This window comes from Lathyrus oleraceus, chromosome 3 (genome assembly GCF_024323335.1).
Source record: "Lathyrus oleraceus cultivar Zhongwan6 chromosome 3, CAAS_Psat_ZW6_1.0, whole genome shotgun sequence".
In the NCBI taxonomy this organism is placed as follows: domain Eukaryota; kingdom Viridiplantae; phylum Streptophyta; class Magnoliopsida; order Fabales; family Fabaceae; genus Lathyrus; species Lathyrus oleraceus.
The window spans coordinates 9387262-9531440 of record NC_066581.1 but is presented as its reverse complement, the minus strand read 5'-3'; the positions used below and the strand labels follow the sequence as shown (position 1 = coordinate 9531440).

General features: G+C 37.1%; 5 protein-coding genes across 7 annotated transcripts; 4 read left to right on the top strand and 1 right to left on the bottom strand.

Moving 5' to 3' along the window:
* Nucleotides 1–44876: 44876 nt before the first annotated feature.
* LOC127132097 (ABC transporter G family member 9) lies at nucleotides 44877–47331 on the top strand. The gene is made up of 4 exons (XM_051060971.1): nucleotides 44877–45052; nucleotides 45204–45966; nucleotides 46039–46373; nucleotides 46449–47331. Exons 1-4 carry the CDS (start codon nucleotides 44957–44959, stop codon nucleotides 47118–47120), a joined length of 1866 nt encoding a protein of 621 aa, XP_050916928.1. The 5' UTR covers nucleotides 44877–44956; the 3' UTR covers nucleotides 47121–47331.
* Nucleotides 47332–77021: 29690 nt separating this feature from the next.
* Nucleotides 77022–116139, top strand: LOC127128812 (eukaryotic translation initiation factor 4 gamma-like). Its single transcript, XM_051058180.1, has 3 exons — nucleotides 77022–77503; nucleotides 77597–77922; nucleotides 115961–116139. Exons 1-3 carry the CDS (start codon nucleotides 77022–77024, stop codon nucleotides 116137–116139), a joined length of 987 nt encoding a protein of 328 aa, XP_050914137.1.
* Nucleotides 116140–124837: 8698 nt separating this feature from the next.
* On the top strand, nucleotides 124838–125616 carry LOC127132096 (ethylene-responsive transcription factor ERF023). The gene has a single exon (XM_051060970.1). It carries the CDS (start codon nucleotides 124915–124917, stop codon nucleotides 125446–125448), a length of 534 nt encoding a protein of 177 aa, XP_050916927.1. The 5' UTR covers nucleotides 124838–124914; the 3' UTR covers nucleotides 125449–125616.
* Nucleotides 125617–131042: 5426 nt separating this feature from the next.
* On the top strand, nucleotides 131043–132193 carry LOC127132095 (uncharacterized protein At4g00950). Of its 3 annotated transcripts, none has more exons than XM_051060968.1 (2): nucleotides 131043–131820; nucleotides 131904–132193. In XM_051060968.1, exons 1-2 carry the CDS (start codon nucleotides 131263–131265, stop codon nucleotides 131928–131930), a joined length of 585 nt encoding a protein of 194 aa, XP_050916925.1. In that variant the 5' UTR covers nucleotides 131043–131262; the 3' UTR covers nucleotides 131931–132193. The 3 variants fall into 3 exon arrangements, with proteins under 3 accessions (XP_050916925.1, XP_050916926.1, XP_050916924.1); XM_051060969.1 differs by having other exon boundaries at nucleotides 131891–132027; XM_051060967.1 differs by having other exon boundaries at nucleotides 131048–131820; nucleotides 131917–132193.
* Nucleotides 132194–133092: 899 nt separating this feature from the next.
* On the bottom strand, nucleotides 133093–135332 carry LOC127132094 (uncharacterized). Its single transcript, XM_051060966.1, has 3 exons — nucleotides 135019–135332; nucleotides 133820–133902; nucleotides 133093–133442 (listed from the first exon to the last, which is right to left on the bottom strand). Exons 1-3 carry the CDS (start codon nucleotides 135095–135097, stop codon nucleotides 133413–133415), a joined length of 192 nt encoding a protein of 63 aa, XP_050916923.1. The 5' UTR covers nucleotides 135098–135332; the 3' UTR covers nucleotides 133093–133412.
* Nucleotides 135333–144179: the final 8847 nt, after the last annotated feature.

Sequence of the window (144179 nt, the reverse complement as noted above, 5' to 3'; positions counted from 1 at the left end):
TATTTGAAAACTTCTTATCTTTGGGTTTTTTCGTACTTTTCCCTTTTCCCTTGGAAATAATAAAAGCGCGGTGGCGACTCTAGATTTATTGACGTCTAGCTTATCCATAGCTTGATGGTCATGAATTTAACGCTACAGAAGTTAAGTGGAGACTCAGCCAGGGAAGGGTCTCTAGTGGGTTTAGCCTACTTTTGTGTGTATATAATTGTATATTTGATGTTTGTATATTTTTTTGTATGATATAATCTGCTTGTTGTACTTGGTAATCTCTGAGTGGTGAGATAGGTTCTAACTCGAACTTGAGTGCAATTAAGATAGGAGGATGGTATAGTCATGTTCTACTTGTGTGGAGTAGTCCTTAACAAGTTGGCTTGAGACCCATCTACTCAGCGGAGACCCTTTTAAAGTTATTAATGTCATACAAGTTATTTGTGGTTAGGCATTACTTTCTCTGATTTGGGGTCCGAGAAGCTGAGGACCGTAGAACATTTAACCCAACTTGGCCTATTTAGGACGTAGTGCAGAGACTGTTTAGGTGTAGACTTGATAACAGTTGTTATGTGATACTACACTCATACGAGTTTCTCTTGAGAATATTATGGGTTGATGAGTCAGTCATCCTAACCTATAATATCTGATAGATGGACTTAAGACTCTAGGAACTTTTTAGAACATGATCTATAAGTTTTTATCCTTAGTTCACTCCTTTGGAATGGTTCTTACCTAGACTCCATGCTCGTGATTCACAACAAACCCTTGATTCTTGGTTGATCCAATCAAGTCTTATCAATATCAATGGAACTTGGGTGTTGATAAGGTGAAAACCATAATCCACCAAAATGGATGATTGATCTTGACAATGACTCGATTCCTCCCTTGACCTTTGTTTGTATGCCTTGTGTGTGATCCCTTATTTGTGATTGTTGCATTCATGCATTCATGCGCATCATAACATTTATCACACAAAAATTTCAAGGAACTGAGGTCTTATTTGCAAATATTTTTAGACCATGGATTATGGACGAAGGAACACTAAGAAGTACAATTTCAGATGTCCTGATTTGAAAGAGCTAAGGAAGTTGTCATCTTTTGTATTAGATCCCTTGGACTTCAAACAACGTCATGGGAAGCTTCTATCTATTTTGTCTGCTGATGTGGTTGAAGGACTCTTGAGTGTGTTGGTCCAGTTCTATGACCCTCTCTACCGTTGCTTCACTTTTCCCGATTATCAGCTTGTGCCTACGTTGGAGGAGTATGCCCATCTTTTGGGAATACCTATTTCTAACAAAGTGCCCTTTAGTGGGTTGGAGGAGATTCCCAGATCTCATATTATAGCTGAAGCTCTTCACTTGAAGAAGTTTGAGATTGAGGCCCATTGGGTGAAGAAAGGAGGATTATTTGGGTTGAATTCTGAGTTCCTCATCAAGGAAGCAACTACCTTTGCTCAAGCCGAGAGTGTGGATGCTTTTGAAGCCATCTTTGTGTTGCTCATCTATGGTTTGGCTTTGTTCCCTAACATTGACGGTTTTATTGATATTAACGCCATTAGGATTTTCTTAATTGGGAATAACGTTCCTACTCTGTTAGGAGATATGTACTTCTCTTTGCATTTGAGGAATTCTAAAGGTGGTGGGACGATTGTGTGATGTGTTCCCCTTCTGTACAAGTGGTTTATTTCGCACTTGCCTCAGACGCCTACTTTTGTGGAGAACAAACAATGTCTAAGGTGGTCTTAGAGACTTATGTCTCTCACTAATGATGATATAGTTTGGTATGATTCTTCATTGAGTAGTTTGGACATTATTGATAGTTGTGGTAAATTCTATAATGTGCCTCTCATTGGTACACAAGGAGGAATCAACTACAACCCTTCTTTGGCTCGTCGTTAACTTGGGTTCCCCTTGAGAGACAAACCTAATAACACTTTGTTAGAAGGTCTTTTCTATCAAGAGGGTAAAGATCCCTAATATTTGAAGCAAAAGATAGTGCATGGTTGGCATAGTGTGCATAGGAAAGGGAGATCCGAGCTTGGTCCATGCAATTGTGTAGCTTTGGAAGCTTACACCCTTTGGGTGAAGAAGAGAGCTTTGGAATTGAAGATGCCTTATGCTTGTGAGATACCTATGTCTATGGTTGTGGTTGAGCCATTAACTCTCCCTAACCAAGGAGTAGAGGAGTTGGAAACACGCTCGCCAAAATGAAGCAAGAGAAGGACATGTGCGAAGAGCGTTTACATGCTTTGAGAAGAAAGCATGAGGAGTTACAACTTGAGTCCAAGGATAAAGATGCACTTATTGAGTCCAAGGATAAATATGCATTTATTGAGCTTCCTCTAGTATGCCTCAACCTTCCGTCGCTTGGAAGAAGATTGTTGATCAGCTTGTCCTTGAGAAGACTCAGATGAAGACTTCTTTTGAGTCCGAGATTCGACGCATTCGAAGGAAGTACGCGCTTGCAGTTAGATCTTCTGACAGTGTTGCTAGGGATCCTTAGGATGACTAGTTTCCTTTGCTATTGTATTTTTGTATTTTTGGTTTCTGAAATTGTACTCAGTGTAATCTTCCGATTATATAAATAAAAGAGATTTTTTATGGTCAATCAAGTGGTTACAATTGTTATTATTATATATATTTGCAGATAATATAGTAAGTTCCTCGAAAATAAAAACAAGCAAGCATTGCATTTCATGCATCATTTGCATAACAGGTTTCTCTTTCGCCAGATGTCTTATTGGTATTTCTTTTGTGCTTCAGCCAAGCTGACTCATCGATACAACACCTGCGCCAATCACTCCAGAATCATGGAACATCTAGAGTAAGAGAACAGAGACTTGAAGGATGAGATCGCCCGTCTGACTGCCATGATGGAGTGAGTGTTAGCTGCTTAGAGCCAATCTTCTCCAACGCCTGCAACTCCTGCTCCTTAGAGGACTGTCATTTCCGAGGTTGCTACCTCCACCATGCCTGCTACTGCTGCTCATTTTGCACCTGCCATGCCTGCCGAATTCCCGTGGGGAATGCCGTCCAACTTTGTGCCTGAGGGTTTCGCACCAACTTTTACTTCCATGTCGGCATCTAGCCCGATCATGTCTGTGCCACCACCAGTTGTGCATACGCTGCCCCATGTTGAAGACACCATCTACCACTCCGAGCCGTCTGAGGGTACGGATGTTTATGAGAAGATAGATGAAATGAAAGATCAATTCCTTGAGCTGCGAAAGGGGTTGAAGACCTTGAGGGGTAAAGATCTGTTTGGTAAGAGTGATGTGGAACTTTGCTTGGTTCCAAATGTTAAGATCCCGATGAAGTTCAAAGTCTCTGACTTTGAGAAGTATAAGGGGAATACTTGTCGGCTCAGTCATCTCATCATGTATGCTAGAAAGATGTCGATGCAAACTGATAATTATCAGTTATTGATTCATTACTTTCAAGACAATCTGACTGGTGCCGCTCTGAGGTGGTACATGCATTTGGATAATGCGAGTGTTCATACATTCAATGATTCGGGTGAAGCATTCGTGAAGCAGTACAAATATAATGTGGATATGGCGCCGGATAGGGACCAGTTGAGGTCATTGTCTCAGAAGGATAAGGACATGTTCAAATAGTATGCTCAGCGATGGAGAGAGCTTGCCGCTCAGATTACCCCTCCTTTGGAAGAGAAGGAGATGACTAAGATTTATCTCAAGACCCTAAGCTCATTTTACTATGAGCGGATGATTTCCGGTGCCCCCGGTGATTTAACCGAAATGGTAAACATGGGGATGAGGCTAGAAGAAGGTGTCCGAGAAGGACAATTATCTAGGGAGGAAGTTCTGTCCAGTAAGAGGTATGGTAATAATTTTGCTAAGAAGAAAGAGAATAAGACTAATGTAGTATCTGTTGAGAGGCAGAGGAGGACTCATGTAAGAAGAAGTCAACCACCCCGTTAACATCATCATCAAGTGTCATCTATGATTCCGGTATTTTCTAACAATCCACCAACACCAATTCAACAACACCGTCAATAACCGCCACAACAATGAACAAATACCTACAAAAACAACAACAATCATCAACAACAACAAAACTTTGAGAGGAAGAAGGTCTCTTTTGACCCGATTCCTATGACTTATGCCGAATTGTATCCATCATTGGTTCTCAAGAACCTCTTGCAAGCGAGAAATCCACCTCAAATCCCTGAACCACTTACATGGCGGTACAAACCGGAACTCCCCTGTGCTTTTCACCAAGGAGCTCCCGGGCATGGTATTGAGAATTGTTACCCCTTGAAGTATGAAGTCCAAAAGCTAGTTAAGAGTGAAATGGTGTCCTTCAAGGACCGTGCGCCGAATGTCAAAGCTAACCCACTACCTGCCCATGGTAATTCATCTGTTAATATGATGGACGATTGTCCTGGTGAATTCAAAGTATATGATGTACACTTCATTAGAAGGTCCTTGGTGAGGATGCACAAGGATATCTGTTTGGTTAGCGATTGTGAGCATGACCATGATGGTTGTGCATTTTGTAGTGTCAATCCTCGAGGTTGTATGATTGTGAAGAGAGACATCCAGAGGTTGATGGATGAAGGTATGATTCAGATCTTCCAATCTCGTCACTTAGGTGACGATATGAATGTTATTGTGCCAGTGTTTAAAAATCCAGAAAGAATAGTGATCCAGTACGACAGCAGCAGCAGTAACAATGTCAGCAATAGATCGATATTATTGTTGGTTATACGGTTAGAGGCTCCAGTCCCGTATGCATCCGATAAGGTTGTCCTGTATCAGTATAATGCTACCATGTTAGAGAATGGTCAAGAGGTTCCTTTTCCTACGACCAGTTCTATTGTGAGCATAGCTGATGTTACTAAGGTGACCCGTAGCGGTCGTGTCTTTGGGCTGGTGTTCCCTAAGAATATGGAAGATATGTCAGTTAGTAAGAACGTAGATGTGCCTATGGTAGATTCTGTTAGCGCTCCAAAGTGTCAGTCTGGTGAATCCAGCGGTTTAAAGCCTAACGATGATGATGAGGTACTCCGATTAATCAAGAAGAGCGAGTTTATATGATGAAGCAGCTGCTCCAAACCCCCTCCAAGATTCCAGTGCTGTCTCTACTCATGAACTCTGAAGCGCACAGAGAAGCACTAAAGAAGGTATTAGAGAAAGCTTATGTGGAACATGATGTTACGGTGAATCAATTTGATCATATTGTGGCTAACATCACTTCCTGCAACAATCTCAACTTTTGTGGTGAAGAACTCCCTGAGGAGGGTAGAAATCACAACTTGGCATTACACATTTCAATAAACTGCAAGGAGGATGCTCTATCAAATGTTTTGGTTGACACCGGTTCTTCATTGAACGTACTCCTGAAATCAACTCTATCAAGACTGTCATATTAAGGAGCTCCTATGAGATATAGTGGTGTGATCGTCAAGGCTTTTGACGGTTCTCACAAGACTGTGATCGGTGAAGTGGACCTTCCTGTGAAGATAGGTCCGAGTGATTTCCAAATTACTTTTCAAGTAATGGATATCCACCCGGCCTATAGTTGCTTGTTAGGAAGGCCATGGATACATGAAGCAGGAGCAGTTACTTCAACGTTGCATCAGAAATTGAAGTTTGTCAAGAATGGAAAGATGGTCACTGTTGGTGGGGAGAAGGCTTTGTTGGTGAGCCACCTGTTGTCTTTCTCTTATTTATAAGTTGAGGATGAGATCGGAACTCCGTTCCAAGCCTTGTCTATTGCTGAGGGAAAGAGAGTTGGGGCACCCATGTCCTTATTTAAAGACGCTCAGAGAATTGTTGAAGATGGTAAGTCTGGTCAGTGGGGACATATGGTAGAGGTCGCCGACAACAAGAGTAGAGTCGGTTTAGGTTTCCAGTGAGGTTCATATGTGGTTATAGCTGAAGATGTACAACCCAGTTTCCATAGAGGAGGTTTCATTCATGGTAATGAACAACACTTAGCTGTTGTATCGAGGGTGATGAAGATGAAGACTGCACCAATTTCGTGACGCATGGAAAAGCTTGCAACAATTGTACTGCTATTGATGTTCCTATTATTGTGAATCGATATAAGTAATTTCTTTTATTTGTTTTTGAAAATCCTTCTCCTATGCCTAAGGGAGAAGTGAACATTGTTTGGGCATTTTCAAATTTGATCATCAATAAAATATAATTCTATTCATCCACATCTATGATGTTTTGTTTTTACTTTTTGCTTTATTCTGAAAATGATAATCACAAAAAACATAAATAAATAAATAATAATTGTCCATCTGCATAATATTTGGTCACAATTCACTTCTTTAAAATCAAGATATCAAATTATTATGCAGGTTGGTTTCTAAACCCATTGAATACAATGATCCTTCTCCTTCTCCAAATTTTGAACTCCCTGTGTTTGAGGCCGAAGAAGGAAGTGATAAAGAAGTATTTGATGAATTGTCTCGTCTTCTTGAGCACGAAGGAAAAGTTGTTCAGCTGTTCAAAGAACAGATTGAGTTAGTCAACCTGGGTTCCGAGGATGATGTGAAGGAAGTCAAGATCAGGTCTCGACTGTGTCCTGAGGTTAAGGGGTTGATTGATCTTCTCCGAGAATATTCAGATGTGTTTTCTTGGTCCTATCAAGACATGCCTGGTTTGGATTCTGAGATTGTGGAGTACAGATTGCCGCTGAAGCTAGAATGCCCGCCAGTCAAGCAGAAGTTGAGGAGAACTCATCCTGATATGGCAGTGAAAATCAAAGAAGAAGTACAAAAGCAGATTAATGTCAGTTTCCTTGTTACTGCTGAGTATCCGTAGTGGGTGGCCAATATCGTACCTGTTCCGAAGAAGGATGGAAAATTCCGTATGTGTGTCGACTATAGAGATTTGAATAAAGCCAGTCCGAAAGATGATTTCCCTCTGCCACACATTGATATGTTGGTAGACAATACAGCTAAATTCAAAGTCTTTTCGTTTATGGATGGATTTTCCTAATATAATCAGATCAAGATTTCACCCGAAGATATGGAAAAGATCGTGTCCATTACACCTTAGGAAACATTCTGTTATAGAGTGATGCCTTTCGGTCTAAAGAATACAGGTGAAACATATCAAAGAGCAATGACCACTCTCTTTCATGATATGATGCATAAAGAGATCAAAGTCTATGTTGATGATATGATTGCTAAATCTATTGATGAACAGGAACATATTGAGCATTTGTTGAAGTTGTTCCAGTGTTTGAGGAAGTAAAAAATTCGCTTGAATCCCAATAAGTGTACTTTTGGTGTTCGTTCTGGTAAGTTGTTGGGCTTTATTGTCAGCGAGAAGGGTATTGAAGTTGACCCTGCCAATGTCAAAGCAATACAAGAAATGCCTGTGCCCAAAACTGAGAAGCAAGTCAGAGGTTTTCTCGGCTGCTTGAATTATATCTCGAGAATCATTTCGCATATGACTTCCATATGTGCGCCTATATTCAAACTCCTTCAGAAAGATCAGTCTTGTGATTAGACCGAAGATTGCCAGAAAGCTTTCAACAGTATCAAAGAATATCTACTTGAGCCTCTGATTCTGTCTCCACCTGTTGAAGGAAGACCGTTGATCATATATTTGATTGTGCTTGATGAGAGTATGGGTTGTGTTCTAGGTCAGCAAGATGAGACTGGAAAGAAAGAATACGCAATTTACTACCTCAGTAAGAAATTCACCGATTATGAGACTCGGTATTCTATGCTAGAGAAAACTTGTTGCGCATTGGCTTGGGCTGCTAAGCGTCTGCTTCAAATCTTGTACTTAAAAGTGAAAGATTGTGATGAACCATTGCTTGAAGAAGGGCCAGAACCTGGTTCCCGTTGGGACATGGTATTTGATGAAGCTGTTAATCAGTATGGTAATGGCATTGGGGTAGTAATTATTAATCCTCAAGGCACTCATTTTCTGTTTACAACTAGATTGACTTTCAAGTGTACAAACAATACGGCTGAGTATGAAGCTTGCATTATGGGGCTTGAAGAGGCCATTGATCTCAGAATCAAATATTTAGACGTCTATGGAGATTCAGCTTTGGTGGTGAATCAGATCAAAGGTGAATGGGAGATGAATCAACCTGGTTTGATACCATATAGAGATTATGCGAGGAGGATTTCAAATTTCTTTACAAAGGTTGAATTTCATCATATCCCTCAAGATGAAAACCGGATGACAGATGCTCTTGCAACGTTGGCTTCAATGATTATGGTGAAATTTTGGAATAAAGTTCCCAATTTGACTGTGATGCGTCTTGATAGGTTAGCTCATGTGTTTGCAGTTGAAGAGATCAAAGATGAGAAGCCGTGGTATTTTGATATCAAGTGTTTCCTCCAAAGTCAGATTTACCCATCTGGGGCATCGTTGAAAGATAAGAAGACTTTGAGAAGATTAGCCGATAATTTCTACCTGAATGGTGATGTGTTGTATAAGAGAAACTTCGATATGGTCCTGCTCAGATGCGTGGATAGACACGAAGCAGACTTATTGATGACTGATGTCCATGAAGGTTCCTTTGGTACTCGTTCTAATGGACATGCGATGGCGAAGAATATGTTGCGATTAGGTTACTATTGGCTGACAATGGAATCTGACTGTTGCAAGCTTGTGAAGAAATGCCACAAGTGTCAAACTTATGCAGATAAGATTCATGTTCCTCCGACACTATTGAACGTCATTTCTTCCCCATGGCCCTTCTCCATGTGGGGAATTGACATGATTGAGCCTAAAACGTCAAATGGACATCGTTTCATTTTAGTGGCAATTGACTACTTCACAAAATGGGTTGAAGCGACATCGTATGAAAATGTAACCAAGCAAGTTGTTGTAAGGTTTATCAAGAATCAGATTATATGTCGTTATGGTATGCCAAGTAAGATCATTACTGATAATGGATCAAACTTGAATAATAATATGGTGGAAGCTCTTTGCAAAGACTTCAAGATTGCACACCATAATTCTTCTCCCTACAGACCTAAGATGAATGGAGCTATTGAAGCTGCAAACAAGAACATCAAGAAAATCATCCAGAATATGGTTGTAACATATAAGGATTGGCATGAGATGCTCTCATTTTCTTTGCACAGATATCATACATCCATCCTCACTTCAACAAGGGCAACCCCGTTTTCACTTGTCTATGGCATGGAAGTTGTGCTCCCCGTAGAGGTTGAGATCCCATCACTGCGTGTCTTGATGGAAGCCAAGTTGACTGAAGCTAAATGGTGTCAGACCAGGTTTGACCAGCTGAATTTGATTGAAGAGAAGAGGTTAACTACCATGTGTCATGGTCAAGTATATCAGCAGAGGATGAAGAAAGCTTTTGACAAGAAGGTTAGACCTCGTGTACTCAGAGAAGGTGACCTTGTGCTCAAGAAGATTCTATCTTTCAAACCGGATTCTAGGGGAAAATGGACTCCTAATTGTAGCGAGGTTTTCGTTACCATTAGGTTTATTGACTAAACCAAAAGTAAACATACAATTCGAGTCGCCGCCGCACTTTTATTTGTCCAAAGGAAAGGCTAAAAAGCGAACAAAAGCCAAGTAAGAAGTTTTATCAAATCAAAAACTAATAAAAATGTCAGAGATCTAGGTAAGGGGGTTGGTTATGAAATGGGAAGGTTTTACGCACCAAAAACATCCTTAGTACTCTAAGGGAACCTCTTTTTACAAACATGTGTTGTAGGTTGGTACTTGTGAAAATATGTGCAAAATATTGGGGGGATGATAAGAAAATAGATTATATTTACAAATTTGTTGTTTGAATGGATAAACCCATTGCCTACGTACCATCACAAAGGTAGGATTAAAACCTCGTAGTTCGGGGTAAAAATCACAAAGATTAGTGAATTGATTTGATCAAAAGCCTTAAGATCTTTTGTTATCAAAGGGAGAAAACTCAACCTAAACCAACAATCCACCATGTGAGGAGAGCTTCAACATACTAGTGAGGGGTTAACCCTATAATAAGTATGGAAGACTTATAATTCAATCACTAAGGATGAGGTGAGATTTACATCAACCACTATGATAACTCAAACTTATGACTAATGTTTATGAAAAGGTTTTAATAAGGTGGCCATTGGAACCACAAAAACAACTTGAAGTGAGTTATATTTACAAGTTAGGTTTATTTACAAAATGAAGTCAAAGTTGGATTAAGATTTATTCACAATGAGTATTAATAAAAAGAGTTTGAAAAATCAAAGGCATAAGGCCTGGGTTTCTAATTTGGAACAATGTCAAAGTTTGAAAGAAAAGATTTTTGGCTTGGGTTAGAGTGAGGAGAAGAAGAGAAGGGCTAGTCCTAAAGCATACAAAGATAAGAGGAGAAAGATAAAACCCTTGGAGTTCCTTTTCTTGAGATCATAGAGATAATTCAAGATGCTCCTTTCCTTTGGACTTAGCAAACACAAATCAAGCAATCAAACAATTTGGATTCAAGCTCCTAGGATCTCCATTTATCTTGTCTCTCTTAACATGGCTACTCATGACAATGGTCCTCTTTACTATCTCAAGATGGAATCCCTATCACGCAAGAGCAAACATCAAAAAGTTCACAACACAATAAGAGGAATGGACAAAGAATAGGTTTTGGAGAGGAAGTCCTTTAAAGTCAATTTTGAGATTTAGCATTCTAAAGGCATGAGGCCTAGTTGCTCTTCAAAAAGTTTAGCATTCTAAAGGCATGAGGCCTAGTTGCTCTTGAACTCCTTTAAGCATAGGTAAGTCCTAATTCTAAGTCCTTTCTCCTTTTTGCATTAGGTTCACACAAAACAAACACAAGACAACAATATATTTATATACAATAATGAGCTCAAATGACCAAAAGAAAAATGACATAAACATAAAATATATGCTCAAGTGAGCAAAATGAAAAGAATTATGAATAAATGAGCAAGAAATAAATTGCATTAAAGTAAAGGGCAAGAAATTAAATGCTCAAATTAAAGGTAGTAATTAGTGAAGTTATGTTAGTTTGTCATAAGACAATGTAGCGCTATGTTAAGCAATCGTAAGTGGACTAATGTAGTAGTCACACCTATCTGAGGTCGGTCAATAAAACTATAGGCAAATAAACACAAGTTAGAGATCATGACTAGTAAGCTAAGCTCCACAAACTTGCCATGCCAAAAGAAAAGAGAAAGGCCTTGTATGGACTTTAGGTTTTTTGCTTGACCAAGAAGCAACCTATCTTGGACACAAAACAACTCACTTGATCTTGGATCAAGTTGAGTTTGGTTTGGATCAAAGAAGGTTAAACCTCTCATTTGTCAAGACCAACCATAAGACATTAACTCATTGGCCAAAAATAAAAAGAAATGGGATGAAGATGAAATGGATGGAAAGAGAAATAAAGTATCAAACTCAATTGATCAAATGTGAACCAAGTCATCATCAATCAATGTCAAACTGAAGAGAGATGAATATTACAAGTCAACAAGTCAAACATATTTTTTTTGTATTTTTGAATAAAAAAAATGCAAAAATAAAATAAACAAAATATGGTCAAACCTCAAATTCAATTCAAATCAACCTCAACAAGTCCAATTAAATTTCATAGGTTTAACATGGTCAAACAAACTTTGACAAATTTTTTCAACAATTTTTGAAATCAGAAACTATTTAAAAACAATTAAAAACAATGAAAAATAACACAATATGAATTAAAATCTCAAATAAATCTCAAATTAATTAAGAAATTGATGAGATTATTTTTCATTGACTTATCATGATCCATAGGTGTTAGGAAAATATTTTTGGATTTTTCAGATATCAAAAAGTATTTTAAAATGAATTAAAACTATTAAAAACCAAATAATTCACAAAAAAATATTAAATCATGTCACAAAAATAATTAAAAATCAAAATATGAAACTAGATTTTTCAAGAAAATTTTTGGCATTGGTCTCATATTTTTGTGACTTCAAATAAAATGTTTATGAATTTTTGAAAATAAAAGGAATTAAATGGAATTAACAGAAAATAAAAAAAAAATAGCAAAAATGTGCAGCCACTGGATCACTTCATTAATTGATGTGGCAATGATCATGTGGCTCTAGGTGCGGATACATGAAACACTTGAGTCAAGCGCGCTACACCTTGCATTTAAATGAGTCAACATAAAGAAAGGCCAGGATTAAGACGTTTCAGCATGATCCAATGGCTGGGAGGCTACCACGGGGGATGGTGGTGGAAACCAGCATCTTCTCTAACGATCCAACAAGATCCAGCCACCACGCGTAGGAAATTAAATGGCAATGAAAATGAAAAATGAAGGCATCAAAATGAAGCTGAGGTGATGTACATCACCCCTGTAACCATGGATCATCCTTACAGTTCTTATTTAGAGAGAAACATGAGCTTGAAGATCATGGTACATGAACTGAAATGGCACGATTTAAAAAATTGAGACCACCACTGGCCTGCCTCGTGCATGAGGACTTCAGAAAACAGCACAAACCAAAGAAATTCACATCATATTGCAAGATCTAGATCAAGAAAGTTTGGTGTTCTGCCTCTGAAATGCATCTTCAAACAACACGATTTGTCCAAGCTCTTGATCTACTTTTGCTCTGGAAGTGTGATGGTGATGCTAGGTTAAGGAATTGAGCTTCGAAAATCAACTAATGATGTTGAAATTCAAGCTTGAAAGTTAAAGAGAAAACTGGAAATTCCTTTAGTGAGGGTTTGGTTTTCAATTCAGCAGCAATTCAGATCTCCACTTAGTTGCCATTTGAATGAGAATGCACTCTTATTTATAGCTGGAATGTGATGCAAGGCAATGCTTCCCTCGTGTGCATGAAGTTTGAATCCTCCTTGCATGGGCCTGTACAAGCGAATGTAAGGCCCAAGAATGAATGAAAATCCATGCTGAGATCAAATGGAAGTGAATTGGACGTGCACAAGGGACTGCACAAGCTTGCACACCAAGTTATAATGTGAAATGCAAAAATGAACATAAACATAAAGCTCTTCGAAACTCACTCATGGAAAGTCCAAAATATTAATGTGAGTAATGGTTGGAAAGCCCTTGAAATAAGGAACAAAAGTGATGTTGGGAAAAAATTCATTTGGAAATTGGAAATTTATGAAAACTGGCTGTGAAAGTTTGGGTACAAAACATGTCTAAGTTCCCCTCTGAAAATTTTGCCAAAAGCAAGCATCTTCAAGCCCCTCTGTTTCGATGATGCAAGCCTCAAATGGAAAAACCTCCAACATCAAAGTTGTAGATCTATTCAATATGATCAATTTAGACTTAAATTTTGCATCATTTGAATTTTTCATGAGAAAGTTATGGGCACTTGAAGTTGGGTATTTTTCAAATTCAATGACTTAGGTCAAAAGTGACCTATAATGTTTTGTATTATCACATGTGTTTATTTTAGTATTATGAAATTTTGTCCAACATAACATTTTAATCAGACATCTCAAGCTTTCCAATGCAATTGGTCTCACCTCATAATCATAAAAAATAAGGAAGTTAGGTCCTTTGGAAGTTGACCCAAAATTAGGGTTTCAATCAAAATGACCTATAATGTTTTGAAATTAATGATGACCTTCCAAGTTTCAAATGGATTTTTGATGAACATTAATGTTATTCATACGGTTCTTAAGAACATATTTTCTCTTGGGGTCATCTTAATTTGACAAACACATCACAAGTTGTGTCTCAGTGATCCTTAATTTAGTCAGATGACTTGACTGGTCAACTTCTCAAGGCCAAACTTCAATTCTTGATGAATGAATGATTGAGGATCCTCAAATAGGCTCATATATGCATAAAATAATGAATGAAAGAACTTCCCTTGATTAAATTTTATCATGGGTTGAGGTTGCTTCATGAGCAAGGCACAGTCAAAGCACAGTTGAATTAGGGTTTCCTTGGGAAACAAACCTCAAGCCCTTTGGAGTCATCAAGCACAGTCAAATACATAATCAATGGTCTCCCTTCAACAGGTGGAGACAGAATCGGAGGCTCAGACAAATAATCTTTAATACTATCAAAAGCCTTCTGGCAATCCTCGGTCCAATCATGATGTTGATCTTTCTGGAGGAGCTTGAATATAGGCGCACATGTGGCAGTCATGTGGGATATAAATCTCGAAATGTAATTCAAGCGGCCAAGAAAACCTCGGACTTGCTTTTCAGTTTTGGGCGCAGGCATCTCTTGTATTGCTTTGACCTTGGCAGGATCAACTTCAATACCTCTTTCGCTGACAATAAAGCCCAATAACTTGCCGAAACGGACTCCAAATGTACACTTGTTCGGATTCAGGCGGAGTTTGTACTTCCTCAAACGCTGGAAAAGCTTCAACAAGTGTTCTACATGTTCAACTTCCATTTTCGACTTTGCAATCATATCATCAACATATACCTCAATCTCCTTGTGCATCATATCATGAAACAAGGTAGTCATAGCTCGTTGATACGTGGCTCCGGCGTTCTTCAAACCAAAGGGCATCACTCGATAACAGAATGTTCCCCAAGGTGTGATGAATGTTGCCTTCTCCATATCCTCGGGTGCCATTTTAATCTGATTATAACCGGAAAATTCATCCATAAATGAAAAGACATTGAATTTAGTCGTATTATCTACCAACATATCAATGTGTGGTAGAGGAAAATCATCTTTCAGACTAGCTTTATTCAAGTCACGGTAATTCACACACATTCGGACTTTTCCATCTTTCTTAGGCACGGGCACAATGTTGGCCACCCATTGAGGATATGTAGAAGTCATCAGAAACCACGCATCAATTTGTTTCTGAACCTCTTCTTTAATCTTCATAGCCATATCAGGATGAGTTCTTCTGGGCTTCTGCTTCACAAGCACACACTCAGGTTTCAATGGCAAGAAATGTTGCACAATATCAGTATCTAGACTAGCCATGTCTTCATACAACCAGGCAAAGATGTCGACATATTCTCGTAGAAACTCAATCAACCCCTTCTTCACAGATTCTTCCAGGAGTGCCCCAATCTTCACTTCACGAACGCAGTCTTCAGACCCCAAGTTGACTGTTTCCAGATTCTCAAGATGTGACTGAATGATCTTCTCCTCATGCTCAAGCAGATGGGTAATCTCATCAGGAATCTCTTCAACATCATCTTCTTCTGCCTCAAATACAGGGGACTCAAAGTTGGGAGATGGTGTTGGATCATTATGTTCAATGGGTTTGATTAACCCGCATAATGATTTTGAGTACAAAAGAGATTTCAGAATTCAAACAAGGCAAATCATTATGCAGATGAAAAGATTGATTTTATTCTCTTTTTAGGGTTTTATGGTGATCACCAATTTCATGCAAAAAAAGGGAAAAGAAAAAATAATTTTGGAAAAACAAACATTTAACATGTGATTATTGAATGAATATCATTGTATTAATCAAATTGTGCCAACAATGTCTTTACTTCTCCTTTTGGCATGGGAGAAGGGTTTTCAAACAAAATGAACACATTACGTTGACTTATGGATAACTGTAGCGACCCAATTATTGCAGATTCCTCCAGGTATGACAAAGTTGCCAAGGTCTTCTTCTTCATCATCTTCCACAATGGCAGCAGCTTCCTGATCCTCAACGGTGTGGATAAAACCTCCACTCTGGAACAGCCCACGATCATTGGAAACACCAGAAGAATACCCTATGCCAACACGGGACTTATTATCTTCCAACTTGATCATTTTCCCCAAACCAGTAGTTGCACCATGCTCAATGGCCAACTTTGCATCATTATAGGAGACAAATGAAGAAAGTCCTTTCCTTGAAGGCTCGGCAATAGATAAGGCTTGGAACGGAGTCCCAACCTCATCCTCAGCATCAATATAGGAAAAGGAAGATAAATTACTGACCAAGAGAGCCTTCTCTCCCCCTATCACCATCAACTTCTTATTCTTTACAAACTTTAATTTTTGGTGTAGGGTGGATGTCACGGCGCCTGTCTCGTGAATCCATGGTCTGCCCAGTAAATAACTGTAAGACGGATGAATGTCCATGACCTGAAAAGTGATCTGAAAGTCACTAGGTCTAATCTTGATCGGGAGTTCTAATTCGCCGATCATAGTTTTGCGCGATCCATCAAACGCCTTCACAACCACTCCACTCTGCCTCATGGGCGGCCCCTAATACGAAAGTTTAGCAAGAGTGGATTTTGGAAACACATTCAGGGATGACCCTGTGTCCACCAACACATTGGACAAGGCATCATCCTTACAATTCATAGATATGTGTAAAGCCAAATTGTGGTATTTTCCCTCCTTAGGAATATCAGCATCACAGAAGCTCAAGTTGTTGCAAGCAGTTATATTTGCAACAATGTTATCAAACTGCTCGATTGTGACATCATGGTCCACGTATGCCACGTCCAACACCCTCTGCAAAGCTTCGCGGTGTGGCTCAGAATTCATTAACAAAGATAAGACAAATATCTTTGATGGAGTTTGTAGCAGCTGATCAACAACATTATATTCACTCCTTTTGATGAGCCTCAGCATCTCATCACCATCCTCTTTCAAAATTCCAGACTGGCCAACCAAGATAGGAGTGTTATTATTCTTAACAGCAACAGGGTCAACAACAGGATTATTTTGAGAAGAAGTCCCCACGGGACCGGCAGGATTAACAGCAGTTCTCTTCACAATGTCTTGATGGGATTTCGGCTGCGCCGAGAAAATATGACCGCTACGGGTCACACCACTGACATCTGAAGTGCTAACTACAGAAGTTGAGGGCAACAACACCTCCTTTCAATCCTCCAGCATAACTGTGTTATATCGGTAGGGAACAACTTTGTCTGATACATACGGGACAGGACCCGCTGGCTTTATTACAAGAGCTGGTGATACTTTCTTCTTACTGCCATCATACTTGACGAGAACAGGTTCAGGAATTCTAAATACAAGGGAGATAACATCGATTTCGTCCTCATTACGATTCTGAAGTATCTCAATCATTCCCTGATCAATCATCTCTTGAATGTCCCTTCTTATTTGATGGCATCCTCTCTCGTTGATAGTGCACACCTGGAACCTATCATGGTCATGCTCGTAGTGGCTGTGTTCACACAACAGCTTATGCATCTCGACCAAAGATTGCCTTATGTCATTCACATATAGGACTTTGTACTTGCCAGGACAACCCTGGACCATGTTAACAGTTGTTTTCCCATGCTCGGGCAATGAGTTCTTCTTGACATTTGGACCTAGGTCCTCAAAAAACAATATCCCACTTCTCACAAGGTCTTGCACCTTGGTCTTCAATGGGTAATAGTTCTCCATGTCATGTCCGGGAGCACCGGAATGATACACACAGTGAAGCTCTGGCTTGTACCACCACTGAGGGTTGGTCGGTACAGCAGGAGGGTCTCGTGGAGTTATCAGCTTCCTATCGATCAAGGAAGGATAAAGCTCAACATATGTCATCGGAATCGGGTCAAAAGTTACCCGTTTCCTCTCGTAGTTGTTGGTGCTGGTGTTATTATTGTTGCGAGGTTGGTAGGCATGTTGTTGTTGACGATGTTGTTGGTGGTGGTGGTGAACTTCTCTGAAAGCAGGTGCTATATGAGCCACCTAGTGTTGGTTGACGGCAGGACGCACATCCTTCCTTCTTACAGAGGGCTTTCTTTTACTATGAGAGGATACATCATGTGTCTCTCCCTCTTTCTTCCTCGCAAAGCTTCCATACTTATTTGTTGAGGAGTTGTCATCTTTGGATAACCGTCTTTCACGGACCCCTTCTTCCAGTCTCATCCCCATATTCACCATTTCGGTGAAGTCTGAGGGAGCACTGGCAATCATTATTTCATAATAGAAAGAGCTCAAAGTCTTCAAGAAGATCTTTGTCATCTCCTTCTCTTTTAGGGGTGGCACTATCTGAGCTGCCAATTCTCGCCATCTCTGGGTGTACTCCTTGAAGGTCTCCTTGTCCTTCTGCGACATTGCCCTCAATCGGTCCCTGTCTGGATCCATATCCACATTATATTTATATTGCTTAACGAAGGCCTCGCCTAGATCGTTGAAAGAGCGGATGCTTGCACTCTCCAGTCCCATATACCACCAGAGCGCAACACCTGTCAGGCTATCCTGAAAGTAGTGGATCAGCAGTTGGTCATTATCAGTCTATATTGACATCTTGCAAGCATACATCACAAGATGTCTGAGCGGGCATGTGTTTCCCTTATACTTCTCAAAGTCAGGCACTTTGAATTTAATAGGGATCTTCACATTGGGCACTAGGCACAACTCAGCAGCACCTTTACCAAAGAGGTCCTTACCCCTCAAAGTCTTCAGTTCCTTGCGCAGCTCAAGGAATTGATCTTTCATCTCATCCATCTTCTCATATACGTTTGGGCCCTCAGATGGCTCGGAATGATAGATGGTGTCTTCAACACGGGGAAGAGTGTGCACAACGGGAGGCGGCATAGATAGGACCGGGCTAGAGGCCGGCAGAGAAGCGAGAGTAGGAGCAAAACCTTCTGGTATGAAATTAGCAGGCATTCCCAAAGGGAACCCGGCTGGCATAGACGGAGTGAAGTGGGCTATCTCAGCAGGCACAGTTGACGTTACTATCTTAGAAATAACCATCCTCGCAGGAGGAGTTGCAGGAGTTGGTGAAGCTTGGCTTTGGGCGGCTAGAACTGACTCCATCATGGCAGTCAGGCTAGCAATCTCTTCCTTCAAGTCCCTGTTCTCTTGCTCTAGATGCTCCATTATCTTCAAATGATTGGCTCTGGTATTATACCGGTGCGTCAGCTTGTCTTCAAAATAAATGAAGAGCAAAGAGTTAGACCACTGATCAAGAGCTCAAAACAAAACCTGCTTATGCATATGATGCATGCAATGTTTATGCATATGGTTTATTTTTATTAGAGGAACTTTACAGAGATCTATTTGCAAATATTTGAAAATATTAAACATATATGGAATACTCATAGCAATAACATTTGGAAACTTTTTACACCAAAGAAGTAGTACAGTTTTGGTAACCAAATACAATACAAGAGGAAAGGAGAATGAACATCCTATGGAACCCTAGAAGCAATCGTCCAAAGCTTTCGAGATCGGAAGATAAGCTGCATGAAGCCTCTTCACCTCTCTCTCATAAGCTGCTTCCATATCGGCCCTCTCCTTGGCAAGTTGATCATACTTCCTCTTCCAAAACCTAGATGGGTGAGGAAGAAGAGAAGTAACCACATTATCAGGCTCATCAATAACCTGATGCTCTAGAAATTCTATCACTGCATCCTTATCTTTGAGTTGTAGAAGAAGTTCTTCACGCTCACGAACCAATGCGCGCGACCGGTCTTCATCTCTCAACTCCTCTACTCCTTGGTTAGGGAGGGTTGAAGGCCCAACCATAACCATAGGGGTAGGTCTCGGATACTCGTATGGCATGCGGTACTCAAGAGCTCTCTTCCTCACCCAAGCGGTGTAAGGTTCCAAAGCAATGCAATTCTTCAGACCAAGCTCCTTCCTCCCTTTCTTATGAACCTTGCGCCAGGCGCAGACCATTCTATCCTTCAAGTTTTGGGGATCTTTACCCTCTTGAAAGAACAAGCCTTCCAACAAAACGTTGTTAGGTTTATCCTTTAAGGGGAACCCAAGCTGACGGCGAGCCAAAACAGGGTTGTAGTTAACTCCACCACATGTACCAAGAAGAGGCACATTGGAGAACTCACCACAAGAGTCAATAATCTGAACGTCATCATAAACACGGTTATACCAAGAGATATCATCATTAGTGAGAGACATGAGTCTCGTAGACCACCGTAGACATCCCTTGTTCTCCTTGAAGGCAAGCGTCTGCGGCAAGTGCGAAATAAACCACTTGTACAACAGAGGAAGACAACACACAATGGATCCACTACCCTTTGTATTCCTTATATGCAAAGAGAAATAAGTGTCACCCAACAGAGTCGGAACAGGATTAAGAGAAGAGAAAATCCTAATCGCGTTCATATCCACAAAATTGTCTATGTTGGGAAATAACACTAGCCCATAGATGAGAAGTACAAATATGGCTTCAAAGACGTCCTCACTCATGGCCTTCCCAAACAAAGTAGCTTGGGTAATGAGAAAATCAGATGGGAGACCTTGAATTCCACCCTTGGTAGTTATATTGGCAACAATGTCTGATACCTCTACGTGAAGCATGTCAGCAATCTCTTTAGAAGACGGAATCCTCTCTAAGCCACTGAATGGAAACTGATCAAGAATAGGTATACCCACATGATAGGCATACTCCTCAAGTGTAGGCAAAAGCTAGAAATACGGAAAAGTGAAGCACCGATACAGAGGATCATAGAATTGCACCAACACACTCATCAGACCTTCATCAACCTTGGTAGAAAGAATAGACAGAAGCTTCCCATGGCGAGCTTTGAACTCCAAAGGCTCTAATACATAATATGTCAAACTCCTTAACTCTTTCAAGTCAGGTTGTCGAAAACTGTACTTCTTCATATTCCTTCTTTGCTTATCCATGTCTCTGAAAATTTACAAGTAGACCTCAGTTCCTTGAAAATTTTCATTGTTGATGATATGGATGCAAATGAATGCATGAATGCATGGATGCAACAATCACACTCAAGGATCAAGCAAGTCACACCACACAAAGGTCACGGGATGGATCAAGTCATCGTCAATATCAATCATCCATTTTGGTGGATTATGGTTTACACCTTATCAACACCCAAGTTCCATTGATATTAAGGATATACAAGAACGGATCAACCGCAAATCACGGGTTTGTTGTAAGTCACGAGCATGGAGTCTCGGTTAAGAACCACCCAAAGGGAGTGTACTATTGTTAAACCTGACAATCATGTTCTAAAAAGGTCCCCATAGTCATCATCTCATCTTTCGGATATTATCGGATAAAACGACTACTCGTATTCCAAAATAATTCTCAAGAGAGACTCTTATGAGTGTAGTATCGTGTAAAAATCGCATCAAATCTTACACTTGAACGACCTTCGCACTACATCCGAAAATAGGCCAAGATGGGCTAGGTAATCTAAGGTCCTTGGATTCTAAGGTTTATATTGGAAAGAGTAATGCCTAACCACGACTACTCGTGTGACATTATTGATCCCAACAAGACCTCCACCAAGTGAATGGGCTTGCAAGTCGACTTGCTAAGGAATAACTCCACACAAGTCAACAAGACTATGTCATTCTCCTATCATAAGTTCACTCGAGTTCGGGTATATAACTCATCTCACAAGAAACCACCAAGCATACAAGCAATTAATATATCAAGCAATTCATACATTACAAACAATACAGTCATCACATAAGCAAAAAGTAGGCTAAACCCACTAGAGAAGTTCGATCCCCAGCAGAGTCGCCACTTTTCTGTAGCGGGGTTTTCGTTACCTTTAGGTTTATTGACTAAACCAAAAGTAAACATACAATTCGAGTCGCCACCGCACTTTATTTGTCTAAAGGAAAGGCTAAAAAGCGAACAAAAGCCAAGTAAGAAGTTTTATCAAATCAAAAACTAATAAAAATGTCAGAGATCTAGGTAAGGGGTTGGTTATGAAATGGGAAGGTTTTACGCACCCAAAACATCCTTAGTACTCTAAGGGAACCTCTTTTTAAAAACATGTGTTGTAGGTTGGTATTTGTGAAAATAGTGCAAAAGATTGGGGGGATGAGAAGAGAATAGGTTATATTTACAAATTTGTTGTTTGAATGGATAAACTCATTGCCTACGTACCATCACAAAGGTAGGATCAAAACCTCGTAGTTCGGGGTAAAAATCACAAAGATTGGTGAATTGATTTGATCAAAAGCCTTAAGGTCTTTTGTTATCAAAGGGAGAAAACTCAACCTAAACCAACAATCCACCATGTGAGGAGAGCTTCAACATACTAGTGCGGGGTTAACCCTATAATAAGTATGGAAGACTTATAATCCAATCACTAAGGATGAGGTGAGATTTACATCAACCACTATGATAACTCAAACCTATGACTAATGTTTATGAAAAGGTTTTAATAAGGTGGCCATTGGAACCACAAAAACAACTTGAAGTGAGTTATATTTACAAGTTAGGTTTATTTACAAAATGAAGTCAAAGTTGGATTAAGATTTATTCACAATGTGTATTAATGAAAAGAGTTTGAAAAATCAAAGGCATAAGGCCTAGGTTTCTAATTTGAAACAACGTCAAAGTTTGAAAGAAAAGATTTTTGGCTTGGGTTAGAGTGAGGAGAAGAAGATAAGGGCTAGTCCTAAAGCATACAAAGATAAGAGGAGAAAGATAAAACCCTTGGAGTTCCTTTTCTTGAGATCATAGAGATGATTCAAGATGCTCCTTTCCTTTGGACTTAGCAAACACAAATCAAGCAATCAAACAATTTGGATTCAAGCTCCTAGGATCTCCATTTAGCTTGTCTCTCTTAACTTGGCTACTCATGACAATGGTCCTCTTTACTATCTCAAGATGGAATCCCTATCACACAAGAGCAAACATCAAAAAGTTCACAACACAATAAGAGGAATGGACAAAGAATAGGTTTTGGAGAGGAAGTCCTTTAAAGTCAACTTTGAGATTTAGCATTCTAAAGGCATGAGGCCTAGTTGCTCTTCAACAAGTTTAGTATTCTAAAGGCATGAGACCTAGTTGCTCTTGAACTCCTTTAAGCATTGGTAAGTCCTAATTCTAAGTCCTTTCTCCTTTTTACATTAGGTTCACACAAAACAAAGACAAAACAAACACAAGACAACAATATATTTATATACAATAATGAGCTCAAATGACCAAAAGAAAAATGACATAAACATAAAATATGTGCTCAAGTGAGCAAAATGAAAAGCAATATGAATAAATGAGCAAGAAATAAATTGCATTAAAGTAAAGGGCAAGAAATTAAATGCTCAAACTAAAGTTAGTAATTAGTGAAGTTATGTTAGTTTGTCATAAGACAATGTAGCGCTATGTTAAGCAATCGTGAGTGGACTAATGAAGTAGTCACACCTATCTGAGGCCGGTCAATAAACTCTATAGGCAAATAAACACAAGTTAGAGATCATGACTAGTAAGTCAGGCTCCACAAACTTGCCATGCCAAAAGAAAAGAGAAAGGCCTTGTATGGACTTTAGGTTTTTTGCTTGACCAAGAAGCAACCTATCTTGGACACAAAACAACTCACTTGATCTTGGATCAAGTTGAGTTTGGTTTGGATCAAAGAAGGTTAAACTTATCATTTGTCAAGACCAACCATAAGACATTAACTCATTGGCCAAAAATAAAAAGAAATGGGGTGAAGATGAAATGGATGGAAAGAGAAATAAAGTATCAAACTCAATTGATCAAATGTGAACCAAGTCATCATCAATCAATGCCAAACAGAAGAGAGATGAATATTACAAGTCAATTTGAAAATAAAAGGAATTAAATGGAATTAACAGAAAATAAGAAAAATAGCAAAAATGCGCAGCCACTGGATCACTTCTAAGGCGCGGATACACGAAACACTTGAGTCAAGCGCGCTACACCTTGCATTTAAATGATCAATATAAAGAAAGGCCAGGATTAAGACGTTTCAGCATGATCCAATGGCTGGAAGGCTACCACGTGGGGATGGTGGTGGAAACCACCATCTTCTCCGGCGATCCAACAAGATCCGGCCACCACGCGTAGGAAATTAAATGGCAATGAAAATGAAAAATGAAGGCATCAAAATGAAGCTGAGGTGATGTACATCACCCCTGTAACCAAGGATCATCCCCACAGTTCCTATTTAGAGAGAAACATGAGCTTGAAGATCATGGTACATGAACTGAAATGACACGATTTGCAAAATTGAGACCACCATTGGCCTGCCTCGTGCATGAGGACTTCAGAAAACAGCACAAACCAAAGAAATTCACATCATATTGCAAGATCTAGATCAAGAAAGTTTGGTGTTCTACCTCTGAAATGCAGCTTCAAAGAACACGAATTGTCCAAGCTCTTGATCTACTTTTGCTCTGGAAGTGTGATGGTGATGCTAGGTTAAGGAATTGAGCTTTGAAAATCAACTAATGATGTTGAAATTCAAGCTTGAAAGTGAAAGAGAAAACTGGAAATTCCTTTAGTGAGGGTTTGGTTTTCAATTCAGCAGCAATTCAGATCTCCACTTGGTTGCCATTTGAATGAGAATGCACTCTTATTTATAGCTGGAATGTGATGCAAGGCAATGCTTCCCTCGTGTGCATGAAGTTTGAATCCTCCTTGCATGGGCCTGTACAGGCGCGTGTAAGGCCCAAGAATGAATGAAAATCCATGATGAGATCAAATGGAAGTGAATTGGACGTGCACAATGGACTGCACAAGCTTGCACACCAAGTTATAATGTGAAATGCAAAAATGAACATCAACATAAAGCTCTTCGAAACTCACTCATGGAAAGTTCAAAAAGTTAATGTGAGTAATAGTTGGAAAGCCCTTGAAATAAGGAACAAAAGTCATGTTGGGAAAAAATTCATTTGGAAATTGTAAATTTATGTAAACTGGCTGTGAAAGTTTGGGTACAAAACATGTCTAAGTTCCCCTCTGAAACTTTTGCCAAAAGTAAGCATCTTCAAGCCCCTATGTTTCAAAGATTCAAGCCTCAAATGGAAAAGCCTCCAACATCAAAGTTGTATATCTATTCAGGATGATCAATTTAGACTTAAATTTTGCATCATTTGGATTTTTCATGAGAAAGTTATGGGCACTTGAAGTTGGGTATTTTTCAAATTCAATGACTTAGGTCAAAAGTGACCTATAATGTTTTGTATTATAACATGTGTTTCTTTTAGGATTATGAAATTTTGTCCAACATAACATTTGAAATATACCTCTCAATATTTCCAATGCAATTGGTCTCACCTCAAAATCATAAAAAATAAGGAAGTTAGGGGCTTGGGAAGTTGACCCAAAATTAGGGTTTCAATCAAAATGACATATAATGTTTTGAAATGAATGATGACCTTACAAGTTTCAAATGGCTTTTTGATGAACATGAATTTTATTCATATGGTTCTTAATAACATTATTTCTCTTAGGGTCATCTTCATTTGAAAAACACATCACAAGTTGTGTCTCATTGATCCTCAATTTAGTCAAATGACTTGACTGGTCAACTTCTCAAGGCCAAACTTCAAATCTTGATGAATGAAGGATTGAGGATCCTCAAATAGGCTCATATATGCATAAAATAATGAATGAAATAACTTCCCTTGATTAAATTTTATCATGGGTTGAGGTTGCTTCATGAGCAAGGCACAGTCAAAGCACAATTGAATTCGGGTTTCCTTGGGAAACAAACCTCAAGCCCTTTGGGTTATCTTGATCAAATTGGCAAATTGAGATGCTTGGGAGACATATATGATGATTAGGAGCTTTGTGGACCATTGTCATGCTTGTTCTCGTCTTCATCTAGCCATTTCATTGAGCTTAGGAGCCTCCTAGGAGCATGGGAGCACATGACCACTTGAGCTTCAAAACAAAAAGAGTTAGTGACATATTTTTGTGCTTTTGGTTAGTAATCAAAATAAGAAAAGCAATAATATACAATACAAGCATGCTTTGTGGTCTAAAAACACTCACACAAGTCCTAACCCTAGGGTTAAGGAGCCAAACATGCTATGATCCTTGAGGCAATGCAAATGAGCAATGATATGATGCCATGAGGGATCTTAGGGTCAAAATTAGGGTATTACACTAATTATGAAGGCCCGTATGTTGTTAAGAGAGCCTTTTCAGGTGGTGCTTTTATTCTTACAGTTATGGATGGTGAAGAGGTCACTCGTCCTGTGAATGTAGATGTAGTCAATAAATACTTCTCCTAAAAAAAGAAAAGAATAACTCGCTAAGTTGAAAACCCGAAAGGGAGGCTTAGGCAAAAATGAGCGTCTTGGTGGATTGAAACTCGAAAGGGAGATCCAGGCAAAAGTTAGAGACATAAAATAGAAAGGATTATCCCGATAAATTGAGTACCCCACCTTGGGGAAATTTGTGCAAAAATTAGGGATTATGGTAAGTAACTGCATCCTGCTGATCTTCAGTTTTGAAGACGTTCTTGAGCACATTGTCAAATTCTGATCCATCATCCCTAGTAGCGGCCAAGAGCACAGTGGATATCAAGAGATGGGTAGAAGGATTAGTGATTATTGTATTTGATGTAATCCTTTTCCATGTAAATTACCATTTTTCAAACTTTTGTAAAGATCTATGGAGTCTTGTCATTTACAGACTACCATCCTATTAGATAAAGTTGTGCTTTTATCCAATTGTTTCTACTCTTGTTTAATTCAGCCAAATAGATTTCAATTTTATTATGATCATTTTTTGAAATTAAAATTTTAATCAAAATCATATTTTCTCAAACATATAAAAGCGTTAATGTTAAGCAATCGATTTCATTTAAAAGGAATATCAATGGTGGTTTGAAAGCAGTAAGCCCTAAATGTGGAGCATTATTGGTTCTCCCCAAGAAGTTAACGGGATCCCTGTTTCATCCCCGACAGTATGTCAGCACCTGGTGTTTGTTGATTTCCCCAGCCGGGTGGTTCATCTTCTCTAGCTGAGTTTGTAATCTGTCCCCCCTCGGGTTGTAGGCATTTCATTACAGCAGTTTGCATGGTTTTGAGAGAACTTTGTTTCCCCACAAGCCACCATCAGATTCATTCTCAGTCAGAGTTTCTCCCTGATTCTGAGCAGCTATTTGTGTTTATCCCCTGCAGGGTTATCTCCCATTTGATATGGTGTTGACCTAAAATTCCATGCAGAGTTGATAGCAGTTTCCTCAGTAGATCTTCTCTTTTCTTCCCCAGCTAGGGTTGAGCCTTCGAGATGTTTGATCTCTTCTCCAACAGTTGTTTCCCTCTTGTGCGGATTGGCTAGGAATTGTATCGATGATTCAAACCAGTGACATTTTTGTATCCTTTGTGATTGTTTTGTTAGCATAATCATCATATATACATATACACTCATATAGCTTCCATTATTTCATTATTGCATTTTTTGTACTCTCGGCTATGGTGGTACTTCATCCCCATACAGGTTTGGTGTGTTTGTCCTCCTTCAACTATAGAGTGTCAGCCCCCTAAGCAGAAAGACTTTAACCTTTCTCCCTTCCGCACTGAGTTATTTCCTCGTGGATGATTATTATTTCAGTTTCCTCCCCAGTTGATGACCTGGATGGAACCACTCCCCTTGATTTATATCCTCATTGGGTAGAGTATTTGATTGACCGTTTCTTTCTAGATCTTACCTAGATATGCCTTTGGTCCTCTAAGAGTCTATTACCCAGTAACTAGTAATATTCTTCTTAGTTTGCAGTTTGTTACTTCTTTCCCAATACCCAGCAAAAGTAGCCCCTTTTTCCCTAGCGGATTCATTTTCACGTTTCCCAGGAAGTATATCCTTGATATGTTCATCCTAAACGATGACGAGTATTTACTTCCCCTGCTTTGAGTTTATCCTTGATATGTTCATCTTAACCGGTGACAAATATTCTCCTTTTGGTATTCTACCCAGTAAAAAGGTAGTTGTAATCCCTCTTTTGTTCCCCAGAGAGTTAATGTTTGATATGTTCATCCTAACCGATGACAGGTTTCCTTCCTTTTGCGGTCTTCTGCCCAGTAACCGATAGTTGTAAATCCTGCTTTTCCCCCCTTTGTAGAGTTTATCCTTGATATGTTCACCCTAATCAAGGACGGATATTCTCTTTCTGTTTTTCTATCCAGTAACTAATAGATATAATTCCCATTCTTCCCCTCGGAGTCTATCCTTGATATGTCCATCCTAACCGGTGATGGATATTCTCTTTCTGGTATTCTATCCAGTATCTGATAGATATAATTCCTACTTTGTTCAGGAGGTTTATCCTTGATATGTTCATTTTAACCGATGACGGGTATCCTCTTAACATCCCCAGGCAAGTCTATCCTTGATATGATCATCTTAGCTGATGACGGATTTTCTTTCCTTTGAGTCTATCCTTGATATATTCACTTTAACCAGTGATGGATATTCTCTCCCTTTGGTCTTCTGCCCAGTAACTGGTAGTTGTAAATCCTATTTTCCCCAGCAAGTCTATTCTTACCCAGTAACTGGTAATGAATACGCCTCCTGACGGCCCTCAGCGAGTCATCCTTGATATGTTTACCCTAACCGGTAACGGATGTCCTCCCTGTCAGATTTTGTTATCCCCGTACGCAGTAACCGGTAGTGGATAATATATTTCTGCTTCTCCTGTGTTGAAGATCTTTTCTTCCCCAGTCGAGTTTGAGTGCGTATTTATTTAGTGAAATCGTTGTTCCTGCTTGGTTCGAGTACTTCAGTTTTGTTCTGATCTACCCATTTCCCCTGCAGATGTTTCTTTTATCCCCTGGCTGAGTCTTTCCATTTATTTATTTTCATGGAATCCCTCGTGTTCCCCGGCAGTTTTAAGTCGTAGCCTGTCCTACACACATCCTTTTTATCCCCTCAGAGTCTCTGTCTTCCCAATGAGTTTTCCTTACAGAATGCATTATACTCCTGGGGACTTTCAGACTCTCCAAATTATTTTCCTTTGTGGCAACTATTTCCCCACAGAGATTTATTTTAAACATTCATATCATATGCATCATGAGGTCTCTTAGGGACCAAAATTTGTTTCTATATGTTGTTATTTAAGCCCATTCTACTGAGTCGATATGAAGATTTAAACCTTCATCTCCTCAGCTAGAACTTCCTTAAATAGGGACAGCTGTAATACCCTAATTTTGATCTTAAGATCCCTCATGATATTTCATCATATGCATATCCATTGGGATCACACCTTGGCATCCTCTTTACCCCTCATTCAATGGGTTTGCACTGGGAGAGGTCACCAAGCACCATTTGATTGTATCATACTTTGTATTTTATCATTTTTTACTAACCAAAATACCAAAAATATGTCTTTGCATTTGTCTAACTCTTTTGTAGGTAGTGCACATGCTCACCTTTGATCTATCAAGCTCATATCTAGTGTTTAAGACCCTCATTGCTAAGGGCTCAATCAATAATGATCTACATGGCTCCAAGCATCATATATGAATCCCCATGATCTCCACATGTGATTTTGATCAAGATATCATCAAGAGTTTGGAATTGGTTTGCCTTGGAAACGCTAGTTCATCTGGGTATCTTGTGTAACTTCTTCAACAAGCTTCTTCAACATTTGATCAAATATTTCAAGGGATAATTTAAATTTCATCATATTATGCATATATGATCTCCCATGAGTCCCAAAAGTCAAGAGAATTGCAAGTCAGCAAGTTAGTTGATGGTGGTTGACCAAAGGAATTCAACTGATCAAATCTGGGGTCCCCTAGACCTTATCTCCTACACTTTTTGTCATATGAAAATTATTCCAAGAACAAAGCTACTCTAAATGACATTAAAAACAACTTTCACGTTGAGGTTAAGAGCTATTTTTGCTTGGAAAGTCATTTGTTTATGGTGAAATATTATAGGTCTATTTGTCTAAACCCTAATTTGGAGGTCAACTTCCCAAAGCTGTAACTTGCTCAATTTTTATGAGATGAAATATTTACAAGTTGCAAAATCAAATTAAACATGTCTACATTAACTTTGATGTTTTGAGTAAGATCTAATTCAACTTTTATGTGCATGTGATATAAGGATACATTATATGTCATTTTGGACCAATGCCATTGAACAAGTGATTTTCCTCAACTTCAAAAATGCATAACTCCTTCACATTAAATCCAAATGAGGTCTAATTTGTGACCATTTTGAATTAATTTTAGATATCTACAACTTTAATGAAGGAATTTTTCTCATTTGAAGCTCACATAAAAAGTTAGCCAAGGTGGAATAAGTGAACATATGGCTTGACACTTAGAAGTTTTTTTGATATGTTTAATTTTCCAAACTCCAACCTCACAATTCACCATGATACAAGCTTAAAATGAAAACTTGTTTAACATGAAAGTTGTTCCTCTTGATCTAGGCTTTCCAAAAAGTCCAATTTTGTCCATTTTGGATAAGATTTGAATGGGTTGCGCATGGCTTAAACATTGCATCATCATTTGGCAAGATTGAACTTCAAACATCCATGCACAATTGCAACATGACTTCAGACTTGTTTGTATTCAATTATGGACCAAATGACATGACCTCATGGGCATGTACACGCCCATGCATCCCTGAATCACTCAATGCTAAATTTAGAAGTTCACTTCAAGTGTGCAAATATCAATTGAATTGGCTATAAATAGAGGCTCTATGCATCAGAAATGGGGACCGTGTGCGCCAGCTTTAAATCCACACCTTCAAACCCTTCCATTTGAGAGGATAAACCTGAGAATTTCCATTGGAAATTGAGTTTGAATCTCACTGTTTTGAGATTCAAATCTCCAGGGATCCAAAGCATTTTGATCATTCTAATCTACTCCTTCAAGCATTTAGAACAAGATCAAGCACAAGCAAGAGCAAGACCAATCGAATCCAGACTTGCATTGAAGGTGTTTTTCAAAAAAAATTATCTCTTCGATTCTCACTCAATTCTCCATAATTCTCTTGGATCTTTGGTTGTCTGAAGGCCTACCAATGTATGCAACAAGATTGAGTTGCTTTGAGGTCAAAATCGAAGCAACTCAGATCATGCACTTCAAATTTCAACTCCTTGTATCTTTCAATATACTTGGAGTTAGGATGAATTGAGGCCAGATTCGAGCTCAATGCCATTTTTACTTTAAAATCATGTCCTTCTTTTTAATTTTGGTGATGGTTGTGATTGAACTAGTCCGGTGAAGCTCACCGGAGAAGGAGACCAGAACTGTAGCTCCGGTGATGAGTTGGCAGGTTCAGAACCATATGATCCATTTGAAATGATTTAATCATAAGCGTTGGTTTGAATTACCATTGCTGTGGCGCCCTGACTAAATCCCATCGTGGCGCCCTGATTATTTGATTTTCGTTTTATTTGTTTTGTTTTCATTAATTCATATTAATTTTAATATTGATCCAAAAAATATGAGAGTTTCACCAAAAAAAATTAAATAATTTCCTCTTTCATTTTCTGAATTAAAATTATTTTTTGGATCATTATTAATATTTTTCATGATTTAATTGATTTTGTGAATATTTTTAATTATTTAAAAATTGTTTTATGTTTCCAAAAATGATGAAATTTTTTCTCCAAGGTCCTTTGACCTTGTTTGACTTATGATAAATTTCATGGCCATTTCTTTGGTGTTTTGATGAGGTTTTAGGAATTTGACAAACCATAATTTAATTTAATGCATATTTTAGTTAATTTTAATTATTTAAATGCCAAATAAATATTGTTGAGCTTCTAATTTGGACTTGTTGAGTTTGACTTGTGTTGTTGGCCCTTGGTCAAGGTTGATTTGACTTTGTTGAGTAAAGATCATTGGATTTAGAGGATTGATGAAATGTACATTTCATCTCCCAAAATGAATGAATGATCTTAATTTGGTAAAAGTCCTCCTTTGACCAATTTGTGTTGATTCTATTTCCCCTCCCTCTTCATCTCATTCCCCTTCTTTATTCATTCATGTCATGGACCTATGATATCTCTAGATCCTAAGGCTAGTTGATTGCAAAATCAACATGAGTATGGATGAGATTATGTCCACCATTTTGCATATTCTTTTTTGTGTGGTATGTTTTATGAGCATAGTTCATTATACTATATCTCTAACATGGATTAACACCAAAATTCTATTGCCCGACCTCAAATAGTTATGACTTCTACATAAGTCCAATTATGATTTCTTAACATAGCGCTAAATTTGTGACACAAAAGGCATAGCATTCTAGTAAGTGAGATTGTAAGTCAACCCTCTTTCCTGATATTGTGTGGAAACTTGGCCCTTTTCCCTTCCTTTGGAAGATGTCTTAGTTCAAGGATCCATGCTTATGAATAGTGGGTTGAGTGTTCTCCAAAGACTGACTTAAACAAAACCAAAGCAAAAGCAATACTAACTTCTAATCAACTAACAAGTAAACTTTAATTTCAAGCAATTTACTTTTATGCACTTTAATCTTTTAGTCTTTATTCATTTTTCCATTATTCATACCATTTAACTTGTTTACTTTAATGCCATTTTCACTTTGCTCACTTGAGCCATATTTTGTGACTATATTGTGTTTGTATATACTTGTTTGTGTTGGTGGTATTTTGACCTTAATGTACATAATAAGAACAAAAACCCTAAAAGACATTTTGTGTGGACTGTTGGATTTGATCTGAGACATTGGACTTAAAACTAGGCAACACTCCCTATGCAAAGGACTTGGCCAATGCCAACTTTCATGAAACTAAGGGCTTGTGAAGTGAACTTTCATCTGATACAAATATTGAAGATACATTTGAGTTCATCTACAACATGATCATTTTGAAGCTGCTATTTTGAACCTGTGTCTAATACCTACCTTTGAAGTCATTTGATACATGGGAAATTTTGAAGAAGATCATGGAGTTGCTAAGCTTGGATGTGGCTATATTTATTTGATGCCTTGCTCTTCACCTTGCTATTTGTGTATTGATATTGCTTGATTCTAAAGTCCAAGGGAAATTTGAGTTTCTATATGGCATTCTTGTCTATTGGATTGCAACCCATTAGTCAGATCTTTTCAACTCTTAACTTTTAAATTTGTGCTTAGGATTAGTCTCTTCATCTCCTCCCCATTTCTTTAATTTCAAAATCTCTCACTCTTTTAAAAAAAATCTTCTTTGTTTGTGTTTTCCAAATTTTTACCATATTGCAAATTAGAAATTTTGGCCTTATGCCATTGCATTTTTAAACTCGTTTTCTTAAACAAACTTCTAAATAAACTTAACTATACTTGACTTAAAATTTCAAAATCCAAAAAGAACTAACATTCATTCAAACCTTTTTTAGGCCCTTTGTGCCTTTTTTAAAAGCAACTCACTCATTTTGAAATTGATACGACGAACTACGAGGTTTTGATCCCTCATTTTTATGTTGGTACGTAGGCACAAGTCCGAAGGTCTTGTCAAACACAAAAATATAATTAATGAATTCTTTTCTCATCCCTCCATTCTATTTATTACAAACATCATTTTCTACAAAAACACATGCACACAAAAAGGGCTCCCTAGGAGTACCTAGGACACTTTGAGTGCTAACACCTTCCCTCTATGTAACCAACCCCCTTACCTGTAATCTCTGGCATTGTATTAGTTTTGATTTGAAAACTTTTTATCTTTGGGTTTTGTTCATACTTTTTCCTTTTCACTTGGAAATAATAAAAGCGCGGTAGCGACTCTGGTTTTATTGACATCTAGCTTATCCATAGCTTGATGGTCATGAATTTACCGCTACAATCACCTTCGCAATATCAGCTATATTCACAACGGAATTTGTTGTAGGCAATGGAATCTCTTGACCATTATCCACCATCGTGGCATTATACTGGTAAGGAACATCTCTATCGGATGCATACGGGATGGGGCCCGCTAATCGTATCATTAACATCAATATCGATATGTTGATGATGTTACTGCTGCTGCTGTCAAATTGAATCACTACCCGCTCTGGGGTCTTAAACATTGGTACTATCACATTCACATCATCCACATCTCTAGACTGATAAACATGGATAAGTCCCTCGTCCATCATCCTTTGAATATCTCTCTTGACGATGACGCACCCTCGAGGTTTTACACTGCAAATTGCACAACCATCACGGTCATGCTCACAATCACTGGCTAAACAGATATCTCTATGAATTACCAACAAAGACTGTCTGATATGGCGAACATTATAAACCTTATATTCTCCAAGACAACCATCTACCATATTGACAGAGAAATTACCATGAGCGGGCAACGAATTGGCTTTCACATCGGTGCACGGTCCTCAAAGGACACCATCCCACTCCTCACAAGCTTTTGGATCTTATACTTCAATGGGTAACAGTTTTCAATATCGTGACTGGGAGCTCCTTGATGAAAGGCACAATGGAGTTCAGGCTTATACCACCACGAAAGTGGTTCTGTAATTTGAGGCAGACTTCTTGGTTGGAGTAGGTTCTTGAGAACCAAAGATGGGTAGAGTTCGGCGTATGACATAGGAATAGGGTCAAAAGAGACCTTCTTCCTCTCAAAATTTTGCTGTTGTGGATTATTGTTGGTGTTGTTGTAGTTGTTGGTTCTTTGTTACGGTGGTTGTTGACGTTGTTGTTGAATTCACACTGATTGATTGTTTGATTTGTTTGAAAACACTGGAATAACTGAAGAAACTTGATGTTGATGCTGACGCAATTGCGGATTTCTTCTGACATGATACCTCTTTTGCCTCCCTACAGATACTACATTGGTTTCCCCTTCCTTCTTTCTGGCAAGACCACTTCCATACTTCTTACTAGTTGACACTTCTTCTTTAGACAGACGTCCCTCACGGACTCCTTACTCTAACCTCATCCCCATGTTTACCATCTCGGTAAAGTCACTGGGGGAACTAGCAATCATGCGTTCGTAATAAAACAAACTCAGGGTCTTCAAGAAAATCTTCGTCATCTCCTTCTCTTCCAAAGGAGAATTAATATGAGCAGCAAGCTCTCTCCACCTCTGGGCATACTCTTTGAACATCTCCTTGTCCTTTTGAGACATAGACCTCAACTGGTATCTATCAGGCGTCATGTCCACATTATACTTATACTGCTTCACAAAAGCTTCACCCAAATCATTAAATGTGCGAACACTTGCACTATCTAGCCCCATGTACCATCTCAGAGCGGCACCAGTTAAACTGTCTTGAAAATAGTGAATCAATAACTGATCATTATCAGTTTGCATTGACATTATTTTGGCATACATAACAAGGTGGATAAGTGGACAAGTATTTCCCTTATACTTTTCAAAGTCAGGGACTTTGAACTTCATCGGGATCTTTACATTTGGCACTAAGCAAAGTTCAACAGCACTCTTACCGAATATGTCTTTTCCCCTCAATGTTTTCAACTCCTTACGTAGCTCAAGGAACTGATCCTTCATTTCATCCATCTTCTTATAAACATCCGGGCCCTCAGACGACTCAGAATGGTAGATGATGTCCTCAACACGAGGCAAGGTATGAACAACTGTAGGCGACACAGACATGACCGGGCTAGATACCGGCATAGAAGCAAATGCGGGTGCAAACCCTTTAGGCATGAAATTTGATGGCATTCCCCAGGGGAATCCAGCAGGCATAGTTGGACCAGATTGAGTAGCAGCAACAGGCACAGTTGAGGTAGCAACCTCTGAGATGACAATCCTTTGAGAAAGAGGAGTTGCGGGAGTTGGTGAAGACTGATTCTGCGCAGCAAGAATAGACTCCATCATAGCAGTCATATGGGTAATCCCATCCTTCAACTCTCTATTCTCTTGCTCTAAGTGCTCCATAATTCCGGGTTGATTGGCGTGAGTGTTATATCGGTGAGTCAGCTTGACTGAAGCACAGAAGAATAACCGATAATACATCTGGCAGAAGAAAACTTGTTATGAAAATGATGCATGAAATCCAATGTTTTCGTTTGTTTTTATTTTAAAGGAACATATTGTTTCATTTGCAAACATATAATAACAATAGTAACAATTTGATTGACCATAAAAATCTCTTTTATTCATAAAACTTGGAAGGATTACACGGAGTACAATTTCAAAAACCAAAGTATAAGTACAAGAGAGAAGGAAACTAATCATCCTAAGAATCTCCTAGCAATGGTGTCAGATGATCTGGCTGTAGGCGCGTACTTCCTTCGGATGTGTTGAATCTCGGACTCAAAGGATGTCTTCATCTAAGCCTTCTCGAGGACAAGCTGATCAACAATCTTCTTCCAAGCACCGGAATGCTGAGGCATACTAGAGGAAGATGGACCCTCTAGTTCTCTCTGTCTCTTCACTGCCCTATCTTCAAGAAGTTCAATAAGTTCATCCTTGTTCTTTGACTCAAACTGCAACTCCTCATGATTTCAGCTCAACGCATGGAATCGCTCTTCCCATATATCCTTCTCTTGCTTCATCTTGACGAGTGCGTCTTCCAACTCCTCTACATCTTGGTTAGGGAGAGTTGATGGCTCAGCCAACACCAAAGACATAGGTCTTTCACAGGCGTACGACATCTTTAATTCCAAATATCTCTTCTTCATCCAAGTAGTGTAAGCGTCCAAAGCTACACAGTTGCATGGGCCAAGCTCGAATCTTCCTTTCCTATGCACATTATGCCAAGCATGTACCATCTTTTGCTTCAAATGTTGAGGATCTTTACCCTCTTGATAGAAAATACCTTCTAACTGAGTGTTATTATGTTTATCTCTCAAGGGGAACCCAAGTTGACGACGAGCCAAAACAGGGTTGTAGTTGATTCCTCCTTATGTACCAATGAGAGGCACATTAGAGAATTCACCACAACTGTCAATAATATCCAAGCTACTCAATGCAGAATCGTACCAAACAATATCATCATTAGTGAGGGACATAAGTCTCTGAGACCACCGTAGACATTTTTTGTTCTCCATAAAAGCAGGAGTCTGAGGCAAGTGCGAAATAAACCACTTGTACAAAAGAGGAACACAACACACAATAGTTCCACCACCTCTAGAATTCCTCAAATGCAAAGATAAGTACACATCACCCAACAGGGTAGGTACAGGATTCCCAATCAAGAAGATCCTAATGGCGTTAACATCAACAAAACCGTCAATGTTAGGGAACAAAGCTAAACCATAGATGAGCAATACAAAGATGGCTTCAAAAGCATCCACACTACCGGCTCGAGCGAAGGCAATAGCTTTCCCAATAAGGAACTCTGAATTCAACCCAAACATTCCTCCTTTATTCACCCAATGAGCCTCGATCTCAGACTTCTTCAGATGAAGAGCTTCAGCTATAAGATGAGATCTGAGAATCTCTTCCAATCCACTGAAAGGCACCTTGTCAGAAACAGGTATTCCCAAGAGGTGGGCATCCTCCTCTAACGTAGGCATAAGCTGATAATCGGGAAATGTGAAGCAACGGTAGAGAGGGTCATAAAACTGAACTAACACACTCAATGGTCCTTCAACCATATTAGTAGATAACACAAATAGAAGCTTCCCATGACGTTGCTTGAAGTTCAAGGGATCTAGTACAAAGGATGGCAACTGCCTTAGCTCTTTCAAGTCAAAACATCTGAAACTGTACTTCTTAGTGTTCCTTTGGCCATAATCCATGGTCTAAAAATATTTGCAAATAAAACCTCAGTTCCTTGAAGTTATTTTTCGTGTGATGAATGTTATGATGCACATGAATGCATGAATGCAACAATCACAAATAATGGATCACACATAAGGCAAACAAAGGTCAAGGGATGAATCAAGTCATTGTCAAGATCAATCATCCATTTTGGTGGATTATGGTTTTCACCTTATCAACACCCAAGTTCCATTGATATTGACAAGACTTGATCGGATCAACCAAGAATCAAAGGGTTTGTTGTGAGTCAAGAGCATGGAGTCAGGTTAAGAACCATCCCCAAAGGAGTGTACTACGGATAAAAACATGTTGATCATGTTCTAAAAAGTTCCCAAAGTCTTAATCCCATGTATCAGATATTATAGGTTATGATGACTGGCTCATCAACCCATAATATTCTCAAGAGAAACTCGTCTGAGTGTAGTATCGCGTAACAACTATTATCAAGTCTACACCTGAATAGTCTCTGTAATACGGTCTAAATAGGCCAAGTTGGGTTAAATGTTCTACGGTCCTCAGCTTCTCAGACCCCAAATTAGAGAAAGTAATGCCTAACCACAAATAACTTGTGTGACATCAATAGCTCCAAAAGGGTCTCTACTGAGTAGATGGGTCTCAAGTCAACTTGTTAAGGACTACTCCACACAAGTCGAACATGACTATACCATCCTCCTATCTTAATTGTACTCAAGTTTGGGTTAGAACTTATCTCACCATTAAGAGATCACCAAGCACAACCAACCAATTATATCACACAAACAAGTATACAAAAAATCAAATATACAATTATATACACATAAAAAAGTAGGCTAAACCCACTGAGGATTACTCCCCAGCAGAGTCGCCACTTAATTTCTATAGCGGTAAATTCATGACCATTAAGCTATGGATAAACTTAACGTCAATAAAACCAGAGTCGCCACCGCGCTTTTATTGTTTCCAAAGGAAAAGGGAAAAGTACGAACAAAACCCAAAGATAAGAAGTTTTCAAATCAAAACTAATAAAATGCCATAGATTACAGGTAAGGGGGTTGGTTACACAGAGGGAAGGTGTCAGCTTCCAAAGTGTCCTAGGTACTCCTAGGGAGCCCTTTTTTATATGTGTATGTGTTTTGGTATAAAAGATGTTTGAGAAAGATAGAGTGTGGGGATCAGAAAAGAATTCATTGATTATATTTTTGTGTTTGACAAGACCTTTGGACTTGTGCCTACGTACCACCATAAAAATGAGGGATCAAAACCTCGTAGTTCGTGGTATCAATTTCAAAATGAGTGGATAGCTTTTAATCAAAATTTAAGTTAAAAAGGGCGCAAAGGTCCCAAAAGTTTGAATGGGTGTTAATTCTTTTTTTATCTTTTTAAATTTTAAGTCATTATGATTAAGTTCATTTACAAGTTTGATTTAAGAAAAGAGTTTGAAAATTCATTGGCGTAAGGCCAAAGTTTCTAATTTTAAAATAAGGTCAAATTTTGAAATCATAAGCACAAAAGATTTTTGAAAAGGGGGAGAGATTTTGAAATTTAAGAAGTAGAAGAAGATGAAGAGGTTAACCTAAGCATAAAATTAAAAGTTAAGAGTTGAAAAGATCTTACCAATGGGATGCAATCCAACAGACAAGAATGTCATATAGAAAACTCATTTTCCCTTTGGACTTTGAATCAAGCAATTATCAACAAGCAAATAGAAATATCAGTAATCAAGAAGGTCAAGGCATCAAATAAAGATAGCCACATCCAAACAAGCATATCCCATAGCTAGCAGTCTTCTTTGTCTTCTCATGTATCAGATGAAATACTCCTTGATTAACTCAGAATAAAGCATTAGACGCCACATCAAAATAACAGTTGCATCAAGACCATGTAGCAGATGAACTCAGGTGGATCCCAATACTTGCATCAGATGAAAGCTCAAATTACAATAACCTGGTCTCAGAAATGTTGGCATTGGCCAAGTCCTTTTGCATATGGAGTGTTGCCTAATCATAAGTCCAAAAGTTCATATCAAACTCAACAGTCCACACAAACATTTTTTAGGGTTTTTGTTGTTTATTAGGTATTTTAGGGTCCTAAGACCACAAGCACAAACAAAATACACAAACAAGTATATACAATCACAATATATGGCTCAAATGGGCAAAGTGAAAATGACATAAACATAAACAAGTTAAATGATATGTAAATGACAGTGAATGATAAATGACTAAAAATTAAATTGCATAAAGTAAGTGACTTGAAAATAAAACAAAGTTAATAAGAGTTAGTCAAATGTTAGTTAAGGTTAATTATGTGTTAGTGATGTTTTGCTTTTCAATTGATTAATTCATTCTTTGGAGAACATTTAACCATCTATTCACAAGCATGAATCCTTGAACTAAGACATCTTCCAAAGGAAGGAAAAAAGTCCAAATTTCCACATAATACCATGAAATATGGGAGACTTACAATCTCACTTACTAGAATGTTATGCCTTTAGGATCAAATTTAGCTCTATGTTAAGCAATCATAATTGGACTTATGTAGAAGTCATAACTATCTGAGGTCAGGCAATAAAAATTTAGGTGTTAATGCATGTTAGAGATTTGGTATAATGAACCAAACTCCTAAAACATACCACACACTAAAAGAAAAGGTCAAAAGGATGAACTTGTCTCATTCATACTTGTATTGGTTCACCTAACACAAGGTTATTGATGAACCAATTAGCCTTAGGATATTGAGATTTCATTAGTCAATGAAAGGGATAGGAAAGAATGGGAATGAAGATGAAGGTGGAGGGAGATGAGAGAAACACAAATTGGTCATGGGAGGAATTTTATCAAATTAAAATCATTCATTCATTTTGGGAGATGAAATGTACATTTTATCAATCCCCTAAATTCAATAATTTTAATCCAACAAAAGTCAAATCAACCTTGACCAAGGCCCAAACAAATAGTCAAACATCACAAGACCATAAAAATGGCTCAACTTAATTTTTACACAATTCATCAATTAAAAATCAAATTAAAAATGCATTAAAATTCAATTTAATTTGGTCAAAATCTAAAATCTCTTCAAAACACCAAATAAATGGCCAAGAGATTTATTCTAGGTCAAACAAGGTCAAAGGACCTTAGACAAAAAATTTCATGATTTTAGAAAATTCAGAAGTATTTTTAAACAATTAAAAATATGCACAAAAATATTTAATTCATGAAAAATATCAAAGTTAATCCAAAAAATAATTTTAATTCAGAAAATGAAAGAGACAAATATTTAAAGATTTTTGGTGAAAGTCCCATATTTTTTGGATTAAAATGAAATTATTATGAATTAAACAAAATAAAGCAATTAAATGAAAAATCAGAAAATACAAAAAAAAAACAAGGGCCATCAGATCTCCCTCATTAATTGAGGTCGCAGATCTGATGGCCACACGCGCCATATCCATGGTGGACTCAAGTCAAAGCGCCACACGCGTGGTAATCAAAACCAATGGCCAAGATTAGAAGTTATGGACTAGATCAGATGGTTGGAACCTTGCCAACACACCACCGGAGCCCTAGCTACGGTCATCTTCTCCAGTGAGGACCACCGGACTGGTCCAACCAAAAACTTCATGAAAAATGGAAAATGAGTACACTAATTTGAAGAAAAAATGCTCAGGAGCACGAATCTGACCTTCATTTCTTCCAATTCCAAGTATATTGAAAGATACATGGATTTGAAAATTGAGGTTCATGATCTGAGTTGCTTCGATTTGAAAACTTTCATGTTGAAAACTTTTCCATTTTAAGATTAGATAATTATGAATTTTGAGGTGGAAGTTTGAAAAATCAAACATGTTTGAAAATTTTCTAAGTACCAAGTCAATTGTTCACTTCTTACACCTTGAATAACTTTTGTTATGGACTTCAAATGGAAAACGTTCCTTCATCAAAGTTGTAGATATTTCAAACCTCTTAAATTTGGTCACAAATTTCACCTCATCTGGATTTGGCATGAAGGAGTTATGCATTTTAGAAGTTGAGGAAAATCACTTGTTCAATGGTAATGGCCCAAAATGACCTATAATGTTTCCTCTTGGCACATGCATTTGAAAGTTCAATTTGAAATTCCTCCATACATCAAAGTTAATTTATACATCTTGAATTGGATCTTTGAATTTTAATGGATTTGATCTCATAAAAAATGAGCAAGTTATGGTCTTAGGAAGTTGACCTCCTAACTAGGGTTCAGAGAAAATGACCTATAATCATTCATCATAAAAAATGATTTTCCAAGAAAAACTAGCTCTATACTTCAACATGAAAGTTATTTTTAATGTCATTATGAGTAACCTTTATCTTGAAATAATTTTCATATGACAAAATTGTAGGAGATAGGGTCTAGGGAATCCCAGTTTTGACTAGTTGTCTTTCTCTGGTCAACCACCATGAACCATCTTGCTAGCTTGACATTCTCTTGATTTTTGGGACTCATGGAGGATCATATATATGCAAGACTATGTAATATGAAGTATCCCTTTAAATATTTGATCAAATGTTGAAGAAACTTGTTGAAGAAGTCACACAAGATAACCAGATGAATTAGGGTTTCCAAGGCAAACAAGCTTCAAACTCTTGATGGTTTCTTGATCAAAATGATATGTGAAGACCATGGGGATCCATATATGATGTATAAAGTCAATGTAAACCATATCTTGATTGGTCTCCTTACATTGAGGGTCTTAAACCCTAGATATGAGCTTAATGATGCATTGGTGAGCACACACACTACCTGCAAAAGCAACAAACTATACATTGACATATTTTTTGGTATTTTGGTTAGTAAATAATAAAAAACAAAGTATGATACAATCATATGTGCTTGGTGATCTCTCCCAATACAAACCTAATGAATAAGAGGTAAGGAGGATGCTAAGGTGTAATCCCAAAGCCAATGCATATAATGAGATAGCATGAGGGATCTTAGGGTCAAAATTGGGGTCTTACACTTGGTTAATATCCAAGATGGGTCCAATCAAGTACATTTTTTAGAAGCATGCTTTAACTGGGAGGATTGCACGTTAGAAAATGTTGTTATCTGAGTATGATATTGAATACCGATCTTAGAAAGTTATTAAAGGTAGTGTCATGGCTGACCATTTGGCTCACCAAGCTATTGAAAATTATCAGTCAATACATTATAATTTTTCCGACGAAGAGATCTTGTACTTGAAGATGAAGGATTGTGATGAATCATTGCTTGAAGAAGGACCAGAACCCGGTTCCCGTTGGGGCATGGTATGTGATGGAGCTGTTAATTCGCATGGTAATGACATTGGGGAAGTGATTATTACTCCTCACGACACTCATTTTCCATTTACAGCTAAATTAACCTTCAAGTGTACAAACAATATGGCTATGTATGAAGCTTGCATTATGGGCCTTGAAGAGACCATTGATCTCAAAATTAAATATCTTGACGTCTATGAAGATTCAACTTTGGTTGTGAATCAGATCAAAGGTGAATGGTAGACGAATCAACCCGATTTGATACTATACAAATATTATACGAGGAGGATTTCAACTTTCTTTACAAAGGTTGAGTTTCATCATATCCCTCGAGATGAAAACCGGATGGCAGATGCTCTTGCAACGTTGGTAGGTTGTCATTTTGCAAAATTTGTCAACTATTCTATAAATTACAAGTAGGACAAACATGTTCAGACTCGGACTACTAACACCACTTCATTCCACAACTCTGAAAGTGTAGTTTCAGGATTAAAAGTAATTTTTTATTCTAATCATCATTGCCGCATGTGCAAAAATGGAGGGGGAATTTTCTTGGATACTTTTCTAAAATTTTAATTAATTAAATATTAATTTAAATTATTAATTCTCTAAAAAATTATTTAAAATATTAAATTAGTTAAAAATATTATTAAATATTAAAATATTCTAGTCATCAATGACAGGTAATTAAAAGTAATTTTTTATTCTAATCATCATTATCACATATATAAAAATGAAGGGGATCACAAAAATCCAAAGATCATCAAAGTTAAGGGAACAAAATTGTTGATTTTGTAATAAAGGATCAATTATTTAAAATGTGAAAATAAGAGGATAAAAATACATTTAAATCCAAAATAGATTACATATGGATTTTTCAATACAGCCGACTTTATTGAAGATTTTGTTGCGAAAAATATCAAAAGAACATCGGGACGAGCTTATACAGTATTTCCCATAGTTTTAAAATTTATCTACAAATTTAAGTCGCCATGAAAAGTCATTTATTGAAGTAAATTGGCAGCAAAATCTTTGAGAATTTAAGATTTTTCATACTTTTGATCTTAATGTTTCTTATAAATCGAATTACATAAGCATAATAAATTTAAAGCATCCCCATTTCTAAATAAATACGTCTTTTATATATTTCATGTCTGTAGTGTCGGTTAATAATAACACGACAAGTAATTACATTTAACCAGATTGAAACCCGCGCGACGATGCGCGGGTGTTAATTAATATTTATTTATTTTGTATTGAATTATATATAAGTTAAGAATTTTTATTTTGTAAATATGAACATCAAATTTATATTATAATATTTTATTATAAATAAGTGAGACAATAATATGAATTAATTACGAATAAAAAAATGTATATTTGTAACTTGAGAGTAGTTTATTTTACAAATTGAAATAATTTAAAAAGATATCCCAAACGATTTATATTTTATTTTGATTCTAATGTATTTTTAATATTTGTATCTCTTTTAAATATCTAATTATAAGATATATATTTATTTTTAGTCTCAAAGAAAAATAAATTTTTATTTTCAATTATTTTCGAACAAAGTATTCAATAACTTTATAAATCTATGTCCAGAATGTCAAATTTGTGTTGCATTCTCTATTATACATTAAAAGTATTTTTCAAGTGGTTCTTTTGTTGTTATGATTTTAAGAAAACAAAAAATATTTTAAAGCGTGTGGATATGAACGTCTCTTTTATTTTTAAAATTAAAAAAAAAAAATTAGTTGGAGTAATAATAAATTTATTGTGAGTAAATTAGTATGATATTTTTTTAAATAAATAAAGTTAATAATCAAATATTAGGTGATTGTATTTTTGTATTTGTTTGGATTCGAACCCATGACCTTTTATAGAGAGAAATAATATTTTTTGACCTTTTAAAAATTGAAGATGAGATTTGAGAGATGACATATAGAAAAATAAATGATGTGACAAAGAAGAAGTTGAAGTGTCGCAAAATAGTTTGATTCACTAGATTTAATATATATATAAATAGATTTATTTATATATGATTATTGATATTTTTACATATAATCAAGATTATTATTCAATTTATTTATTTTTCAAAATTATTATGAATGTCTTGTTGAATTTATATCTTGTATCGTGTCAGCGTTGTATAGGTACGGGTACGTATCCAGTATCCGGTACGGGTACTGGTACGGAGTACGACAGTTTAAAAAAAAACTAAGATACGGGTACGTTAATATAATTTTTTTAAATACAACTATAAAAATAACAAATGTGTTATATTGTTTAAATAACAACAAAACATTAGTATGGAGCAATTGTTTAAAAAAACTAAGGTATCCGTATTTTATCTAAAATGGAGTACTCGTGCTTCAGAGTGAGTGCTTCTTAGCACAATCATGTCCTTTATAAATTTATGATGAATCAATTGTTTTTATCTCAACTTTGTATGTGAAGAAGAACAATTAGTATGGAGCAAAAGATGCGAGACATTGAGGCTGAGACTACTGTGCAGAAGGAAGCATCTAAGATCTTCCACAAGGGAAATACTCCAGTAACTTTGAAGGTTTTGTGAGTTATAACCTTTAATCCCTTTTTTCACCACATCTTAATTCTAATAATATGTCTATTTCATATGATTTTAGTATATTTTCTACAAACATTACATAGAAAATTATGATAAGTACTGACAGAGTTTTATTAATCACCATGCATAGTTTCATGATGTTGTATACAAAGCAAAGGCCACAAAGAAAGAACAGAAAATAATACTGAGTGGAGTGACAGGCATGGTTCAACCAGGTGAGATTCTTGCCATTTTAGGTCCATCTGGAAGCGGCAAGACAACTCTGCTAACAGCATTAGGAGGAAGACTTGGAGGGAAACTTTCTGGAACCATAACTTACAATGGAAAACTCTTTTCAAATTCAATGAAAAAGAGCATTGGATTTGTTACACAAGAGGATATTCTCTATGCTCACTTGACAGTTACAGAAACTTTAGTGTTTACTTCTCTTCTAAGATTACCTAATAGTTTCACAAAACAAGAGAAAATTGAGCATGCCAAATCCGTTCTTTCTCTACTCGGTTTAACAAAATGCAAAGATAGCATAATTGGAAAACCAATGTTGAGAGGTGTTTCTGGTGGGGAGAGAAAAAGGGTTAGTATTGGACAAGAGATGCTTATTAATCCAAGTTTGTTGTTTTTAGACGAACCTACTTCCGGGTTAGACTCAACAACAGCTCAGAAAATTGTGTCAAATTTATGGGAGCTTGCGATCGGTGGAAGAACTGTTGTGATGACAATACATCAACCTTCAAGTAGGATATATCATATGTTTCATACTGTATTGCTTTTATCAGAAGGAATTCCTTTGTATTATGGAAAGGGTTCTGAAGCTATGGAATATTTCTCTGGCGTTGGATATGAACCCGCAATCGCTATGAACCCTTCTGACTTCCTTCTAGATCTTGCAAATGGTATGTTTCTCTTTGCTCTATTTGTTATCGTTAATTACAAAAATTAAGGCTCATTTTTGTTTACTATTGCAGGAGTTTACAGTGATCAATCGAATGAGGATCATGCCTTAAATAAGCAGAAATTGGTTTCTGCTCACAAGAACTGCTTTGATGCCAAATGGAAACCGATAATACTTGATGAAAATCCCGACAACAACGACGATGAAAGCCAGAGTAGAATTGAAGACAGTGGCTTTGGGAAATGGTCTACCACTTGGTGGCAGCAATTCACTGTTCTCCTAAAAAGAGACCTAAAAGAGAGAAAACATGAACCATTCTCTGCCTTAAGAATCTGTAAGGTCATTGTGATTGCCCTTATAACAGGACTACTTTGGTATAGGTCTAATATCTCACAACTGCAGGATCAGGTAATAAGTATTTTCAGTTCATGAATAACTTAACTGTTAGGTAATAAGCATAATCCAATTTTTGTGTGGATGTAGATTGGTCTTCTCTTTTTCATTAATAGCTTCTGGGCTGTGTTGCCATTCTACAAAGCAATTTTCACTTTCCCTCAAGAGGCAACTATGTTAGAGAAAGAAAGATCTTCTGGAATGTATAGGCTTTCATCATACTTCATATCACGGATCATAGTTGACCTTCCGGTGGAGCTTATCCTTCTAACCATATACCTTTTCATAATATATTTTATGACAGGGTTGAAACTTAATGTGCTCAATTTCTTATACACTTTGTTTACCCTCTTACTCGATGTTTTAGTTTCACAAGGACTAGGCCTTGCCATTGGTGCTATTATTATGGATACAAAATCCGCAATCACACTTGGGTCAATCATCTTGCTTAGTTTTGTGCTGGCTGTTGGATTCTATGTTCGACATGTTCCAACTTTTATAGCATGGATTAAGTACATTTCCATCAATTACTACATATACAAGCTGTTTTTAGGATCTCAGTATGACATTAATGAAACCTACCCGTGTCCTAATGGGAAGTGTTTGATTTCAGAGTTTCCGTTGATAAAGCAAATGGGAGATTTACATTTGCAAGGGCAGCTCATGGCTTTGTTGCCTCTACTCATAATGCTAATAGGTTATAGAATTGTGGCTTATATTGCTCTTATGAGGATTGGGGTCACAAAGAAGATTTCTATCTGACTCTAACATAATCTAGTAACTGTTAGAATTTCAGACTTTTCTAAAGGACTTCGAAGTTGTAATATGTCTATTTTACTTTTTCTTAAAGTTGTCATGGATGTATGGTTAGGATTTGGGAGTGTAGTTAAAAAGTAGCATAGTTACTTCTTTGTCAAGAAACCTCTTGCTCTCCCATTCTTATGCTCTACTAATTTTCTGGTTAATCTATTTTTTTTTTTTGAAGGTGTGAATTCTTGTGCTCTACTAATTTTCTGGTTAATCTATTTTTTTTAAGGTGTGAAAAACATAAGAAATTGGAGGTTTTAATTGGGTTTTACGAGCAAAAGATTTTTGTAATACAAAAACGTCCATAACAAGTTTAACAATGAAGAGATAAAAACATAATGATTTTTATCCTAGTTCGCTTGAAACTCAAAGTTAATTCAGTCCACCTACCAAAGTGATTTGCCTTATACACAAGGACTTAATCCACTATAATCAACAGATTACAATAAACACAAAGAATAACTTTCTTTGTCTTCTCAAGGATACAACTAAATCTTAGTCTCCTCAAGGACTCACAAAGAACAACTTTCTTTGTCTATCAAGGATAACCTTCTTAAAGAATCAAATAAATAATTTGAATAAAAATTTATGTGTTACAAGATGCTTCTACAAAAGCAGATTTTACACAAATGAATAATAAATACTTAAAGAACACTGTATACAAAAGATGATAGTTTTTCACAAAGAAAAATAGCTTGTCAAAATACTTGTGTAGATCAACATTTTTTTCAAGTCTCAAATGCATATTTATATAGTGTAAGCATGTGACCGTTGGAGGGGAAAATGGGGAAAGCTCCTTGAGCGAGTGTCCACTGTTGGATGAGAAAGGAATGATACCACGAACTGTCATTTCGCCAACATATTCAATGACAGGTGTGATGAATAGTACAGTCCTTGCCCATGAAATCAGGTAGTGGAAAGGTTGTTCGATTTGTACTATGTACTGTTTGATCACGTTCTCATTTGATCTTATCTTCATATTCATTGTCTTCTGATAAAAGATTATTGAAGCATGAAGTGAAGAATTAGAGAGTTGGATACAGAAACTTCAAAATCTTGGGTCAGAACCTTGACAATGTCAGTAGTATGGCTTGAGTTCTTCATTTTTTTCAGAATCTTCAGAGTCTTCGAAATCCTCAGTCAGAACCTTAATAACTTCAATCGCTTGTCTTGTGATCTTCAGAATCTTCAGCTACATAACATAACTTCATAAGCTTGTCATTCTTCTTTAGAAGTTTGTTGATCAGAGCCACGTCCAGAAGCAAAAATTGAGAGAACATTGTAACAACAATATAGAGCCTCCTCGGAAACTTCTGATGGGTGAAATAACACAGAAGCAGAAAGAACATTGCAGTAGTAATATTGACGTCTTTCAGAACTTCTATCTGCAGCGCAGAAGCGGATTTGGAATGTAAAATTCAAAAATTGATGATGTTACACATCATATGATCAGAACCAGAACTGGTTGTTAAATCTACACAATAACAAACCATTAGGGTACCAAAACTATTCTCACACAAATACAACAATGTTATCATCAAAAATCAAGGTATAGATGTAAAACCAAATCTTGTTCTAACAATCTCCCCCTTTTTTATGATGACAAAACGTGTATTTTGATAAACAATTTTGTACAGGGTAATCACAGAAGAATACATCTTATAGAAGCATAAAGCTTCTGAAATGGTGTATTGAATTGCAGGGCTATAACATGTATGCTTGTTCAATGGTCATGACTCAAGGATGCTTGACATAGAGGCTTATGAAAGCTCATGGTGATGGCTTAGAGAAATCCAGGTTTACATGCTCATGAAGAAATGTTTAGTCATGCAATTAAGTGAAAGGATCTAAAAGAATGATGAATCAAAGGAACTTAGGGTTAGATTCTTTCGAATATAGTTTAGAATTATGGTTGTAAGTGATTTTATGTCATGAGCTTGGATTGTAATTTGTATAGTTTGAAGTTAAGATTGCAGGTTAGTTCACAAATATGCTTGTTTGCTTATGGAATTGGCTTCATACAAGTGAGGACCAATTGAGTAAGGGTTGCTTAGAAGCATTTGGTTATGAGGATATGTGGTTGAATGTTACTGTTTTTAGGAACATAAGTTAGATAATATTTTATGCTTTGGATTTTGGATTATTGAACTAGTTTTGATCAAGTTAAAAACTTGAAATGATGAAGTGTGATAGAATGAATTTGTAATGAATGAACCATTTGGTAATGAATTTGTAATGAATTTGAAATGATGAAGTGTAATAGCATGAATTTGTAATGAACAAACCATTTGGTAATGGATTTGTAATGAAGTGTAAAAGCAATTGGTAATGAATGAATTTATAATGAATTTTAAATGATTAGGTGTAATGAATTTGTAATAAATGAATGAATTTGTAATGAATGAATATGTTAGGTTTAAAATTATAGAAATGTATGTGAATTTGGAATTGGTTCATATATGTATTCATGCTTGAAAATGACACATTTGAAATGCACATGACAAATGACATATTGATTTGATTTTCTTTTGTAGGAAATGGATGAATGCGGGGATGATTGGTCTTAGCGTTTAGGGAATGTAGAAAGGATGAGTTGACTTTGGTTATCTGGTTGACCAAAAAGCCAAGATACCACCTCCAAGACCTCAAGCTCCTAGCAAATAGGGTTTTGGTGAATCCCCAATATAAAATTCAACCAACATGGCACTCATGCACCAACTATCCCTGATTAGGGTTTCAAACACAACACATAGCTTCACAAGCTACCCCTGGGATAATGGGCCCACAATTAGGGTTCATAAGTCAAGTCAATGCACAAAAAAGTCAAACGCAAGATCTCATAGAAGCAAAGAGAAGAATTTGGATTGGGATGCCAAGATGAATGTCATGATATAGACATCAAAAGTCAAGGTCCCAAAGAAACAAGCAATTAGGGTTTCAACCCCTATGATGAGGAAAACCATAATCTTTAGGCCGAAAACCCTTATTTTCATTAGCCACAGACCTTGAATTTATGATGCTTGTTAGAAAGTGTTAATCATGAATGAAGGATGCACATGAATGAAGCATGAATGAATATAGATGAATCTTAAGTCATAAGTCATATGAAAAGAAAAAAAGTAGGGCAAATTTTGGGGTAAGACATCTTCCCCTATTTAATTATCTTGGACCTGAATGCACGAATTGCAACAACTCTTTCGGTATTCAAGGTAGAAGAGGCTTAAATACAAAAATATCCAAAAAAAATCCCATTGAGAATGAGAGTTTTGTGGTTTGCCAAGTAAAGATTAGGCTTTGGGTGAGTCAATAATTGTTTTTTTTCTTTTCCGTTTGCAAGGTTTCATGTTATGCTATATGAGTGATATGCATGAGTGAAATGAAATGATTTATACATGGAGACGATTTATGCAATGGTTAAACTAGATGCTTATATAGAGGGCGGTGGGAATTTTGGGCTAGGAAAAAGGGTCATGCATACATGATTCTTAGTCACCTACTTCAAGCTCAAAAGTTGTTGTCACACCTCTGAAATTGATCTGAAACATAACGAGAGCTCGTATATTTGTAGCCTTCCTCCGCCTCAGTCCGCTGAGTATCTGCATATTATCCCAGTCTCAAGGTATGGAGTAGTCTCGTCGTCGGAGGATCTTAAACTGGCTTGCCCCTAGCATCTTAAAAATGTATTATCTTGATTCACCATCTTGGAAATGACTGACTTCTCGTGCTTTTGAGGTGGCCTGCTCCAATACGAGCCTTGAAGTGACTTTACCCATATCCTACTGATTTAGAGAGATTTTTAGAATCTTGATGTGGTTTCCCCAGATTGACTAACTCTTGAAGAGATCTGAGATGAGGGATATCAGAAGAGTTGTTCAATCTTCCTATTGTGTAAGCTTTCCTAATGTCGAGTGGCTATTCGCATGTAAAAATGATCATTTTGAAAATGATAATTGTAATGTCATCCTCATGCATGTTTTAAAACTCGGGTGTGTTCACTAAGATAATGACATATAGTGAACGAATCATTGATTAGAATTTCATATCATTATCAATACAAAGGACGAGTAAATCTTTAGGAGTCATCTTGACGCGATCTTAACATAGTATTCCTTCGAAATAAACCCTGCTTCAATTAGGTATTTTGAGGGTTTTAACATGGTCTGGTTTACAGTTTTAGAAATAAAGGATGTAAGGCTCAAAACCTATTATAACCCACCTGTTCTCTACGATGTTCTCCGGTCCTACATTCAGTTAACTTAAAACAAGCATTCATCTTTCCTAAAAGGATTTTGAATATCAGTAATGATGGTTTAGGAAACCAATGAGAGTTTGGAGTGACAGTCACTCCCCTTTTACTTTTGTATGCAGTCACAAAGATTTTCTCTTGTTGAGGATTTTGGTTATTGATCCTCTTTTGTCGTTTATTTTACTTTCCCTTATTTTTCCTGGACCGATCCTTTAGGTTGCAGTCCACCGGGATGCCCTAACTTATGCCTAAGTCAATCTTGTTTTCACGCTCTTGACTTAACGGGCTTTCTTTTTCTTTTAATTCTCATTTTTTGTATCAGAGCAAATCCTGTGACATTTTTCTTGTTTGATTTGTTGCAAGGTTTGTGACTATCTCACTCCTTTTGTTGGTAAGGGATAACCATTCTAAATTTGTGATTCTATCCTCTTAAGAGGGATATGATACAATTGATCATTTGATGGGATACTTTCCTTCTGAATCTTGAACGCAAGTTCAAACTAACTGAAGACTACCCTACTCCTGGTTAAACACGAGGGTTTTATATGTAAAGAAAGGATACTCCTACTTCAAGGCACAAAAGGGTTCACTAGGGATTAACTTCCTTATATCTTTGGTGTTTAAGGATTGAACCATGCCTTACATCATCAGCATTGTTTTATTCAAAAGCATACAGGTAACGATCTTGCGCACTTTAATTGCATCATTCCCTTTTCATTTTGCTTGAGCAACAATTTAATACTGATAAATAAAATATGAGTGAACATGAATGGACTTAATCAAAACATGCACGTTTATTTCATTATGATTATTATTCGAAAACAAACAATTTCACAATTGAACAATACATTGACAAACAAGAAAATATTACAAATGAAAAGATTGAAAAAGAACATAATTGATGGTGTGATTGGCCTCATTATTCTTCTACAGATGCAACCTCAAGTCTGAGAATTCTTCATCAATGACTGGACTCACCCTCCTTAATCTTGACATTGGGCCCTCCTTTGGTGAAAGTCAGAGCCTTCTGATCCATAAGTTCTTGTACCCTGGCTTTGAAAACCTAATAATCCTCGGTAGAATTCCCCCTATGCCTGTTAGGGACCAATTAGTACTACTTTTTATATCATTTTATTGGTCCCTTTTACCAAACTTTGATGTAATTACACACTTTTATTCTTATTAATTTGTATAAATGCAATTAGATTTAATTTATTTGGTTTTGAATAGTTATTTCACAGATTTGTTAGTTTTGTAGAACTTTTAGATGAAAGAGCTTTTGGAATGCAACACCACATCTTGGATGAAGCTTGCAAAACAAGGAAGCTGGATAAGCTTCAGTTCGCGCCGCGAAGGCTGCGAATCCAGCAAGCTGATTAAGGGCCAAAAGTGCTGTCTTTTAGAAAAAGTTGTCTTACCACTTTGGTGTCTGTCTTGGAATAGCTTTTCTGCTTTGCATGAAAATGATCAATTAAGGAAATGTCAACTCTTTTAAGAGAGAAAAACACATTATTCAGATTATTCATTCATTATTCACACATTGATACATTGAGATATTTTTGTAAGAGAGAAAACAGAGTTTTCTTCCTTTAACATTCTGCTTTGTAACAATGATGATGAGGAGCTAAACTCCTTTTGTCAAGATTGGAGGTAGTAGCTATTCTCATTTGTTTATGTATTCCATTTGATTTATATATATGAAAAAGATTGTTGATGTATTGAATACTGTTTTTGCCCTAAGTTGAAAACCATATTTGAGTAGTTGTTGAAAGAGATTATTTGAGTCTTGACATAAAACAGATTTTCAAGTAGTGAATAAGTTGTAGAGATAGATTTATTCATTAGTCTTCTTTGGTATTAAACATTAAAGATTTCTATATTGATAGTTAGGTGGAGAGATCGTCTAAGGATCAATATAGTGATTATCACAATATCATTTAGACATAAATGACTTTGAGAGGATACTTGAACATCATCAATAATCTTAAATCTATATAGTTATCATAAGCATTTGAAATAGTGAACTCCAATCTTGCCAAGCTTTTACATTTGATTAAAACCATTTTACTGTTTTTAGTGACATTTACTCACAAGATAAATTTCCAACCAAAACAACTTTGTCACTTTCTAAACTTATAACAAATCGGATTATAGAACGGCGGCAATATCAATCAATCTCTGTGGATACGATATAAAAATATTTGCCGAAGATATACTTTTCAACAAATTGGCGCCGTTGCCGGGGATTGGTGTTCGATATTACAAGCATTGCAATAATTCATTGTTTTAAGTTTTGTTACTTGTATTACTATCCCTCTTTTGTTTCACTTGGTGTGTTAGTTTTGTAGATTCTAGTGCATGCGGGGAAAAGCTACCGAGGAGCAATTTCAATTCGATCCCGAAATTGAAAGAACACTTCGGAAGCTCAATAACAAAACACGAAGAAGAAGGAAACTAGCTGAAGAGAGGAATCGGAGAGAAGAAGCATCTACTTCCGCACTTGTTCAAATTGAAGAAGTGGTTGTAGAGGCTTGTGACGGAAACATGGCGGATGACAATCGTACCGAAATGTCCGCTAATAGTCCAAGAAGAAATGCTCAATTTTCCCGTGGAGGAAGAAATACGGAGATGAAGACCGGAATCCTCCAACTTCTCTATGCAAATCCATTCACCAGAATGGACCATGAAGATCCGTATACCCATCTCATCAAATTCTATGAGATTACGGGTTCAACGGGAATTGATGAAACGGGTGAAGAGGCATTATTCAAAAGGATGTTCCCATACTCCTTAGTGGGAAAGGCAAAGGAGTGGTACCTTGATCAAGCATCGAGAGTGATGACGGATTGGAATTTGTTAGAAGAAACGTTCTTAGAAAGATATTTCCCTCAATCCCGATTCATGGAAGCCAAAACGGAAATTGCGGTATTCACTCAAGGAAGCAACGAGTCTCTAAATGAGGCTTGGGAAAGATTCAAGTCAATGTTGAGAAAATGCAAGGGGCATGGTTTTGATGAGCTCACTCAAATCCATATTTTTCTAAATGGGCTCCAATCAACTCACAGAACACTTTTGGATGCTACCGCGGGTGGTTCTCTTATGTCAAAGAATGCTGAAGAAGCTAAAGTCATTATTGATCGGATGGCACTTAATGATTGTCAAAGTCAACATGACCGTAGCCCTTCACAATGGAAACCGGGAGTTCTTGAGTTAAATACCAATGATGCCATTATTGCTCAAAACAAGATACTCTCTCAACAAGTGGAGTTGCTTACTCAACAAATGGCTAAAACTTCCACAGCAAATGAAGGAAATTCAAGGGTCGCAAGTTCGACATCAAGTAGCATGTTGCGAATTATGTCAAGGAGATCATCCTACTGGTTTTTGCCCTCCACTAGAAGAAGTAAGCTATGTGAACAATCAAAATCAAGGCTATCAAAGGAACAATCAAGGTTATCAACCATCAAGGTTCAACAACCAAAATTTTCAACAGCAAAGTCCTTATCAACACCCAAATTCTCAAGGACAACAATCGCAAGGAGGAAATTCAAAGCTAGAAGACACTCTCCAACAATTCATGCAAGCCTCCATGGCAAATCAGAAGAGCAACGAGGCAGCAATCAAGAATTTGGAAAATCAAATAGGTCAACTTGCGAAACAACTGTCGGAACAAACTGCAGGATCTTCTTTCTCCGCTAACACTCAAACTAATCCAAAGGAGCATTGTAAAGCAATTTTTACTAGAAGAGGTAGAGAGTTGACAAGTAAAAAAAGTGAGGAAATTACAGGAGAGAATGATATGGATGTTGTACTGGAAAATGAGGATGTGGCTTATGGAAAGGAAAAAATGGCAGAAACTGCTCAGTTCGCGCCGTGATCTCCCTTCGCGCCGCGAAAACAGCAGATCCAGCAATTGATGGAGGAACAACAGTGTGAAGCGGAAATGAATAAGGAAATTGAACCAAGAAAGAAGAAAAAAGGAGACAAAGGAGTGAAGGTCATTCCAGTTCAACATTTACCATATCCGCACGCACCATCAAAGAAGGATAATGCTAGACACTATGCACGGTTTATGGACATATTCAAACAACTTCAAATCAATATTCCATTTGCCGATGCATTAGAGCAAATGTCGCGGTATGAAAATTTCATGAAGGATATTCTCACAAAGAAAAGAAGACATGTGGAAGACGAGACAATCTTGCTCGATGCACGTTGTAGTGCCATCATTCAAAAGACTCTCCCAAGAAAGGAATCCGATTCGGGCCGAGTCGTTCTACCGGTAACCATTGGAGACACCTACATGGGTAATGGCTTGATTGACTTGGGATCTAGTATCAATTTAATTCCCCTATCCATTGTCAAAAGATTGGGAAATATTGAGATCAAATCTACAAGGATGACTTTACAACTAGCTGATAAGTCTACTACTTCACCATATGGAGTTGCTCAAGACATATTAGTAAAGGTGGACAAATTTTTGTTCCCGGTAGATTTTGTGATAGTAGACATGGATGAGGATCGTGAGGTTCCTTTAATTCTTGGAAGACCTTTTATGAAAACAGTCGGATGATGATTGACATAGATGATGGACTAATGAAGGTGAAAGTGCAAGACGAAGAGGTGACCTTTAATCTTTTTGAAGCTATGAAGCACCCAAACGACAAGCATGATTCTTTCCGAATCGATGCAATTGAAGAGGAGGTAGTGGAGGTCACGAACCAAGTTCATATTTCTAATCCTCTAGAAAGATCCCTTATCGGAGCATACAATGTGTTGACCGGCAATGAGGAAAAAGAGATTGAAGCAATGTTGCATGAGTTAGAATCTTGTGGTGAGCTTACTTATCAAGAAGAAATAAAGGAAGACTTGGATGCGACGAAGAAAACGGAAGAGCAAAAATTAGAGTTGAAAATACTTCCTTCACACTTGAAGTATGTGTTCCTTGGTGACGAATGTACTAAACCAGTGATTATAAGCAACACATTGTCCACACAAGAGGAAGACAAGTTGATTCAAGTATTGAAAAAGAACGAAGGTGCAATAGGGTGGGTGTTATCCGACTTGAAGGGTATTAGTCCGGCCTATTGTATGCATAAGATCATGATGGAGGAAAATTTCAAACCCGTTGCGCAACCTCAAAGGCGTCTAAATCCATCGATGAAAGAGGTAGTCCAGAAAGAAGTCGTCAAACTCTTGGAAGCCGGGATGATTTATCCTATATCCGATAGTGCATGGGTGAGTCCGGTACAAGTAGTTCCCAAGAAAGGTGGCATGACGGTTATCAAAAATGATAAAAATGAGTTGATTCCGACGAGAACGGTGACCGGTGGAGGATGTGTATCGACTATAGAAGGTTGAACCAAGCTACAAGGAAATATCATTTCCCACTACCTTTCATGGACCAAATGTTAGAGAGGTTAGCCGGCAAAAATTTATATTGTTTCTTGGACGGATATTCGGGGTATAACCAAATTTCGGTAAATCCGGCAGATCATGAGAAGACAGCTTTTACATGTCCTTTTGGCATCTTTGCTTACCGAAGAATGCCTTTTGGGTTATGTAATGCACCGACTACATTTCAACGGTGTATGCAAGCTATATTCTCGGACTTAATAGAAGAATGCATTGAGGTGTTCATGGATGATTTCTCTGTTTACGGATCATCTTTTGATCTGTGCTTAAAACACCTTGATGTGGTTTTGGGGAGATGCGTGGAGACCAACTTAGTGCTCAACTGGGAGAAATGCAACTTTATGGTCACCGAAGGTGTTGTGCTTGGTCACAAGATTTCTTCCGAAGGTCTAGAGGTTGGAAAAGCCAAGGTGGAAGTTATCGAGAAACTACCACCTCCAACTAACATAAAAGGGATAAGGAGCTTTCTAGGACATGTCGGTTTCTACCGGAGATTCATACAAGATTTTTCAAAGATAGCAAAGCCATTGAGCAACTTGCTCAACAAAGGTACGCCTTTTCTTTTTGATGAATCATGTCTCAAAGCTTTCCTTGATCTGAAAGAAAAGTTGGTCACCGCACCCATAATCATAGCACCAAATTGGAAACTTAATTTTGAACTCATGTGTGACGCTAGCGATTATGCGGTTGGTGCGGTGTTAGGTCAAAAAAGGGATAAAGTTTTTCATGCTATCCACTATGCTAGTAAAGTTTTGAATGAAGCACAAGTCAATTACGCAACAACTGAAAAAGAATTACTAGCCATAGTGTATGCATTGGAAAAATTTAGAGCTTATTTGATTGGCTCAAAAGTTGTAATCTACACTGACCACTCGGCGATAAAATATTTGCTAACCAAGCCGGATTCCAAACAAAGACTTATTCGTTGGATTCTCTTATTACAAGAGTTTGATTTGGAAATTCGGGATAAAAAAGGTTCCGAAAACTTGGTGGCGGGTTATTTGTCTCGGTTGGTCAATGTAGACATTACAAACAAAGAAGAAGAGGTGAGAGAAGAATTTCCAGATGAAAAACTGTATGCGATTCAAGTGAGGCCATGGTTTGCTGATTTTGCTAACTACAAAGCAACCGATTAAACACCGGAAGACCTCACTTGCAATCAAAGAAGGAAATTCTTGGCAGATGCAAAATATTATGTTTGGGATGATCCTTATCTGTTTAAAGTAGGAGCAAACAATATTTTGAGAAGGCGTGTAACAATTAAGGAGTCAAGAGACATTCTTTGGTACTGTCACAACTCTCCGTATGGAGGTCACTATAGTGGTTTGAGAACAGCCACTAAAGTGCTCCAATCAGGCTTTTATTGGCCATCTTTATTCAAAGATGCGCATGAACATGCGAAGAGTTGTGATACATGCCAACGGAGTGGAGGAATAGGAAAACGGGATGAAATGCCTCTAACCAACATGCTAGAAGTGGAAGTTTTTGATTGTTGGGGTATTGATTTCGTTGGCCCATTCCCCTCTTCTTTCTCAAATGAGTACATACTAGTGGCCGTTGACTATGTTTCGAAGTGGGTAGAAGCAATTGCCTCACCCAAGGCCAATGCCAAAACAGTGATTAAATTTTTAAAGAAAAATATATTTTTCACGTTTTTGTGTGCCTAGGGTGTTGATAAGTGATGGAGGCTCACACTTTTGCTATACACCTCTAGAAAAAGTTTTGCAACATTATGGTGTAAAGCACAAGGTGACTACTCCCTACCACCCACAAGCGAATGGTCAAACGGAGGTTTCGAACCGGGAAGTCAAGCGGATTCTTGAGAAAACAGTCTCGAATTCAAGAAAAGATTGGTCCTTAAAACTGGATGAAGCTTTGTGGGCGTATCGTACCGCCTACAAAGCACCTATTGGGCTAACTCCGTTTCAAATGGTGTATGGGAAGACTTGTCATCTTCCAGTGGAAATGGAACATAGAGCATTATGGGCTCTTAAGTTCTTGAATTTCGACTCCACTCTAGCTGGAGAAAGAAGAAAAGGGCAACTCCATGAATTGGAGGAATTAAGGAATGATGCTTACCATTCGAATAAGTTGTACAAGGAAAAGGTAAAGGCATACCATTATGGAAAGGTCCGTCATAAGGAGTTTCATGTTGGACAGATGGTATTACTTTTCAACTCAAGGTTGAAGTTATTTCCTGGTAAGTTAAAGTCGAAGTGGTCAGGACCATTTGTTGTCAAGGAAGTACGGAGTTATGGAGCCATTGTGATCGAGGATCCAAAGTCACAAGAGAGCTGGACTGTTAATGGTCAAAGACTCAAAATCTATCATAGTGGTGACGTAAATCGTGATGTGTGTGTCGTGTCTCTATATGGATCGGGATAATCAAAGGACCGTCGAGCTCTTAACGACGTTAAACAAAGCGCTTGTTGGGAGGCAACCCAAAGTCGTAAGTTTGCATTGTATTTTTCTCTGCTGTGTTGATTTTCAGCTTTGTTAAAATTTTTGAATTTGGGTTCTGTTTTTCACAGTTCGCCCCGCGACCACAGTTCGCCCCGCGAACTGAATGAAGAGTCTCAGGTCGCACCGCGAAAAGTGCGTGACAGAACCACTTAAGATCTGTTAGGTTATTTTCATTTTTCATTTCAACTCATTTTCAAAACACCAACTTTGTCGCGCGTTCATTCCCACTCTCAAAAACCTACCAAAAACTGCAAATCTTCCTTTCCCAAATTTCTAATCTTCAATTGCTAACAAAGAATTAGTGTTTCAGAAGGTATGTGCTTTTCAATTCCTCTTCTCCAATTCCTTTTGGGTTTTACATTTAGGTTTGGTTAGAAATCAAAAAAAAATTGTTGATTGTCACTTGAAATCACTATGCATGTTTGATTTAGATTAGGAATAGGATAGAGTTGGAAACCTTGACTGTTGGAAGTAGATTACTTCCCCATTTTTGGAACCCTAGGAAGCTCCTGGAGATTTCCTGGTTCGCAGAGTTCGCGCCGCGAACGGGCCTTCGCGCCGCGAACTGGAAATTCCAGGGCCATGTTTTTATGTTGACTGATTGCTAACCCTTTCCATATTTGTTTTGTGGTTGCTCTGATGTTGAATGCAGATGTCGAAAAAGAACCAAAACCACGGCTCCCACTCATCCTCGTTCTTTGAGAAGGTTCAACAGCGACGAACATGAGGAACGATTCGAGAGTTTAATCAAGAGAACAATCTTGCCAGAGCGGTTCATCCGTTTAGCACCAAGTGGGACGTATCACAGTTTGGTTGCAACGTTTGAGAGACGAAGGTGGATGAAACTGTGTGAACCAGAAGCGGCAATCAACTATGATATCGTTCGGGAATTCTATGCAAATGCCATGCATCAAGAGGAGGGGTCAGCTTTCATCTACCGATCAAGGGTAAGAGGCAGGATTGTTTCTTTTGGAAGGGATGTCATTAACTCATATCTTGGTGATCCTCTAACCCTTTGAGAGAACGAGCGGTGCGAGTACCGTACCATGGAATCAGCTAATAGGTGGAATCTTAAAGCAGTAAATGCTACCCTGTGCATTAGAGGAAAATCCTTTGACCTCAATGATCAAGGCCATCCAAAATCCTGGAAAAGAGAAAATTTCAATCTGGGAGCTAGGGCTTTTCTTGTGCTGCTGTTGAGTAATATTCGGCCAAGGAGCCACACCACCACGATTCCTCTGGATGTAGGGTGTTTGCTATATTGCATTATGGTTGGGAAATTTGTGGATGTAGCATCCATCATCGCGGAAGAAATGAGAAAGATGGTTTTAAATGGAACCAAATTCGGTGGTAAAGCAGGTGTGCTCGCATACCCAGGGCTGATCATGGGACTTTGCCGTCAGGCGAATGTTACCATTCCAGAGGAAGTACACTTCTCTATCACCAGTGTGATCAATGATGCATATCTGAATAGGTTTTGCCAAAACCAAAATGATAGGACCGAAGCACCGGGAACTTCGTCATCCAGACCCCGAACCAGACCCCGACCCCAACCCCACACTACTCCAGTCTTTGACCAGATGGCGTTTGCCAATTACTGCTGCGAAATCTTTGAGGCCTCCAGGAGGTCTCAATCATTTATCTTCGATGCCATGCAGCAACAGTTCCAGAACACGTTCGTTGCACCAGAAGCCCGCACATTTCCATCTCAGGCGGAATATGTGGCTTATGCTAATTGGCCTGAGGGCAAGCCAAATTTTATGGGGGGTGCAGGAGATGGTGCAAACCCTAATGAGGAGATGGAGGACGTCCTTGGTGATGTAGGTGGTGGCCAAGAGGAAGAGGATTGAGAAGTTGTTGAATTTGAGGAGCTGTTGTCATTTTGAGTTTCTTTGTATTATTTTTGTTTTTGGAAATTTTTGATGTACTTTTGGGTGGCTCTAGTTCACCAAAACTTTGTTTTTGTTAGTTGTTTTGATAATTGCATGAATACTATTTGAGAATTAAGTGTGTTACAATCAAACTGGTTTACCAACATTTTTGTTTAATTGTTCTTACTCTTAAGTCAAGCTTAAAGCAACCGAGAAATGATCGCAAAGAAAGAAGCATAGGACACTTCGAGTGGTGATGATAAGAATTAGTGTCGGCATTTCAAGGTACACTTTATCGCTTTCCAGACTTAACATGAATAATTGATGGTGTGTGCAAATTTCATATCATAAACTCATTGAAATGTATGTCACCTTTGAATCAAAATAGGACTTAATCAATTGTGAGGAAGCTTTCCATTGTACACTAAAAAGCGGGAAACCAAGCATTAAAATAATGCTTGGTTTACCAACATTTTTACACAAAGATAGATTGATGCATGGAAATTTTTGATGTACTTTTGGGTGGCTCTAGTTCACCAAAACTGGTTTACAAACCATGCATCAATCTATCTTTGTGTAAAAAAATTGAAAATGATAGAGGCATTGTTTGTGAGAAAAACCACTTGACCAAAAAGTTTGAATCAACTAACCTTGTGAGGAATAATCCTTAGTTAAACCCCTCTGAGCTTATTTTAGGATTCATTTGATTGATCATTGTAAAATCAATTGAAGATTTTGGAATAAATGAATCCTAATTTCTTTCGTATCAATTGAAACCTCAAACCGAGTTGTTGCAAATTTTGCCTTTTGCTTATGTCTAAGTAGGGAGCATTATTGAATAAATTTGGTTTTGGAATCCAAAGTTGGGGAGAGTAAAGTGAAAAGTTGATTAGGAACTTGGAAAAATGAGTTTTTATGAAAGGGTAAAAATATGAAAAGAAACCAGAAAAAGAAATCACCCTTGAAACCATAGAGCAAAGAAAAAAGAAAAGAAAGAAAAAAGCAAAGAAAATGCTCATGGTTGTGTGGATTTGAAAAGAAAAAGAAAAAGAAAAAGATAGGGATCAAAGAAAGGGAAATCGTGTAGAGTTGAATGTTTGGGATTGCTCCCTTAGGATAGGCAACTTTGTTGAATTCTCTTAATCATATCCTTTCTTGTAACCTAAGCCACATTACAACCTTTGAAAGACCTCTTGATTCTCATTTTTCACATGATTTGGTATTTGTTGTGATAACCGCATGATTTGAGTTGTTGTTGATTTAATTGCTTGGATGAGTGAAAGTAACCCTTCATGTTATTCATCATTATTATGATGTGTGTGTAAGTTTGATTCAATTTTGACATATATGGCTTTGAATTCCTTGAAATGATTTTTGCACTCAACCATTTTCCTTATTCATGTTTTGTCTAGAATTGAGATAGGTGGATTGAGAAAATTGCCAAACACTTTTGAACCATTTGAATGTCCTTGGTAAATCCTTGTTTCAATCTTTTGTGTCATTGCTTTGGTTGTGAGGGTGAAAACTTTTGTTTAGGGACAAACAAAATGCTAAGTTGGGGAGAGTTGTTAGGGACCAATTAGTACTACTTTTTATATCATTTTATTGGTCCCTTTTACCGAACTTTGATGTAATTACACACTTTTATTCTTATTAATTTGTATAAATGCAATTAGATTTAATTTATTTGGTTTTGAATAGTTATTTCACAGATTTGTTAGTTTTGTAGAACTTTTAGATGAAAGAGCTTTTGGAATGCAACACCACATCTTGGATGAAGCTTGCAAAACAAGGAAGCTGGATAAGCTTCAGCTCGCGCCGCGAACTACCTTCGCGCCGCGAAGGCTGCGAATCCAGCAAGCTGATTAAGGGCCAAAAGTGCTGTCTTTTAGAAAAAGTTGTCTTACCACTTTGGTGTCTGCCTTGGAATAGCTTTTCTGCTTTGGATGAAAATGATCAATTAAGGAAATGTCAACTCTTTTAAGAGAGAAAAACACATTATTCAAATTATTCATTCATTATTCACACATTGATACATTGAGATATTTTTGTAAGAGAGAAAACAGAGTTTTCTTCCTTTAACATTCTGCTTTGTAACAATGATGATGAGGAGCTAAACTCCTTTTGTCAAGATTGGAGGTAGTAGCTATTCTCATTTGTTTATGTATTCCATTTGATTTATATATATGAAAAAGATTGTTGATGTATTGAATACTGTTTTTGCCCTAAGTTGAAAACCATATTTGAGTAGTTGTTGAAAGAGATTATTTGAGTCTTGACATAAAACAGATTTTCAAGTAGTGAATAAGTTGTAGAGATAGATTTATTCATTAGTCTTCTTTGGTATTAAACATTAAAGATTTCTATATTGATAGTTAGGTGGAGAGATCGTCTAAGGATCAATATAGTGATTATCACAATATCATTTAGACATAAATGACTTTGAGAGGATACTTGAACATCATCAATAATCTTAAATCTATATAGTTATCATAAGCATTTGAAATAGTGAACTCCAATCTTGCCAAGCTTTTACATTTGATTAAAACCATTTTACTGTTTTTAGTGACATTTACTCACAAGATAAATTTCCAACCAAAACAACTTTGTCACTTTCTAAACTTATAACAAATCGGATTATAGAACGGCGGTAATATCAACCAATATTTGTTGCAAGGTTTGTGACTATCTCACTCCTTTTGTTGGTAAGGGATAACCATTCTAAATTTGTGACTCTATCCTCTTAAGAGGGATATGATATGATTGATCATTTGATGGGATACTTTCCTTCTGAATCTTGAACGCAAGTTCAAACTAACTGAAGACTACCTTACTCCTGGTTAAACACAGGGGTTTTATATGTAAAGAAAGGATACTCCTACTTCAAGGCACAAAAGGGTTAACTAGGGATTAACTTCCTTATATCTTTGGTGTTTAAGGATTGAACTATGCCTTACATCATCAGCATTGTTTTATTCAAAAGCATACAAGTAACGATCTTGCGCACTTTAATTGCATCATTCCCTTTTCATTTTGCTTGAGCAACAATTTAATACTGATAAATAAAATATGAGTGAACATGAATGGACTTAACCAAAACATGCACGTTTATTTCATTATGATTATTATTCGAAAACAAACAATTTCACAATTGAACAATACATTGACAAACAAGAAAATATTACAAATGAAAAGATTGAAAAAGAACATAATTGATGGTGTGATTGGCCTCATTATTCTTCTACAGATGCAACCTCAAGTCTGAGAAATCTTCATCAATGACTGGACTCACCCTCCTTAATCTTGACATTGGGCCCTCCTTTGGTGAAAGTCAGAGCCTTCTGATCCATAAGTTCTTGTACCCTGGCTTTGAAAACCCAATAATCCTCGGTAGAATTCCCCTTATGCCCAACATGGTAAGCACATGAGGCATTAGGATTGTGCTTTGCATGATACGGGAAAGTGGCAGGTGGAATCTCCTTTGTCACAGTGAGTCCTTGCTGGATAAAGTAAGGTAGCATCTGAGCATATATCGCATGGATCTGATCATGTTGGGGACACTTCTTGTCATAACGTCTGGTATTCCCCTTCCTTTGATGGTTACATGGCACAATTTGTTGACTTTTCAGAATTTTACCTGAGGAGGCTGTCGGTACTGGGGCGTAACACCATATGGGAATGAGTAGCATGGCATATGCACCCAAGGTATTTGCAACTGAGAGTGAATCTGAGGAGTAGCCATTGGTTGGAACATCTGAGCATAATGCACCAAGCCAGGATTGGCTATCTGATTGAGAAGTCTGACCATAATGAACTCCAAATGGGACATAGGGTGCCTTGGTATAGGCATACTCGGGTGCAACAACAGTAGAAAACAATACCCCAGGATAGGCCAACATCATTCCAAAGTGGTATCCTTGATTCTGGTACTGCACAACAGACTGGACCACATGTGGAGGAACTTCCACATGGATCGAAGGACCCTTGTATTCCAAGCCCTTCTTAGTAGGCGCCACAATAGTCACAGGTTGAAGCATAGCAACTTCTAATTAATGAGCTCTTGAAATATGGCCTTAAAAGGATTACAATTCTCAATAGAGTTCTACATGTGTCTGACATGATATCAACATGTGGCATTGGGATCATGCTTTGGATGACAGGGAAACCCTACATGTTGGATCCGTTTAGGTACAATTTCCCCAATGTTAACCAGTATAAGTAGAAGATGTGCATAACACATAGGAATTTGATCATTCCAAGGACGTCTCTCTTCCTGATCGTTGTTCTTTTGGCTAATTTGCTTCTGCTTCAGTTTCTGGTTGCTTTGAGCAGGCCTCTTATATGATAGTAAATGTTGTTCTTGAGGAGGAAGTGGCAGAATGCTTGCAGCCACCTTCTGTTTGTGACCTTTCTTCGTGTTGTCTTCAGTTTTCTCACCAATCACAACTTGATTTGTGCAGTCCGTTGTCATGCTATCTAAGAATAGCCCTAAGACCATGTCAACTCTTTCAATGCCCTTACCCTTTTCCATGATCCTTTAGTGATTAGTGTCAGCGAATCGTTGTCTTTCTGACGGAGGAATGGATAAGGTGATTTTTCTGGTTAACATGTATGAAATGCAAATGAATGAGTGGATGAAATGCATATAATTATGCATCATTCATAGATTCAAAGCCTTAATGGTATAACAACTCAGGTTCAACACTCCGAAATATGTATAATAATGCAATGATGGTATGCAATAACATAGGTTAACAACACAAATAATCTGAATAATCTGCGTATACTTCCTGATGCAGGATAAAATGTCTGACGTCCATGAGAATAAGGTATGTAGAGTCTATGGTTTCCTGCAGAGAAACCCATATTCCCCTCATAGGTCGGTTCTAGTCTTCAAAAGGTAGTCCCTATAAGGTCTTCCAGAGTCATTGACTCAAAAGGAAAATACCATGACATAGTGAATTCTCACAAGACAAAAGTACTTGCAAGTGAATCTAGTCTAGGTGTGGCTCTCGTGACAATCCAACGTGCAAAACACAGGTGTACACGACTATCAAGGAATCTATCTTGTGTATGTACTCGGCTCAGGTATAAAGCTTCACTCATGTAACATAACCTCAACCCAGAAGAGAGTATAACAAATAATATCCAATATAAACCATATTTAAAGCAATAAATAATGCGATATATAAAGTGATTAAAGCATAAAGATAAATACCCTAAACAAGCTAAGAAAGCAATCAAAAATAGGCTTGAATACTTTTAGCGACCAGGAAGTACTCCAAATAGTAGAGCATCCCCAGTAGACTCACCAGCTGAAGTTGGGGATGCTCAAGAAGAGACCCCCTAACTACAAGCAAACTTCCCAGCATAGTCGCCAGCTGAAGCTAGCAGAAATATACCCGAACACATCACATGCTCGAACATACAACAAAGTCGCCATCAAACTTTATGTATTCTCGAAGGAAAGGGAAAAAATATATAAAAGTCTGGGGAAAGAGATATGTCTGGTAAGGAAGTAGGTTATGTAAGGGGAAGGTATTAGCACTCCTTACATACATGGTACTCCATGGGAACTGTTTTGATTGTTCTTTCTCGAATGGGTGTGATATCTGATTATTACTCACGAAAGAATAAAGGAGAAGAAAAAGAAATAGATAAAGTGCTCGGTGAGGATTAGGGTCCTCATGCCTACATATCCTTATAGTGCAATGGGGAATTCAGAGCTCTGTAGTTCATAGAACTAATAGTGGGAGGTGAAAAGAAGTCGTGATAAAGGTATGGTCTAAACCAAAGGATAATGTTGTTTGAGCTCCAACTTAGGGTGAAATATGAACCCAAGAGTAAATATGGTATGAACCAATAAGTGAGGGGCTTAAGGCATGGTATCACTGTATTAGAATAACCGAAAACAAAGGATTTAGGTGTTTGGTTTTCACATTACAAATAACTCTTGGTTCACAAGGTGACACAAGGTGAAGCTCAAAGAGATATTGTATTTGGCTCAAAGATAGAGTATGTCACATGAAGTGAATGAAGGTATTATTATGAATGCATCATGGAGATGAGTGGAATGAATGATCAAAGTCATAGAATCGGGGATATGGTAAAGAGTGACTGAAAGAGTATAATTTGAAACCAAAGATAATGGTATACATTGAAATCCATAGGAGAAATGGAATTTGTACAATAGAGGGAAACATGCTTATTGGCCGAAAAAGAAGGAATAAAATGTTTGAGTATGAGGCAAACACCTCCAGGTACAAATGCGGATTTCCACTATATGGTCCTAAAAAGGTGTATATGGAATTCCAAATAAAGTTGTATTTGACTTCAAAGAAACAATGTGTCACTAGGGTGAACGGTTTAATGATTGAAGGTAGATCATGGATCATGAAAGATATGAATGACGCCCTAAGGCGGAAGGAGTAATAAATAAGTATGCTCGTGGAGGATTCAAACCCTCGTGCGTACGTATTCTCAATGTGCAATGAGAAAATTAGAGTAATCGTAGTTCAACCCACTAGGACTGGCAACAGATGATTGATGCAAAAGAAGTGATTAATTGATAATAAAACACGAAGAAGACTTGGCACTCATTGGATATGAACCACACTAAAGTCTATGAGTAAAGGTGAATACGATGAACAACTGGGTCATGCGTCCCATACCCAAAGATATCCAGAATGAGTTAATGGAATTCTCCACTCTCATCCATTCTTTACTACTTAAGGCTCGTGGAATGTAGTTCTTATCCCAACCTTCAAGTTACTGGAGAAGAATATTTGCTGCTACCTGTGATGATGAATGCCTTATCAATCATTCAATTCGCATTGCATTAAAATCTACGAATAAAGGCAGATACCTTGAGCAACTGGGTCAAGCGTCCCGTATCCAAAGATAACCTAGATAAGGATAGGAAGTCCCCACTCTCATCATTCTTTGTTGCTTAAGGCTCATGGCATACAACTTGAATTATGATTGATAGTTATTGATAGAGTCTTCTGCTTGTTGTCTTGTTTGCTTACTGGGGGAGACTTGCCAATCATAGGATTTGAACTGTGCTAAAGTCCATGAATAGAGGTGAATCCGATGAGCAACTGGGTTAAGCGTCCCGTACCAAAAGATATTCAGAATGAGTTAATGGAATTCTCCACTCTCATTCATTCTCTATTACTGAAGGCTCATGCCACACAATTCTAACCTTGATTAACAAGCTCTTGAAGAACCACCTTTGATGTGCCTTGTATGATCCACTACTTGATATGACTGGGGATGCCTTGATTAAGAGTCTGACTCGAGGCTTTAAGCTCCACAATTTATAGATTGGGGATGCCTTGATTCGAAGTTTGACTCGAGACTTCAAGCTCCACAACTTACATAAAGAGCCTTATCAAGTGACCAAGGGTCTTTTAATCACTTGAATACACTGTGGGATTATACAAGATCAAAGGATTTAGTTGATCAAAATTTCTTTTTTCACAAGCTAATATGATGGTTAGGATTGTTCACAAGCTATTCCTAAGGGGAACATGCATTTGTTAATAAAAGACTTGATTTAAAACTAATCTCTAAGTCAAAATTAATCCTAAAGGAGAATGTCTTCATATGGTCAAAACAACAAAATAAACCTTCTAAGGACAAAATGGTCATTTCACAATAATATAGATATTGAATTATTTTTTATTCATGAAAAGTCTAACTAATACTCAATTAAACCTAAACAAATCTAATTATTTCATAATTCTAAAGGATTATCTAATAACCTAAGATCAATATGAGAACCTAATAAATCTCTAATAACCCTAATTAAACTAAAATTCTAATTAAACCAAAGTTCTAAAAATATGTTAACTAATCAAATCTAATAAATCTAATTAAGAAAAGTTCTAATTAAACCAAAGTTCTAAAAACATGTTAACTAATCTAATAAATCTAAAGAGTTCTAATTAATTTCCAAAACTAATAGTCTAAATATAATTAATCTACCTAGGCTAATCTAAAACTAATCAAGATTAAAACTAGTTCTAACAAAAACTAACCGCCCAAAAAGGGAATGGGCCCTGAGACCACTCTATGTAGGACCGTGGAGGGGGGTCTAGGAAACTTGTGACGGTCCAGGACAGAAAGTGACAATCCGTTTGGACCTTGAGCCCAAATTGATGTCTTGCTTCCCTATCAGAACTGAATAAATAATATGAATTAGGGTCTATGTTGCAGGTAGTTTAATGCTTGATCAAAAGTTGCAGTGATGATATCTAGTGAATTATTTGTCAAAAGGAAATGTAAGCATATGGTAAATGTTTAGGTAGGTTATTTGTTAGAGATGGATTGTTAGCAACTATTATGCAAGGATGTTTGTTAATTAGAGCTGGATTAATTGTCTGAACTTGTTATGTTGTTTATATTTGAATATAATTTAAATGTGACCCAATTAGTATGTTAATGCCATGATCATGTTAATACACAAAATGGTGATGCTCTCTGGTTATGCTGCTGCTACTTAGTGCTAGGATGTGTTGTTAATGCTGACATATTCATTTGAAATGGTGTATTGGATTGCAGGGTTGTAACATGTATGATTGTCCAATGGTCATGACTCAAGGATGCTTGGCGTGGAGGCTTATGAAAACTCATGGTGATGGCTTGAAGAACAGTTTGCTTGCTCATGAAGAAATGTTTGGTCATGCAATTAAGTGAAAGGATTTAAATGAATGATAAATCACAGGAACTTAGGGTTAGATTCTTTGGAATATAGTTTAGAATTATGTTTCTAAGTTATTTTATGTCATGGGCTTGGATTGCAATTTGTATAGTTTGAAGTTAAGATTGTAGGTTAGTTCATGGTTATGCTTGTTTTCTCATGGGATTGGCATGGTGCAAGTGAGGACCAATTGAGTATGGGTTGCTTAGGAGCATTTGGTTATGAGGATGTGTGGTTAAATGTTAATGTTTTTAGGAACATAGGTTAGATAATAGTTTATGCTTTGGCTTTTGGATTATTGAACTAGTCTTGATCAAGTTGAACATTCGAAATGATGAAGTGTAATAGAATAAATTTGTAACGAATGAACCATTGGTAATGAATTTGTAATGAATTTGAAATGATGAAGTGTAATAGAATGAATTTGTAATAAATGAACCATTTGGTAATGAATTTGTAATGAAGTGTAAAAGCAATTGGTAATGAATGAATTTATAATGAATTTGAAATGATTAGGTGTAATGAATTTGTAATAAATGAATGAATTTGTAATGAATGAATATGTTAGGTTTATAATTATAGAAATGTATGTGAATTTGGAATTGGTTCATATATGTATTCATGCTTGAAAATGACACATTTGAAATGCATATGACAAATGACATATTGATTTGAATTTCTTTTGTAGGAAATGAATGAATGCAGGGATGATTGGTCTTAGAGTTTAGGGAATGTAGAAAGGATGAGTTGACTTTGGTTATCTGGTTGACCAAAAAGTCAACAATTGACCAGAAAGTCAACAGTTGGCCAAAAGTCAACTTATGCCATAATATGTAATTTCTTTGTAATTTTTCAATGAAACATGTATGGACAATGTAACAAATGATCTTTATGAACGAAATATACTTTTTTTAGTTAAAAATGTTTTTATACATGAAACAACTTTAAATTCAAATGAAAACCAAATTCAAATGAGTGAATGACACGAATGTGAGTGGACTAATGTAATGCCTTGACCAAGTGTACAATGAAATTGAATCAATAAACCTAGACGTCTTGTATGAATATTGACACATCCATAGAACATGAGACCAAGACTTGTCAAAGGCCCTAGTGAGATCAAGACAACCATGAATGGAATGTGAATGAAATGAAACTTGGACCAAATGGGCCATGAGAACATGAATATGAATGAAATGCAAGCCATGCATTAGGGTTTTAGCTAGGCCAAAGATCCAAGTGCCAAGCAATAACCAAGAGTTTTAAACCAAGCAATAATCAACACCAGTGGTGTACCAATGCCATGAACCATAACTAGGGTTTCTACTCTCTCAAAGCAAGCCCCAAGGTTCACGATCTTTCCTGATCAAAAACTAGGGTTTAGTGTGAAATGGACACCAAGATACCACCTCCAAGACCTCAAGCTCCTAGCAACTAGGGTTTTGGTGAATCCCCAATATAAAATTTAACCAACATGGCACTCATGCACCAACTATCCCTGATTAGGGTTTCAAACACAACACATAGCTTCACAAGCTACCCCTGGGATAATGGGCCCACAATTAGGGTTCATAAGTCAAGTCAATGCACAAAAAAGTCAAACACAAGATCTCATAGAAGCAAAGAGAAGAATTTGGGTTGGGATGCCCAGATGAATGTCCTAATATAGACATCAAAAGTCAAGGTCCCAAAGAAACAAGCAATTAGGGTTTCAACCCCTATGATGAGGAAAACCATAATCTTTAGGCCAAAAACCCTTATTTTCATTAGCCACAGACCTTGAATTTATGATGCTTGTTAGAAAGTGTTAATCATGAATGAAGGATGCACATGAATGAAGCATGAATGAATATAGATGAATCTTAGGTCATAAGTCATATGAAAAGCAAAAAAGTAGGACAAATTTTGGGGTATGACATTATTGCATTTAAGTGTGTCGGCTAGTTGAATGAAGACTTTTGGGTGCTGGTTTAGGTTCTTTGTTGGGAGGCCATCGAACTGGTTCTGTTGCATAATTTGCAACAAAGTAGGTTTCAATTCAAAGTTGTTACATGTAATAGCTGAGTTGACAATACACGAATGAGGTTTTTCATTAGAGGGTAGGGAAAACACTCTGAGTGGCCTACGGTTTTGGTCTTCTCTTATTGCTCTTCTCATTCGTTTGAGCAACAGTCGAGCTCTTACGTACTTTTCTGGTTCAACTATTGGATTTTCTAAAGTTCTGGTGCTGCGAGTTCTTCACATTGACCGGCGAGGGTTTTCCTTAATCTAGACAGTGTAACAACAGGTTACGAAATTTTACGGTATTGGTCCCCGACAACGGCGCCAAAAACTTGTTTGTGAGATTATGAGTCTATTGGAATAACTAACTGCAAGTGTGCAGTCTACCACGTAGTTTTAAAAGATATTGATCCCACTGAGACCTACCTATCAATCTATCATTTCTAGTTACTACGATGTTTATCTAAGGCGAATCAATTAAACAAATGTGAGATGGAATTAAATAACTTTAATAAATTCAGGAAAATAAGACCGGGATGTGGCTCTCATCAAACAACAGTACTCTTGATTGCTTCTAAATAGGATCGCTGAATAGGGCAATATTTTCTACTTTGAAAAGAATGTAATTGAACAGGAATTGTCGCTTTCGCGTATTCAGAACTTGATTTAACTCTCTAATCTATACCGTCCATTGTCACGTGTGACCGGCGCTTACTCCGTTAAAGTAGTAAATCCTATTTTAAGGAATTAAATTCTTCACTTAGCTGAAAAGTAATTTTGATTAGAAAATTTAACTTAAAAGGGTTCCAAGCTTTCGTTTTGGTAACCGGATCCTAAACCTACAAACACGTCCGCAAATAGTTTTAAAACCTCCTACTATAATCATTAAATTTTCCTAGTTAATTAACAAAGTTCTTTCGCAGTATTCATTAATAAAAAACAAACCAATCTTATTGTTTAATATCAGACGATTTTCGATCTTAACTCGACGTTTTCACGGTTCTACTTTCGCAGTGACCGATTAAATTAAGTTCAGAAAGATTGTATTAAAATATAAACAACCCACAATCGAAATCCTAAAGAAGCAATAGTTAGAGTACCGTCAAGTGATGGTCCTCACATTCCAGCATTAATAAATTAGTTGGACATGCTTATGACAAACATGAAAATATGAGTTTGAAGCTTAGAAGTACATATTACGGAAAAGTAGCTTAAAGCAATACGTGAGATAAGTAAAGAGCGAGTAAATGAATAAAGTGGTAATAAAATGTGAAATATGATAAAAACCAGCTCCAAACGGAGCCTCAGAACATCTGAACAAGTTTGATTCAAAAGCACAAAAAGGTATTATGTTAGGATACTCAGAACGCTCTAAAGGCTACAGAGTATACAACACAGAAACCAAAATTGTGGAAGAATCAATACATGTTAGATTTGATGATAAGCTTGACCCTTAAAAGTCAAAGCTAGTTGAGAAACTTGCAGATTTGGAGATCACTCTTGCAGGCTCTGACGAAAAGACTAAAGCACCAAAAGTATCTGACAAACAAAGTCCAGATGCAACTGAAGCCTCAACTATCCAGAAAAGATCAAGAAGTCGTCCCAACATCTCTGAAGATTTGATTCTGGGAAACAAGGATGAACCTGTCAGAACTAGTTCAACATTCAAAGTATCTGAAGAAACTCCTTTGGGATTTGTATCTCTAATCGAACCCACTTCCTGTGATGAGGCACTTCAAGACAATGACTGGGTTCTGGCTATGAAAGAAGAGCTAGATCAATTCTCAAAGAATGACGTCTGGGATCTCGTCCCAAAGCCTAAAGGAACTCACATTATTGGAATCAGATGGGTGTTCAGAAACAAACTGAACGAAAAGGGAGAAGTAGTCAGAAATAAAGCATGACTGGTGGCACAGGGTTACAGTCAATAAGAAGGCATTGACTATAATGAAACCTTTGCCCCAGTCGCCAAGTTAGAATCTATTCGCTTACTTGTTTCATTTACTGTAAATCATTCCATCAAACTATATCAGATGGACGTCAAGAGCGCATTCCTGAATGGTTATATATTAGAAGAAGTATATGTCAATCAACCTCCAGGTTTTGAAAACTCTAAATGTCTAGAACACGTTTTTAAACTTAAGAAATCTTTGTATGGACTAAAACAAGCTCCTAGAGCTTGGTATGAAAGATTAAGTAATTTTCTTCTGGAACATGATTTTATTAGAGGAAAGGTTGACTCTACACTCTTCTGTAAAAACATTAGAAATTATCTCATGATATGCAAGATATATGTTGATGACATTATTTTTGGTTCAACTAACCCCTTTGTATATCAAGAATTCTCTGAGCTAATGCAGGCAGTATTTAAAATGAGCTTAATGCAAGAACTAAAATTCTTTCTGGGAATTCAAATCAATCAAGCTTCAGAAGCTACCTACATATACCAAAGTAAGTACATAAAAGACATTCTGAAGAAATTCGAAATGGTTGAACGCAAACCTGCTAAGACACCAATGCATCCAACCTGCATTTTGGAGAAGGAAGAAACTAGCCAGAAGGTTTGTCAGAAGCTCTATCATGGTATGATATGCTCTCTTCTCTATTTGAAGGCTACACACCCTGATATTTTGTTTAGTGTATGTCTTTGTTCCAGATTCCAATAAGATCCCAGGGAATCTCATTTAACATCTGTTAAAAGAATCCTCAGGTATCTGAAATGAACCCCTAACCTTGGCCTGATGTATGAGAAAACATCAGAGTATAGGCTCTCTGGTTATTGTAATGCAGATTATGCAGGGGACAGAATGGAACGTAAAAATACATCTGGAAACTGTCAGTTCTTGGAAAATAATCTTATATCATGGGCCAGCAAAAGACAATCAACCATAGCCCTGTCCACTGCAAAAGCAGAATATATATCAGCATCACTTTGCACCACTCAGATGCTCTAGATGAAAAATCAACTCGAAGACCTTCTGATCTTTGAGAGTAACATTCCTATCTTATATGATAATACTGCTGCCATTTGTTTAAGTAAGAATCCTATATTGTATTCCAGAGCTAAGCACATAGAAATAAAACATCACTTCATTAGAGACTATGTTCAGAAAGGGGTAATATCTCTAAAATTTATTGATACAGATCATCCATGGGCTGACATCTTTACTAAACCCCTCGCTGAAGACAGATTCTCTTTTATTTTGAAAAATTTTAACATTCAAATTTGTCCAGAATAAATGTGCTTCTCTGAAATAGCCAAATAAGATTCTGAATTAAACATCTGGTATCTGGATCTGACTCTGATGCTTCTACCAGTTAGGAGTCATCTGAATCAGAAATCCTTAAGACCTAACCCGTTGGTATTCCTGAAGATCAGATAAGTCAACACGTGGAGCATCATGCGTCTGATCTTGAAACTTCTAGACAGTTGTCTAGCAGAAATCAAGAGACAGACTCTTGAAATCTCCTCGAGCAGTGTGCTGATTTGGGGATTAGACCTCCATCATGGGCTGTAATCATTTCTCCTCCAAACGTGCAAACTTGGATAATGTGCTTCATTTAAATTGTTTAACATCTAAACTACTTCTAATGATGTTGTTTTGCATGCATCTATGTGGGTATAAATTCATTTCACACATCACAATCTCACACCTTACACTCATGCCCTACACAAACCTTCCTTCTCTCAGTTCTTCATCATCTTCATCAAGGTTTCTACTTTTTCAACAAGTTCTTCATTCAAACCTTCATCTTCAACATTGTTCTATATGGATGCTCAATAACAATTTGTCTACAACTTCTCTCAACAGATGGATTCAACGGATCAAACACCCATTTCTACTCAACAATCAACTGAAACTACTGGCGTTGTCTCAACCCCCATCTACAGGGAACCCCACATTCTTGACCGTAAACCTCACATCCACCTAGCAACACCATTTGAGAAGCTTGAGGTACTGTGCAAATCACTGGTGGATTTTGAAAATATGAAGATAAATGGTGTAGACCTAACTGAAGAGTTAAGAATGCAAGGGTGGGAAACCTATTTTCAGAGACTCTATGACCATGTGTACACATATCTGGTGAAGGAATTCTGGCGTTTCGCAGACTCAGATGATCACTACATCGTCTCTCATGTTCTGGGAGTCAAAATAGTCATCACTGAGAAATCAATTGCCTCCCTTCTGAATATGGAAAAGACAGGAGAAAGAAGAATCTATAACATCAACCCTAGGGTAAAATACTGGTCCCAGGAAATAAACCCCACTATCTTTCAACAGAACACTGAGGGAAAACACGCCAAGAACAAAGAACTCCATCAGAATCTCCGTGTCTGGCTAAAGATCATCCTAGGCATCATTCATCATCGCCTTGCATCAAACTCTTCTGACTACATCAACACAGATCATAAGTGCATTCTGCACTGCATCCATAAGGGGCTGAAATTGTGTCTACCAGCACTGCTCTTCAAGTATCTCAGAGACTCTGTCAAAGATACAAGAAATAACATGAAGACCAGAAACTACATTCCTCTGGGAAGACTTATCTCGGATGTTCTAATCGAGAGTGGCTTAGTGGATCACCTGATCCATCACAATCTAATGGAGGATGTCACTGTTGACATTAGGAGACCTCTGAATGCTCGGAACCTAAAGAGTATGGGGATAATTCAGCAAGTCAGAGCTAAACCAACTCTAGACACTTCTTGGGAATCACTCAAGGATCAGAGGAATATTCCCAACAGTCTCTATCTGTTCTCCAAGATTGACCCTCAAGAAGTGGTAGTTTACTATCTACAAGATCTTGTTAACCAAGGGGTGGACATCTCTGAGTTCTTAGTGGATTGGCTACCTGAGCATCCACCAAACTTCATGAAGAGGATGTGAGAGCCCTCTGAGAAGTCCAAGAAGGAGAAGAAGGCAAAGTTGGGAGAAACTTCTGGGTCAAGACCTCCAGTCCCTCTGGCTGACTCTCTAAGTAAGTTTATACCTCCTTCCCGCTCTGTAAAACTTAAGCCTATTGCTTCTTCTCTTCCCCCAAACCACTCCCATATAGACCTCATCTGAAACACCCCCTCAACCACCAGAACCTCTAATCCACCATCTCTCAAATTTAACCTTGCAACCACCACACTACTCATTTCTAAAGCAGAAATGCTGAGCGAAACTACCTCACCATCATCATCTTCACCTTCATCCCCACCATATTATGTCCTTTCCTCTGACACCGAACCCTCTGACCCCCAATCCCCTACTCTAGCTCAGCTTCAAGCTCGTGCTCTAGCCTCTCAACATCCATCACAACTTGAACCTGAACCAGAAGTCGCTTCTCCACCCCCTGAACAACAAAATCCAACTACATTTGAACAACCACAAACACCACCACCTGCACAACAACCTAATCCACCTCCTGAACAACCTATACCCTCACCATCTGAACCTCAACTAAATCCACAACATGAACAGACAACACCATCTCCCTCTGCTATTCCCCCACCACAAACCTTTGTTGCCATCATCACTCCTATTCTAAATACAAATGACACCAACCAAACTCCACCATCCTCCCCAGCCTCTAACTTTGAACCTGAAACTGCCTTCCCCTTCTTAGAAGAAGCAATGACGGTTTTTGCAGAGTCTTCAGTGGAGAAGATCAAGTCTCTGTCTATCAACTCTGGCATCAGTAATGATCCATCTACAATAAGGATCCACTGGAATAGAGTGATCAGATGGATGACCTCTGAAGCCTTCAAACTGAAAGGCCTCTCTGAACAAGTTCGTAACGACTTCATCCGAGATGATGGTATAAGGCTCCAAGCTCGCTTGGCCAGAGAGGCTGAGGAAAAGGCCAGGACGGAAGCAGAAGAGAAAGCTCGTCTGGAAGAAGAGCAGAGGATCAGAGAAGTTGAAGAAAAGGTTGATGCTGAAGCTGCGGCTGCTGATGCGGCTGAGGCAAAAGCAAAAGACGACGCTGAAGAAGCAGCACGCATTACTGAAGAGGAAGCTGCCAAGGCCAGGGCTGATGCTTTGACTCAGGGGGGGCAATCTAACTCTGGTTTTTCCTCTCTGGTCTTAAAAACTCTAGAGGAATTGCAAAAGGAACAACAAGTGGTACGAGCTATGTTGGATCACCAGGATTCCGTCAATACCAACATTCAGAACCTGTTGACTCAGGTGCTCCAAAGGATGCCTCTACCCCTAAACCCTTAGGCACTTAGGCTCTTTTGTTTGTTGCTTTTCCTTCTAATGTTTTTTAATGCTTTCTGATCTATGCTTTCTTTGCTGCCTATTTGTACCTGTTTTTCTCTGTTATATGAATATCTGTTTCTTGCTTATTTTTTCGAAGTCTTTTTGATTCTGACAAAAAGGGGGAGAACTAAAAACAGCTATGATGAAAACATATCTAAAACCTCTCAAGGAACTGCAAACATTAATAAATATTAATAACTTATGATGACTAAAGTTATGCAGGAAAATAGCTAAGGTACAAAACCAACTCCACACAAGGAAGGTCCGGTAAGAACTTCTGTTAAATCAGATGATCTAACTCAGGGGGAGTTCATTCCCTTTATCTGGTTTTGAGATATTACGTACTGTTTCTAAAGGAGAAATTGCGGTCCAAAACGCAGCGGAAATTAAAATTTTCTCCTTTAGAGATCCTTACGAATGGTCATGATCAGTGATAGAATATTTACCTCTTGTGACGATTGAAACCTTTGGTGCAGATCTCTTGTGACGATCAAAACCTTTGATGCAGATCCACAGAGCGATCACGAACGTTGAACGATGACAACGTCTCTACTCAGTCCACACGAACGGATTCCTTCAATCTTAGTGCTAGCTGGTACGAATGAAGGCTTTGAGTGAGAGAGAGAGAGAGAGAGAAAACGAAAATAATGCAACCGCCATTTATGCTTCTTCACAAGGGTTCTATTTATAGAACCACTTGTGTGGGCTTCAAGCTAAAAGCCCACTTAAGTGTATTTTGGCCCATATCTTATAATATGCCCAAAATCACTTAAGCCCATGGTACCTTACCATATTTCGTATTCTACTTAAGTACACAGTACCTTACGATGTTCTATAATTCACTTAAGGGCACCGTACCTTACGGTATTCCTTAGATACTCTATCTCTCATCAATCCGTCCTTTGTGTGTGACCCTGTAGGTTTTAGTGACGTTGGCAATTATATTAAATCACGCATTTAACATAATAAACAGTGAGCGGTATCTAGCAACACATCACTGCTACCCAAGACAGGAAAATGTCATGTGATCTGACAATTCCTTCTGTGATAAAACTTATGTGTATAATTACCTTTTTGCCCTTATGTCTATATTGAACACAAGGCATAGACCGTGTCATCCTTGTCCAGTTCAATATTGGGCCCATAGATATTTATCCTGTTATGCAGGTGTCGCAACCTGAAAAATACAGTGCGCAAAAAAAACAACCGGCGAAAGAAAAAAAGACAGAAGAGTCGCCTTCATCCCAAAGGAGGGAAAGGAAACGCTCGAAGTAAACCTGAAAAAGGAAAGGACAAGACGGGGTCTCGCAACCAAATCTTGGGTTCGGGAGTCGGTTATGCGAAGGGAAGGTATTAGCACCCCTACGCATCCATAGTACTCTACGGGATCCACTTGTGTAGTTCTTGTCTAAAGGGTGTGAGTTTATCTTGTGCTGTTTACCAAAAAAAAAGGGTTAAATAAAAATGACTCGCGCGGATGTCGCATCCACTGCATACGTATCTCATCTGAATATGAGAATCAGAGTCTTCGTAGCTCGGCTGACCTATGGGTTGGGGGATGTGTGCTCGCTAAGACATCCCGTCTTATGCCTACGTATCTCATCTGGCCTGAGAATCAGAGCAAAACGTAGTTCGGCTGACTACGGGGTTATGGAGTGGGTTTTGGACGAACGACGTTACTATGCAATCTACCGGATGCTCGACCTTTGGAGACTTACTCACCTGTAGTAGAAGGAGTTAACGTGTTGCTTTGGGTTTTAGGGTTTGAGGGTTACTCATGCAAAAGGGCAAAAAGGCAGTCCTTGACGAAGGAACTGCACTACCTGCAGGGATACGAACGCATACAAAACAAACATGTATAAAGTAAATGTGCCAACAAGGGGCTCAGAAGTAAATAAACAAAAGAAAACAAATGCCTCCTATCGAGGTCTTCCAGCTAAGAAAGCGATAAAATGCAGAAAAGAGGTAAAAGTACCACACGGATAAAGATCCGAAGTAACAGCAATTAAAGGAGTAAGAAACCCAGGGATCCTTCCAAGCTAACATCATCAAAGAAAGTGGGTCAGTACAGGTAATCGGAATGAACCTCCAGGGGTTATCCCACAAATAAAGTGGTAAACCACGCAAGTTATCCCTGCAAAAGTCATGTGAGCCCTCACAAAAACTCAACAAAAGGGTTAGTGAAACACCATAAGCATTTTTTTCATGGATAACAGTATGGTTTCAGAAACCTCAAACCCTGTGGCATACGCTTCAGAAATCATGTGATTAAACATTCAAGGCATATGTTTCACCCATTCATAATACATCACACATTTAAAACATTCAAATTGAAGGCGTAAAAATAATGGGAATAGGGCAAACCTGATTGGAGAGCTTGATTGAAATTGAGTTGCACCCGTGAGGCCCTTCAGGGTTTGGAGGTTGCTCTGAATTCTCTGTCAGGTTTCTCTTCAGGTTTTGTCCAGGGTTTTGTTCCAAGGAAACCTCAGAGTATTTTGCTTCTGTTTCTTTTTCTCAAGTGAAGCCTTGGTATTTATGGACTGAATTTCATGGTTTTGTGGGCTCAAATGAGAGAGACCCAAGTCCAAAAAAAATTATTATATTTTATTTATTTTTTTATTATTATTTTAATTTATTTATTTATTTTGTAAAAAAAAAATTCTTTTTTTCGGATCTAATTCTGATTGACATGATGAAATGCGATATAAAATGCTAAATGAATGCATGAATGAGGAGGGCAAATTTTGGGGTGTTACAGCTGCCCCTATTCAATCATCAGCTAAACCGAGTAGGATGAAAGCGAACAGCTTATCAGACAAACGGGGTGAGCTGTGATTGAATACCAAAGACAGACCGAAAATTTACGCTCCGAGAACACCACAAAACTGCGGAAATACACCGTGCTATTTATTTTTCTTCCGATCCTCTGCCTTAATCTGGAGTTTCGATCCTCTGGCTGAACCTATACTCAATTTAGTCCTCTGGTTGGATATTAATTTTGATCCTCGGGCTGGATACGATTTTGATCTTCTGGCTAGATCTTCTTCGATCTTCTGGCTAGATCTCCTTCGTTTCGATTCTCTGGCTGAATCTATTTCCTTTGATTCTCTGGCTGAATCTACTTCGATCTTCTGGCTAGATCTGAATTGTTGCGATTCTCTGGCTGAATCTATTTCCGGTCTTCGGGCTAGACCTGACTTCGATCTTCTGGCTAGATCCTCTTCGATCTTCTGGCTAGATCTCCTTTGTTTCGATTCTCTGGCTGAATCTACTTCGATCTTCTGGCTAGATCTGGATTGTTTTGATGATAAATTCCCATCATTAGGATCCCGCATCTGAGGCATGCGCTGGTTGACCCTCTTTTGAAATCTACACCCAACCTTCATATTAGATATGCAGCTTCGAGCATATTCCACTTTTGGGCTTCGTACATATTCTTCGGGCTAGAACATGTTGTAACGACTCCTCAATTAGACTTGGGCTTGCTGGGGAAATAAAGCTGGTAGGCGACTTCACTGGGGAATCTTCAAATTGAGCCTTAGGCTGGCTTACTGGAACACGATTCTCAGGCTGAATCTTCGAAATGACCCTCAGGCTGGATCACTGGAACACGATTCTCAGGCTGAATCTTTGAAATGACCCTCAGGCTGGATCACTGGAACACGATTCTCAGGCTGAATCTTCGAAATGGACCCTCAGGCTGGATCACTGGAACACGATTCTCAGGCTGAATCTTCAAAATGACCCTCAGGCTGGATCACTGGAAAACGATTCTCAGGCTGAATCTTCAAAATGACCCTCAGGCTGGATCACTGGAAACCGATTCTCAGGCTGAATCTTCAAAACGACCCTCAGGCTGGATCACTCACGCTTGATCCTTTGGCTGGATCTCATGACCTTGGTTGTAAAGTAATTCTTCAGTCTGCTTGGAAGAACCTGTTTATCAACTTATGTGTATGCTTGATATGATATGCATGCAAATGCAAATGTTATGCATGGTGTAAAAAGAAATCTGCTTGGGGAAGCAAACTCCGGTAGGGAACAGATCGCTGTATCAATCCTTGAATGCTCTGTGGGGAATGATCCGTCTGCCGGGACCAATGAGCCACCAAAAATAAATTGGCTGCTTGAAAAGTTGACCTTGCGGGGGGAGTATCAACTATGGAAACTTTGTTCGGCGAGGCTCTGTGAGGAGAGTTTGTGGGGAAAACACTTCCTGGGGAAATGTCGTAGGAAACGGCCTTTGCTGAGGATATGAACTTGCTAATCGCCCTCAAGCTGGGGATTAGAACAAATTTGTTAGAAATAATCTGCTGGGGATGAGATGAACACTGGGAACACCACCCTCTTGTCTGTTGGGTATGCAACCACTCCGTTGTTGCTAGGAAGATACAGTCTGACACCGTCAACTCCGTTGGGGATATATAGTCTGGATACTGTCAACTCTACTGGGGATAGACAGTCTGGATACTGTCAACTTTGTTGGGGAACATGCTCTGCTGAGGAGAGACTTTGTCAACCGCTTGGGGATGAGGATTCATGACTTGGCATCCGGTTCCTGTGACCTGCAACCAAAAATACACGTATGCCTCGGGGGAATTACTCGGTTTGAATTCACCGTTCGGGATTAAGCACATTCAAAGCAATTTTAAATGTTTTCCTGTGCAAATCATCTGCAAAAGCCACCATTATGTTCATATGCAATATGTTTTATCAAAAATTCGGACATTTTTGCAAACAAACTGATAAATGAAAAATAAATAGGCTCTTTAACTGAATTATTCGACTCTTAATGGGGAGAAAATTTATGCCAGGAATAGGCGAGGGTATCAGGAAGCTGATCCCTGAAAAGAGGTGATCGCTATAAAAAGAGAACTATCCTAATGACAACGGGGATACGGGGTTCCACTGAGTTTCGACTCTGCTATGACTCGTATGTCCTCAAGACGCTCTGCTCATCTTGCTTTCTGAAGTGGATGATTAGTCGATCTTTAACCTTCGAAGATTGCCAGATTGAATGAAACGGTGATATAACACTGATGAACTCAGATCACAGTCATTCGCTTATTCCCTAACTTTTGCCTGGATCGCCCCCTTTTCGGGTTTTCAATCCATCGAGATACCCATTTTTGCCTGAGCCGCCCTTTTGGGTTTTCGACTCACCGGGTGTACTCTTTTTTTTATATCCCTAATTTTTGCCCGAACCTCTTTATTCTCTTTTTTTTGGTTCGTCGGGATGCCCTTTTTTTGCCTGGACTATTCTTTTTATCGTCCAGCGGGTCTATTTTATGCGAAGTATTTTTTTTTAACTGCGTCTGAGTTAATAGGGGACGGGAATCCTTCGCCATCCATGGTTGTTAGCATCAAAACTCCGCCATAGAAAATCCTTTTAACCACGTACGGACCCTCATAGTTCGGTGTCCATTTGCCCCTGTGATCTGTGTTGGGAGGAAGAAATATTTTGAGTACCAATTCACCGACTTGATACCCCCGAGGGCGCACTTTCTGACTAAATGCTTTCTTCATTCGTCTCTGACCGAGATACGTCAATTCTGGGTACGTAGTTCCAGCATAGCACCATTTCCCGTTGGTTTGATTGATGACCAAAGCTGAATCTCCGTATACATCCAGGGTTTTAATCTGTATATTGACGGCTTCCTCAAGTCTTAGGATACAAGCTTCGTATTCGGCTTCATTGTTGGTGCAGGGAAAAGTTATTCTGGCACCAAATGACATATGAACCCCCTTCCGGTGTGATCAACATTATACCAACTCCGCGACCATTGACGTGGACCGCCCCATCAAACATCATAACCCATTTGGATTCAGGGTCAGGCCCCTCCTCCGGGAGTGGTTCCTCTCAATCTTTCGATTTGAGAAACATGATGTCCTCATCAGGAAAGTCAAACCTCATAGGTTGGTAATCATCAATCGGTTGCTCTGCAAGATAGTCTGACAAGACACTTCCCTTGATGGCTTTTTGTGAAGTGTATTGGATGTCATACTCTGTCAGTATCATTTGTCACCTAGTAACCTTTCCGGTAAGTGATGGCTTTTCAAAAATATACTTGACTGGATCCATTTTTGATATCAATAGAGTCGTGTGAGTCAACATATACTGTCTTAGTCGGCGAGCAGCCCATGCCAAAGCGCGGCAAGTTTCCTCGAGCAATGAGTATCTTTGTTCACAGTCGGTAAACTTTTGCTAAGGTAGTATATTGCATGCTCTTTTCGACCTGACTCGTCATGCTGACCGAGCACACAACCCATTGACCTTTCTAACACAGTCAAGTACATGATCAACGGTCTTTCCTCTCGGCCTGTAGACTGGCCCCGATCTTGATCTCTTTCTTGTCGTCTTCAGTACCAACGTTGATGGTCTCAATCACCTCCTGATAAGGTGTAATAGCTCGGTCCTCCTGTTTCAACAATCTGGCTAACCCTTCAGGCAATTCACAATCTTCCTCAACCCCTTCTTCAGCTTAATAGATAGGATTGTCGAAGTCATACTTGGCCATAGCAGTGTCGTTAGCAGTGAGATCCGAGTGGCCGGCTCTGCATGATGGAGGATCATGCTTTACCTTAGAATGAGAGATTTTTTTTTTGGAAAGAAAGAAAAAACGAAAAAAGAAACATTGCCATTTTTTTTTGTAAAAGTAGAAAAAACTGAAAGAAAGAGAACACAAAATTGTTTGCAAAAGCCGTCCTTTATTGATGATAAAAATAATTGCGAAACGTAACTAAATGGATGGCCCTACAAATGAGCCGTTACACCTTGGGCAAAGTGTAAGACTTTATTATGCATGTAATAAAGGAAAACAATAAAAATCACTCTTTCAGTAGAGTATCCCGGACGGTTTTTTCAGACGACCAATTGTCGAGCTTTTCTCCCGGGACACACGGGTGAATCCAGCTATCTAAGTCACAGTCGCTATCAGCCTTGTCTTCATCTGCAGCATTGACGATGTGGGGGGAAACCAAACCCCCGCTGGAGAGAGTACCGGTTTCATTCTTCTGAGATCCCGGAGCATACCCCAATCCAAACTTGTCTTCTTTGATGACTGGCTCCACAAATTTGCCCCAGCCTTGGGCATTACCAGCTTTAACCACTTCGACAGCTATGATGAAAACATATCTAAAACCTCTCAAGGAACTGCAAACATTAATAAATATTAATAACTTATGATGACTAAAGTTATGCAGGAAAATAGCTAAGGTACAAAACCAACTCCACACAAGGAAGGTCCGGTAAGAACTTCTGTTAAATCAGATGATCTAACTCAGGGGGAGTTCATTCCCTTTATCTGGTTTTGAGATATTACGTACTGTTTCTAAAGGAGAAATTGCGGTCCAAAACGCAGCGGAAATTAAAATTTTCTCCTTTAGAGATCCTTACGAATGGTCATGATCAGTGATAGAATATTTACCTCTTGTGACGATTGAAACCTTTGGTGCAGATCTCTTGTGACGATCAAAACCTTTGATGCAGATCCACAGAGCGATCACGAACGTTGAACGATGACAACGTCTCTACTCAGTCCACACGAACGGATTCCTTCAATCTTAGTGCTAGCTGGTACGAATGAAGGCTTTGAGTGAGAGAGAGAGAGAGAGAGAGAGAGAGAAAACGAAAATAATGCAACCGCCATTTATGCTTCTTCACAAGGGTTCTATTTATAGAACCACTTGTGTGGGCTTCAAGCTAAAAGCCCACTTAAGTGTATTTTGGCCCATATCTTATAATATGCCCAAAATCACTTAAGCCCATGGTACCTTACCATATTTCGTATTCTACTTAAGTACACAGTACCTTACGATGTTCTATAATTCACTTAAGGGCACCGTACCTTACGGTATTCCTTAGATACTCTATCTCTCATCAATCCGTCCTTTGTGTGTGACCCTGTAGGTTTTAGTGACGTTGGCAATTATATTAAATCACGCATTTAACATAATAAACAGTGAGCGGTATCTAGCAACACATCACTGCTACCCAAGACAGGAAAATGTCATGTGATCTGACAATTCCTTCTGTGATAAAACTTATGTGTATAATTACCTTTTTGCCCTTATGTCTATATTGAACACAAGGCATAGACCGTGTCATCCTTGTCCAGTTCAATATTGGGCCCATAGATATTTATCCTGTTATGCAGGTGTCGCAACCTGAAAAATACAGTGCGCAAAAAAAACAACCGGCGAAAGAAAAAAAGACAGAAGAGTCGCCACCGTGCGTTATTCATCCCAAAGGAGGGAAAGGAAACGCTCGAAGTAAACCTGAAAAAGGAAAGGACAAGACGGGGTCTCGCAACCAAATCTTGGGTTCGGGAGTCGGTTATGCGAAGGGAAGGTATTAGCACCCCTACGCATCCATAGTACTCTACGGGATCCACTTGTGTAGTTCTTGTCTAAAGGGTGTGAGTTTATCTTGTGCTGTTTACCAAAAAAAAAGGGTTAAATAAAAATGACTCGCGCGGATGTCGCATCCACTGCATACGTATCTCATCTGAATATGAGAATCAGAGTCTTCGTAGCTCGGCTGACCTATGGGTTGGGGGATGTGTGCTCGCTAAGACATCCCGTCTTATGCCTACGTATCTCATCTGGCCTGAGAATCAGAGCAAAACGTAGTTCGGCTGACTACGGGGTTATGGAGTGGGTTTTGGACGAACGACGTTACTATGCAATCTACCGGATGCTCGACCTTTGGAGACTTACTCACCTGTAGTAGAAGGAGTTAACGTGTTGCTTTGGGTTTTAGGGTTTGAGGGTTACTCATGCAAAAGGGCAAAAAGGCAGTCCTTGACGAAGGAACTGCACTACCTGCAGGGATACGAACGCATACAAAACAAACATGTATAAAGTAAATGTGCCAACAAGGGGCTCAGAAGTAAATAAACAAAAGAAAACAAATGCCTCCTATCGAGGTCTTCCAGCTAAGAAAGCGATAAAATGCAGAAAAGAGGTAAAAGTACCACACGGATAAAGATCCGAAGTAACAGCAATTAAAGGAGTAAGAAACCCAGGGATCCTTCCAAGCTAACATCATCAAAGAAAGTGGGTCAGTACAGGTAATCGGAATGAACCTCCAGGGGTTATCCCACAAATAAAGTGGTAAACCACGCAAGTTATCCCTGCAAAAGTCATGTGAGCCCTCACAAAAACTCAACAAAAGGGTTAGTGAAACACCATAAGCATTTTTTTCATGGATAACAGTATGGTTTCAGAAACCTCAAACCCTGTGGCATACGCTTCAGAAATCATGTGATTAAACATTCAAGGCATATGTTTCACCCATTCATAATACATCACACATTTAAAACATTCAAATTGAAGGCGTAAAAATAATGGGAATAGGGCAAACCTGATTGGAGAGCTTGATTGAAATTGAGTTGCACCCGTGAGGCCCTTCAGGGTTTGGAGGTTGCTCTGAATTCTCTGTCAGGTTTCTCTTCAGGTTTTGTCCAGGGTTTTGTTCCAAGGAAACCTCAGAGTATTTTGCTTCTGTTTCTTTTTCTCAAGTGAAGCCTTGGTATTTATGGACTGAATTTCATGGTTTTGTGGGCTCAAATGAGAGAGACCCAAGTCCAAAAAAAATTATTATATTTTATTTATTTTTTTATTATTATTTTAATTTATTTATTTATTTTGTAAAAAAAAAATTCTTTTTTTCGGATCTAATTCTGATTGACATGATGAAATGCGATATAAAATGCTAAATGAATGCATGAATGAGGAGGGCAAATTTTGGGGTGTTACAGCTGCCCCTATTCAATCATCAGCTAAACCGAGTAGGATGAAAGCGAACAGCTTATCAGACAAACGGGGTGAGCTGTGATTGAATACCAAAGACAGACCGAAAATTTACGCTCCGAGAACACCACAAAACTGCGGAAATACACCGTGCTATTTATTTTTCTTCCGATCCTCTGCCTTAATCTGGAGTTTCGATCCTCTGGCTGAACCTATACTCAATTTAGTCCTCTGGTTGGATATTAATTTTGATCCTCGGGCTGGATACGATTTTGATCTTCTGGCTAGATCTTCTTCGATCTTCTGGCTAGATCTCCTTCGTTTCGATTCTCTGGCTGAATCTATTTCCTTTGATTCTCTGGCTGAATCTACTTCGATCTTCTGGCTAGATCTGAATTGTTGCGATTCTCTGGCTGAATCTATTTCCGGTCTTCGGGCTAGACCTGACTTCGATCTTCTGGCTAGATCCTCTTCGATCTTCTGGCTAGATCTCCTTTGTTTCGATTCTCTGGCTGAATCTACTTCGATCTTCTGGCTAGATCTGGATTGTTTTGATGATAAATTCCCATCATTAGGATCCCGCATCTGAGGCATGCGCTGGTTGACCCTCTTTTGAAATCTACACCCAACCTTCATATTAGATATGCAGCTTCGAGCATATTCCACTTTTGGGCTTCGTACATATTCTTCGGGCTAGAACATGTTGTAACGACTCCTCAATTAGACTTGGGCTTGCTGGGGAAATAAAGCTGGTAGGCGACTTCACTGGGGAATCTTCAAATTGAGCCTTAGGCTGGCTTACTGGAACACGATTCTCAGGCTGAATCTTCGAAATGACCCTCAGGCTGGATCACTGGAACACGATTCTCAGGCTGAATCTTTGAAATGACCCTCAGGCTGGATCACTGGAACACGATTCTCAGGCTGAATCTTCGAAATGGACCCTCAGGCTGGATCACTGGAACACGATTCTCAGGCTGAATCTTCAAAATGACCCTCAGGCTGGATCACTGGAAAACGATTCTCAGGCTGAATCTTCAAAATGACCCTCAGGCTGGATCATTGGAAACCGATTCTCAGGCTGAATCTTCAAAACGACCCTCAGGCTGGATCACTCACGCTTGATCCTTTGGCTGGATCTCATGACCTTGGTTGTAAAGTAATTCTTCAGTCTGCTTGGAAGAACCTGTTTATCAGCTTATGTGTATGCTTGATATGATATGCATGCAAATGCAAATGTTATGCATGGTGTAAAAAGAAATCTGCTTGGGGAAGCAAACTCCGGTAGGGAACAGATCGCTGTATCAATCCTTGAATGCTCTGTGGGGAATGATCCGTCTGCCGGGACCAATGAGCCACCAAAAATAAATTGGCTGCTTGAAAAGTTGACCTTGCGGGGGGAGTATCAACTATGGAAACTTTGTTCGGCGAGGCTCTGTGAGGAGAGTTTGTGGGGAAAACACTTCCTGGGGAAATGTCGTAGGAAACGGCCTTTGCTGAGGATATGAACTTGCTAATCTCCCTCAAGCTGGGGATTAGAACAAATCTGTTAGAAATAATCTGCTGGGGATGAGATGAACACTGGGAACACCACCCTCTTGTCCGTTGGGTATGCAACCACTCCGTTGTTGCTAGGAAGATACAGTCTGACACCGTCAACTCCGTTGGGGATATATAGTCTGGATACTGTCAACTCTACTGGGGATAGACAGTCTGGATACTGTCAACTTTGTTGGGGAACATGCTCTGCTGAGGAGAGACTTTGTCAACCGCTTGGGGATGAGGATTCATGACTTGGCATCCGGTTCCTGTGACCTGCAACCAAAAATACACGTATGCCTCGGGGGAATTACTCAGTTTGAATTCACCGTTCGGGATTAAGCACATTCAAAGCAATTTTAAATGTTTTCCTGTGCAAATCATCTGCAAAAGCCACCATTATGTTCATATGCAATATGTTTTATCAAAAATTCGGACATTTTTGCAAACAAACTGATAAATGAAAAATAAATAGGCTCTTTAACTGAATTATTCGACTCTTAATGGGGAGAAAATTTATGCCAGGAATAGGCGAGGGTATCAGGAAGCTGATCCCTGAAAAGAGGTGATCGCTATAAAAAGAGAACTATCCTAATGACAACGGGGATACGGGGTTCCACTGAGTTTCGACTCTTCTATGACTCGTATGTCCTCAAGACGCTCTGCTCATCTTGCTTTCTGAAGTGGATGATTAGTCGATCTTTAACCTTCGAAGATTGCCGGATTGAATGAAACGGTGATATAACACTGATGAACTCAGATCACAGCCATTCGCTTATTCCCTAACTTTTGCCTGGATCGCCCCCTTTTCGGGTTTTCAATCCATCGAGATACCCATTTTTGCCTGAGCCGCCCTTTTGGGTTTTCGACTCACCGGGTGTACTCTTTTTTTTATATCCCTAATTTTTGCCCGAACCTCTTTATTCTCTTTTTTTTGGTTCGTCGGGATGCCCTTTTTTTGCCTGGAGTATTCTTTTTATCGTCCAGCGGGTCTATTTTATGCGAAGTATTTTTTTTTAACTGCGTCTGAGTTAATAGGGGACGGGAATCCTTCGCCATCCATGGTTGTTAGCATCAAAACTCCGCCATAGAAAATCCTTTTAACCACGTACGGACCCTCATAGTTCGGTGTCCATTTGCCCCTGTGATCTGTGTTGGGAGGAAGAAATATTTTGAGTACCAATTCACCGACTTGATACCCCCGAGGGCGCACTTTCTGACTAAATGCTTTCTTCATTCGTCTCTGACCGAGATACGTCAATTCTGGGTACGTAGTTCCAGCATAGCACCATTTCCCGTTGGTTTGATTGATGACCAAAGCTGAATCTCCGTATACATCCAGGGTTTTAATCTATATATTGACGGCTTCCTCAAGTCTTAGGATACAAGCTTCGTATTCGGCTTCATTGTTGGTGCAGGGAAAAGTTATTCTGGCACCAAATGGCATATGAACCCCCTTCCGGTGTGATCAACATTATACCAACTCCGCGACCATTGACGTGGACCGCCCCATAAAACATCATAACCCATTTGGATTCAGGGTCAGGCCCCTCCTCCGGGAGTGGTTCCTCTCAATCTTTCGATTTGAGAAACATGATGTCCTCATCAGGAAAGTCAAACCTCATAGGTTGGTAATCATCAATCGGTTGCTCTGCAAGATAGTCTGACAAGACACTTCCCTTGATGGCTTTTTGTGAAGTGTATTGGATGTCATACTCTGTCAGTATCATTTGTCACCTAGTAACCTTTCCGGTAAGTGATGGCTTTTCAAAAATATACTTGACTGGATCCATTTTTGATATCAATAGAGTCATGTGAGTCAACATATACTGTCTTAGTCGGCGAGCAGCCCATGCCAAAGCGCGGCAAGTTTCCTCGAGCAATGAGTATTTTTGTTCACAGTCGGTAAACTTTTGCTAAGGTAGTATATTGCATGCTCTTTTCGACCTGACTCGTCATGCTGACCGAGCACACAACCCATTGACCTTTCTAACACAGTCAAGTACATGATCAACGGTCTTTCCTCTCGGCCTGTAGACTGGCCCCGATCTTGATCTCTTTCTTGTCGTCTTCAGTACCAACGTTGATGGTCTCAATCACCTCCTGATAAGGTGTAATAGCTCGGTCCTCCTGTTTCAACAATCTGGCTAACCCTTCAGGCAATTCACAATCTTCCTCAACCCCTTCTTCAGCTTAATAGATAGGATTGTCGAAGTCATACTTGGCCATAGCAGTGTCGTTAGCAGTGAGATCCGAGTGGCCGGCTCTGCATGATGGAGGATCATGCTTTACCTTAGAATGAGAGATTTTTTTTTGGAAAGAAAGAAAAAACGAAAAAAGAAACATTGCCATTTTTTTTTGTAAAAGTAGAAAAAACTGAAAGAAAGAGAACACAAAATTGTTTGCAAAAGCCGTCCTTTATTGATGATAAAAATAATTGCGAAACGTAACTAAATGGATGGCCCTACAAATGAGCCGTTACACCTTGGGCAAAGTGTAAGACTTTATTATGCATGTAATAAAGGAAAACAATAAAAATCACTCTTTCAGTAGAGTATCCCGGACGGTTTTTTCAGACGACCAATTGTCGAGCTTTTCTCCCGGGACACACGGGTGAATCCAGCTATCTAAGTCACAGTCGCTATCAGCCTTGTCTTCATCTGCAGCATTGACGATGTGGGGGGAAACCAAACCCCCGCTGGAGAGAGTACCGGTTTCATTCTTCTGAGATCCCGGAGCATACCCCAATCCAAACTTGTCTTCTTTGATTACTGGCTCCACAAATTTGCCCCAGCCTTGGGCATTACCAGCTTTAACCACTTCGACAGCTTGCTTGTATGAAGAGACAGAAGTCCCGACCTTCTCAAACTCAGGTGAAAAGACAGCTTCGGGCGCGACCTCATTGATGTTTATGGCTTCGAAGCCCTGACACAGCATCTCATGCATCTCGCCATCCATCTCTACATACTTAAATGTAGACAGGTGGCTAACAAAAATATCCTCTTCACCACATACAGTGACGATCTGACCTTCTAGTTCAAATTTGAGCTTCTGGTGGAGGGTAGAAGTAACAACACCGGCAGCATGAATCCAAGGCCGACCTAGCAGACAGCTGTAGGCAGGCTGGATATCCATCACATAAAAGGTGCTCTTGAACACCTGCGGTCCAATCTTAACTGGCAACTCAACTTTGCCAAAGATAGCTCTCTTAGAGCCATCAAAAGCCCTCACAACTAAGTTACTTGGCCTCAGGATGATGCCATCGCAATCCAACTTCATTAAGGCTTTCTTTGGAAGAACATTCAGAGAAGAGCCTGTATCAACCAAAACATGGGAAAGCATCACCCCTTTGCACTTCATTGTGATATGCAAGGCTTTGTTGTGATTCCTGCCCTCAGGTGTCAGGTCATTATCGGTGAAACCTAGCCCCTGGCTAGCGTTTACATTGGAAACTACCGACTCCAGCTGGTTAACAGTTATCTCCGGTGGAACATAGGCCATATTCAGTACTTTCAACAAGGCTGCTCTGTGTGCCTCAGAGCACAGCAATAGTGAGAGAATGGAGATCTTTGAGGGTGTCTGATTTAGCTGGTCGACTACCTTGTAGTCACTTTTCTTGATAATCCTCAAAAACTCATCCACTTCCTTCTCGAATGCGGTCTTAGGAGGATCTTCCTTAGTAGTAACCTCTTCAGTGGATACCTGTTTCCCTTTAGCCTTGGCAGCTGCCTCGGCTTCAGTATTCGCGCGTAATGTTGATGGTGCAAATAGGCGTCCACTGCGAGTGAAGCCACCAACCCCTCCAACATTGTTTACAGCGGAGCTACCAATGTCAATGTCTTCTTCGTTAACTTTCTGCCCCTGGCAGTAGATATCAACCCCATAGTGCCACGGGATAGCACTGTCTTTCTCATACGGAACAGGTCCTGGTACCGTGATGGTGATTGGACCAACCAAAGTCGGTTGAGGGCTGTCAGAGTAAATTGTGACTGGTGCTGAACTTTCGATGTTCACCGCTGCTGGTTCTGTACTTTCTGGGAAATATATTGTTGTCGGAGCGAGTCTCTTGGGAACATATATTTCTTCATGAGTGAAATAAAATGTCACCGTCGATACATCATTCTTCACCGGACGGGCCTGATCGAACTGAAGACAACCTTCATCTATCAGCTGCTGAATACCCCTTCTCAAACTGTCACATCCGTTTTCGGCAGCTTGACAATTTCTGCATTCTTCCCCACAGCCCGGGAAAATCTGTCCTTTCAGAAGTCGGTCTTTGACCACCGATAGCGAAGTCTTCACCTTAGTCACATCAGAAACCAAATTCAAAGTTTCCCCACTATCAACAGCATTAATCCTCTGCCCGCCGTGAGCCGGCATCGGGTTCTGGATAACATTAGGCACCGAAGCAAAATTGATAGCCTGGGCATCTCTCAAATCTTGTACCTTTAACTTGAGAGCCTTGCAATTATCTGTAGTATGGCCAGGTGCGTTGGAGTGAAAAGCGCATCTGGCGTTGACATCATAACCTCTAGGCAAATTATTGGGATCGATTGGTGGGGCCAGAGTTCTCAATGTAACCAGATTCATGTCAATCAGCTTGGGAAGTAAACTGAATAAGGCATTGGGATTGGCTCAATGACCCGGTCCGCCTGCCTTGGACGTTGTTGATAGTGTCTCTGCTGACCCGGATTACCTCCTTGTTGTTGATTTTTGTACCTGGGTTGTTGTTGCGGATGATATTGCGATTGAGGAACAGGTGTTGGAATAGTGACTGCGGCCACTTGATCTTGATAATAATTAGGGCGTCCTTTACTCCTGCCTCTATCGGCATACACAACGCTTGCCTCGCCTTCTTTTCTTCGCTGACCGTTACCAGCAAACGGTCTCTTGGGACCTGATGAGTTGGAAGCACTATTGTCTTGAATTCGGCCCATCTTTAACAGACTCTCGATTCTTTCTCCAGCAATTACTATCTCTGCAAAGCTGATTGACGGGCAAGCAGCCAATCTCTCAATATAATTGCCTTGAAGAGTGTTCATGAACATGTCCGCCATCTCCCTTTCAGACATAGGGGGTTGGACGGACGCATCAATCTGTCTCCAACGCTGAGCATATTCTCTAAAGGTCTCCTTGGCAGTCTGGGACATACCTTGCAACAAGGTCCGATTTGGAGCCATGTCCAAGTTGTATTGATATTGCTTGACAAAAGCCTCTGCCAAGTCTTTCCAGCTCTTGATGGTAGTACGAGATAAATGAGAATACCATTCACGAGAAGCTCCAGTTAGACTATCTTCAAAATAGTACATCCACAGCTTTTTATCTTCCGTGTGAGCTCCCAACCTTCCCAAATAAGATTGGAGATGAGTGCGTGGGCAAGAAGCCCCGTTGTATTTCTCAAAAGTAGGGGTTTGAACTTGTGAGGAATCCTTACTCCCTGAACCAGACCAAGATTTGTGACATCAAAGCCTAAGGAATTTTGAGACTCCAAAGATTTGAGCTTCTCAGCAAGCTCATCCATACGGAGAGTGGTCTCGAGGGCCTCGTCGTGCAAAGAAAATTGATCATATTGATAATCTTCAGTAACGGGGCGCCCGTTAATCCGAATTCCTTGATTCACATTGTACCTTCCGCCAATACCATTTCCAACATTCCCTGTGTTGCCAACATTACCCGGGTTTCCATCAGCATTTGCGTTACCCGCGTTACCAGTGTTCACAGGGTTATCAGCGTTCCCAGGGTTACCAGGGTTTCCCTCAGAATTTAGTATCTCCACCTCAGGCCTCGGTTGCCCAACCAATTCCCTCAGCTTCGCTTGGCCTTCTGCCATACCAGTCATCAGTGTCATGAACTGATCCATCCTTTCACGCATATCAGCCAGCTCTTTCTGTACTTGGTCCATCGCTAGTCGTGGACGGTTTTCCTTTGTCGGGTACCTGTGGACTCGCTTGGGACCAATAACTGCCTGATACAGGGAACAAACATTAGACATTGTGGTGACACCTGCAAAACAGGCAAGGGTTAATATGCATGGTATGCGATGCACTGCTTGTTCAGTTTTAAGGCACCCCCGTTTTGAAAAGGAATACCCTGCAAATGAATAAGCATGAGATGTTGGATGCAAATATGCAGATGATGTTATGCAATGCAAAGGCATGTCAATCAGAATTGATGGATCCGCTTGAACATCTGTCAGGTTGCACTTCCTGGAGAGAAATTCACTGAGGAATATAATACAAGACCAAAACTCTGCTCCAGAAAACCGGGTTGGTTGGAGGTTAAGGTTTCCTGAATTTAGCCCACCCCTCACTGGTAGGTTCTAAGAACAGAAGTTCGTCAGCTTCAGCCCTTCAGTCGCGAATAATACGTTTACCACTGAAGGTTTGGCATTATTACGGGATAAAAGACCTCCACTGACTCCCCTCAACAGGACATCCTAAAGCAAGTTCCCAGTCTCGGGGTCCTTAGATTGATCAGCGAGAATGCGCCCACCAGAGCTAACATAATCACGTCTCGGAGGAGAGGCCTCGACTGAGTTCTCGGGAAATGGTCACCAGAGTCGACGATTTCTAAAGGAACACCATGTCGTTACGGAACATCCGTAGGACATAATATATCCAAAAGAAACCTCGTATGGGTGTGGTTCTTCACGAACGACTTAACGTAGCAACATGCCACGCAAGCCTCATGACCATCCACTCTAAAACCTGTGTGTACACTCAAGCCTGGGTAATGGGCTTATCTCTCATAGAACATCCCATCCCAACAAACAAACAAACAGATCCAGCAGATACAACAGATGCATACAAGCAGGTAAGCAAATAAATGTATAAAAGCATGAACACCCAATAAACAAGAAATTCATAAAAGCTAGGAGGGACTCGCTTAGGGAAGATGGACCAGTAAGAGGTCAACTTCTTCATCCCCAACTGAGTCGCCAGCTGTCGCAACCTGAAAAATACAGTGCGCAAAAAAAACAACCGGCGAAAGAAAAAAAAGACAGAAGAGTCGCCACCGTGCGTTATTCATCCCAAAGGAGGGAAAGGAAACGCTCGAAGTAAACCTGAAAAAGGAAAGGACAAGACGGGGTCTCGCAACCAAATCTTGGGTTCGGGAGTCGGTTATGCGAAGGGAAGGTATTAGCACCCCTATGCATCCGTAGTACTCTAAGGGATCCACTTGTGTAGTTCTTGTCTAAAGGGTGTGAGTTTATCTTGTGTTGTTTACTAAAAAAAAAGGTTAAATGAAAATGACTCGCGCGGATGTCGCATCCACTGCATACGTATCTCATCTGAATATGAGAATCAGAGTCTTCGTAGCTCGGCTGACCTATGGGTTGGGGGGATGTGTGCTCGCTAAGACATCGCGTCTTATGCCTACGTATCTCATTTGGCCTGAGAATCAGAGCAAAACGTAGTTCGGCTAACTACGGGGTTATGGAGTGGGTTTTGGATGAACGACGTTACTACGCAATCTACCGGATGCTCGACCTTTGGAGACTTACTCACCTGTAGTAGAAGGAGTTAACGTGTTGCTTTGGGTTTTAGGGTTTGAGGGTTACTCATGCAAAAGGGCAAAAAGGCAGTCCTTGACGAAGGAACCGCGCTACCTGCAGGGATACGAACGCATACAAAACAAACATGTATAAAGTAAATGTGCCAACAAGGGGCTCAAAAGTAAATAAACAAAAGAAAACAAATGCCTCCTATCGAGGTCTTCCAGCTAAGAAAGCGATAAAATGCAGAAAAGAGGTAAAAGTACCACACGAATAAAGATCCGAAGTAACAGCAATTAAAGGAGTAAGAAACCCAGGGATCCTTCCAAGCTAACATCATCAAAGAAAGTGGGTCAGTACAGGTAATCGGAATGAACCTCCAGGGGTTATCCCACAAATAAAGTGGGAAACCACGCAAGTTATCCCTGCAAAAGTCATGTGAGCCCTCACAAAAACTCAACAAAAGGGTTAGTGAAACACCATAAGCATTTTTTTCATGGATAACAGTATGGTTTCAGAAACCTCAAACCCTGTGGCATACACTTCAGAAATCATGTGATTAAACATTCAAGGCATAGGTTTCACCCATTCATAATACATCACACATTTAAAACATTCAAATTGAAGGCGTAAAAATAATGGGAATAGGGCAAACCTGATTGGAGAGCTTGATTGAAATTGAGTTGCACCCGTGAGGCCCTTCAGGGTTTGGAGGCTGCTCTGAATTCTCTGTCAGGTTTCTCAGCAGGTTTTGTCCAGGGTTTTGTTCCAAGGAAACCTCAGAGTATTTTGCTTCTCTTTCTTTTTCTCAAGTGAAGTCTTGGTATTTATAGACTGAATTTCATGGTTTTGTGGGCTCAAATGAGAGAGACCCAAGTCCAAAAAATTTTATTATATTTTATTTATTTATTTATTATTATTTTTATTTAATTATTTATTTTGTAAAAAATTATTTTTTTTTATTTTTTTTTTCCTTTTTTTTTTCGGATCTAATTCTGATTGACATGATGAAATGCGATATGAAATGCTAAATGAATGCATGAATGAGGAGGGAAAATTTGGGGGTGTTACAGCAGGATGGGCAAATTCCATCTAGGTCACTCATGTCCCTCAGCATGCTTCGTGGAGTATCCATCAACTGTCTTTATGGTTATCCAGTTACGGACAATGTTGGATCAGCAATAAAGCACTCGACTCTACATCTAGGGTCCATAGTGGTTTCAGGTCGAAGAGTGGTATACACCATTATCACCATGAGAATAATTTATGACACTTTGCATCACTTTCTATATAGTATTCTCATAGCGGGTCAATCCGGTATAAATATTACTCCTAATATTCATACCTATGTTTAAGACTTGATAACTCTTTATCCATGATCCATGAGATGTGATCATCAGTCTACAAACATAATAGTCTTAATGCTTTAATGTTATCCCACTTCACACTAAAGCTCGACTACGGATACTTTAAGAATAGTGTCCTTATGTTTAACGTGTTCTCATGATTAAGTCACACTTAATACATTAAACGGACTATCTATTCCAGGGACTTTATTAATCAACCATAATAAAGAAAATACCTTTTATTATTAATAAATAATTCGATACAAGTACCAAAAAGTATTGGCCTCTAGGGCTTACACCAACAATCTCCCACTAGCACTAGAGCCAATCAGGCATACCCCGTATGCCCATTGATCTAGTATGGCCATCATGCTTCTGCTGTGCAAGAGGCTTTGTCAGTGGGTCAGCTATATTGTCAAGTGTAGGTACTTTACATATTTTCACATCTCCTCTATCTATTATCTCTCGAATGAGATGATAACGCCTAAGTATGTGTTTGGATCGTCGGTGAGATCTAGGCTCCTTAGCTTGTGCGATAGCACCATTGTTATCATAATAGAGACCAATGGGATCCACAATGCTAGGGACTATGCCAAGTTCACTAATGAACTTTTTGATCCAAACAACTCCCTTTTCTGCATTTGAGGCAGCAATATACTCGACCTCGGTTGTAGAATCAACAACTGTATCTTGCTTTGAACTTTTCAAGCTCACAGCGCCACCATTTCAGCAAAACACATAACCATTGGAATCATTCATATTAAAGCGTCTCAGCACCTTGTCTATGTACTCTGACTTAGGCCAAGCATTTTATGATCTATCTCTATAGATTCTGATTCCTAATATATATGCTGCTTCACCTAGGTCCTTCGTAGAAAAGCATTTCCCCACCCAAGACTTTACTTGTTGCAGGGTAGGGATATCGTTTCCAATAAGTAATATGTCATCTACATATAATACCAGGAATACGATCATGCTCCCACTAACCTTCTTGTAGACACAAGGCTCATCTTCGTTCTTGATGAATCCATATTGTTTTACTGTTTCATCAAAACGAAGATCCCATGAGTAGGTCACATGCTCATCTTGATCCATGAGTAATACATCACCTTGATCAGTTATGAGATATCCATATCTCTCAGGTAGGTGATGTATCCTGCCTGACCTACGTTGGTCTTGTTCTACTTGAGCAGGTTGCTCTTACACAACTACTTGTGTTTCCTGCTCTAATTCCTCCATAGGTGTATCAATGCTTTGTGATTCTTGAATTTCTTCAAGCTCTACTTTCCTCCCACTGGTTCCTTTGGAAATAAAATCCTTTTCTAGGAAAACTCCAGTTAGAGCGACAAACATTTTGCCCTCAGAAGGATTGTAGAAGTAATACCCCTTTTTCTTTAGGATACCCCACAAATAAGCATTTGTCAGATTTGGGCTCAAGCTTAGTTGAAACTTGTCGTTTCACATAAACCTCGCAACCCCAAATCTTTATGTAAGACATATGTGGTTTCTTACCACTCCATATCTCATATGGTGTCTTCTCAACCTTTTTGGATGGAACATGGTTAAGTGTGTAAGCTGCTGTCAATAGTGCATGTCCCCAAAAGGAGTTTGGAAGATCGGCGTGACTCATCATGGATCGGACCATGTCTAACAGGGTTCGATTTCTTCTCTCAGATACACCATTCCATTGGGGTGTTCCATGAGGAGTAAGCTGGGATAGGATCCCACACTCTTTCAGATGGTCATCAAACTCTAGGCTTAAATACTCACCACCTCGATCTGATCGAAGAGTTTTAATATTCTTACCTAGTTGGTTTTAACTCGTTAGGTTTTACCCTTTTAGTATTAATGTTATTAATAGGCATTTCGAGATCAAGGACATATAGTCCATTGCTCATTTGTGTAGTAGCATAGAATATATCATTCAAATAAATTGAGCAACAATTGTTCTTTATTATAAATGAAAAACCAAACTTGTCCAAACAAGAAATGGAATTAATATTCCTGCTAATTGCAGGTACATATAATAACAGTTCTCCAACTGAATTATAAAACCACTAGGTAAAGTCAATACATAAGATCCTACGGCTAAAGTAGCAACCTTTGCTCCATTGCCAACTCGTAGGTCAACTTCACCTTTTGCCAAATCTCTACTCCTTTTCAGCCCCTGCACATTTGTACAAATGTGAGAACCGCATCCAGTATCTAATACCCATGATGCAGAAGTAGATAAGTTAATAACACAAATACCTGAAGTTGAAGTCTCTGCTCCATTCTTCTTATCTTCCAGGTACTTTGGGCAGTTCCTCTTCCAGTGTCCGGTCTTACCGCAATGGAAGCAGGTGCCTTCTTTTGCTATGCCTCCACTAGGCTTTAAAGCAGCAACGGTGGGTTTGCTTTTGTCTTCAGATTCTACTCAGTTGTTCTTAACATGGCGAGCAGTTCAGGAAGAGATTTGTCCATATCAATCATATTGAAATTTAGGACAAATTGACTGAAACTATCTGGCAACGATTGCAAGATCAAATCAGTCGCAAGTTCCTTTTCGAGGGGAAAACCCAATCTCTTAAGGTTTTCCACATACCCAATCATCTTGAGTACATGGGGACCTATAGGGGATCCCTCAGCTAACTTGCTTTGAAAAAGGGCTTTTGAAACTTCAAACCTCTCATGCCTTGCTTGCTCTTGATAGAGCATCTTTAAGTGTTCGATCATATTGAACGCTGACATGTTCTCATGTTGCTTTTGCAATTCTGAGTTCATGGTAGCCAGCATGAGACAAGCAGTTTCATTGGCATCATCGACATGCTTCTTATAAGCATCTCTTTCTGCCTTAGGTGCAGAACTAGGAGGTTCCTCTTCAGGAACAGGTGTCTCCAAGACATACAGCTTTTTATCATGTTTGAGGACAATCCTCAGGTTTCGGTGCCAATCCAGAAAATTTGTCCCAGACAATTTTTCCTTGTCAAGGATTGAGCGCAAGATGTTGTTAGAGGTGTTTGCTGTCATGGTTATCTACATAAGGATTAAGAAAATATAAGTATCATTGACATATTTAATTAGGCCTTTAATCAAATATGCTCCCACTATTTTACTCAAAACAAATGACCCTCATCATTTGATTCGGAAAATCCCGTTGGAAGATTTTCTAGTGGGTCGAGATCCATATTTCACTTCGTTCTAAGTCCGCGTAGGCGGATTACACAAAACTAGGTTATTTAGGTAGGAACTCCTTCCAGTTGTATCTCATACAACTCTCGAAATTTCAGTTGGGTGAATAACTCCTTATTCCAATCCATCATATGGATTATTCCCAACTCTTGCTTCTAAACATATATAATAAAATTATAATTAAGTTTGACTCATCGTTTTAGCAGTTGGATATTACAATTATCCCATCGCACCTTAACTAATACAAAACATGCACCTCGCGTAGGCGAAACCTACATTATTCGATACCAGTCTTGATGAGTGCTAAAACTTGGAAAGCAAACATATATAATATTATTATAATTTGTTTAGTTAAGTTTTACCCATTGTCTTAGCAGTTGGATATTACAATTATCCCATCGCACCTTACTAATATAGAACATGCACCTCGCGTAGGCGAAACCTACATTATCCGATACTAGTCTTGATGAGTGCTAAGACTTGGAAAGCATAAACTTAATATTTTAGTTTGAGGGAATTGCAATTGTTCTTATCTCACCAGCTTATTTATCATATAAATCGTCTCTCACATGCATCAATATATATTCACATGCATCAACATACATACACAATGAAACAGTTATGGCCCCTAGTGCAATTGTTCTCCCAAGCCAATGAGAGAACCTAAGCTAACCTAATAACGATCTAAGATTCTCCAAGCAAGATCTTCAAGGTTGTCTTCCTTTAATATTGAATTCTTCTCTAAGCTTCTCCAAGCAAGATCTTCAAGGTTGTCCTCCTTTGATATTGAATTCCTCTCTTTCTTCATAACATTGTCTTTTTTTCTTTCTTCATTACATTACAGAAGAAACTCGTTTTACATACGAGGGATTGTGATGAGAAAAGAAATTACATTAAGAGATTAAAATGAGAGACACGACACGCAGGTCGTATTTAAAACCCAAAACAAAATAAAGGACAACTAAGGCCATAACTGATCACCACAAGGCAATAATAACAAACACATTATTATTATTATTATTAATTTTAATTCCTTTAATTAATTAAAAATAAATTAAATTTCGGCGACCGATCACACTACGCAGAGTTAGCCGGGGGTTCCGCTGACCGATCAGCGGACGGGGGTCAAGGGGCAGCGCCCCTGTCCAAAATTTTAATGAACAATTCATTTGAAATGGACATTGTTTTGCATCAACACAACCCTTGTGTAGTCACAAAACAGAAACCCCAAAATTTTGACTATGTGAGTGTGACGACCGTCACAGGCGTGTGACGACCGTCACAGGCAATTTTGGATCTGTGAGTGTGACGACCGTGACAAAGCATGTGACGACCGTCACAGGCTTGTTACGACCGTCATGGGCTTGTTACGACCGTCACGCATCCAGCTTGTTACGCTCGTCACGAGCTTCACGCGGCCAAAATAACAGAACTTTGAAACAGTCTACAGACCTCTTCCAAAAAGCCCTAAATTCACAACTCCTTGACGGCACAACCCTTGCGCCGTCACCAACCCTAATGCACCAATTTCAGACCGTCAAACACACCTCGATTGTTGATTCAGTATGATTGATCAACGGGTCATTGCTTCACCATACTAATGTCGAATTCTGAAGCAAATGACCATTGATCGCTCAAAGGAAAATAACCATTTAGTGTTTGAATGAACGAAACAGAAACAGCATATCACATATACCGTACTTTGCATTAGGATTACTTATATCATATATAAGTTGATCGGTCTCAATTGCGTAACCTATGGACGATCGATGTATCGCTGCTTCACCATACTAATGTCGGTTCCGAAGCATAGTCAATATCAATCATCCAACTCGTACACTCATGATGCCAAATTTAATTACTCGTTTAATTAATTGATTCTTTCTGTCTTTTAATCATATTAATACAGAAATTAAACAGCTATCTGAGTCATGGTTTCGTAAGTGGCTCTGATACCACTGAAGGAGAAATTGCGGTCCAAAATGCAGCGGAAATTAAAATTTTCTCCTTTAGAGATCCTTACGAATGGTCATGATCAGTGATAAAATATTTACCTCTTGTGACGATTGAAACCTTTGGTGCAGATCTCTTGTGATGATCAAAACCTTTGATGCAGATCCACGGAGCGATCACGAACGTTGAACGATGACAACGTCTCTACTCAGTCCACACGAACGGATTCCTTCAATCTCAGTGCTAGCTGGTACGAATGAAGGCTTTGAGTGTGAGAGAGAGAGAGAGAGAGAGAGAGAGAGAGAGAGAGAGAGAGAGAGAAAACGAAAATAATGCAACCGCCATTTATGCTTCTTCACAAGGGTTCTATTTATAGAACCACTTGTGTGGGCTTCAAGCTAAAAGCCCACTTAAGTGTATTTTGGCCCATATCTTATAATATGCCCAAAATCACTTAAGCCTATGGTACCTTACCATATTTCGTATTCTACTTAAGTACACCGTACCTTACGATGTTCTATAATTCACTTAAGGGCACCGTACCTTACGGTATTCCTTAGTTACTCTATCTCTCATCAATCTGTCCTTTGTGTGTGACCCTGTAGGTTTTCGTGACGTTGGCAATTATATTAAATCACGCATTTAACATAATAAACAGTGAGCGGTATCTAGCAACACATCACTGCTACCCAAGACACGAAAATGTCATGTGATCTGACAATTCCTTCTGTGATAAAACTTATGTGTATAATTACCCTTTTGCCCTTATGTCTATATTGAACACAAGGCATAGACCGTGTCATCCTTGTCCAGTTCAATATTGGGCCCATAGACATTTATCCTGTTATGCAGGATGGGCAAGTTCCATCTAGGTCACTCATGTCCCTCAGCATGCTTCGTGGAGTACCCAGCAACTGTCTTTATGGTTATCCAGTTACGGACAACGTTGGATCAACAATAAAGCACTCGACTCTACATCTAGGGTCCATAGTGGTTTCAGGTCGAAGAGTGGTATACACCATTATCACCATGAGAATAACTTATGACACTTTGCATAACTTTCTATATAGTATTCTCATAGCGGGTCAATCTGGTATAAATATTACTCATAATATTCATACCTATGTTTAAGACTTGATAACTCTTTATCCATGATCCATGAGATGTGATCATCAGTCTACAAACATAATAGTCTTAATGCTTTAATGTTATCCCACTTCACACTAAAGCTCGACTACGGATACTTTAAGAATAGTGTCCTTATATTTAATGTGTTCTTATGATTAAGTCACACTTAATACATTAAACGGACTATCTATTCCAGGGACTTTATTAATCAACCATAATAAAGAAAATGCATTTTATTATTAATAAATAATTCGATACAAGTACCAAAAAGTATTGGCCTCTAGGGCTTACACCAACAGTTTCATCATTACTATGACTTGTTTTGTCATCATCAAAAAGGGGGAGATTGTAAGAACAAATTTAGTTTTACAATGTATCTCTAAGATTTTGATGATAACAAAGGATGAAACAAAAATGGTACCCTAACGAAATTTTTCTAAGTGTGCAGGACTTTGATCAAAACAAACAGATAGACAATCATCAGATACAGAATCAAGCGCTAAGATACTACTCAGAAGGTACGTGACTAGAAGACTCTGACTCTGATCCAACACAGGCACTAGCAAAACTAAAGAAGTCAGAAACTCTGAGAGAAAAGAATGAATCCAGACTTTGAAGACGTACGCTCTGAAGAAGTCAAATAAATATAAACTCTGATGAAGTCAGATACAAGCACCCTCTGAAGACGAATATTGCTAAATAAAGACTCTGACTACAGGATTCGCTGATTCAAGAAAACTTAACCTTGAAGAAAATTGCTTATAGAAATAAACTATTTTTAGAAGGAAGTTATGACGCTCCCATTACTGCTTGGGAAAGAACAAGGAGTTATTAATGACATTAACCATTATTCAATGACCAAGATTCTGTCATTAGCATCACCCAACGGTCCTCTCACTCTCCTATAAAAAGGGATGGAACGCTTCACAAGAAATACACTTGAGATACACGAGAATACATTTCTTCCATTACTTTCTTTTCACTCTCTCACGAGTTGCTGCTCTAATGTGAAAACATTTCTTGCTCTTATATTCTGTAATATTTGCTTGTTATTAGAAGCATTGTTCATTACTAATCATATCATTGCTAAGATATTTCCTCAAGTGACTCTGCCTAGTCTGAATACTTGAGAGGGTTAAGGGATTATTTCTCTTAGACGGTTGTTTGTGTAATCTTTCAAGATTAGTGGATTAAGTCTTTTTTGAAGGCGAAATGACCTTGGCTGAGTGGACTGGAGTAGCTTTGAATTTCAAGCGAACCAGTATAAAATTTTGTGTTGAATTATTTTTATTCTGCGTGTGTCCAAGTTCTTAAAAAGCTTTTATTTTCCAAAACAATTCAAACCCCCCTTTCTTGTTTTTCTCTACCTTCATCTTCAGTCAGAACCTTGATAACTTCAATCGTCTTGCTTGAGATCTTCAGAATCTTCAGCTACATAACACATCTTCAGAAGCTTGTCATTCTTCAGAAGTTTGGTGATCAGAGTCACGTCCAGAAGCATGAACTGAGAGAACATTGTAGCAGCAGCATAATGTCTCCTCTGAATCTTCTCGAGAGTGAATCAACACAGAAGCAGAAAAAACATTGCAGCATTAATAATGAACATCTTTCAGAACTTCTAATAGTTGGTGTAGAAGCTGATTTGGAACACATCATTCAGAAATTGATGATGTTGCATATCATATATTCAGAATCAGAACTGGTTGTTAAAGCTACACAATAACAAACCATTAGGGTCTCAAAATTGTTCTCACACAAATAAAATATTGTTATCATCAAAACTCTAGGTATAGATGCAGAACCAAATCTTGTTCTAACAGCATAGACATCAGTAGTCAAGGGGGTGGGAAACTAACCCAAAAAAATTAAAGCATTGATGCATGTTGGATCAAAGAGGCATTGACCAAGGCATGATCAAATGTCCAAAAGAAGGGCAACATGAGGCCTATGTTGGGATGCCCATCACACAATCCACTCGATCAGGCCACACAAAAGTCACAAGTGTCACAAATCAGACTGCCACAAGGAAAGCATGTAAAAGGGCTAGGTTCTGCCCTCACTCTCATTTCAAACTTTTTATTCTCTCTCTTCAAACAACCCAACAGAAAAAAAACTCTAACATCTCTCCCCTTTCTCCCATCTTCTCCGGTCAAATACGCCGAAGGGACGCGGCAGCCAGCGACGGTGCACAGTCCCTTCCGACGGATCACCATCACAAAACCTACAACTTCCAACATGAACTCCCTCTAATTTTTCACGCTCTACCCAAATCTCAAACCCAAATTCTTAAAAACCTGGCCATTCGTCTAGATCAGAAGGTTCAGAAGTGGCACCCTAAACCTTACCAAAATACCCCAAACCTTAAGAACATCAACATAAACCTTACTCCAAATTTAACCTTAAACCCATTCGTCTGTATCTGACCCACTTTTATGAATAAAATTATTTGCAATTGAATGTTTGAGCATGAATATGAGCCTAATTCTGAAACGATTCTTCAATATGTTTTTTTTACATTGTGAACATTGAGCTTGAATGTTGGTAGATGTTATGTGAATGAGGTTTGATGTCGCATTGTTTGGTGTGAATATGGTTTGATTCATACTTAAGCTTGAGCAAGCCTGTGTTACTTGTATGATTTGTTCATATGTTTACTAATGTGGAATGCTAATGATCAATATTCATGTTTAGGACTTTGGCTTGAATGAGATTTGATTGTAATAGCATGAAGCTTGGATGAAGATGCTAAAATGGTGATAGAGTTTGAAGATGGAAAATGAAGCAAGTGATGATGATTGTAGCAATATAGAGTGAAACATGTTTGTGCTTAGTTTTAGGAACTTGAATGTAGTTTGCTTACAATATTTGAATTTTTTTTGTAAACTAGGAACTTTATGTCACTTTGAATCAAATGGTTGAATTTTTTATCAACTTGGAATTATCTTTCTTGTACTCTAGACACGTTGATGTCATGACATAAAAATAAATTCAAATGTGTATTCCTTGTTATTCACTACATGAATTATTTCCAAAGGTTTGACATAGAACTTGGCATGAGCAATTTGTGACAAAAGTAAACATACTTGTGCTTGAATGTGCATTTCAAGTCAAAAGTCAATTCTATTTTTGCCTTGGCTTTGAATTTAGAAGAAGTGAACCTCCAGTTTTACAAAATGAACTTGTTAATAATAAAATGGTGACTTAGACCATGGTAATAAAGTTGCTTTGATCAAATAATGGGTAAGTTCAAATGTTATGCAATTATGACTCAAATCTCTAATTTGCACTTTAGTTCAAGCCACCTTAAAGTGACTAAAAAGAAAAGGTATCATGGTTTTCTTTTAATAAGAATGAGACTTTCACATTTGAATGAATAACATATGAAATCTAAATACAAATTCAAACGAAAATGATTCATTAGTCCCATAAACTAAGTGACATTCAAAACTATTTGCAAATATTGAAACAAGACACTAAATAGTGAATGACTATCAAGTGAACTTCTAATGACCTCAAATCACAGTGACAATTAAATTCAAATTGAAACGTGCATAATCCAATCTCAAGTGAACCTTGTTCTCAAAAGGAAACAAAACCTCAAAATCAATATCTGAAATGAGAGAGCCATTGGATGGTGATGATGAAACAAGAATCTCAACTGTAGGATAAAAGTTTGGGTAAAATTAGGGTGTGACAGTGTGTTTGGATAATAATTGAGAAGTTTTAAGGAATTCAAAACTCTAAGCAATTTAAATGATTCAATTGAAATTCATTCATTTTAAAATTCTTTTATTTGGACGGTGTATTAAAATGATTCATTGTTAAATTTGTAGGGTCATTTCATAAATTTTAAAAAATTTGATCAAATTTAAAATATGAAAAATATGGACTAATTTACGAAATTTAAAAATTTGAAGGGACTAATTTATAAACTTCTTAAATTATTAGGGACTTATTTATAATATTTTTAAAAAGTATAGATAAATTTAAAATTTTCATAAATTATGAGGACCATCTTACAAATTTTGAAAATTAAATAATAAACAATTTAATACTTGTATTATATAGAATAATGGAGCAATTTCAAATTATTTACTTTTTAATATCATTTAAAATTCTTTAAATTTAACTTAGATAAAATATTTAATAAATTTATATCATTTTAATAATTTTCTATATTTTTTATCCCATTTTAAATTTTCTCAAAAGTTAATCTTCTTCAATCCAAACACAATTAAACTCTTGACTCTCTTAAACTCTTAGTGACTTTTTGTATTGAAGGTTTTTCTTAAGTATATCATTTATTTCTGGTGAATCAACGTTGAGCAGTTTCAACCGTAGTCAATATACTAGTAGGTCTTATCAACATCATTAATAAAAAGAAGTACATATTCCAGTAAATTTAACGCTATTTGCCGCAAACTATATTGTGGATTGAAATACTTATGAGTTTCCAAATCAAAACTATACTGTGGATTGAAATACTTATGACTTATGAGTTTGAAACTCACATAGGTGGTTGAAATTAATGAAAGAGTAAATTAAAAAGCGATAGGACGATTGATGTTGAATGGATGTAGTGGTCATTTTCAAACGCTAATTGGACAATTAGATGACACATGGTCCTATGAATTGTTGATATCATTATGAATTAAACCCATATTTCTATCTCCCACCAACCAAAAAGCCTGGAGCTCAAAAAGGTGAAACTCTCACATTCATCCCATGCAAGGGAAAGACACTTATTGGTCCAACTAGTCCCAACATCAACGTGTGTATACTATTCAAATCTGACACAACACAAACCGCATTATACGCTCTTCTTCATGTTGTACGTTTCACAACCTTAATTTCTATTTCATATTTCATTGTCAATGCAGCTTGCAAGCTGCTAGTTATTAAGTGTTCAAATCATATTTATTGGGTTACATAGTATTTAAAATATGTATATAAGAAGAGAAAATATTGATAGTAAGATTGTAATAGAATGAATATACGACCACTTCATATAATTTTTAATGTTTGGATTGATGATATAGAGTTTCCAATTTTGAATACAAATCGTATACTATAGATAAAAAAACTACTTGAACATCTAATATATAGGATAGGTATTATTATTAATATTCGATTCATATATTATTCTTCAATTCAGCGAAAGCATAACTAAATTACAGTGATGCATTTTCAGCTAAACTTGATCTTAAATATTTGTTATCTGTAAAAAAAATGACGTGTGATGAAATACTAGAGTTTCATAATTAGGACCATCAATTTTCTAACTACCTATTTATTGATTATTAGCTCTATCAGAAATTCCATCTCACTTTTATTATGACTAAACATCTTTTTCGTAGTTCTCAAGAAACTATAAGTTAGTAAAGTTATGAGAAAGATTTTTCTAACAATAAATCAACATAATAGTCAGAATAATATATATATATATATATATATATATATATATATATATATATATATATATATATATATATATATATATATATATATATATATATATATGATAAGGTCCAATAAGAATGCAATACTACATTGGTGCATAATAGATAGACTCTTTTTTTTTCTAATCAATCATCCGGATCAATCTTACAACGGATCACATTCCATGTCGTTCCACACGTGCAATGGCCAACCACTTCTCCTAATTAAAGAGGAAATTGCACCACTTCACGGGTATTCAAATATCATTTTTCATTGTAATGGTGATTTTAGTGTTGGAGTACTAACATTGAATGTCAGTCTCTGCTTTACGACATCAAAATTTCGGAACCATCGCAACCAACTCTAAATCTATACTTTTTATCAACTATATGTTTGGTGTGAATATGGACACAAATAAGTCAAGAGGGGGGTGTTAATAGACTTATCCCCAAAAATACAATTTCAAAAATATTTTAGGTCCCATCAACGAAATCAGATATTTTAAGAAACGTAGAAGCAGAACTAAGCACTAAAAAAGCTTGGAAGTATCTCAATTAATTAAACCAATTGAATATTACAAGATATCGCTAAGGACTTGATTACTTCCAATGCAAGTCAATTACAAGATAAGAAAAGTCTCTTTAAGCAAAGTGATTTAAAAAAAACTTTATATAGATGTTCATTCAAGACATAATTGAACTTATGATCAACCAATAAGATTGATGCATTGCAGACCTAAGCTTACATAGTAAATCCTAATAAGCATGGTCTAACCTAAATGACATACAAACGATGCAATAATGCATTAACACAATAACAATATTTATGAATGTTGGAAAATTAAGGAGGTAAGGGAAGAGAGAAAAGATAAATAGAGATGTATAGTGGTTTGACGTTCGTCCTCGCTTTGCCTACTTCACTCTTCAATGATGTTAAAAAAAACATTGGGAAATAATCACAATCTTTCACTATTGTGATACGTTTAATACAAGTGTTTTGATTACAACAAAATATCACACGATAATTCTCTCTATTGATGCAAACACTCAAACTGCTAATAAAAACAAGATCCCCAAAGATCTAAGTCCAATAACTTTGTTATCCACAATAACATGCTCCAAGTATTCATGTGAGACAATCCACCTGATTCCACCAATTTTTTGTCTGAGCGATTGTCATTAGCTAAGTGTTGATTGGACAACTCCCAACATTGTTTGCCGCCAGTCTTTCCACAATCTCACCAAAGTTTGACAACTTCCAACTCCGTCTTACGAAAAATCTATATTAGACTTCTCCAAAGTCTTCCATGGAGTATAATGAAACTCTCTTCTTGATAGATACCAATAAGTTCCAAACGTCATTCAAGAAATGATACATGCACCTGTTAAAAACAACAAACTTCATCCAAAAAAATTAGATACCCTATTGTACCACTAGTCACCCTCAAATACTCAATCTTTAGAGATGAAGATCCACAACAATGGAATATGACTAAGGATGAAGATGATGAACAATGTTAAAGGAATCTCATAAATACTCTAAGTTATGAGGTGTTAGTCAAGGAATTAGATTTAGGTGACTGAAGAACACACACAAAGTTCTCTCAAATGACTGGATAAATGAGTCTTGATCTTGATGGATATCATGAGCTTGATCAACCATGAATCATTACAAGACTTATCAACTCACTCTCTCTAACTTCCCTCACAATGTCCATGATTTGAGTCATGCATAACACTTGATTTGAATAAAATGGGTTTTCACCATGATCTAAGAGTTCTAACTTGTGATTCAAGCCACACGTGATGAAATGACCAAAAGCAAATTACTAGACTAAAAAAGGAACACTATCATGGATCAAAACTTTAATTGTATTTATTAGACGTTGTTGTAATCTTTCAAGATTAGTGGATTAAGTCCTTTTTGAGGGAGAAATCACCTTGGTAGGGTGGACTAGAGTAGCTTTGAATTTCAAGCGAACCAGGATAACTTCTATGTTGTTTATCCTTAAATTGTATGTGTAGAAACTCCAAAAGTTTTTATTGTCTGCAAAAAAAATTCAAACCTCCATTTCTTGTTTTTCTCTACCTTGAATTGGTATCCGAGCTTTGGCTCTATTATTGATTCTCAAATCAAACACTTAACATTATAGAGAGATCCAGCGTGAGAAAAACATCATGACTACCACCAATGAAAGAGATAGCTACAATGCCAAACCTCCAGTCTTCGATGATGAATGGGTGTGATGAAGATTTCTGTGAAAGAGGTTTTTAGTGAGATGAGAGTATTTGAAATGAAATGGAGAATGAGAAATGAAATGAAAATCTGAAGAAATTCAAAATTAGCGTGATTTTGGGTTTATAATTCGAATTAAGTAGTAACTGTGATTTGAATCATAAGTTTTTTATTTTAGTAAAAAAGAAGTTTGATTTGAATCAAGTGAAAATCCTGACTAGAATCAAATTGAACATCCCCAAAATGTCACAATTTCCAGACTTGTGATTTGAATCAAGTTAAAAGGATGACTCGAATTAAGTAGTAAATTTTCAAAAAATTTCAAAGAAAATTTTAATATATGAAAAAATTATTTTGATGAAATGAAAAAACTTTAATGATGATATTAATGATAAATAGCTTAAATTTGAATGTCAACATGACTTTTTAATGATTTAAATAAATGGTGATGCATGAGTAGATGAATGATGCACATGTAAATATCATGAAAGTACAAAATAAAATTTAATCAATACATTGAATGATTGATTGATTAAGGCATGAGAGGCACAAGCATATCACATACACATAGACATACCAATACACATTTAAAACAAATAACACATCTAGTACTTAAAAATAAATAAAAAAGGATTGGAGTGATCATACCAATTTAGACGATCTAGGTTTAACTTGTTGCATATGAAAATGATTAGTAATTAACAACAAGAATATCATAAGCTAAAATACGATCAAGAATACACTAATTGGATACAACTCATTTTGCACGTCTGAAGAATACTATCAGACTCTCCTTCATAAGGCCTTAGATGAACTTGAACGGTGATTGTTACAACTATCATTGATTGACACATCTTGTCAATCCCGAATAACGGATTCAACTCTTTGATGATTATTATCACTTAAAGGAACACATTTCTACCCTTGAATATTTTGTAATTATTGAGACTTCAAAGAACATTCCAATAGTTACAAGTTTCCTTCATCTTCTTTTTACGATAACCTTGGAAGAATAGATCAGTAGAAAAGGCTTTTGGTTGCTTTCTTTTATCTCTCAAAAACTTCAAGCATGTTGTCAATATGGATGCATGTCCATCTTTAAGTAGGATCAATCAGAAACAAACTTTAAGACATAGTGTCAGGTTTCCAGATACATTACACATACCTCAAAGTATTGTCAGTTCAATCCTGCATGAATCAAAACTTATAGAATATCTTAAATATAATTAATGTTAGATGAATACACTAGTAAGGTTTTACTTTAAGTTAATATATGTAATGCATGCAATGAATGATCAGACATTAGGAAATCAATGTAACATTTTTAGAATTTATTGAACTGCATAAGCTTCCAACCTAATAGGAAAAAAAAACGTCTAGGATCAAAGGAACCATATCCTCAACTTTTGGAGTCACAAGACTTTGATCAAAAGCCTTGCTCTGATACTAATTATTGGGTGAGAATATGGGCCCAAAGAGGTATAGAAGGGGGTTGAATAGACATATCCCCATAAATACAATTTCAAAAACATTTTAGGTCTCATAAACAAAATCAGAGATTTTAATAAATGCGGAAGCATAACATAACACTAAGAGAGTTTGAAAGCATCCCATTGAATTAAACCAATTGAAATATTAAAAGATATGACTAAGGGTTTGATTACTTCCAATGCAAGTTAATTAAAAGATAACCAAAGTTGCTTTAAACAAAGCGATTTAAGAACACTTTACATAGATTTTCATTCAAGACATAATTGAACTCATGATTATCCAATAAGATTGATGCATCATAGACATAAACTTACACATTAAATAGCAATAAGCATGGTCTAACCTAAATGACATACAAACGATGCAATAATGCATTAACGCAATAGTAATATTAATGAATATTGGAAAATTAAGGAGGTAAGATAATAAAGAAAATGTACACAGAGATATATAGTGGTTCGTCGTTCATCCTCGCTTTACCTACTCCACTCTTTAATGGTGTTAAAGAAAAATTGGGAAATAATCACAACTTTCCATTATTTTGATACGTTTGATACAAGTTTTTTTATTACAACAAATTATCACACGAAAATTTCCTCTCTTGATGCAAACACTTAAACTGCTAATAAAAATAAGATCCCCAATGATCTTGATCTAATAACATTGTTATCCACAATAACCTCCTCTAATTATTCGTGTGTGGCAATCCACGTGATCCCACTGATTTCTGTTTTGAGTGATGGCTATTACTTAAGCATTAATTTGACAACTCCTAACTTTTTCTACGACCAGTCTTTCCACAATCTCACCAAAGTTATACAACTTCCAACTCTTCCTTACGAATAATTTGTACTAGAATTCAGAAAAGTATTCCATGGAGTATAATAAGGCTCTCTTCTTAATATATACCAATAAGTTCCAAACTGCATTCAAGAAATATTACCTTCACCTATTACAAACATCAAACTTTACACACACAAATTAAATACCCTAATGTAGCACTAGTCTCCCTCAAACACTCAATATTTATAGATGAAGGTCCACAACAATGGAATATGACTAAGGATGAAGATGATGAACATTTCTAAAGGAATATCACAAACACTCTAATTCATAAGGTGTTAGTCAAAAAAGTAATGTAGGTGATTAAAGAACACACACTCATGGTTCTCTCAAATTTCTGGATAAATGGGTCTTGGATCTTGATGGATATGATGAGCTTGATCAACCATGAGTCATTACAAGATTGATCAACTCAATCTCTCTAACTTTCCTAAAAAAGTAACCAATTTTACAAGAACAAAGTGTAACAAAAAGAAGTGAATCTGACATAGGTTAACACTAAAGAAGTTGTTCTACAAAACAAGAGAAAGATCGAAGGTGCTAGGAATAGACACATTATAGAAGAAAAGACAAATTGACATTTTGCCTCAATGTATTTCACCCACATAATTTCCACACTTCTTTGGATCAAGGAAACAACTATATAAATCTAAGGTGGAAATTATATTTGTGAAGTTATGATTCGAGTCAAGAAGAAATCATGATTTGAGTCACAAGGTGTTGTGATTCGAGTCACATTTTATTTATGATTCGAGTCAAATTGAGAAGAGCTCAATCCTATATTTCTTTAGAGTTCTTATTCAGTCATGATTATATCATGTTTCGAGTCACACTAGGTTATGATGTGAGTCAAGTTTATTTTATGATTTGAGTCAAATCATCCAGGGGAAATTCTAATTTTCACAATGTCCATGATTTGAGTCATGCGTAACACTCGATTCAAATTAAATGAATTTTCACCTTGATCTAAGAGTTCCAACTTGTGATTCAAGATACGCCTAATGAAATGACAAAAAGCAATTTTCTAGGCTAAAAAAGGAACACTATCATGGATCAAAACTCTAATTTTATTGAGAAATGAAGGGTCTTAATGGTATAATACTAAACAGTTGAAACGAACATAATACAACTCAATTGTGAATGATATAAAAACACATGAATATTTGAATAACAAGCAAATTACAAATAAGCGAATAAAAATATCATATACACTCAAATTGACAAAATTAGAAAAACAAAGAAACAATACCATATGATAACATGATTGTACTTTTACTATAGTTTCATAGCGGAACATTGGTGTCGTATGCAGAAATCGACTTTTGACTCCTACAATTTTCCACGATCAAACCTCTCTTGTTTCAATCGAAATTCCTCCTTTAGAAATCCATATCTCTTTATATCCTAGTACAAATCTCTATTTTATTATGATTTCCCTCAAATTTCAGAATCTTCTCCTTTAGATTCTCCATCAAACTCGTCGACAATGTCAGCTTCCAAAGATACAATTTACGCCTTCCAACAGCAAGTTGCTACCGCCACTGAGTTTGCCAAGTATCCTTCACCTCCTCTTCAAGGAACAAACGATCAATTCCAGGTTACTTCTCCATCCATTCCTCCACCATAAGATCTTGTCCAGACTAGGAAAATAAAATAGGATTTCAACATCCTTATTTCCTTAGATTTGCAACACAGTTTCATCACGGCGAGTCGTTGTTTAGACCTCAATCACTGCCTGAAATTCCTAGGCAAGAATTGATTCTTAGCCTTCATCTTCTGCAGGATAATTTGGAACTTTGGGGAGCCAATGACATGTTGAATAGTGTCAATCACATGGTGCGGTAGCAAAACTCTCAAGCCATAGAGGAGAGATTATGTCAGGTTAAATAAAGATTCACCATGCTAATATGAAGAACAACATTGTACAAGAGTCGATTTCACACCGGAACCAAATTGTTATCCCTAAACCAATAAGAGATATGAAATAAATCCAGAAGTCTACAAACTGTCTCTGATATCACGGACAAAAAACTGTTTCCCTAATATTGAAGGGGGAAGAGGTAGCCATGCTCCTCGTGAAGTTCTTCGTCCTCAGAGGATGGAGAGATATGAGGAATATGTTTGTGTCCAAAAGCGGAAGAAAGGTCCCATATGCGCTCACATCATGGATAAAAAAGATCCTAAAACCATTGGAAAAATTGTTGAATCTCCAAAGTTATGATGGGAACGAGGATGAAAATTTTGATCATGTAGAGGATTGTGTAGACTACTATCATGTAGATGGGGTCGTGAAATACAAGTTATTTGCACTAACCCTAACTGAATCAGTTGTGACATGGTACAAATCCATTCAATAAGGAAGTATAGACTCTTGGGTTTACATGTGCAAAGCTTTCATCACCCACTTCACTGCTAGGAAGAGGAAACTGACAATCATGGTCATGCTTAGCAGAATCACGCAAGGTAAGAAATAGAGTGCAAAAAGGCTAGGATGAAAGCCTAAAGTGTTGGATCTTTGAAAGGGAACTGAGGTTGGACTTTTCATTTCGATAAAAATTAGAGTGCATAAAGGACCATAACCTGAAGGACTTGTTGAGTAGAGTCCAAACCTACATCAACTACAAAGAAAAACTCTTACCCATCGGGGTAAACCGGGGACCGAAAATTGCAAGACGCGTCCGACCATCAGAGAAAGACGTCGGGTGGTCGAAGGAAGAAAATAAGCATGAACCATGTTCTAGGTTTAATGTTTACACTCCCTTGAACACTTCATGTGAGTAAATCTTAAAGGAATGCATGAGCATAGAGCTTAGAGAATCCAGGATAAGGAACTTGTACCAAGTTAGGGAGTCCGCACTAACAGATAAACCCAAATAATGTTGTTTCTATAAGAGTTACAACCACAACACAAACGATTACATCCAACTGAAGGATGAAATTGAAGGGATGATTAAGAATTTCGGTTGGGAGAGTACACCAATGACGAAAATATGGGCTGAGAAGACTCTTCAAAGATTAAAAAAAAGCCCCAAAGAAGACTGTTGAAGTCATAACTGAGGGCAAAGGCAAGGATATAAGCATCGGGGGAGAAGAAGGGCACAAATGGATGCACCAATACATTACTTCCATCATATGAGGCACCTCTGGGCCAGTAAGTCGTCCAAAAGTATAGAGAAAAGGAAATTTTATGAGTTGATGGTCGTTAGTAAGAAGGACGGAAACACTTCAACTAAGATCCCAGAAAGGCAAAGCCTTGGATTTCGGGACAACAAGAAGATACGAGAGATCTCAAACAAAGTTATTCCTTTGGTCATAACGACCATAATCTCAAACTTCGACGTTTCTAGATTACTTATTAATTGTGGCACCTCCTATGACATCATGTACTCATATCTCTACAAGAAGATGGGCTGAAAAATGGGAAATGACGACCTTATTAAGGGTCTGAACTATACGCTTTAGATGGAACCGTAACCCGTCCTTTAGGATACATCAAGTTGATGGTCACCTTAGAAGAAGGAATGGATATCAGGACTATTAACTCCTGATTTTTGGTAGTTTCATGCATAAATGTCTACAACCACATCCTAGGTCGGCCCTTAGAACTAACTTTCTACGTTATGGCTTCCCCGGTCCACCTCAAGCTAAAGTACCACAACATTCATGACAAACGGATGATGATAAGCACCAACCTTTCTAGAGAAAAAAAGGATCTACAAGGCTTTACAACAGGGCCAGAAAGAAGGTGAATACATACCATGGAGATCAATGTGGCCTCCTTGGTTGAGCAGTTGAAAGATATTGTTATCCATCCTCCTAGAGGTAACTCATATTCTCTCAGCCAGACAAGTAGAAGTGGCTTATTCGAACGAATTCAAAAACAACTACCTTGTCTCCTAACAACCAGTGGCATAACAACTTGGTTATTTTAAAGTTTTCTTTTTTAAAAATCAACTACAAGTTACTATAATGTATCATGAATGTTTAATTAAAGAAAGAAGAAACTTCCACTAAATTATCATTTTCCTTTGTGATTATGAAAGGGAATGATGAATATGGGGGTACAACTAAAGTGATCGAAGCCCCATCAGAAAGACTTAAGGGTGTTGTCATAAATTCGACATGTGTATGACTAAAGAAATTAAAACCCAACGACACCAATGCACACACACAAAGAAAGCAAGCCACAAAGTAGCAAACAACCAACTCACTCCCTCTTGGTAACTAGCCACTCTAGAAGTTGTGGTGGTTCTACCATACGTCAACCTCAAACTAAGTTTTCACCTAGGAAGTGGGAAGGGGTACTGGCCAATGACCATATACAATCTCTAGAAATTTCCAATAAACTTCGGGCACAAACTCAGAGTAAACAATGTGTCCTAGATAAATGAACTTGTGACAAAAAATAACACCACAAATCAGGTAAAATACAAGTAAGTAATAAAGTAGAGTATATATATTACAAAACAAAAACAACAAATGTTCACTCACTTCGGGTACAAACACTCTAGTCCAAAAAAGGTCGTCCTCAACCTTATTTTGACTTTCCTGACACTCTTTTAGATACTTCTATAGATCCTTTATCCTTTTACGGGAAGGATCTAAGGATCAATTTTCTTCTTCTAAAATGGCCTCCAATTTGGACAAAAATTCCTAGGCGGAAACCAAAGCCTTATTTTTCTTAATTACTTCCTGAGAAATAAGCTCAAAAAGAATAGAAGAAAGGTTGCTAGATAACTGCTCAAAACACTGCACAAGAAGGAATAAAACACAGATGGAAGACGGAAGAAGGACTCGGCAGGATGTCGCATCTTGGGCCTACGTAGTTTGTCATGGACAAACATCAAAGTTAACGTAGTTCGGGGACAGGGAAAATATGCTCACTAGGATATCGCATCCTATGCATACATATCTTCTCTAACCAGAGAAGAATCAGAGCACTCGTAGCTCGGCTAACACACGCCAAAGAAAACACAAACAGGAAACCAACTACCAATCGTTGGACTTACGTCAGACTCCGAACAAACAAACACACACAGGAAACCGACAGCCAATCGCTGGACTTACGTCAGACTCCGAACAAACAACCACACACAGGAAACCGACGGCCAATCGCTGGACTTACGTCAAACTCCACACAAGCAAACACACACAGGAAACCGACTGCCAATCGCTGGACTTACGTCAAACTCCACACAAACGAGAGGGTTGAAAAAGGAAAAGGGCGCCCGGAGAGATCAGCTCGTCTCCTGCCTACGTACCTCATCTGGTATGAGGATCAGGGCGACGTAGTTCCCCTTAACAGGGAAAGAACTTATATCCTAACCAGAGACTAGGGAGATAACAAGCTACTAGGGAGACTACGACTCGAACCTAGAAGTTGTCATGCATACGATCCCTATGTTGAGGTCTCTAATCCTAACTCCCACATGAAGCAAGCTAGCCTAAACATCAAGTAAGCAAACACAAGCACAAGGGAGCAAGCACACACACTATATGCAAACAAATGGCTCATACAAGGCTAGGCTTTAGTCAAGGGGTCAAATCAACCTCGACAAACAAGCCAACTGGAAAGGGGTGTGGTTAGCTCTTAACCCTAACATTGAGCGTTACGGTGAAGCAGATGAAATGGGAATGAGGGTATGACCTCATAGCTCTTATCCTTGGCCTGGGAGAGCTTGAAACAATGAAAGTGTGGGAGTCCAGAATGCGGGACTCTATTCCACAATGACTGACACAACAAGATTTTGGGTTTTTATTCAAAGTGCATTAACACATGGTGTGAGCAAGATGAAAGACACAACTGAATAGCAGGGGATGGATTGCACATCCCTTTTATCTGCCAATGCCTCTTCACTTAGGAGGTCTTTGAATGTACAAGGCACAAAGATAAACAAGCACAAACATTGCCTCTTAAGGAGGGCTTCAGACAGGTGCCTGCCAAAGTAACATGATAGGTCTTCCAGACTACATGAAGATCAAGGAAGTTACCTAAGTGGTATGCCAACCACAAGCAAAGCAAAGCAACTCAAACAATGAGTTAAAGCGGCTAAAGTACCTGTGTAAACAACCAAATAATCAGTATAGTGCTCAGACAAACAGACAACAGTTAATAGATCTTAACAGACAGACAATCCCAATATGTACAACAAGCCATAAGGCAAACACTCAAGTGAATTATCATCAAAGCCTACAAAACAACCAAATGTTAGCACACAATAGCCAATAACCAAGCTCAAAGGATGGAGCAACATCAATCATGGAGATGAATGCTTGAACCTGAAATTCAAAGCTCAAATGTGAGTCCAAACCCCTAGGGCAAAGCCTAGGGTCAAAAGTGGGGAAAAAATTCAAAACAGAAGCTAATACTCATCACAAAGCAACTTTAATCAATCATGAACATGTCCTAAAAAGACCAAATCAAAATCATTAAGCATGTTCATTTCATGTGCAAGAGAAGGCAAAGGCAAATCCAAAGCTCACAAATGATCATCATGAATGAAAATCCCATATCAAAATAGAAATGACTCAAACAATCCTAGAAAAAATCATGAGCATACAATATGTCCAATAGAATCAACATACCAAAAATCATAAACAAAGAAGCTCATTTGATATGGAAATGAAAATGCATAAGCAAGACATCCAATTGTGTGACACAAATTGTCACACCTAAAGTACATGTGTCCCAAACAGTGAAGATAATAGCAAAAAATGCCAAATAAAATCACACAAGTCCATCAACATGTTAACAATCATCATGCAAAATTTCATGGCATTTGGATCAATATTGAACATTTTATGATAGAAAGAATGAAGCAAGGTCCAAATGTACACATGTTCAAAGAATGCAACACAATTCAAAATCCAGCCATGCACAATTTCAGAAATTTACATCATAAAATAGAAGACATGTCAAGGATCAAGTAGCAAAAAACCAGGAATTATTTGGAGCATTTTTCAATTAGTTATGATTTTTTGAAGTAGCATGGAAAAAATGAAATAAAAATTGAAGTAATCATGAAAAATACAAAAATGAATTGAAGAAATTCCAAACGCGTCCCAAAACGACGCCGTTTTGGATAAGTGGAATTAAAATGAAAAAGAAACAGAAACACGCCAGGCTGGGATCGAAGAGGGATACGCGGATCAAACAGCATTTGCAGACTGTTCTTCATCCAAGAACTCTAGCGCATCACTCATGGTGGCGCACGGTGGAAACCACCGTCTTCTTCATGAAGACGGTGGTGAACAGTGTCACATGATAAAAAAAAATCCAGTTTTCGAAAGCAATTACACCAAAATGAAGCTCATGCAACAAGGAACACGAATCCACTATCCATTCACTCTAATTCATCATAACAAGTTCAAATCGAGCAAAATAAGTTTGATGAACCAAACTTCAATCGAGCATATCTCATGCTATAGTGCATCATTTCACACGAAATTCATATCAGATTGTTCAGCATTTAATGTTCTACAAGATTATGCATACAAAACAGTGAATTAAGAAGCTCGAAAATATGACCTCTTGAAGATCAACTTCTGGAAACGCGCGAATCAAGGCTTGGCAAGCTTCAAATCTACTCCAGAACACTTGCTATGATGTTTGATGAAGAAATTGAGACTTGAAACTGCTTCAATCTTGCTTAAATCTGAATTGCCATTGTTATGTTCTTGAGCTCCACATGCACGATTCTGGCTCAAATTCCTCAAACAGAAGCTGAATTCACACTCAATCACTCACTGATCATGATTCTTCAATAAAATCAAGGTGCTATGTTGAAGAATTTTGAATTGTGATTAGGAGAAAATTTTGGAGGGAGAGAGAATTTTGAGATCTAGATCTAGAATCCTCCTCCATTCTGTTATGATTATGAATATATATGAAGTCCTAATCCACTCTTAATCCAAATTAACCATGATTAGTTGAAATTAAGTGCAAATAAGGTGTATGGCACAAAAATGAAAATTGCATGGTGCATGAAGCATGCACACGTGAACAGTGCTACATGGCTGATCATTTTCACTTAAAAACTCCCAATTAACACAATGGCAATGGTGAAAAACTCCCATGATGTACCAATTTCAAATTTATGATTTTCCCTCCAAAATCTTCATGAATAAGCAAATGATCATATGTTCAAATTTCATGCAATGTGATGAATGATTTGGAAAGTTCATGTCATGAGAAGAATTTGGCAAAAAGGAGCACTCAATTTGGAGTTATGAGTCAAAAGTTATGTCCTCTTGAAGTTCCATGCACACTTGGCAATGATTGGATCATATCTCCTCAACCATTCATCAGATGCTCATGATCTTGGACTTTTTGGAAATAGGAGAGAAAGATATTCAACTTTCATGTTGGACAAAATTTCATTTGAAGCTTCTTTGATGTTGGAAAGTTGAGTTGAAGTTGGTCCAAAAACTTGCCATTTTTGGAAACTTGAAATTACAGGTCATTTTCCATTTTTGGAAACTTTTGATCTGGCTTCAAATCCTTCAAGGTAGACACTTGTAATGATTAATAAACCTCTTTGGGACATGAATGAAGTATCTCAAACCATTTCTCCACCTCCTAGCCCTCAGTTGACTTGCAGTTGACTTTTGTGGGCCCTAGATGACCTGAAACTGCACTGTGGACTTTGAGCCTCTAACACTTGGTCAAGTTGCTTCAAAATGAACCTTGATTCACATAAGCTCTCTAGAACAACCATAGGGGCTTTTTTCTCATGGAAATGCCTTGCCTTTTGCACAGATGAATCCTCTTGATACCAGTCTTGACTGATGAGATGCAATGTACTATGCAATGTTAATGTAATGTTAATGTGATGTCAATGACCTGAAAAATGAAATGAATGCATGAATGGAGGGTGCAAATTTGAGGTGCTACAATGTGGAAAAGAAAGTCTCAAAGTATTTTGAAAATCATGAAAATTTGAGATTGTGTGTGCCTGACAAAAATCATGTACATATCATGACTCGAATAAAATTGAACAAGGGTGAATAAATTTTTTTCAACATTTGTGACTCGAATCACATTTTTAACTTGATTCAAATCAGGCATCTTTGTGACTCAAATCAGACAACTTGTACTTATCTTTAAGGCATATGGCATTCCACCCGACCTTGGCTTGTGTTGCAAAACGGTTCATAATAGATAATACACGAGGGACTTAGTTGATTTTAATGATGCTTTTAAATATTTCTTATTGACTGCACATAGCCTCCTCGATTTTCTTGTTGAACTCACATTGACTTCAGACTCTTCTTACACGACCTCTGTCCTTAGTTTCACACTTCTCTTACACGACGTTTGATCACTCAAGGTCGTATTACAAGTTTTCAACTTTCGCTTTCTCTTGGTTGATACTTTCTTAATGCACTTTGAACAACTTCTAGTGCTTGCATATCCTCTCCGATCTATCGTGGTTGTGAACGGAAAACAAGAACAACCATTCGTTCCCATTGAAGGTGCAAATGTTATGATATTAGAATTTGGTTCGCAATGATGAAAATGGATCGTTGGATGATAATGATGATGATAATTAGCAAGACTTCACAACGTAGGCTCTGGTGGAAGGGGACATTTCACTTCATAGAACTTGATGAAAGAGGATCGTTTCCCATCATATGCCACAGTGGAAAGGAGACTTATAAACACTATGATGCATAAATCTGCGATAAAAGTTAGTGTGAGATTTTTAAGTTAGAATATTATGTACATAAATCTAAAAGTTATTGTGAGATTTTTAAGTTAAAATATTATGTACATAAATCTAAGACCTTTATTAGAATTTTACAGCGAGGTACTAGGGTATTCAAATACCTATATCCTTTTGCTTTCTAGCGATGTTTCGGAGGACATGCATTAAAGGATCTTTCAAGTTCTTTTTATCAGACAATTTACATGGGCCTTAGTTAACCTTGATTAAATGTTTCTCTAAGATATGTTCATCTCATGGATTACTCAACGTATTAGGACCTAAGTGACTCAATTTTCTACCTATTGAACTTTGTTTCAAACCTGTCGATCTCTTAAATGCCAAAATTACTTATTGTACTAGGACATGAATAACCATGTTCCTCATAGATTCATACTTAGTCCATATTCAAATAAAAAAAAATTAAGGATGAAAAGTTAATACTTAAATAAATAATACAAAATTTATATTTTATTAAAATAAATAAATAAATAACACATTAATAGAAATAATAGTTATCATGAATATCGAATATCATTCCACACAAAAAACTTGTTAAATACATGGGAGGGCATTTCCGTAATAACATATTGCCGTTCATTTAACGTCTTGTTAAAAAAACTTAATAATTGTTATAAATAAATGTTGCGACACACTGAGAGAGAGAGTCAAAACGGCTTCAAGTGTAGAAACTGAGAATGGACGAAAATAAACCAACACCGTCCATTGAAAATGACGTAACCACCGCTGACAGCCGGAGAGTTGGAACCCGCCACCCTGTCTACCGCGGTGTCCGGAAACGGCGATGGGGAAGATGGGTATCCGAGATTCGGGAACCCAAGAAGAAATCTCGTATATGGCTTGGATCATTCCCGGTACCGGAGATGGCCGCAAAAGCGTACGACGTCGCAGTATATTGCCTCAAAGGCCGAAAAGCGCAACTCAATTTTCCCAACGAGGTGGAAAACCTACCACTTCCGGCCACTTCTACGGCAAGAGACATTCAAGCGGCGGCGGCCAAGGCGGCGAGTATGATGAAATCTTCACTTGACGAGAAGAGTTGCATTGTGTCAGATGGAGATAGCGGCGGAGATGATTTTTGGGGTGAGATTGAGTTACCGGAGCTGATGGAAAATGAGTGTTGCTGGAATTCTCCGAGTGACATGACGGTGTGGACGGAGGTTGAGGTTTTGGCGCAGCAACCTTTGATGTCGTGTTCTTTTAATAACTAATGCTACTTGGTATGGTTGGTATGTCTCTTGCATGTCATTGTAATTTGTATGTTTTCTATATGCAATAATTTCATGGTATCATTAGTACTTATATTTTTATTAATCAAGTCAAGAGATTGGAGTATTACTTTAAAAAATATATATATTTCATCTGAATTTAAATTTGAAGGAGTGTATGAATGAGTTTTCAATATTTATTTGCATTATTTTAAAAAAAAAAATGTTATCTTCTCATCTTATGCTAAATATCTTGAGTATTTTTAATATATTAAATTTTGAGTTTGATCTATTTTTTTCATAGCTGTGAGTATAATGAAGAGATTAATTAAAAGGGTAGAGATGTATGTGCAATGCAAAGACACCTATAGAAGGATTTTATGATATGTTATGGTTTGTAATTTTTTTTTTACGAAAAAGTGACAAGAAATTGACCTTTTACTCACAAATTTTAATGATAATTTGTTTTTAACTGAATAGAGTAGTGGTGGATATATACGTCTAATAATTAGTTAGGGCCATTTAGAGTTTGGAAAAATGAGGTTAACTAGGTAGGGTGTTTAATTTCTTTTTACACTGAGTTCAATCAACGTCTAGAACGCATTATTCGTGTATGAGTGGGATTTTCCTCAATATCTCAGATCATAATATTAATGGGGAATGAAAGGGACTTTTGTTTGTGTCTTGGGGACTGCATTATAATTGGCAAAAGATTATCAATCATGTGCTTCGTCAAGTTAGAAAAATTAAATAAATATACTCTTCCGTAAATTTGTTTTTTTTTATACATTTATGCATTTAACTTATATATTAATTGTTAAATGTATTAAAACAATTAAATTTGCTTATATAGTGACAGAAGAATAGAGCTGTTAAAATGACTATCAGATTTTAAATGAGTCTAAACGAATTTTTTTTAAAGAAAAAATAAAATAAAAACCTATAATATTTGTTATAAATGAAATAAAAAATATTATTTTTTAAAAAAATATTATTTTTTATAAATATTATAATTTGTTTTAAGATACAACAGATATCTAAATTATATAATATAAAATAATACTCGAATATTTAATATAAGAGAAACTAATAGAATACAAGAAAAAATATTATTAATGTATAAATTGAGATGAGAAAAATCAATATGTTATTTTAGAATCATAAAATATATGTATTAATATAATTTTTTTTAAGTCTATAATTATGCGAGTCACAACCCATACGAGTTATCTTTAATGAGTCGCAGATTTTTTAGAGTTAGATTAAAAAAATCCTTAAAATATGAGAAAATTTCTTAATACATCCTATATATTTTTTAAATACCACGTAAAAATTCAAAAATATTTACAATTTTCGAAGATACATCTCCGAACGGATACATTTCATTTACTTTTTAGTCACACTCCAATTTTATAAATAAATTTATTACGAAAATAACCTTCAAAAAAATTTCAAAAATTTATTTCCGGAACCTAAATTCTGCTGCACAATTATCCTTTGTTATCTACAATATGCTTCACCCTCTGTGACTCGACCAGCACTGATTTTTTGTAGTAGTATTATTCGACACTGTACTCATATAGATAAGTTTAATGAAAGATAGATAAAATATGTAACTCTAAAACTGCAAATAATAATTGAAACTGTAAAATTGGATTCTGAGAAGTGACCCATGATTGTCATGAAGAACAAAGAAGAGGAATTATGCATAGTTTGACCGAAGAAGTGAATTGTAAGGTGAAAGGATTATATTCTTTTTGTAATAAGCCTCAGTTTTCTCATATTCCCTTCAATCTCCACACAAACTTCATCATTGTTTTATCATCCAAAACATCACCCCTCAAAATCTGACACTTGTTTTACTGTTTGCATTTTTCTGTTTATTAGGTTTTGGAAATATATTTTTGAAAAAAATTTGAAAATATATTTCCTAAATAAATTTATTTTTGTGATTGAAAAATAAAATTTGTGTATTGAGTGGCTATCTTTAGAAACTGGAGAATTTTTAGATTTTTCCAAATATTTAAAAAATATATAAGATATATTATTAAATCCTCAAATATGAATTTTTGGAGTAATTTATTTTAACCGTTCTATAAGATAGAATATTGATAGCTCAGAAATGACAAACATAATTAATTTTTTTATATATATAATTTTGAATGAAAGATAGTCAAATTGAAAACACTTGAATATGGTAAGCAGATTTTTCACAATTTTTATTCTGTCTTACTGCTTATCTTTTAGTAAAAGAAAAATATCAATGTATTTAATATTATTTGAAGAAGTTATTAAGAAACTAATAGTCTAAGAGACAACATTTAAAATTTATTCTTTGGCATAATCATTTCAAGTTCGATAATAAATTTGACATATTTAGTTGATGATAGTAAAATAATTTTATTTTCTAACGCGGATTTTCGTGTGTTTAACATATTTTTGAATAGTTAAAGAAATCAAAGATATGTTAGAAGCAATAAAATCAAGAAGATAAGCTAATTCTTGAGATCACTATGCTAGCAACATCAATTTCTCTAACCAAAGACACAAATCCATAATTCATTTTAAAGAAAAATTGGCTAAAAGCAATTCGTTTCATTTTAAAGAAAAATTGGCTAAAAGCAATCCGTTTAATGGAAGGAATGAAGCTTCACTTCATCAGATCGAAGACCACTTTTGGCAAAGTTATTTCCTCTTAACGGAAGAATGAGAGTCAATCCTTCTAATGATCTTTAACTCATTTGATCATCATTTAAGTCTCACAAAGAATTACGTTGGATTATGTGGTCAATACTACAAAAGTCAACTCATATGGTTGATATACTTAGATTTGGCATCGTCTAAAGACCAGAGTTGACTTCATCTAATAGACATTATCTCGAAGAGAAAAATTGACATCATCTAATAAACATTGTTTCGAAGAGAAAAGTTGACATCATCTTGAAGACATGTTCTCTTTCTTTCATCTCTGAATTTTCCATCGTTTTATTTTCTTTACGCTATATTTTTTCTCTCTACTTCTTCTTCATTCTTTTTTTTAATCTATTTTGCTGCTTAATTTCTTTTTAAATAATAAAATTAACTTAAATATTTATTTAATTCAAAGTTTTTTATAATTGGACTTCGCTTTTTAACCAATACAACTCGTGTTCTTTTTTAAGAAGAGAAGATTTTGAAGAGCTCGTGAAAGAAGATGTAGTAATTATGTGTTTGTTGACTCATAATTATCAAACCAATTGAGTATATGGAGTGATGTGTCATATACTCAAGTGCAAAAGGAACAACATAAGTCGACTATCATATGGTAATTTAGTCACCAAGATTTTAATCAATGCTAGAATAAATATGAAAGGCTATTTTTCAAATCCATCATCTTTCATTCAGTTTTGGATCAAAATATCTAAGTAAGATCAAGATCCTATTTACTAATGGAGATTTAGAGTATGAAACAACTGATATGGAATAAATGATATCGAGGCTCCTTAAGATATGACTTTTAAAGTGATGATTTTGACCATCCTCTTGGAGAGAAATCCTTAGTCATTCAAAAGGTATCCAAGGAAGTTCCCTTTCTTAAGAAGTTTGTGATGGGAAAATAAAAATTAAGGTTCGGTGATGATACTGATATGGGAGTAGTCGTCTTGCTCCTTATTTTTATTTTCTACTTTAATTGTGTTTACTTTCTTGCAATTTTTGGCTCTATTGTATATGAACCTTTTTCGATCAACTTAAATTAAGTTACTATTTCCCTTAAATGATTATTTGTGATCTATGTGTTTGCGCTTTTATCTTATTTTTTATTTTTGCACGTTTTTTGATAATGTCAAACGGGAAAAAGTATGTTCTTATAGGGGTAGGGTATAATCTCTCTATTTGTGAGGGTTTTACCCATCTATTTTCTATTTTTACCACCTCCTTGAAATATCCATTGTCATTATCAAAAAAAAGGAAAGAATGTGAATCTATGTGCTTGCAGGCACAATTGTCTTCAATTTTGATATGTGCAGATCATTCTAAGATCCCCCTTCGAGTTTGCTTCTAACAGCATTTTCCGCAAACATCTTGATGACACACTAGCAGAATATGAGAGTCATCTGGTATTAGAGTAGTGTCGGAGTATGTCACCCACAATCAAATGGTCTTATGTGGACGATTACATGACTTGATTCTATAGTGTGTCACACCTTGTCATGACACCAAACGCTTCTAGACGTCCACCTAGGCTTGCTCACAAGGAGATCCCAGAGAATGAGTAGATCAGGGATGACCATGTCATTGTTGTATTGTTGATCTGTCAAAATATTATGTGGATTACGTATGAGGGCGTAGAGTCTAGACTGTTTGAGAGAGGTGGAGGTGATGTGGTTGTCCTCGCACGTGCCATACTTACCAAGCCACATGATGCCTTGAGTTACCGACGGCAGAGGAGGAATCATGGGTTAGGATTAGGCATACGCAGTAGGTTATGTTTTTTTTTTGTATTTTGGGATATTTTAGTTTTATTTTCATACTTTGAGAACAATGTTTGTAATATTACGAGATGTTTTTTTAATTAATGCATTACTTTGTTCTATGATGTTTGTGTTTGTTAATGTTTGAATTAAATTATGACAATGTTAGTCAGATTAAAATGATTTTTGATTCAAAAAATACAAGCTTAAGACTATGTTTCAGTCCAATATGTATGCAGCTAAGATTTCGGAGATGGATATCCGAAATAAGGTTGTTTAAATATCTTAAAATACACTTTCGAATATGCATCTCCAAATACACCTCATAAAAGTTTCACATATGCATCTCCGGACAAATATTTTGTAAAATGAGGTGGTTGCTTGATTTTCTGAGGATAAGGTGATTAAAGGTACACCCAGAGATGCATTTCTAAAATATCTGAAGACAATTTTGGATTTTTATGTGTGAGACAAACCATAAGGGTGGAAAAAGAAATTTCCAACATATTATTAGCTACGGACCTAAAATTTTAAGCCGTCTTACATTAAAGTGCAAACAAAATGTTAGTATACCCAACAGACCAAGCCTATTTGTGGCCTTTAAAAAGGATTACGGTCAACTTACACTCAACGTTAAGTATGTGCTCGGTTTCAAGCGATCGGTTTCAAGTGATGATAGTTTTAGTAAATTAGATGAAAGTTGATTTACGATATTTGTTGACATCTCAATGATCTCATCATAGTAGGCCATAGCAATTGTTGTTCATACTATAAGCTTTGGATGCCAAGTTGATATGGAAAACACCGAAGCTTGCTGAGGGCAAAGTCTATAATGGCAGGGTAAGAAATAATCACATATGTCACTCAAGAGAAATGGTACTTTGACATCAATATTTGATGTTATATACCCTGTCCTTCTATCTATACTCATAGTATGCCGACAAAATAGTGCAGAGTTTTTGTCTTTTTGTAAAATGGACTACTAGATAGTGGTCCAATTGAGTGGCTTCTTTTTGTAACTTTTGAAATCATGGAAAATGTTATTGGTCCCTAAAGTTTTGGCACGAGACAAATATGCTAGTTTTTGTTCTTGTTATTATTATTATTATAATTTGAAGGGTGTCATGATGCAAATAATGGAATTGATAATGCCATTTTGCACCTTATAAAACAAAACAGAAAGTAACATACCATACGTATTTTTGTATTTTCACCTAATCAATCATATGTCCGCACTTTCATCTTTTGCAAAACCCATTTCAGTTACATGAATCATACTCATTTTCACTCACCAAATCATTATTTTCTCTCTTCCTTACACAAAATTCTTTGTTTCTTTTGAGTGTGTATTGTGTGTCTGTGTGTGATGGGTTCTGAGGGAAATCAACAGAGCAACATACCAAGGCTCCCTTTGTTCTCTACTCCACCAGCAATGCATATGAAGTCGTCTCCAGAGAGATCAGGGACGGTGACTCCACCGCTGCAAACCTCGGGTTCGGTACCGTTCCGATGGGAGCAAGAACCTGGAAAACCAAAGCTATGCAATGCAATTGTCACCTACATCAATCCATCTGACAAGAGTTTAGAGCTTCCTCCAAGGTTGTTAGTAGTACCTTCGCCCACGCTATTGCAGCAGGGTCCTTATGTAACCAGCAATAGATTCCGGTCACCGTCTTTTAGAACAGAAGACAACACCAATTGCTATGGTTCTTCTGGTACTAAGAGTATTCTTCTCAAAGGAGACAGTGGTTGGTTCGGTTCATGGAGAAAAAATGTCAAAAGAGATCAGGTCATTGGAGGTAGTCATGTCTTTCCATCTTCTTCTACTGGCAATGCAGACACTGCTGTCACTCACAACAACAAGATGATGAAACGTTCTGGGAGCTCTTCCAGCTTCTCTCATCGTGGAAAGGCTCGTGTTTGGGTAAGATTCAACTTTTTCTTCATTTAATGTTTCAACTTTAAACTTCTGTGTGTTATCATTTAGAATGCAGATTGTGTATTAAGTTTGCATTTGCAGACAAGCATCCGTGACGGGATGAAGCAGGTGGTTACACTTCAATGGAGGAACAAAAAGCCGAAGAAGAAGAAAGATGGAAGTAGCCTTAAGCATTGAGATTTTGTTGGTGGGTTAAAATCAACTATATTACAGTAGAAGACACAGCACAACCAGCTTATTCTGTTGCATCACTACTGTGGAAAAAAAAGTGTGTGTGGGGTTAGTTCATATTGTTTTCTAGTGGAATGGTGATGAGTTGTACAAGATTTTTAAAATTATAATCATGTCTCTTTTCTCATTTCATTCTCCTTTTCCATTCCTTTTGCTTTTAGTCTTTGTCTTTAATAGAACAAAATAACAAGTGAAATTTCAACCATTTTTTATTTTTCAGCATACTACATAGTGAAAATGATAGTTACGAACAGACTTTTTTTTTCAAGCAGCTGTAATAAACCGTTTAATTAGCTACAGTTCTCAAATACTTCTAATAACAGACAACTAAATTAGGGATTAAATTACGTTTTGACAAACTAAATTCAAAATATAACAACATACTAGATGTTTTTTTATTCAACGTGAAATATGCTTATCTCAAAATACAAGATATACTTGGTTTTAATTTTTATAAATAAATAAAAAATCATTTGCAAGGATGATTAAAACATAAATTTGAAAAATAAACAAGCATTATAATAAGTTATGACAACATACTATTATAAGATCGTTTCTTAGATTGGTTACTCTTAAAAATAATTGAAAATATAATTTCAACATTTTAAGTATTTTATACTAACAATTATATAATTACTATTAGATGAAACTTTTTAGGAAAAAATTAAGGTTATATATTGTATCCAACCAATTAAATTAACAAACTACTTTTTTTTATTCTAAAATTTAATAACACGATGTAGTTAGCCTTGTCATATATTATTATTAATAATATATGCTCATTCATGCACTAACTACATATAAGCCCGTTTGCACCACTTACGAACTTCACTTTTTAGTGCTAGTATTCTATTTTAGTACTGAATAGACACATCAGCAATTGTTTACTCAATTCTGATTTTGTATGAGATTCATAAAAAAAGTACTTGGGTCACTCTCCAAACATGAAGGTGAAAATGAGACAGGAAAAGGAGAAGATCAAAAGCCTAGTGAAAGCATGGTAATGACAAGTACAATCAAGACATATTATGTTCTCAATATTAAATGGCAACTTGATTTATAAACAACATTCAAGTATTCAAGTCAGCTTAACAAAACTCCTTTATATTGTCACTAGAGGAACAAAATCAATAAGGCAACAGAATAAACTTTGACATTCAACCAAACATTTAATCTAAATATGAAATGAAGTCTCTGGATGAATCTGGAACTGATAGATTGTAACAAATTGATGCTCAATCAAATGTTTTGTAACTAGGTACTTTTATTACTCACAGAATGAGAAGGAAAAAAAAGTTCAAGCAGAGAAGCTGGCAATTATCCACTTGTATCTCAAGTAAATCAGCTTATTTTTTACCTGACATACCTTTAACCACCTGCAATAAGGCAGAACACACCAATATCAGGAAAGGACACCATAAATGTAAATGATTGCCTCTTTTGGGGGTGGGGATTAAGGACTAGGGAGCACATCTAAAACCGGTTCAAGAGAAAATGTTCCTGCAACTAATGGTGGGTTTGCATCTATTACAAGTAACTCATAAGGAAGAGAACTGGATAAGCTCTCTTTCGTAACAATGATAAAAAAAATCAGAAGATGGCAATATAGACCTTTGGATTTGAAGATTACATTACAGTTAAGGGAGTGAAAATAATGTTACCCCACATAATGACATTAAATATTTAACTTCTTTCTACATATTATTCCGTTTCAAAACAATACTGCAAAGTTAAAGCCAAAAGAAACACTCACATCACTCAAAGCAGGTTGAGGAGGTTGCTCGGTTGTTTGATATGAGTCCAGAATAGGCCTTACAACAGCAGGAAGAAAAAGGCCTGCAGAAAATTTTTCATAGCAAGTACAAAGCATGTCAACAGAAAACAACTATATCCAACTAGAAACATGTTTAACATACAATAAATCTAATTTTTAGCCGAATCGTGAACTCTCCATGCTGTTACTTATAGCCCTATTTTAGACAAGATTTCAATGAGTAGGGTTCCTCTCCCATTTCTCAAAAGAAATGGAGAGTTTCATTACTATAGTTTTATTTAAATATAGGCACACATTTCTAAATTATGTGACATAGCTTTTAGGTGACTTTATACACAATTATAGTAAACAAAGCTCTCCATTTCATTGGACTGGATCCTCTCCAGTGAACAGAGGGTCCAATGGAATCTAGTTCATTGAAAAATAAAACGTGGGGAATATACAATAACAACCAAGCTTTATCCCACTAAGTGCAGTCGGCCACATGTATCAATTTTTGCCATTATATTATGTTCTATCCAAGACCATGCTTCTATCCAAATCGTTAATCTCGAGATCTTTCTTAATAACTTCTCTTATAGTCATTTTAGATCTTCTTCTTCCTTTAGTTGTTTGACTTCTCTCTCCAAGCCACATAATCTATGGGTCTTCTCTCTACCTGCCTATGTTAGTTTTGCTATGTATAGCCAATCTCAATCGTGTTAGGTCGTCGACATTGAGTCTCTATGACAAAATGTGGGGATTATAAATATTAAAATTAAGATTGAAGGGTTTGGATTCATCCCTCATTCCATTTGAGAAATCGGGGATCTCAGCCCATAATCAATTAACATCTTGAATTTGCTCCTATCCATAATGCAACATTACAAATAAAAGCATAGGCTATCCAGGCAATTAGGTGTACAAACTTAAGGCCGGAGCAAAAAGGGTGTTTTCATCCGTTTAATCAGAATGATATTTTCCAAACAAGATCTAGAATGTTCGAAAAATCAAAACTACAGATTTCTATCATTTTTGGCGCATCGAATTGCAGCGTTTCATTCCAGTAATCGGAAAACCCCAAGTGTGTATATGGGGAGGTAAATAAATCAACACGTAACCCTAATTTTAGCCGTAAAGGAGTATTATATATGAAATATTGAGAAGAGGAAGGTTAAGATTAGGGTTTGGAGAGATACCAAAGCCGGCGATGAGACATGAAGCAGCGACAACTGGTTCTTGAACAACGAACATCTTGAGCTTCTCCATCACAGGCATTTTGATTTTCGATTTCGATTTCGATTTCGATTTCTCACTTCCAACTCCTTCTCTTCAATTTCGTATCTTCCACTCGCTTCACTTTTCTTCTCTGTTTTTTTTCTTTTCCTTTTTTCCTTTTCCCTTATGAAATTTGGGCCAAGACGGACTTAAGGTGGGCCAATCAAGCCCGCTAAATTATAGGGTTTGTACACCTTATGGAGTGCTAATTCACCATGACGATGAGTCATAAATATTTTTAAATTTTGGAATTGCGGAAACATTAATATTACATACTCAACCCTTTTATAAATTAGTCATCTTATGTTATTCAAAAATACTTTAGGAGATGCATCTTCATATTCATATTATGATGAATTTGAAAATGCATTTCTTTATTCACTCTAATTTCAAAAATCAATGAATATATATATATATATATATATATATATATATATATATATATATATATATGTCGCATCCACTTCAATAACAGCATTTGTTTCGAAAATGTAACAACCTAATATTTTGGTTAAATTATTTTTTTTCTAACTTTTATTATTTATTTATTAAATTATTTTGTATAAGGAATTTAAATGAAACTGTAGTACCCTTAATACTTCTAATTTTAATTTATTATAATTTAAGGTGTGACCAGTTTATTTGGGATATTTAATCTCTTAGCTCTTAAAAAGAATTACATTCTATCTATTTAATTTTCAATCAATTTAATGTAATTATAATAGTTAAATATTATTGATATAATTATTTAAATTATGATTTATTCTTGTATTTTAATAGTTATTATTTTTATGATATATTTTATACCATATAATCTAGAGGATAAATATTATTTTACTAATATAGTAATAGATTAAATGTTTATTTTTGATAACCTATATATAATGGATTAAGATTCTAACCCTTATATTTTATAATGAGTAAAAAAAACTTCTTTTTAATTAAGATATGAATTATTTTATTATTCAAGTTATTTATTCTTATTAAATAACGCGTTATTATCTTGTGTTTTTTATTCGAGTAGTCACTATAATTTATTTATATTATGATTAAAAAGAATAATAATAATAATTAGGAAAATATTCTTCTTATTAATTGATTTAATGATTAGTAGAATAATAATGGCAAAAACATAAATTATATCTATTTATTTTATTTTAAGATGAATTTATTTAACAAGGCTAGTAGAGATAGTCTAAACAATTATTTGAATTGTTTATAGTTTTAATTCTTTATAGTTTTATTATTTTTCTTTTGACTATATTATTTTCTAGAAAATAATTAGTTGATCCTTTAAATTAATTATGAAATCTAAATTGTTGTTAGAATACTCCTTAATGGACTTAAGTGTTAGGCCCAATTGAACTTGACACATTCTTCTTAGCCTGGACCCGAGTGAGAGAGGAGACGAAACATTTTTATTAGGTCTTCTTTTTCACAAACACGTTATCAACTTCTCTCTCATTCAAAACCCTATATGCCACTAGTCACCTTTTCCTTCTTCGAACAATGCAATTTCAAACTGATTAATAATATATTTGTACTAATTATCCTTCAACCACTCTATCGAGCCAATCAAGTCTCGTTTCCAAAATCCGCCGTCAAAACTCCCTTTGTTCTGACTCCGACTGTCGTACTTCAAATGGAAGGAAAATGACTGAATTTGTGTGTCTCACTCATCATGAGGTCTTCCTTCGAAACCAAATAGTTAAACGATGATATTGTTCAGGATTGACTTTTTGGCTAACTGGCTAAAAAATTAAAAACAAACAACTTTTCTTTATCATATCAATATGCACAAGTAATCAAACAGTTTTAAACAGAGTTAGATCAAATTCTAGAGACTAACAGACATGAGTGAATTCACAAAAGAAAAAAATGGATTTTTGAATATTATCCATTATTAAGCTCAAAATCTCACAAAGGTTAATGATCTACCACAAATGATGAACAATTTAGATTTTAGTTCTACTTATCATACTAAGAATGCACAACAAATTGATCACATCACACTATAAATCTTTAATCAATATAAAAGAGAAATTACTCACACAACACGTGCAACCCAAAAATCAATGAAGAGGCATGTAATATTTTATTTTATTTAGAAAACAAATAAAAATAATGCAAACTAAATGAAAGAAAACAAAGTAAATGGTCATCTCTCTCATACTTAAGACACACGGTATTCTTAATGAAAGAACATAAATATAAAATAAGAGTAAGAGAAAAGAGAAAATAACACATACGAGCAGTCAAGGTGGATAGATGATCGCATAAGCAGTCTTTTCCAATGAGATCTCTTCTACAATTTCTTCTTCTAATGTGGGGCTCTCATGAAATAGTTTGTGGCCGTATCCATTGACTTTGAATTTTTTATTAGTGTTTTCACTTTTTTATTCTAAAATCAAAGAACATTCTTCTATAGGTAAGAGTGTCAAATTGACAAGTGAATGTGATATTCTCTCTGACCTCTAGTGCAATATATATCTCATTTTTCATAACATTCAAAATCAAGGGGTTAAGCCGTCTTTGGGACTGCCTCTCTTCTTTTGCTCCATATTCAATTAGTATCTGATGCAAATATATTGATGACCTAATACCAAAAATGTAATCCAAGGTCCATCCAATTGCCTTCTTATGTTCCCTCAATATTTATAACAACTTTTGTTCTTATTCAGATTCAAGTTTAAATGAAATTATTATTAAATTTTAAAAATGCATAGAGTGACTTTAGCTCCAAAGCAGGTGGTTGCTCAACGAATGGCAAAATTTTGGCAGCTAGAGCTACATTTACATTTGCAACATCAACTTTGTCAGTAAAAATCTCAAAAGAAATATCAGAAGAAGTATCACCTTATAAAGCATCTTCAATTTCCGTACAAATTAGACATAAGTGAGCATCAGTATAAACATCACAGGTATAAGTGTCATCAAAATCGGACAAAGAGGGGAAATCAGGAAAAAGTGAATCAGGTGAAGCAAATTCTCTTACGGTTCTGATTTATTCATCCATGATATAATTATCAAATTAACACATAATCAAATAAAATCACTATCACTAATGAGAATTATATCATAATCAAATCAACACAAAATCAAATTAAATCACTATCGCTAATAAGAAAGCAAAATCAAATAAAATCAGAATTAAATCAACATAAAGTCTAATAAAATAAATATCAAATATGACTAATAAAATCACAAATAAAATCAAAATCAGAATTAAATCAACATAGAATCAAATAAAATCATAAAGCATTGCAATGCATCAATTATGAAAATATCAACAATGTCCTTATTGAGAAAAAGAATTGAAAAATAAAAAATGATAAAAATAAAATATATATAAAAATATGAAAATATCACTAAAAATCTAATAAAATCGAAATAAGACTCTACAAAAAATTTCATATTTTTTCGAAAATATAAAAACATAAAATAAATCAAAACAAATATAAAAATAAGAAATTTGCGATTTTGAGGGTGAAATTCACTTACAAGTTTCTTTTAGGCGAGTAATGTTTGTTGAATTATTTCTGAGATTTATGGAAAAAAATTCAGAATAATTTGAAACAGTAGCTTACATAGTGTCACCTAGAATACTTAACATTATACTGCAACCCTGAAAATCAACAAACAAAAACAAATAACAATAAAACAAAAAAAAATTGCTAACAAAATTCAAAATTAGGATTTCGAATTTTGCTAACATAAATAGAGAGTCCCCGCAACGGCGTCAATTTGATCCCTTGTTGCACATGGGTAAAAAATGAGTAAATAAAGTGTAGAATAAGGAAGCGACACTCGAGTCGTATCACAAGGACTCTAAGTTAATTTAACCAAAGGAAAAAAACGAAAAATGGGGTTTAGGTTTTCGGACAATTGAAAATAAAGAAAACGATTACAATTATGATTAATGGATTAATCTACTGGTTCGGTAATTTCATAATTATCATCGGTTATTATATCACTAATTCCCTAAGCGGATTCAATTTCTATTTGATTATAGTATCGATTAACCAACGTGATCAACACTATGTGAATTATGTTCCTATTTGCCACATTAAGCATGATGGTTGAAGATCGGGTGAAGTTAACGAATAAGCTAACTTAACACGCGAAGTTAAGGAACATGCATTGATCAAATTTAATCAAAACTATTATATGTAACTCGAATTAAGCAAACAAGAATACACAAAACAGGATTGAAAGGAGTTGAATAAAAACTGATAATATAATAACCTCAAAGTCTTGATGAAATTCCTAAACAGTAGATTAACCTTATAGTTTAGCCGGTCATGTAATCCTAATGCTCTCTAATTCCTAAAAATTGTCTACATTTTCTAATTATGAGTTTAGATTAAATATATAATAAAGGAAATCGGGCCCTAATAGCATCTGACCCAAAAAACATAAAATTCTGCCTAAAACTTTTTACTAAGTCTGGAGATCAAACGAATTATTCGACACTCAACGACTCTGAATCAGCTTTTGACTTCAACGAAAAACTTATAGTTTACCATCTGAGCTTTCTAACGCATATTAGAATGTGTCAATCCAATTTTCGTAGTTCATGTTATGACCTGCAGAGCAAGAAGGTATCAAACTATAGTTTATTCCAAAAATAAGCAACATAAATAAAATCAAAGAAAATTTAAACTTTACTTTAAAAACATACTAAAAGCAATGAAAATAATACAAGAAGTTATAAAACTGTCTTAGCAAAAAGTAAAATATGGTGTATTAAAATACACTGATCAGTACAGTTATGAGATGTGAATGGATTTTTTGTTTGTTTACTATTGTAGTTATTGTGTGTGGTTGTGATGTGAATTGGTTACGATTGGAGATTGATGATTATATGAAATTAATTTTAAGATCTTGTGCTTTAATGAGAGTTGTGGTAGGTATATGCATTTCATTGCATATGCATTATTTGCTTTTGTGGCGGGTTGCGTTTGTGGCGGATTGTCTTAGTGGCAGATTATTTTCTTCTTTAATATGAGAAGAATTTTGTGTGGTGCCTTAGTGGTGGGCTGGTTATATCATGATCATTTAGATTTATGAGCGTACATATTCACGCATAAATATATTTGTAAAATAAGGATTTTTGTGGATTTGATTTTGTTTAAGCTATTATATTTTTTATAATTTGTTTTATAACACTGTATTGTATGTTTTGTTTGATTTGATATGGACAATGGAATATTGACCACTTACAAATAACATTTTAGGTACAAAAAATTTGAAGGTATGAAGTGAGCTTGATGTGGTGTTTGTACGTGATCGTGGGAATACAAAATTGATTTTTTATCGGAATTATAATTTAATTTATAATAGAAGATTTAAGTTTGATAATTTATTTATGTTTAAAGTAAATATATATATATATATATATATATATATATATATATATATATATATATATATATATATATATATATATATATATATATATTAGTAATATCTTGGATAAAAAAATTTCAGGTGCTACAATAAATGTGAAATGTACTCCACATAATCCTTAAATCTTCATCTGTCTTCAACTCAAACTTTGTGAACTAAATCTTCCTTTCGTTGCCAATGGAGGGTGAATGGTACTCGAGCTTCACAACTCTTCGATTGTCTCAGTATTGTAGGATATTCTCTAGTAGGGATTTCAGACCTACAAGAAAGGTTTATTTTGTGACCCTAAATTCAAGTGAGGGTTTTGCGTAGTTGAAGTAGACAAATGTGACATGTCAATATATGTTCATTCTGGTGTGATGTGATTTTGTTGAAAATATGAGATGAGGGACCTCATATTTATATAAGTTGTAGATCAATATGGACCATAGAAGCTCAATCATGTTGTAGAGGATATTCTAGACATGCATTTCCAAACACACCCCACTTGTTTCCAAAATAAGGGTTTATATGGAGATGCATTTCTGAATTACCACACGTTTGATAGTTTTGCGATTATAATGGGGCTAACCCAAAAGTGTGTCTCCAGAATTACCCCACAAATACAATGTTCTTACAGAACCTGTTATATGCAGGGACAAAGTTGTTAATAGGTTGAAACATAATTTGTTTTAAATTGACCCCTAATTTTTATACAATTAATGTTGCATATACATTACATATGTATCAAACTGTATCAAAATCACATCAGTGACAACAACACAAACATAAAACGAGTCACTATCTAAATACATAGTTAGATAAAAACTAAAAAGCATCAAAACATCTGATATCACCTAAATCTATTTATATGGGTGATGCCTAACTTGGTTTCTAACATGATCGGTCCAAACACATATAATATTCTCTTTCACCTGGTCTAGAAGTATACTCTTAACATATTTCAGGAAATTTGGATATCTCGCGCACACACTCCTGATATGTATTAGAGATTATGCATATAACTCTTTTGTGGAAGAATTTATAACACCATTCCATACATCCATTATGTTTTACAATACTACACAAGCTTTGACCATTTTCCCATCTTCACCCTTGATTTGTTTGGCCCATAGTGCATATTTAAGTTTTCTTCTCACATTTATTATTATGTGATACCTACAAAGTAATGGATATGATGTAGGAAACACCTTTGCAACTGAGTTCATCAATGTGATATGTAATCGATTTTAATGACCTTTGACATATTTTCATAGTTCTTCAACATATTTTAGCACACTTCCGAAGCCCATTTAATATTGTCCTCTTTTTCACTTTCCAAAAATGTAAAACCACTAAAAAAAGTCATCTACGTCGAAGTAACACCAACAATTTCTAGAAACCACATTAAATTTCCAGAAACAACATTAAATTTCCATGTACTATTATTTTTCTTAAGGTATTCACACACCTTAAAAGGACACTTACACTTTCTCAATCTGTTGTCATCATGTTTCAAGTTCCGAATAGGTTGTTGGTAGTTGCCACTTCTTTCGCATCCCATTGTTACAATTGTATGTCTTTTATCGAACCCAAGTTTGGTGGTCTTCGTGCTGATCCTTTAAAGCATATGTTCACGCTCAACAAACTCATGATTACTTGTAAATTGATCACACACATCTACCTATACAATAACCATTTTAACATCCACATTGACATCAACCAATTTAACATCATCTTCGACATCATTTGGTTTAACAACATCCTATACTTCATCTGGTTGAACATCCATATACACAATAGCTTTAAGGAAAGTATCATGGTGCACTATATTTATAACTAAGCATAACAGAAAAAACAGATTTAATATTGAAATTCATATTTTTAAAACAATCTGGATAACATGCAACCTACTCCGAAAATGCATCTTTGGATGTAACGTTCATTTTTACACAACAAAAACAAGATCATTGCAAGCAATGAGGAAGAAAATACATGTACATTACCTTAAATTTCAACTTCTTTTGCTCCTTTTAACGTGATAAAACATAAGAATACTATTTTGGAGTGCAATAGTTAATTAAGAATGAAAGAGGTTTTGATAGAAAAATGGTGTTTTATCATAAGGAAGAAGAACGTGCAATGGTGGTGGTTTATTCAATTTTCTGCTTGACATTTCCAAATATGCATCTCCGAAATTGTCATTGAGTTGTTAAATAAACTACCTCAATCAACCAAATACACCATCAATGACATCCAATGGTTATTCCAGTTATGTATCTTCGGGTTATTTTTTGGTATAAATGGGGTGTGTCTCACCTGCAACACCTTTTTGCGTGTATTTTGTGTGTGTTAGAAGATGCATCTCTGAAATATGGGAAAAATAAAACTAAGTTTTCAGCGTGTTCACCCTCACCCCATGGGGTGGATAAAGTAATCCCCAAATTGTAAACTTAATAATGTATGAGCCAATCCTTTTTATCTAGACCAAAAAAAGAGTTTATTTTTTTACAAAAATAAAAAATATGACATTCAAATTTAATACATTAAGGGAAAAGTACACTCACCTTTCCCGAGATTTATTAAAATGACAACTCTAATTTTTAAAAATATGCACTAACATCTCTTAAGCTTACATATACCAACATAACATTTTAGTGACAATCTAAAAATCGAATATAAATGTCATATATACCTACGGTTTTTTATCGTTGGTAAAAAAACTTGAGCGAGTATTGATGGCATTTTAGTAGACCTCATGGAAGGTTAATGCATATTTTAAAACTAGCAGAAGCTTCGGTGCCATTTTAATATTGTTGTGATATAATTTAAGTTGTAGCCCAAGTCCAAGTTAGTTAGGGTTAGGGTTTCATAGTTACTTAGTTACCAAGTTAGTCAGTTAGTTTGTTACTTAGATTAAAAGTAACTTTGTATATAAATACATACATAATTGTAATTCAGTTTTATAACAATATTTCAATAATAACAATCCTTATTATTCTCTCTCTCTCTCTCTCTCTCTCTCTCTCTCTCTCTATCTATCTATCTATCTATCTATCTATCTATCTCTCTCTCCTTACTAAAAGTGCCTCACGAACTAACAAATTGGTATTTATAGCTCCAGTTAGTTTCTTGATCGTGTTTTCAAGAATCACACGTCTGTGATCATGTTTCCGAGATCGTGAATTATTAATCGTGTTTGCTGTAAAGATGAATAGTAACAATGGAATTCTGAATTCTCTTCCAATTCTTGACGGCAAGAATTGGATCCGATAAAGAAAACATATGCAATCCCTGTTTGGCTTTCATGAAACCCTATAAGTGGTTACTAATGGAGTCCCTGAGCTTGCTGAGAATGCAACTGATGCTCAGAGAGTCGCGAACAAGAAGGCAAAGAAGAAAGACTACAAGGTTACATTTTATATTCAATTGGCGGTAGACACGACAAACTTTGATCGGATTTCTCATGCTGAATCGACGAAGGAGGCATGGGATATTCTTGTCAAGTATTACGAAGGAGGTGAGAAAGTTAAAGTCATCAAATTCTAGACGTTGCGAAGGCATTATGAATTACTGCATATGGGAGAAGAAGAAAATATCTCAGGCTATGTCTCGAAGGTGAAGAATCTTGTCCATCTCATTAAAGGTTGTTGTGATAACTGATAAGATGATAGTTGAGAAGGTAATACGTATG

What these genes read in the sequence shown, in the direction of transcription:
- LOC127132096 (XM_051060970.1), top strand. Translation starts at nt 124,915, where the DNA reads ATGGACGAAAATAAACCAACACCGTCCATTGAAAATGACGTAACCACC.
- LOC127132095 (XM_051060967.1), top strand. Translation starts at nt 131,263, where the DNA reads ATGGGTTCTGAGGGAAATCAACAGAGCAACATACCAAGGCTCCCTTTG. An exon ending in GTGGAAAGGCTCGTGTTTGG is followed by an intron (nt 131,821 to 131,916) that starts GTAAGATTCAAC and finishes TTGCATTTGCAG; the next exon opens with ACAAGCATCCGTGACGGGAT.
- LOC127128812 (XM_051058180.1), top strand. Translation starts at nt 77,022, where the DNA reads ATGCTGAGCGAAACTACCTCACCATCATCATCTTCACCTTCATCCCCA. An exon ending in GCAATGACGGTTTTTGCAGA is followed by an intron (nt 77,504 to 77,596) that starts GTCTTCAGTGGA and finishes TAGAGTGATCAG; the next exon opens with ATGGATGACCTCTGAAGCCT. An exon ending in GGGGGGGCAATCTAACTCTG is followed by an intron (nt 77,923 to 115,960) that starts GTTTTTCCTCTC and finishes CTCAAATTTCAG; the next exon opens with AATCTTCTCCTTTAGATTCT.
- LOC127132094 (XM_051060966.1), bottom strand. Translation starts at nt 135,097, where the DNA reads ATGCCTGTGATGGAGAAGCTCAAGATGTTCGTTGTTCAAGAACCAGTT. An exon ending in ATGTCTCATCGCCGGCTTTG is followed by an intron (nt 133,903 to 135,018) that starts GTATCTCTCCAA and finishes AATTTTCTGCAG; the next exon opens with GCCTTTTTCTTCCTGCTGTT. An exon ending in CTCAACCTGCTTTGAGTGAT is followed by an intron (nt 133,443 to 133,819) that starts GTGAGTGTTTCT and finishes GCCTTATTGCAG; the next exon opens with GTGGTTAAAGGTATGTCAGG.
- LOC127132097 (XM_051060971.1), top strand. Translation starts at nt 44,957, where the DNA reads ATGGAGCAAAAGATGCGAGACATTGAGGCTGAGACTACTGTGCAGAAG. An exon ending in CCTTCTAGATCTTGCAAATG is followed by an intron (nt 45,967 to 46,038) that starts GTATGTTTCTCT and finishes TTACTATTGCAG; the next exon opens with GAGTTTACAGTGATCAATCG. An exon ending in TCTCACAACTGCAGGATCAG is followed by an intron (nt 46,374 to 46,448) that starts GTAATAAGTATT and finishes GTGTGGATGTAG; the next exon opens with ATTGGTCTTCTCTTTTTCAT.